Source organism: Episyrphus balteatus, chromosome X (assembly GCF_945859705.1).
Source record: "Episyrphus balteatus chromosome X, idEpiBalt1.1, whole genome shotgun sequence".
NCBI classification, from domain to species: Eukaryota; Metazoa; Arthropoda; class Insecta; order Diptera; family Syrphidae; genus Episyrphus; species Episyrphus balteatus.
In genome coordinates, this window is record NC_079138.1 from 6,981,299 (window position 1) to 7,125,477 (window position 144,179).

The window sequence follows — 144,179 nt, forward strand, 5'->3', positions numbered from 1 at the left end:
GGATTTGGAGAACTTTTTTTTAAATAAGTTTTTTTAGGCAAGGTAACCTGATTTTTCCTCGAAAAAAAAATTGTCGTTTTTAGCAAAAATGCTCTTTTTGAACTCATATCTGTAAATCAAAACTTGTTTCGCGACCTTGATCTGAAATTATTTGCCTCCGAATGAAAAAAAAATATTTTGATTGCAAATAATTCAGCAACCAAACCTGCAAAAAACTTTTTGTTTTCGGTCATGGATGGAGCTTAAAGAGGCCTTTCTTTTGATGTATCACTCGATGGATTTGGAGAACTTTTTTTTAAATAAGTTTTTTTAGGCAAGGGAACCTGATTTTTCCTCGAAAAAAAAATTGTCGTTTTTAGCAAAAATGCTCTTTTTGAACTCATATCTGTAAATCAAAACTTGTTTCGCGACCTTGATCTGAAATTATTTGCCTCCGAATGAAAAAAAAATATTTTGATTGCAAATAATTCAGCAACCAAATAAGCAAAAAACTTTTGGTTTTCGGTCATGGATGGAGCTTAAAGAGGCCTTGCTTTTGATGTATCACACGATGGATTTGGAGAACTTTTTTTTAAATAAGTTTTTTTAGGCAAGGTAACCTGATTTTTCCTCGAAAAAAAAATTGTCGTTTTTAGCAAAAATGCTCTTTTTGAACTCATATCTGTAAATCAAAACTTGTTTCGCGACCTTGATCTGAAATTATTTGCCTCCGAATGAAAAAAAAAATATTTTGATTGCAAATAATTCAGCAACCAAATAAGCAAAAAACTTTTGGTTTTCGGTCATGGATGGAGCTTAAAGAGGCCTTGCTTTTGATGTATCACACGATGGATTTGGAGAACTTTTTTTTTAAAAAAGGTTTTTTTAGGCAAGGTAACCTGATTTTTCCTCGAAAAAAAAATTGTCAGTTTTTAGCATAAATGCTCATTTTGAACTCACATCTGTAAACCAAAACTTGTTTCGCGACCTTGATCTGAAATTATTTGCCTCCGAATGAAAAAAAAAATATTTTGATTGCAAATAATTCAGTAACCAAACTTGCAAGAAACTTTTGGTTTTCGGTCATGGATGGAGCTTAAAGAGGCCTTGCTTTTGATGTATCACACGATGGATTTGGAGAACTTTTTTTTAAATAAGTTTTTTTAGGCAAGGGAACCTGATTTTTCCTCGAAAAAAAAATTGTCGTTTTTAGCAAAAATGCTCTTTTTGAACTCATATCTGTAAATCAAAACTTGTTTCGCGACCTTAATCTGAAATTATTTGCCTCCGAATGAAAAAAAAATATTTTGATTGCAAATAATTCAGCAACCAAACCTGCAAGAAACTTTTGGTTTTCGGTTATGAATGCAGCTTTAAAAGGCCTTTCTCTTTTTTGAAAATAAAGTTTTTTTAGGGAAGGTAACCTGATTTTTCCTCGAAAAAAAAATTGTCAGTTTTTAGCATAAATGCTCATTTTGAACTCACATCTGTAAACCAAAACTTGTTTCGCGACCTTGATCTGAAATTATTTGCCTCCGAATGAAAAAAAAAATATTTTGATTGCAAATAATTCAGTAACCAAACTTGCAAGAAACTTTTGGTTTTCGGTCATGGATGGAGCTTAAAGAGGCCTTGCTTTTGATGTATCACACGATGGATTTGGAGAACTTTTTTTTAAATAAGTTTTTTTAGGCAAGGGAACCTGATTTTTCCTCGAAAAAAAAATTGTCGTTTTTAGCAAAAATGCTCTTTTTGAACTCATATCTGTAAATCAAAACTTGTTTCGCGACCTTAATCTGAAATTATTTGCCTCCGAATGAAAAAAAAATATTTTGATTGCAAATAATTCAGCAACCAAACCTGCAAGAAACTTTTGGTTTTCGGTTATGAATGCAGCTTTAAAAGGCCTTTCTCTTTTTTGAAAATAAAGTTTTTTTAGGGAAGGTAACCTGATTTTTCCTCGAAAAAAAATTGTCAGTTTTTAACATAAATGCTCATTTTGAACTCATATCTGTAAACCAAAACTTGTTTCGCGACCTTGATCTGAAATTATTTGCCTCCGAATGAAAACAAAATATTTTGATTGCAAATAATTCAGCAACCAAACCTGCAAGAAACTTTTGGTTTTCGGTTATGAATGCAGCTTTAAATGGCCTTTCTCTTTTTTGAAAATAAAGTTTTTTTAGGCAAGGTAACCTGATTTTCCCCGCGAAAAAAACTGTAAGTTTTTAGCATAAATGCAAAAGACTGCTCATTTTGAACTCATATCTGTAAACCAAAACTTGTTTCGAGACCTTGATCCGAAATAATTTGTCTCCGAATGAAAAAAAATATTTTGATTGCAAATAATTCAGCAACCGAACCTGCAAGAAACTTTTGGTTTTCGGTCAAGGATGGAGCATAAAGAGTCCTTTCTTTTGATGAATTTGTAGAACTTTTTTGAAAATACATTTTTTTTAGGCAAGGTAACCTGATTTTTCGCGAAAAAAAAATTGTCAGTTTTTAGCATAAATGCAAAAGACTGTTCATTTTGAACTCATATCTGTAAACCAAAACTTGTTTCGCGACCTTCATCTGAAATTATTTGCCTCCGAATGAAAGAAAAAAAATATTTTCATTGCAAATAATTCAGTAACCAAACCTGCAAGGAACTTTTGGTTTTCGGTCATGGATGGAGCTTAAAGAGGCCTTTCTTTTGATGTATCACTCGATGGATTTGGAGAACTTTTTTGAAAATAAAGTTTTTTAGGCAAGGTAACCTGATTTTTCCGCGAAACAAAAATTGCCAGTTTTTAGCATAAATGCAAAAGACTGCTCATTTTGAACTCATATCTGTAAACCAAAACTTGTTTCGCGACCTTGATCTGAAATTATTTGCCTCCTAATGAAAATAAAAAAATATTTTGAATGCAAATAATTCAGCAACCAAACCTGCAAGAAACTTTTGTTTTTCGGTTATGGATGGATTTGGAGAACTTTTTTGAAATGTTATTTTTCGGTAATGATTTTTGATTTTTTCTCACAAATCTTCCAAAAAAAATTGCATTTTTTTACATAAATGCAAAGGACTCTGCTCATTGTGAACTCAAATCCTTTTTTTGAAAATAAATTTTATTTAGACAAGGGAACCTTGATTTTTTCTCAAAAATCTTCAAAAAAAAATTGTAATGGTTTTCGGTTATAAATAAAGCTTAGAAGCATTTCTTTTGATGTATCACGAAATTATTTGGAGAACTTTTGAGTTTTTGTCAAAAATCTTTAAAAAAAATTGTAATTTTTTTTACATTAGTACCTACAAAGGACTGCTCATTGCGAACTCAGACGTCCAAGAAACTTTTGGTTTTCAGTTCACTCAAATTATTACTCAAAGGTTTCATGAGTTTTGGTATCCAAAAGGCAGGCTCAGGGCTAATTTTTGTGACCTACCAATAAAGTTTCTTATTTTTTGTGGTCAAAGTAAGACTTTAACTCGAAAACTACATCTTATTTGTTTAAATTAAACACTCATTTCTGTTTATTATATTATTTTTATTTTAAAGCTCTTTTTTTTGTAACAATAACTTCATGTATTTAATTAATTATATTATAGGAAAATTTGTATAAAATATACACAACACAAATATGGACAGTTTATTTTATGGAAGAAATATGCATTTGAAAACTACATACATTCAAGTTTGTCATTCAACTCGAGTATCAACTAGTTAGTCTTTTTTATTAATAAAATCATAGTTTCCTGTAAATTGCTCTATTAAGAAATGTCAAAATAAAATATTAAATGGGAATGTAAAAATATAAATTTAATTCAAGAATAAAGGGTAGTTGTAATTTTTTCTGCACACAAGGAAAAGCTGCCTATTTTAAAATTGTATGTTAAAATTGTATGTTCAAAGTTTGAAACAACATTTGTGTCATAAAAAAAACGTATTCCAATTCTTTTTTTTTTCATGTTTAAAAGTTGTTTAATCAATTTGATCTCGAACTCAAGTTGAATGACTATTCTTTGTACATTTTGTTTTGTTTTTTAATCTGAATTTTTTTCAGTGTATTTTAATTTGATTTTTGTTTTTTAGCTTCTTTTGCTGCATCAATTGATTTTTTTGTTTTGAAACTTGGCATCATTTCTGTGAATATAATTGTGCCAACAAAAACTAATAGCGTACCAATCCAATGTGCTGTGGTAAATGGATTTTGAAAGTAAACAATCGAAAATAAAAGTGATACGAATTTCCTCAAAGTTACAACTAATGTAACGGTTAGCGAAGTACATTCGGTTGTTAAAACATACACAGAGCTAATACATAAATATTGGGTTAAAACGTTTCCCAATAGATAAAGCCATGTAATTGGAATACTTAGACCAGGAATTATTGCTACTGGTGCACTGTTTGAACTTATGACGATATGTTCCCAAATATTTCCGTACATCAATATAAAACCAGGAAGAGGCAAAAGATGCTGAAATAGAATGAGAATTAGTTTTGTTAAAATTTAAAATAATTTTAAAACTTACCGTATAAAATAGCGCTTCGCTTGGATATTTTCCATAACGTTTATATAGAACTTCTTGATAAATACCCATGCGGGCAGATATAAATAAGGCTACAGTTAGTAATGTTATGCCAAGACTCCACCAAAAGAATACCGAAAATTCACTTTCTGGCTGATTAGCATCTTTCAAATCAGGATTACTTGTATCTTTCTGTTAAATTTTAGAAAAAAATATAGTAAACCTTAGACAGAAAACATTTTTTGACTACAAACCACATTCGATCCGGATACAATTGTACAAAGAATGATTCCAGCTGTTATCATACAAACAGATAAGTATTTTGAGAAATCGTAACGTTTCTTCAAAATCAGGATACCCATAATCATATTGGCTATTAGGGAACCCTATTAAATCAAACAAAAACGAAACAAACAATTAAAACTCGTTATAATTGTATTATAATTAAGTTTATTATAGAATTTTTGTTTTAATCAATGACATGTAATTAGAAGAAAAAGAATTTCGTCATTCTTGTGCAGTGCACTTCAAGCACTGGATTGTAACTACTGATTACAATCTACAAAAATAAAAAAATAGATATAAAACCATTAATTATATTTAACAATGCTATAAGCAAAACGGGGAATATAAACACATAATACTGAATAAACAGTTTGTACAAAGTACTGATACCTTTTTGCCTTCAAATCCCTTTATAAATTCTACACAGGCCATTATTCCAATCATTGTATATATATTTCCATAGTACTATCATGAAGTGAAACGATCTCAGGAACTCTGGTGGTAACTTAAAAAAGCAGAATTTGTATGAAAAAATACACTGAGCGCCACCGCAAAATAGTGGTGACTTGAACTAACACTAAATTCGACTTCATGATAGTACTATAGAAATATATATACAATGATTTCAATGACCATCCGTCCTCTTTTATAAAGAACAGTCAGTCCTCTGCGAAGAAGAGACAGTCACAAAAACTTCTGCAACAAACATGTATTTAGTTGGTCTAAGGCATGGAACAATTCAAACTAGGAGGCCTGTCTATGTTTTCTGGGATCGTTTCTTCTCCCAGTTTTTCACAGATAATGTAGAAGCACTTTTAACAGTTAAATTTTGCAAACAAAAAAAAAACTATGATAACCAACCAACTATTATAGAAACTTAGTTAGCAATTTATTTAAGATACAAAGAAAACTATGAGAAAAATATAGTATAAATATAAAATGCCTCAGAATTAAGAAAAAAGAAAATAATCCTTAAATGCAGTGTTTTTCAAAGTGTGAGCTCCTAAGGGGGTCGAGGCCGCAAGCCAAATATTGATACAAAAAATAATGCTAAAAAAACAACAAAAAACAGAACATTTCTCAGTTTAAAGATTAAATCGTTTTCCATGTTAAGTTTGTTACTCTTCATAGTTTTGATGTCCAAATTTGAAGAGAATGTGACTTTACATATGTAGATATACCTTAAGTTATGAAATGGAGAAGTGTACTCCTATTCACAAATGTGGTCCAAAACAGGAAATCACAAACTACCGACCCATAAGTAAATTGTCCTCAATACCTAAATTATTTGAGAAAATTGTTTGCGATAAATTGAATTTTATATTTAAAGAAACCATATCCCCGTACCAACACGGTTTTGTATCCGGTAGATCAACTTCCACTAACCTAACCATTTTCACGAATTGTATTCTCAATTCATTAGAAAAGGGTTACCAAGTGGACGTTATCTACACCGATTTTGCAAAGGCGTTTGATAGGGTGCATCATAAAATTTTATTACAAAAATTAGAGAACATAGGTTTTCATTCCAACATGCTTCAATGGCTTATCTTACAGGACGCAGCCAGATGGTTTCAATTGATTCGATTATCTCTCATCCCTTTTCTGTAACTTCCGGCGTTCCACAAGGGAGTCATTTAGGTCCAATGCTGTTTCTTATTTTTATAAATGACCTTCCTGATGTCCCTACTAACTCAACGTGTCTTATGTTTGCGGACGATTTAAAATTTTTTAGACTCGTCGTTTTTTACCTATCGTTTACGATAACAATATGCATAATCATGTCCTTGAAAGAGTTTCTATTAAAAAAGACCTTGGAGTAATTTTTGATTACAAGCTAAACTTTGTACATCATACAGAATTCATGGTGAACAAAGCCAACTCTATGTTGGGTTTTATTTTTCGTAATTCGTTTGGTCTTAGGGATCCATACACTCTAAAAGCCCTTTATGTTTCGTATGTTAGATCGGTCCTGGAATATTGCTGCGTAGTGTGGAATCCTCATTACAATGTTCATATTACAAGAATAGAAAATGTCCAAAAAAAATTTACAAGATTTGTAGTACACAAACTAGGCTGGAACATTGAAATGCCTTCGTATAACGTTAGATGTCAGCTTATTGGTATACAGACATTAGAAAACCGCCGTAAGATGTTTGCTATAAATTTTGTCAGTGATATTTTATCATATCATATTGATTGTCCTTATTTGTTATCGCTGATAGATCTTTACGCTCCTTCTAGAGAACTAAGAATTCGAACCTTATTCCGCGAAAACGTTCATAGAGTAAATTATGCGTATAATGAACCTATGACTCGCAGTGTTAGGGAGATTAATAATGTGTCAAATAATATAGATTTTAATTATGTTAAAAAAATATGTTAAACTTGTATTTTTTAACTAATTAAATAATGTTAATAAATAATTTTATTTTTTGTGTAGCTTTAATTTTATAATGATTCTATGTATAATTTAAAAATTTCGTTAGTCTATTTGAGATTGTAAACTCTAATTGATATTAAATAAATAAATAACTAAAATAAAAACAACCGCAAAGCTTCGTTTGTCAGCTCAGAATACTCTCCTCTTCTCGAAATCCAGAAATTTTCAATTGTTTTTAAATTTTAAATTAGCATGCCGCCTGCAGTTAAGTCTAGGTATAAGGTATTTTTTCAGTTTTAGAGACGTTAGATGAACAAGCTCAACAGAATTATTCAAAAAAGGATTTGAAATCCTATCTCAGTTCCATTTCCACTTTCAGAATACATTTCTGAAAGTAACTCAATAGTTTCATCTCCAAATTCAATAAACTCTGTACCATGAGAGAAATATGGGAGCTAACCAATATTGATTCTTCCCATGAATTTTCTTCAAGAATCTTTTGAACGCAGGGAGAAGAATCAAATTTGTTTGCAGTTTTCCAAGACATCCTCTGATTTTGTCTTTTCCAGTTATAATGTTTTCCTTTTTCCTCGGAGCCTCTTATTCAGGATGTTTAAGTTGTCAAACAGATGAGCAAGAAATGATAATTTTAAAAGCCACGGAGGATCAGAAAAATGGTTCGAACTTTCGGAATTTCAATCTTATAAAAAAAAAAAAAAACAATAATTAAGATCTTAATTCCAAAACTTGTGTCAATACTTTTTGTTTTTCACACTGACCTCTGTCTGATAAAAGAGATTATTTTGGAGTGAACCCTTTTCATAGCATACAATCCTAAATAGTCGACTTTGCAAGATGCAAGGCCTTGCCTTTTATAAAGTTCACTTCTCTGATCAAGTAATTCAATTCTGGAGGCAGTATCTTTTATGCAAAAAGAGAGCAGAGTGTTCATTTTAAGTTTGGCATTGTGGTTTTAAATTTTGCATTATGAGTTTCACTTTTGTTGCCAAATGTGCAACACCGAAAAAAATTTCTTATCGAATAAGTAAAATCTTATGAAATTAGATCGAATTTTGAACGGGTCATTTAATACAGCTATTTAAAAATACTGACACATTATAGTGTGAGGGGGTCGCCAAAATATTTTTCCTTTCAAGGGGGTCGTGAACTTAAAAAGTTTGAAAAACACTGCTTTGGTGTAATGGTTGAGAATTGAGATTATAATCCATATTATCGTATCGTTACGTATTATTGCGAATTAGAGCAAAACGACTTTTCCAGAGTTATGTTATTTATTCGTATCCCTTAGATGGAATTTTCCGCAGGATACCGGGCTATTTACACCATTACAGCCGTTTCAGTCTGGATAAACAAGTATTACGTTACAATGTTGGAATAATTTCCTACTCTCTGGACCTTAACCTCATTGACAGAAATCGATAATGGCTTACTGGTGAATTCTACAAGGTAAGATAGCAATTAAAAAATCAAAAATCCAGTAAAAGAAGCCTGAAAAAAATATTTTTTAACTACTTGCAAAAGTTCTACTATTCGAGACCTATTAGAGTTTTAGAGACAGCCGAAAAAAAAACAGTACTTTTAAATTTAATTCAGTAAAATAAAACCAATATATGAGTTTCTCGTCCATGTATAAGGCATAATTTGTTTTCGAGTTTTGTGGTGTCGTAAGAGATATAATGAGCTGAGTATTGACGAGTAGATTAAGAACATGCCCTTACTTTTTTATTTGGATATAACTTTCAGCCTCAACCGATAGTTTTAAATGTTAAAAAATAACCTGATTTGATCGCTTGACACGTTCAAATAACTGGTATATACATAATCACCTTATTTTCAAAATTTCAACGGCTAACTAAGGAACATTAGACTCAAATACCCTACAAAATTATTTACGACTTTTTTTGTTGGACTCTAATAAAAAAAAAACATGTATGTAGTATATTTTTAAAGTATAATAACAGTTAAACAAAAAGTCTGGTATTGAGCTTAGTTTGATATCAGAGATCAAAAATAAATCTCAACCTTTTGAAAGATTCTTTAATAACTCTTATTTGTTGCCATTTTCAATAAAGGTCATAAAATAATTTTTATTTTTAAAAAAGAAAAATTTCGGTTGAGGTCTGAGAGAGACCTTTTTTTTATGTTTCGGTCAACCAGTGAGATTTATCGCTGAAGCCTGGTACGCTGCTCGCGCTAAATTTTAGCTGAGATAAAATTCCCATACAAGTTATCGATAATTTGTATGGAATCCATTTTAGCTCAGATAAAATTTTTCGATAATTTGTATTTGAGCTAAAATTTAGCGCGAGCAGCGTACCAGGCTTGAGAGAAAAAAATAAATATCAACTGAAATTTTATCAATTAGAACGTCGATCTCCTGAAATATTCGAAATTACATTGGTTGTGCTATTCGTCCCAGCGACTCAAATCATATTTTCATCTTTAAATTTTACCTATATTAAGCGAAAAGAGAGAGGGTCAAAGAACTCTGAGAGTCTATTATTAGTTGAAATTAATACATAAACTAAGAAAAAACCATTCATTTCATATTTATTTTTGCAAAATAAAGACATTTTTGACATATTCGACATTTTTCTTTGAATTAACAATTTTTGATTTATTTTCAGCAAAAACGGTTGAAGGTTGACCTTTTCCATTTATTTCTTTTTTGCAAAAATCTCCACCACTGAGAGATATTTAAAAAAATAAAAAATAAATCTCAACCGCTAACCTTTATTTTTCATTTTTTTAAATAAATCTCAAACCTTAAACTTAATGTGGTAACTCTCAGAGAGAAACCAATTGAAAATAAAGGTTGACTATTATTTCTGGTCTATGGTTTTGAAGGATCTTACGAAAGGAAATACCGCAAAATAAGTTTAACAGGAAATTTTATTTATACATACAGTGGTGGTCATATTTTTAAGGACAGTGAAGTTTTTAAAATGTCTTAGCATTTCTAAAAATAAATTGTACTGAAATTAAATAAATGTATACTCTATTTTCAAAAACACATTGTAGAGGTCATCACATATTAAAAATAAACTTCAATATCATAATTAAATCTTTTTCACCTGGTCAAATTTATACTACACTGATTTAGTTATTTGGAAAATGATGTTACTAGTTTTTGAATGTTTCTGTTTTTAATACATTATATATGCTTAGTATTTAACCACATTGGCTAAACAGCTTGATACCTACCATACATAGACCCTAAAACCGTTCATAGATTTCCACTAATACTTCCTTCCCGTGTTTTCTGGAACTCGTCTTGAGTTCTATATTTTTCTTTTTCAATACAATCTTCTACATACTTCCACAAGCACTTAGTGGAATTTTAATACAGTGGATATACAAAAAAAAAAAAAAAAATATCAATTTTTTCCGACTGAACAAAGCTGTTTAAAATCATTGCCATATGCTTTGGATCATTATCCTTTAGTAAAATCCATCTAAAGGGCATATTATTCTTGGCATACGGCAACAAGACACTCCGCCATATGTCACCGAAGTAAAGTTTTGCATCCATTGTATCTTTTATAAAAAAAAATTGACCTTTTCCAGCCAAGAAAAATGCTTTTCTCATTTTAAGGGCAATATACCTAGATTTCCATAGAAAATTAACGGATAACTGTACTTTATTTTGAGATAAATTACATAGTTTCCATATCTATTTTAACTCTTCTTCCAATTTGAATAAACTGATTTCTATGAAAAATAGCTCTTTCATAAAACTAAAATGGTAGATACTGATAAAACTTATACTGTCCTTAAAATTATGACCACCACTGTATATTGGAAAGAAACTATTTTACTTTTATAAACCCTCTATAGCTTATAGTAGACTTCAGGCAACATACCGCTTAATCCCCCTATGCTCCTACTTTTTTTTAAATATTTTCCGTTTTTAAGCGTTGCAGACTGTATTCTACACTGTTATCTCCTAATCAAATACCAAAAATATGAAGAGATGGACAACTCAATTGTTCTTACAGAGAAATCTTTTTAGTGAAGTGATAATTTCTAAAAGTTGGAAGTGTGCTTTTTGTTAAAAATAATTAAAAATAGTTATGGTTTATAAAGTGATTTTTTTTTTGTGAAAAGCTATAAAGTAAGTGCTCAATGTTTACAAGATAATTGTTTTTGTTCTTATTGTTTTTTCTCTGTGAAGTGCCAATTTGGGTTTGTATCCTGTAGGCTACATTTAGTTGAAACGGTATGAATATCGCTCATATTTACTCAGGGTATTATTTTGTTTTGCATCGCGAAAAGTGAAGATGGACTCGATTTTGATGATGATAGCTTGACAGACCCAGATTTTGAGCCAGATTTCGAAGATTCTACGAAATTTTCACCTGTGTTAAATGATATCATTATTTTTTTTTTTCTTTATTACTCATTGTTGCCTAGAAGCTACATACCATTTATTGTAACATAACTGAATAAATTATGATTTCAAAAATTTATAAATTACGTATTTTTTTAAATGCATGAAACTATATTATTCTGCAATTCTTTTTTTATTCTGAACTCTTGAGTTATAAAGGGTTAAGTCATTTTCTTTTTATTTTCCTAAATAACACAGTTGAACCTATAGTACTGACCCAATGGAAAAAGGTTTTTTTTCGCAGCTTTGCAATATAATATCAAAAATCATATAACTTGTTATATGTTTTACAAATCGTCGGCTAAGAGTGTAAACCTGCTAACTCCATTAAAGTGAAAAAAAACTTCTCAAAATGGTTTTTATCAATTTATAAGAAAAATCCAAAATGCCATTTTGTGTGTTGAGTAGTGCTCTTCATTTCTAGATGAAAGCAGATTCAAAAAAAAGTAGTAGTTTCGTATCTTTTTAGTATTTTTGTGAGTTAGCAGATTTTCTTCTGTTAGTAAAGCAAAAAATATTGGATTTAGCAGGTTTTCCTACAAAAATGAAAACAATGTTATGAATTGTTTACCAATAGATTTTTTTATTTTCTTGTAAAAACGGGGTAATTCAGGAGGAATGTGCCAAGAAAATATTCATAGAGGAGTGGGGGGGAGGTAGGTATTTCCCAGCCCTATATACAGGACGACCAATTTTCTAAAAAATTGACTTAATTTGGAAAAATAAATATTACAAATCAGCTACTATAAAGTGGTGTACCTTTTTGTTATCCAAAAACCTCGTCTATTTTCTTGTTTAAAGCTGTTTTATGAAAAATTAATTTTCAAAATAAAAATTTGGAAAAAAAATTAAAAAAAAAATTAATGCAAAACGTTAATTCGTTTCGAGGAAAGAACAAAATATTTCCGTGTGGAAAATTGTCCATGTACAACCCAAAATAGGGCTAATTGACACCAAGAAGAGTATAAAATAATAATGTGAAGTTAATTTTAACACGTATCAGTGTCAAGTACAGAATGGAACTGGGTACATAATGCGGTTCTTATTCAGACTGACTTTTTTGCATTAGGTTTCTTTCATCATCTCTCTCAGTCTCATGTTAACTTCAGCTGATTTGAATGCCAACCATGTAACCAAGAATGCAGTTGTTCTTACATATTATGAGAATAGGTACTCTTATTTCTTATTTATTAATGAGATAACTGTTGATTTTGATTTGATGGAGTTAGCAGGAATTTTTTGGGAATAAAGGAGTTACCAATTTGGCTGAATTATAAGTGGAGTTGAATGAAAATTTTGATGTCAGACGCCTTCTTTAGACCTTTTAAACTGCATACCTAGCTCAATTTTGCCCAAAAGTGGAGTTAGAAGGTTTACACTCTAAGCCGACGAAATGCTTTTAAAACTTTTTTTTTTTTTCTTCAAAATAAGTCAGGAAAAGGACTATCTTTGAATGTACATCATAAATAAAATCTTTTTCTAGGTAAAAAAAAATCCGATACCTTCTCGTTTATTGGGTAAACCAACTGTTCTATTAACCGGCAGCTCGGTCCTTTACAAGTGGTTAACTTTCCCTAGAAAAAAACCTACATTTTTTAACCATTATCCCCCCTAAATCATAAATAAGACTTTTAAAAGAAGTACCCAAAGTTATCTGTGTCCCCGATAAAAAGGTAGTGATTAAGAATATCTTATCTACAGTCTATTATGATTCCATCAATTTTCTTAAAACAGGTATAATTAAAAAAAAAAATAAATAAATTTAAATAAACTTACCGCTCTGAAAATCATATGCAATGGCATTGGTATATTAAAGTCAAAGGCATAATTATTACACACACTTGTTATGAAGAACATTGCCACCAAAATCGAATAATCTTTGATACCGATTTTCGGTTTTTCCGTTCCACATTTTGCTGTGAATATAAATCCCTCCAGAGCAATAAATAAAAATTGTAAAAATGTAATAAGATTTCCAGCTCCAGGATCAGTTCTACAAAACGAATTAAATAAAATGTAAATTAATAAATAAAATGTGTGTGGTGTTTCCTTAACTTACTTGACCAAGAATTCGAGAAATACTACATTACTACAGCATCCTACGAACACTAAGGCGATTGCAAGTACTGCTTTGGAATTCATTTGGCTCTGAAGAAAATGAAAAAAAAAAGAGATTCAATATATTTTTAAAGAAATTGAAGGCAAAATAAAAAATATAAAAAAAACTTTCACTGACATGCAAAGGTGTCTTGAGTTGTCGGGTTGTCAATCGAAATGAACAACTTCTCTAACCGAGATTTAAGACCAAAAACCAAAAACAAAAACACACGAAGATACCAAAGAAAAAACTAGCAACTCATGGTTGGTTTATCTGTCTCTGTGATTTGTTTTTTTTTTTCTAATTAAATTACATAAGTTTGCTAACAAAAAAGATTTAATCGGTTTATAAATTTATCTCTGTATATTGACACATACCAATTTATAGTTATCAGGTTATCACACTATCAGAATGTGTTTGTTATTCAGAAATATCTAATAAGAAATCATTAATTTTTTTTTTCTTTAGATAAGATTAAAGATTGATATTGATTTGTAATTCATTAAAATAGAAAAATGAAAATCATTCAATTCTTGATGTTATTCCAAAAATAATTTATATTGTTTTTATTTTGCATATAAATTTTAGGTAAATGTTTTCTGGAATTGGAGACCTAAAATTATTATTTTTGTTTATGTTTTTGGAGGGCAATGTTTTATTCCAATGAAGAGACGACGATTTTGCTGTGTTGTTCATAGGGATGCAAACGATACATCGATGTTTTTGTTAAAAACATCGATGTATACATCGATGTTTCTTAAGCCGATACATCGACGTTAAATCTGCAAAACATCGACATCGTTCATTTTGTTACTCGTTTTTCCTTTTTTTGCATAATAACAGAACATGAACTCTCAAACTCAATCTTTTTTGTCTAGTGTTCAAAGCTTCAAAGTTTTTTTTCATGTTTTCATTCAAAAGACTATTTCTGTGTGTTCAGAAATCAGAACGCGACCATCAGAGGTGTACGTTGAGTTGCCGGGGCTCCGGGACAATATTAATTTTAAGGGGCCATTTCGATATAGACATTTTATTAAAAATGATATGTATACGCCTTTCTCTTTTTTTGGGGGCCCCAGAAGTATTATTTGTTGGTCGCTTAGATTATTTTAGTAGCATTTTTTGAGGTCCCTGAGGTAATGTTGATGTTGTAAATAAAACATCGATGTATTCAAACATCGATGTTTTTTTTTAACGATGTTGCATCCCTAGTTGTTCACACAGGCATGTTTATGTTTTCCAATTCCCACTCAATTTTCAATTATAAAAAAAGAGATAGGATATGTTTTAATGAGTGAGAGAGAGATGATAGATGTAAAATGATTCAAAAGTCATGAGCATAAACAAAAAATACCAAGACTGGAAACTCGGCGGTCAACTGACGTTTGCCTACAAGCTCCCTTCAAGCAAGAAAACGGAGTCCAGAAAAGACAGTCCGACCTCCGACCGAGAAAAGCGGGGTTGCACTCACACACTTGCAACTTTTTATGTATGAACACAAAGTCTATGAGAATCGTGGTGAAAACTGAGAAAAGGAAAAAAAAAGTAGACAGACATAGCCAACAAGAGCAAAAGCGTCATTTTGTTATTTTTTGTTGAAGTGTTTAGTCGCGTCGTGTCTCGTGTCGTTGTTAATAAAATATAAGTATAATTATAAACAATTATATCAAACTATTAACAATATGGAAACAAAAAAAGGTATGTTGTATATATCGCTCAAAGTATTTCGATTAAAGTGATGTGTTTCTGTTTGTGTTGTAGATGTAATCTCTAATGATGAAGAAAAAGGCAGAAGGTGAAACATGCGATTGGGCATCTAAAGAAACACCAACAACAGCAGCAACAACAAATAAAATGAAAAAAATGTATTGTATTTTATATTGTATATAGCCTGGTACACTGCTCGCGCTAAATTTTAGCTGAGATAAAATTCCCATACAAGTTATCGATAACTTGTATGGGATCCATTTTATCTCGGCTAAAAATTTTCGATAATTTGTATGGGAGCTAAAATTTAGCGCGAGCAGCGTACCAGGCTTAAAGTGTTGTTTCTGCTTGTGTTGTAGATGTAATCTTCAAGAAAAATCCAGAAGGTGAAACATGCGATTGGGTATCTAAAAAAAAAAACACCAACAACAGCAGCAGCATCAAATGAAATAAAATGAAAAAAATATATTGTATTTTATATTGTATTTATTGTGAAAATTTCGTTTGCCAAAATAAAATAAAAAATAAAACAGTTTCAGTGAAAAAAAAATATATCTTGTTCTTTTTTTGGTCGCAAATGCGAAACGTCATTATTTTTTTATTCCTCTTTCTGGTAGGTTTTCGCTGCTCCGACTCAGGTCCGCCTTCGGCTCCGTTTTCTCGGAATGGAGATTTTCACCACACCAATACATATACAATCGACTTCGCGGTGATTATAATTTCCATACTAATTTGAGCCGCCTTCGGACCAGTTTCTGATCCGAAGTCGGACTCAGCTCTGCCTGAGGCGGAGCGGATTCGGGCCGAGGTCGGACTTGTTTGCTTGAAGGGTAATTTGAACCGCCTTCGGAACCGTTTTAGAGCAGAAGTCGGACTCAGCTCCGCCTGAGGCGGACCGGATTCGGACCGAGGTCGGACTTGTTTGCTTGAAGGGCCCTTCAAGCAAGAAATAAAATTTTGTGTTAAAGAAAAAATAATAAAAAAAATTCAAGAAAAAGAAAATAATTCGTGTTCTGTTTTGTTTGCAAATGCTTCCAAATGTCAAGCGCCATTTTTTTCCATTCCGTTTTCAGCTCCGCTTCGGGCTCCATTTTCTCGGAGTGGTGAATTTCCCCCTCACCAATGCATATGCAATCGGCTTCGCGGTGATTATAATTTCCCTACTAATTTGAGCCGCCGTGGGACCCGTTTCGTGGTCGAGGTCGGACTCCTTTCGGAGCCGATTCGGACCAAGGTCGGACTTGCGTCATTTAATTATTGTTTGTTGCAGTGTTACGTGGTCGTGTGTCGTGTCTCGTCTTGAAACTAAATAGTTTTATTTATATCGAAAATTTTAATAAACAAAAAGGTATGAATTGCTTCAAACAAACAAGTCTGACCTCGGTCCGAATCCGCTCCGCCTCAGGCGGAGCTGAGTCCGACTTCGGCTCAGAAACGGGTCCGAAGGCGGCTCAAATTAGTATGGAAATTATAATCACCGCGGAGCCAATTTTATATGTATTAGTTTTTTCACCATGATTTCTCCTTCGACTTTGTATTCATACACAAAAAGTTGCAAGTGTGTGAGTGCAACCCCGTTTTTCTCGGTCGGAGGTCGGAGTGTCTTTTCTGAACTCCGTTTTCTTGCTTGAAGGGTCGTATCCTTTGACATTAGTTGTCAACAATAGATCAGTTCGATTTTCTGTTTCTGAGTGAACACCGGGGAATTTCAGAACTAAAGCCTGGTACGCTGCTCGCGCTAAATTTTAAATCCCATACAAATTATCGATACATTTTAGCTGAGCTAAAATGGATCCCATACAAGTTATCGATAACTTGTATGGGAATTTTATCTTGGCTAAAATTTTCTTCTCCGATTTTATGAATTGTTAACTTTAATTGTAAATTTGTGAAGAAAATGTAATCAAAGTAACATTTAATCATATATCTAATAAATTATATCAATTAAATACTCAAATTCTGTTATAGAGTTCAATTTTACTATGCCAAAGTCATACCTACAAGTCATAATTTGTTATAAAAAATTGTTTTTAACTGAAGAGCAAGTACCTACAGGAAATCTAGTCGTGCATTTTATTTTATTAAAAACAAGAACAACAATAATAGTTAAAAATTTCTTGCACCAGAACTTCCTTAGTGCACATTCAGCGATAAAATATCGAACACACCTTGGAATTTGAAGTGAGCTATCAAAAAGAAATCCGTCATACGACTTTTCTATGGGTCACCCCTTTCTGTCCCATCCTTCAACTTCAACGGATGGATTGACGGAACGGACGCAACGGATACTATGGGTTGGGGCCTGGGCCCCTGTTCTGTAACTTTATCACTGGCGATAAGCGTTTTTCAACGTCTCTAAAATCCAATTTCTCCCACACATAAAGCAAAATTTCTTTCAAACTCAGAGTTTATGAACTAAGAAACTATGATTTTGAACCAAATTTCTTTTATTTCGTTGAGATAAAGTGGATTTTTAAGTCATTCAAATATTTTATCGCCAGTGATAAAAGTTACAGAACATGGGCACTGGACTCGTTTGCTTGAAGGGATGGGCTTATTACAAATGAAACACAAATTAATTAGTCCATTGTTTGTGACTTGCAAGTTTAAACTTGTCTATTTTGTGTGGTGTGAATTAGGCTCTGTTCATTTTATTTCATTGGTTTTCTTAGGGTGCACTTATACTTTTTTTAATTTTTTCTTACTTTTTAACAATAAAGCCTGGTATGCTGCTCGCGCTAAATTTTAGCTCCCATACAAATTATCGAAAGATTTTATCTGAGCTAAAATGGATCCCATACAAATTATCGATAACTTGTATGGGAATTTTATCTCCGCTAAAATTTAGCGCGAGCAGCGTACCAGGCTTAAAACTCGTAAATATTGATGAATTTCTATGTAAAATATATCAAAAAGTAATATTGAATATATTTTTTATTAATTGAGTGTCAGAGAAAAGATTTTTTTAATAAAACTTAATTTAATTTTTCAATTTTTGAATTAAAGCCTGGTACGCTGCTCGCGCTAAATTTTAGCCAAGATAAAACTCCCATACAAGTTATCGATAATTTGTATGGGACTCATTTTAGCTCGGCTAAAATTTTTCGATAATTTGTATGGGAGCTAAAATTTAGCGCGAGCAGCGTACCAGGCTTAAACACATTTTTTTTCAATGCAATTGCGCACTGACCGCATTGAGCAAAACTCCACAGTTGAATGTGTGGGTGCCATTTAAAATGCACTAGGAAACTACCACATATAGCCACTCTGTGGAGTTTTTTCTCTCATTGCAGCTTGTAGGGTCGAAGAGAACAACCCCCCGAAGTCGGTTCTCTAGTGTCGTTTTCCAAAATTTTGTGGAGTGATATGACGCTTGCTTGCAAATTAAAAAATAAAATAATAACACAATCTTTTGAATTCCCTTTTATTGATTTTTTACAATACTTTATTTAATTTTTTTTATAAATTAATATACTTTTCTTTACAAAAAAAATTAAAACAACCACCCAATAATTTGACAAGTAGTCCATGAAGTCAAATGTAGAAGTATTGGTAATATCACTCCTTTAAAATTTTGGGAGTGAAGAATTCACTCCTTTTTCAATTTTGGAATTTGAAATCACTCCTTTTAGGAGTGATTACATAGCTAGGAGTGACACTTTTTGAATTTTGGAAAACGACATAGGCAAGTCCTTCCTCTATGGACAAGTGCTTGAACTTCCAAACTACCCTTCAAGCAAACCAGTCCAAATCGGCTCCGAAGTGAGTCCGAGCTCGACAACGAAAGAAATATTTTTTTTTATAGGGGTATTCACGATCGGGTGCAACAGGCCTAGTAAAAATGTAAAATTTTATTTTTTTTTACAATAGATCGTGAACGCCCCTCTTCTTATCTATAGTAAATATTGAAGCATGAATGATGATTTTTTTTCCTCCACCGTTGCTTCTTCTTTTTTTCCATTTTTTATAATTTAATTCTTTGTTTTGTTCGGGTTAATTAATTTTCACTAATTATTTTACATCAAAAGAAACTAAATTACGGGACATGAGCAGCGACAACCATTATAAACAGAATAAAAAAGACAAACTGTTTATCATGGGCGACGCGACGTGAGCTGCCATCTGTCAAAAATAATTTTACTCCATTGTATTTTTATTTTGCAAAAGGGTTAAGCCTGGTACGCTGCTCGCGCTAAATTTTAGCTCCCATACAAATTATCGAAAATTTTTAGCCGAGATAAAATGGATCCCATACAAGTTATCGATAACTTGTATGGGAATTTTATCTCAGCTAAAATTTAGCGCGAGCAGCGTACCAGGCTTTAAGCCTGGTACGCAGCTCGCGCTAAATTTTAGCTCCCATACAAATTATCGAAAATTTTTAGCCGAGATAAAATGGATCCCATACAAGTTATCGATAACTTGTATGGGAATTTTATCTCAGCTAAAATTTAGCGCGAGCAGCGTACCAGGCTTTAGGGTATAGCAAAAGTGTAAGACCATTGTAAAATTTCAATCACATATATTTTGTTGTTGTAGTGGTGTAAGATTTTACACTTTTGCAATGATACTAAACCAGTTGCATCGGATCGTGAATACCCCTTATGTAAAATTCAGTAGGGGCATTCAATTGCTAAATTTTATTTTTTTACTACTACAACTACAACAGACAAATTTTGCGCCATTGTATTTTTTTGTTGCAATAGGGTGAGGATATAGCAAAAGTGTAAAATCTTAACTAACCGCCACTTTTTGCAAAAGCCTGGTACGCTGCTCGCGCTAAATTTTAGCTCCCATACAAATTATCGAAAAATTTTAGCTGATAAAAAATGGATCCCATACAAATTATCGATAACTTGTATGGGAATTTTATCTCAGCTAAAATTTAGCGCGAGCAGCGTACCTGGCTTAACTGTTTATTAAAGAAGTACAAGGAAAAACCAACCAATCAAATCAATTCTGAGGAAAGCAAACGCATTCTGAGGAAAACATACGCCACTCTTTTCCTCAGAATTGAAATGTCAAAAGTTTTTTTTCTATTTTTTTTTTCTTCGACACTGACGCGACGTTTGGCTTAAAAGCCCAATCCAACATTAAAGCCTGGTACGCTGCTAGCGCTAAATTTTAGCTCCCATACAAAATATCGAAAATTTTTAGCCAAGATAAAATGGATCCCATACAAGTTATCGATAACTTGTATGGGAATTTTATCTCAGCTAAAATTTAGCGCGAGCAGCGTACCAGGCTTGATGAAAATTGTTTGTTGTGTGTGAACGCAAAACATGATCCGGCCAAATGACACAGACGCACGGTCTGGTCCGTCAATGTGAATCCAGTACCAAAAGTTACTGAACAGACCCTAAAAATTATAGCAGAAATTATAGCATTTTATACTTGTTTTTGTTGTTGTGTTTGGTTCTACTTGAAAAAATAGAAAAATCAAAAAAAAAAGTTTAAAAAAAAAACAGGTGTGGTGGTATAGAGTATGTTTTGTTCCGACATTTTCCAAAAAACAAAAATTTCAAATATTAAAAAAATATAAAAACTTTAATAATAATAATAAGGATAATTTAATTTATTACAATTAAAAATGTTTTCTTGTTAAATTCTATTTATGGTCAAATTGGTGTGCGGTGTACCACTTTTTCTTGTGTGTCTCTCTCTTGTGCAAAATTTCTCGTCGTTTGCTTTTCTCTTCACTCTTTCTGATCTGTATTTGTGTTTTTTTTTAAATTCATTCGCACAAGAGGTAAATGTTTATCCGATAGAGTGTGTGTACCGTTCGATTTTCGGCAAAAATTAAAACAAAAAAATAAAACTAAATAAAATGCATTTTGTTTCAAAATAATGTAATAGAGGGTGAGGGTGAGAGTGAATTTTAGTGAGAATAACAAAACTGTTTTTTTTTTCTCAATCGATTTTTTGGATTCTCTGATCTAAAAGTATAGAACAAAAAAAAAAAACAAACAGAACAACTTGCAGTGGTTTTTAGTATTTTTTGCTGTGTTTTTTTTTTTTTTTCTACGCTAGCTGGGTCTGGGGGTTTTCGTTGCCTTCTCGGATATACAACTCTCTGTCCTCTGTCCTCCTTGTTCGTAGTTTGGGTCTCTAAATTGGTGGCTGATGACTTTTCAATGTTTCCCTTCTGCTTGCTACATAAACTCTCGTTAAAACCGTCACCGTCGCTCTGTCGTTGTTTATTTTTTCTTCTTTCGTTTATCCTAACATAAAATTTAAAGAAACATAAATAAATAATATTGAATGACTCTTGCAATACCCAAAAATTAAAAAAAAAAATTGTTTCTCTTTGTTGTTTGTTTTGATATAATGTTTTTTGCTTTTTAGTAAAATAAACTTGAATTGTTTTTGTTTCTACTAAAAAAAACTAGTGATCTAGCTATCAAGCGAACATGTAGTTTACACAAAAACAAAAATTACCTAAAACAGTAAAAGTGAAGAATATTTAAAAGTTTTTTTTAGTGAAAAACTATTTTCCAAAAAAAAAAAAAAAAAAAAAACTATACAGGTGAGAGTTTTTATGAATGATTCTTTGATTTTTCTGTTTTTATTTTCTAAAAGCAGGTACCCTTTATGTTGCCAATTATAAATGTAGTCTCATAAGTATCCATAAAACATTTAAAAAAAAGTATACTATTTTCTGATAGTTTGTTTACTGTATTCTAAAGAACTCATTAAGGGTTAATCAAGATCATATAGTTATTTTTTTTGTATTTGTTTAAACCAAGTTAAGGGTAGATTAATAGATGGATAGTTTACCCTTACCCTCCCTTCCCTTACAACCATCCATCCGTTCGTCCGTCTGTCCTATCACCATCATCATCATAGTCATCCTCTTTCATATAATATCGTTTGGCTATGGGGTAGACGTGTTTCCGTAAGTACTAAGAATTGGTCACGTACACCACTCTCGTACAAACGATATAGCTATACGAGAAATCAACATGGAATTGCTTATTGGCGGTGGCGAAAACCGCGACGGGAAATTACTTCTACTAGTATAGACAGAGGTACCTTACCTAGGCAAAAAAAAAAGGTATACATTTATGTTTACAATTTGTTTTTTTTTTTTTTTTAATTATTTATAATGTCTTATTAATATTTAATCAATTGATTAAAATAAATTAAAATAAAGGTTTTTTAAATATAAAATCGGCTAGGTAGGTATATTTTCGATGGAAGACAATTATTTAGCAAAAATTGCAAATTTTATAGAGGATGATGAAAATTTTTAACATAATATTATAAATAACAAGCTGCAGAAGGTCTTTCTTATCTAAATAAAATAAATATTTAACTTATTCTAGTTATTTTTGTTTAATATTTTAAAAGGTATTTTTAAATCTGTAAAATATTTTCGATATTAATAAAATTAAAAAAAAAAAAGAGGCAAAATGGAGTTGATTTTTTGAGACATAGGTATTAGGAAGGTAGGTAGGTATTGAAATTTAAGAGGGCCAATTAGACGAGAAATTTGTATGATATTATTACAGGGTGGACATTTAGTGTTTTTTTTTTTTTTTTTTCAGTTCAATATTATTGGTTATAGTGTGGGCCAAATATTCTAGATCATTTTTTATTTAAATAATATCGATGGGGTTGAGGGCACCATCGATATGATAAAATGATACAAAAAAGAAAAGAAAAGAAGGCGTTTAATTATTTCATCCTAGATACTAGCACAAATCGAAAGGGTTGGTTGTGCAATTATTTCGCTTTTATTATATGTACTCTCTACTAGTATTTTATACTGTTTTCTTTTTTTTTTCAACTTTTTCATTGCGTTACACAAGTTCAGACATTTTGTTTCTTGTGTTTTTTTGTTTTGTTTTGTTTTTTTTACCCAATATGTTTGATAAATTTGATTACCATTTGTAAGAGAAAAAAAGAAACATTCCATTTCGTTAAAGTTAGTAAATTGAGTTTGTATTGAATTTATAAAAGAATCTATAAAAGAAAATGCCTTGTTTTAGGGATAAAATAGGTACCTATTAAGTGTGGTTCCATAAATTCTGTTATACGATTTGTATTTGTACTTATATATCGAAAGATCAATCAGAAATTTGTTTATTTATTTATTTAATTGATCTTAAAGTTTTTATGTACATAAACTTTATTAAGATTAAAAGACATAACTGCAGAAGTGGGTAGGTGTTGAATACTTCTCCTTCATTGCAGTGGCGTAGCTAGCCCTTTGGAGGCCCAGTATCCAAACTGTTTTGGGGGCCCATCCGCACCTTTTAGTGACTAGGTTATAGCCTTATAACAAGCATTATTTTTTAACTAAATCACTTAACTTTTTTTTTTTTTGATAAACTATAATTCGTTCCAAAAAAAACGACAGGTACCGTTCATAATGATTCTTAACTACTTAACCGTCCAATAAGTCAGATATGATTTAAAATATATGTGTTTTTCCCATGTATCATTTAGGATTCGTATACATATTTTACTAAAAACAACTTCGCTGTCCCCATAAAATATGATTCAAAAACCTCTCTACGTTAAATATGTATTTGTTTGTTTATTTGAAGAATTCATCACTCCACGTCACATGAATTCTATTTGACTCAAAGAATATTTTCTGTATCCTGTTTCTGGAGTACATGAGTCATATATGATTCATAAAGACGTATTTTAGAAAAACGTGTTTGCTATATGAAAATATTGCTATAGAACATAATTTATTCATGAATGCATAGGAAAAGAAGAAATACTTTAACAAACTGCAAAAAAAAAATTGGAAAAATGTTTAAGCTTTTTTTAGCTATCTTTGATTTTTTTGAAGATTTTTTATTTTATTTTGGGAGACATATGGAAGACTATTTTCTAAGTACGATACACAATTATGAAGCCATCAAAATTGAATTTTTTCTCATTAGAAAAACCACTTTTGGCCACTAATTTTTCCAGCTTATAGGGAGCCTAGAAAATTCAAAACGAATACCTTTTCGTTGCTTGTTTAGAGGTGGTTTCTTTTAGACTGTTAATGGGTTAAAATGATCCGTGCTGTTTATTACTCTGCGGACACCAGCTTTTTGTTTGATTTTTGCCGCAGAGTCATTAGAATTTGAGGCAGATCTCAAAATTTCTCATCGATTAACTGCTATTTTTGCCGTTTTTTTGCCTCAATTCATGTTTTTCCTGTACGAACTTTTATTTCTGAGGTACGAATGGGCAACACTAAAACTCAATCTTGGTAGCTACAGCAGACAAATCAATTTTAACTCTTTCGACACTATTCAAAGCTTTTAATCTACTTGTTTTTTTTTTTTTAATTTTAATTAAACCACCAAATCTTACTAAGAACACTTCAACCTTTGATTTGGTATGCCAATCACCTCAAAACTCTCACAAACAACGAAGATATTGACCTTGAATGGCCGTGTGTCTATTCAGTTGACGCAAAAAAAACTGCATTTTTCCATATGGGACGCTTTTTGTTTTCTTAACATCACAAGCTAACGGTAAGCATCATCAAATAATTCATTAAAGCTCAATCTTAGAAAAAAATGGACACAATGTCTTTGAAAATTTGTGTTCTTATTCAGTTAAAGCGGAGTGTATATGATTCATTGGACTTGTGGCTATGAAAATCAAATATCATACGTCCATGAATCATATGTGAGCCCAAAACTAAATCCTATTTTTAACAATATTTACCAATTACTCAGGTAAAAAACCAATTCTTATTGCATTATTTGTAAATAGTAATGCTTATTTTTGAAAGAAAGTACTGGACGTTGGAGCTGATTTTGAATTAGTTTGTATGGGGACAGTAAATTATATTTAATGAAAATATGTGTATGTATCATATATGATTCATGGTACTCTGGTGGCAATTGGAAAAATAAATTATATGAATCCAATGTGCTTCATGGGACGTATAGAGTTGATGATGAGAATAAAGGATTTTTTGTAAAATCCTTTGAGTCGTTTTTGAGAAAATCAAACTTTTCCAAAATTTTTATATGGGACGTTCCATTATTTTTGGTCATAAAAAAATTAATTATAAAAAATCATGGAGGTGAGAGATTTCGAGGACTGAATTCTTAAAAAGTCAAATTTGTTTTATGATAAAAAATTCATGCTCAAATGTTAGCACAAAAATGTATATTTTTCAATTCACCCCAAAACCCTAAAAATTAGTACTAGAAAAACCGTTCCTAGAAATGATGGTGATCTCTTCAAAACCTCTAAAGTCGTCTAGAAGTATTGTCAATGTGGATGATGTAGGTATCATTATATTTAGATAGTAGGTCTTAAATAAACTAAATATAACTTTATTTCTTGGTCCAGAGACCAATTTTTACAACTAAATGCTTTTATGCACGTCCGAAATACCTAGGCCATAAGTAATATTTTCTTTTGTTTTTTTGGTAACTTTTTTTTATAAAAGTGTATATTACAGCCATACTTAGATAAGATACTGATTAAAAATACCCAACCTATACCACATTGTTTATTCAGGTTCTAAAAGCGTTCCCGGAAATGACGGAAATTAAGGTCAAAACTTAATTTATTTTTATTTTTTATGTCACAAACTAAAACAAAATATTTTTGAGTTAGATGATTTAAATATTGACACTTTAAGAAATGTTGGTACCCTGCGTCATTTTTCTTGGGTCAACTTTTATTAATGTATAAAAAATAACACCATATAATTTTTTAATTATGAGATGTACAAATTTATAAAGAGTATTGTTTATAAATGGTGTTAAGAAAAGAAATACTTAAAAATAAGTGACTTGAATGTGTTTTTAAGTCATTTGAAGATCAGTTTTTGAGTTATGGTCATGTCCGGGAACGCTGTTTTTGAGTATATTAGATGCAATAAAAACGAAATGAAAACTTTTCTACCCGAAACATATACATTCTTAGATGCGTGGCTACTAGTTGAATCAATAAATGAGAAAAAACCTTTTGTGAAATGTTGTTTTGTATTTTTAAAATGCCTGGACATCAATTTTTCCACCTCCATGATTTTGACCCATATATAACCCTAATCGCAAGTAAAAATAACAATTATTTATTAGAAATCTACTTACCTAAATCAAAGTAGTAGCATTGGAAATATATTTTGGTATCAAGTGAATAGAAAATTAATGAATAAGAAGGATGATCCACAAAAAAATTAATACAATGTAAAAGTGTAGTATTGTATTGCCGTAGTTCAAGAAATTATAATGTTTGTTGGTAGAGCGTGGATAAGATACACATGAAAATCAAATTTTATTCTAGGTTTATAGACTTTAATGAATTCTGTACACAAGTCTTGTGCTCTGCATCTTTGGGGGCCCTTAAATCCTGGGGACCCTGTTACATGGATATAGCTGATATAGCGGTAGCTACGCCCTGTCTTCATGGTACCTACTCAAGGGAACTTCGTATATTACGCAATTCCTAATATAGACTAGTTTTTTTTTATTAGAAAATAGATTTTATTATACAATCATAAATACATTTCTGAATTCGATTTACAAATGTTTTATGACATATAGACCGAGAACCCATAGCAGCAGTATATCGGGACTCTTTAAGGACGCCTGGTTGGGGTAAGGACGGTTTAAACGTCTGGGACTAATTTATGTACTATCGAGAGGTAGTTATATTTTTTTAAGACTTACCTACTACCACATAGTTTTATAACAGGAAAAAAATAATATTTCAAGATTTTAATGAAATTCAGTATTTCGGGACTTATCAAGAAAGGTAATGCCGTGGTTTAATCGTCTGGGACCAATAAAGTTCCGATTGAAAGGTACTTGTAATTTTTTAAGAGTGACCATCATTATAGTTATTATTTAAGAAGGAAAAACAAAATTAACTTATATCGTTTCTGAAAATGCATTTCACAATTTTAATGAATTCTGGTAGGGTGAATGCCGCGAATTTTTGTAATCGTGGTATTTTTTTCTGATATTTTGTTATACCACAGTTGTGGTTATACCTCCGGCTTCGAAAACTGATTTTTTTTACCATTTTCGGGAACGTTAGGCAGGGAGGATGTCATGAATAAAATGTTTGGGACCTAACTTTTTGAAATCAAAGTGTCACCCTCTATGAGTGAGATCTATATGAATTAAAGTGGTTAAAAACTCCACACAAAAATCGGAAAAAATGCATTTTCAACCCCAAAAAACCATAGAATGCCGTGAAATAAACCTGCCAGACTTTTGAATTCTTTATCAGAACGCTAATACCTACAAATACATATAACCTTTTTTCGGTTATATCTTGATTTCGATATGGTAATTCTGGTCTTATAAAATTATAAAAATCACTTCCGTTCAGCATGTAAAGAACTTCATCCTTTTATTTGTTTGTTGAGTTTTCTTTAGCAACTTCTTAATTAGCTTTTCCCAAGCGTAATTCTTTTTACTTCTGAAAGCATGGAGCAAACGCCTATAAAATGCGTAGTATCTTTAGGGGTAGGTCCAAATGATGGGGTGTGTAGTTCAATAGCAGCAATTCTCCTGTCGCATCGACACTATTTTTAAAGTAGCTTATCGTGCTGGGATCGTGTTGTAGCTTTGAATAGTACATTCTATTCTATTCAAAATTCTTCGTACGATTTACAAATTTCATTACTTTAATTTCCAATATTTTTACATAGTATGTAAATCTTAAAACTTATTGTTTTTTTTTTATTATTTTACACAGAAAAAAAAAACAAAGGAAAATGTATGAAGAACTGAAATAACTTTCCATAAGATAAGCAAAAAAGCACAGAAATGGCATCACTAAACGAAACAAGTCGCGTTTCAACAGATCCAAATTGTTCACCACCACAATTAACCTCTCGCCCACCTGCATCTGCATATTCTATTCAATGGCCACCAGCAGCGGTAGCTCCTTCGTCAGGCGGTGACATCTCACTATCACCAGCGCTAGGTAGTCCAGCCAAAGGTCACGAATTATCATCCTCCGGTGCAGGAGTCAATCGAGTCAAAGCCTATCAGCATCTTCCACACAGTTCGTCGACGTTTTCACAAAATAAAAACCAAGAGTACGAATTTTTAAAGCCGCCCGAATGCCCGATATTTCGGCCGAACGAAGATGAATTCAAAAATCCCCTCACTTATATAAGTAAAATACGACCTATTGCTGAGCGGTATGGCATTGCGAAGATCTTACCACCAAAAATGTGGACACCACCATTTACAGTGGATGTCGATAAACTTAAGTTTACTCCCCGAGTTCAGCGATTAAATGAGCTGGAAGCAAAAACTCGTGTCAAGTTAAATTTTCTTGATCAAATCGCTAAGTTTTGGGAGCTTCAGGGATCCTCGCTTAAGATTCCAATGGTTGAAAGAAAAGCTCTCGATTTGTATTCATTGCATCGAATTGTTCAAGAAGAAGGTGGCCTTGAGCAGGCAACTAAAGAACGCAAATGGTCTAAAGTAGCACATCGCATGCAATATCCACCGGGAAAGAGTATTGGGGCAATTTTGAAAGGTCACTACGAAAGAATTCTTCATCCTTTTGATATCTACACGTCAGGCAAAGTTATCGACATCAAATTGGAGTCTGAGAGTGATGATAAAGACTATAAGCCGCACGGTATAGTGTCGCGTCAACAGATAACACCACCAAATGAAACAACAGCTAGGCGCTCAAAACGATTCGCCAATATGAACGCCAGTAAGGAGTCGGCCTGCGGACTAGGCACTATTTCTGCAAACATTAAACCAGAAACTGAGGATGACAAGAAATCCGTAAAATCTTTAGCAGCACGTCCTGGCAGAGGAAGATTCATACGTCCGGCCACTCCAGCTTTGTTAATTCACAATGACCCTCTTGCCAAGTATATTTGTCACATTTGCAATCGAGGCGATGTAGAAGAAGCAATGTTGCTCTGTGATGGATGCGATGATAGTTATCACACGTTTTGTCTACTACCACCCTTGCATGATATACCTAAGGGGGATTGGCGTTGTCCACGTTGTGTGGTTGAAGAAGTTAGTAAGCCAACGGAGGCATTTGGCTTCGAGCAAGCACAGCGGGAATATACTTTACAGCAATTCGGTGAGATGGCTGATCAATTTAAAGCCGATTATTTCCATCGGCCGGTGCACCTCGTGCCCACGGATTTGGTGGAACGTGAATTTTGGCGCATTGTCTCGTCCATTGATGAAGATGTTACTGTGGAATATGGCGCTGATTTGCATACAATGGACCATGGATCGGGATTTCCGACCAAGAGTTCTTTATTCTTACTGCCGGGCGATCAAGAATATGCAGAATCAAGTTGGAATTTGAATAATCTTCCTTTGCTGGAAGATTCAATCCTTGGTCATATTAACGCTGATATAAGTGGAATGAAAGTTCCGTGGATGTATGTGGGAATGTGCTTCGCTACCTTTTGTTGGCACAACGAAGATCACTGGTCTTACTCGATCAATTATTTGCATTGGGGTGAACCGAAAACTTGGTACGGTGTGCCAGGCAGTAAAGCTGAAACTTTTGAAAAAACAATGAAGAGTGCTGCCCCAGAACTCTTTGCCTCGCAGCCTGATCTCTTGCATCAGCTGGTGACGATAATGAATCCCAATATTCTTATGAATAGTGGTGTTCCAGTTTACCGCACTGACCAGCATGCTGGAGAATTTGTTATAACCTTCCCTCGTGCTTACCACGCTGGCTTTAATCAGGGCTACAATTTTGCTGAGGCTGTTAACTTTGCTCCGGCTGACTGGCTTAAAATGGGTCGCGACTGCATCAATCATTATTCGATGTTGCGACGATTCTGTGTCTTTTCACATGACGAACTTGTCTGCAAAATGGCTCTAGAACCGGACAAGCTGAATTTTGCCATTGCTACTGCCTGCTACATCGACATGGTTAAAATGGTTGATTCGGAGAAAAAATTGCGAAAAAGTTTGCTGGAGTGGGGTGTCACGAAGGCTGAGCGTGAAGCCTTCGAGCTAATACCTGACGATGAACGCCAGTGTGAAGTTTGTAAAACCACTTGTTTTCTTTCAGCGGTGGCATGTCAGTGTACAAAACAAATTGTCTGCCTTCGCCACTACTCGGAGTTATGCGAATGCAAACCGGAGAGCCATTTGTTACAATATCGCTATACTCTTGATGAGATGCCTCTGATGCTGAAGAAACTCCAAGCAAAGGCACACAGTTTTGAACTTTGGCTTACTAAATGTCGCGATGTAATCGATCCACCCACTCCTGGTAGTAAAATTACATTGGAAGATTTGCAGGAGTTAGTACAAGAGGCAGATCGAAAGAAATACCCCAGTTCGCTGTTGATAGACCGTCTTAATTCAGCCGTACTTGAAGCTGAAAAATGCGTGACTGTAATTCAACAATTAGACATAAATAAAGTTCGTACACGCACTCGCCATTCGAATGATTCTACAAAATACAAATTGACCATGGACGAATTGGAGTTATTTGTCGAAGAAATTGATAATCTTTGTTGTGTTATCAAAGAGGGTCAGAGTGTTCGAGAATTGCTAACGTTTGGAAAGAGTTTTGTTACTTCTGCCGATGCCTTATTATCTAAAAAAATCAACAAAGTGGAAGAGAAGGCTATTGAAAAGCTTATCGATGAGGGTCAATTGCTGTGTATTGAGTTGCACGAGTTGAAAAATCTACGCATTCGATTTGAACAAGTTTCTTGGTATAATAAATCTCGACGTTACCGCAACTCCAGTTCAAAACTACAAATAAGTGATGTAAATCGCCTCATTCAAGACGGCCAAAAGCTCATCCCAGATCCGATTTTAGAAAAAGAAATTGGGACATTGCAGGGCATTGTACTGTCGTCTGAAGCTTGGGAGAAAGCTGCAAAATCATGTTTTCAAACAACTACTCCAAGTGATATGTCAGAAATTGAACTTATTCTCGAGGCAGCTGAAAAAATTGTTATTGAGCTACCCACGAAGCCGGCCCTCAAGGAAGCATTGAAAAAATCTCGAGATTGGCTCGCCGCAGTAGAGATGCTGCAAAAGAACGAACATTATCCATACTATCACACTCTTGAAGCAGTCGTTAATCGAGGATTGAATATTCCGTTGAAGCTAGAAGAATTAGATCGAATGAAAAAGCATCTAGATGCAGCGAGCGAATGGAAAGATAAAACTGCTAAGTCGTTCCTTCGCAAACACACCCGATTCACACTTCTCGAAGTTTTATCACCACGTACAAGTGCCCTTATGACAGGTAACACTAGCGAATGCAATCTCCCCCCCAAACGAACACCCCCCGAAGAGCAATTCACCGAAGATTTAAGTCCTGCCCAAATGGTGGATGCATTTAAAAAGGCTGAAGAGAAGGAAATCACAGAAATGCGTGAATTGAGACGCTTTAATTCAAAGGCATCAACCAATGCGTCAGCTGAAAGGAAATATTGTTTTTGTAAGGGCAAGTTTACGGGGCAAATGTACTTATGTCAGCTTTGTGCCGATTGGTATCACAGGGAATGTGTGCCCAAGGTTCATTGGAAAGACGGTATGATTGTTACTCAAAATGGGCAACCAGTAATGACTTGTAAATACTTGTGTCCGTCTTGTATGAGGTCTCGTCGTCCTCGATTGGAGGCGATTCTATCATTGTTGGTGTCTTTGCAAAGGCTCCCAATACGCCTACCTGAAGGTGAAGCTTTGCAATGTTTGACTGAACGGGCAATGAATTGGCAAGATCGGGCTCGCCAAGCTTTTCTCATAGAAGATGTAGCTGCTGGTTTGGCATATCTAAATAGTTGCAGACAAAAAAAAGGCGACAAGTCCAAAAATGAGTCTTCAACTGAGGAGAAAAAATTATCATCATCAAAGCTTGATGGTGGTGAACAGACTACCGATGGCGATCTCACAGAATCAGACCTTGCAAATGATGACAGCTGTGGTGAAGACTTCAACAATATTATTTTCTCGCGTAGTGAAGGCGAAGAGGAACCACAAGCAGAGATTGACAAGGAATCAATGCTAATGGCCTCGGTCTTAGGAAGTGATGATTTGCAAACAAATGATCTAAATACCGAAAGTAGTTTGTTAGAATCAAACAAACCCACTTCAGGAGGAAGGTTTGTTGCTGAATTTTTGTCTTGTGTTAACGAATTTTAAATACTTGTTTTTTTTCTTTTAGTGAAATTGAACATGCATATTCAGTTCCATCTTTAACCGGTCAATCTGATGTGACACCTATAACAACACCTAACAGCAACACCAGCAGCATTATCAATACAAAAGCTCGTACACCTTCCCCGCCTATTCCTTTTGAGTTAAAACCATCAACATTAGAAATTCTGGAAAATCTTATGTTGGAAGGTGATTTACTGGAAGTATCACTCGATGAAACAAATCACATATGGAAACTTTTGAATTTAGCTAAATCACAAAATACTGATGCTGCTGCTTCACATGTTGCTCAACAATCAAATAATGTAAGTATAAGGTATTTTTGTTTCATTAATTAAATTGAGTTGTAATTTTTTTTTTCTGTACAGCAAAAGAAGCGAGAATCAAAAGAATTTGGTAGTCAATCGGCGGCGGCGGCACGAGCTTTCAAAAAGCGCCAAATGCTTGATGGAGGGGCATCAACAACTACAACGACACCAGTCAAGCGTTTATGGAAAGGTGATTGTTATTTAGCCTTAAAGAAGTTCAATTTTATATTTTGTTTCGACCTGTAGTCCAAAATTACGCGTTTCGCCCAGGCACAACAGGACTACAGGTCAAAATATAAAATTTAACTTATTTCCAAAAACTCCACAAAAAAAAAATAAATTCTTGTTTGCGTTTTCTTCTTAAAAGAAGTTCGACTTGAAATAATTAATTTTTACTTTCGATTTTGTCTTTCATTTTGTATCCAAAAAAGGTTCCGAAGCCAATCGCAAAACAATTGGAAAACGTGATAAAAAAATCAAAGAGGGCGCTGTTGCAAGTGCAATATTTGGTGGAGGCGATAATACTTTGGACAAATTGACCGATTCTGAAGTTGGAAGTGGAAGCGTCAAACCATCACCATCGTCAACAGCAGCAACAACATCAGCAGCAAATGTACGAAAACGTAAACGTGCTGGTGGTGGAGGTGGCGGTAAATCGTCAGCTAGACATGATATGTTGTCTATGATGAACTCAACATCCGATGACGATGAAGAATGTCGTGCTCAAAATTGTCACAAGCCATCAGGTAAGATATGTTTTTTTTGTTTTTTTCCTCACTCCTCTCAACTCATTTATTTTAGGTCGCGAGGTAGATTGGGTTCAGTGTGATGGAGGTTGCAACGAATGGTTCCATATGTTTTGTGTTGGATTGGATCGTAAACAAATAAAGCCAGATGATGATTATATTTGTAAACGCTGCATGAAATCAAATGCCGAAAATAATTCATCCTCCTCTTCTTCTGCTGTTGTGACTGCAACTCCAACTCAAACTAATCAGCAACCTCAACAGCCTCCATCGATCATAGAAGCTTCCATATCATCGTTTGTTGAAAAATCAAATAACGTAGATACGATTTCACCATCATCAGCCGATGTAGCTATTGTTCAAACAACATCAGTTATAACAACTCTGTCATCAACGTTTTCACCCACAAGTACAAAACCCCACAAAGATATTGTGAGTTAAATATTCAATTTTAACTTAAACAAAAAAGGTAAATTAAACATAATATTAGGCTGTATTAAGAAAAATACAAAAACAAAAAACATCCCACGATCAACCACAACCAAAAAAGTTTAAATCATAAATTTTATTTTAAATTAAAATGTTTTGGCAGTTTTGAGAGTTGTATGATAAATTGTATTCTTATTTAATTATTTAATTTTTTTTTAAGAAGCAAAAACTACTAATTTATAAAGTAGTTGTAGTTTAATTATTTAATATGCACACATCTATACATTTCTATTTCTTTTTTTTTTTAAGTATTAAGCTAGAAGAAAAAAACTCAATGAAATTATAATATTAAAAATGTAATATTTAGTTTAACAAATATAAATATTTCATTTTCACTTTTCATTGGAATGATATATGTATGTATAAATAAATGATATATATATTCACATTTTAGAGCTTTGTCCAAACGGATACTATTCTAAATGAAAACTTCCAGTTAAATGTGTTCCGGAGAAAGGTTTTCAACCGAGAAACTCTCAAACGTCGTTCCATTTTTGTTTTAATTTTGTTCCCTCCTCATTAATAAACGAAAAGAGCAAAATTTGCAGAAGATTTTTTATTTTGAGCCTATCTTCCTAACAGATTACCCCGGGAATTTTCATACAAAATAGGGCTGGTAGAACCAGGGACGTATTGGTTTCATCGGTTGGGTCATTCATTTTTGATTTTTTTTTAATTCATTACATCGAGATTATGTTCAAAAAAATAAGTCGAATATAATTGGAAAAAAAATCAGTTGGTTTAAAAAAATATTTATTCCATTTTTACCTCTTTCAATTAAAAAAATAGTTTTACTAACATAGCCACTCTTGATTTTATTTTAATTACTCCTTGAGAACTTTGAGTCTTTGAAATAAACAAACTGTCATAAGTCTTAAAAGAATGTTCTTCTGTTTTGACTTTTTTTTATAAAAAAACTGGGAAGTTTCTTAATCATGGCATTCATTTTTGAAAAGTAAATTAAATCAACGACGACTCTCATGTTTAGCTATATCATTTCGTGTTCATTGCAAAACTCTCACAAAAAATACCCTGTCAATTTGCGTTAAAAAAATAAACACGGTAGGTTTTTTCTTTTGGCAGTAAGACTAACCTCCACGAAATATTTGTTCATAAGAACCATAAAAAAAGAAGATCTCCTTCTTTGTTAATTGTGTCAATTTTCCATATCTAAAATATTAACCACATTAGTTTTCCAATCTCGTCTAATTTTTGGTTTTATTCTTTTGTGAACGATGATTAAAAAAAAAAAAAAAAAACAATCCAAACCCAAAGAACCTGATTTTATTACAACCAGTCTCCCTGTGGTTGGATTTTAAATATAAATTCATGAATTTGAATTCTGTATAATACGTATGGAATTTTATTTTAGTTTTTTTGAACAATCAATCAGTTGAATTATTTTGATCTCATTACAAAAAAAAAATAAAATAAAAAACAAAACAAAAATTCTTTTATTCGTATTTTACTTTTATTTATAACAAATAAGAAACGTGTAAAAAAAAAAAAAACAAAAATTGATGAAATATTTAAGATAAAAAGTATTGGATCAAAAAGAAACCAACAATAATAAATAGAAAAATTAAATTTTATTCGATAATCCAAACACTTTAGAATTAAGATTTTAATTAATATAACTGTATAAATATATTTTTCCGCAATTAATAAATCTATAAAAAAATATATATATTTAATGAGCTTTGTAAAATGTTTTGATATGCAAGACGAAACACAAACAAAAAACATTAATATAGAAAAATTTAATACATATTTCGTTGAAAAAAAGTATACATGCAAATATACATTATATAATAAATAGATATTAGAAAAGAAAAAAAAATAATTATATGTAAGTAGTTTCTAATAAAAACTCAATGTCTTTTGAAAAAATCAATAAAACAAAACAATTATATGAATATGTATAATATAATATTATTTTATTTTATTTTTTAAAATAAACAATCTAATCGAAGTACTTTCATGTATTTTTTTTGTTTTTCCTTTTTTTTTCTATAAATGAAATGTCTAGACTTTCACAACCTCATTAAAGACATCCCAAAGGAAGAGATTTTGTTTGTAGGTGGAGATTTAAATGGACATGTGGGGAACGGCAACAAAGACTAAGAGGACTGCCATGGTGGCCTTGGATACGGAGCTAGGAACCCTCCTGGTGAAGAAATTCTAAACATGTGCAGGTCGCATATTGTTATAGTGTTGAATACTATGTTTATTAAAGAAAGCCGGCACCTTATCACTTATATCAGATCGACTACCATCTGGTATCTAGATTCATGAAGCCACTAGTGAAAGATTTCAAAGTGATATTAGGAGAAGCGATCGCCCAACAACACCGTTTCCTCCTACTGACAGACTTTTTTATGGAGAACAAGGTGACAAATAAACAAAGAGAGGCTATCGGGGGAATCAAGTGGTATAACCTGGAGAAAGAAAAAGGCGATGCATTTATCTCTGTTATGAGAAATTACACTGGTCTACAAAATTTAATTTTTTTTTTGGTGCTGAGACTATGATATACTTTTCTATAAGTTTTTGATGTGCTGAACTCGAATCTGAAGTCAGAAATATCCTATCAGCTCCCGTTTTTGAAATATTACAGTTAGAAAGTTCGAAAAAATCGTTTTTTTTACTTTTTTGGAGTTAACAAGATCTTCCCCACATGAACCAAAATATATTTTTCTGAAGGTTTTGGGTGTTTTGAACTCGAATCTGAAGTCAAAAATATCCTATCAGCTCCCGTTTTTGAAATATTACCGTTAGAAAATGCCACTTTTACCACTTTTTATTTTATGCCTTAATTTGAAGAATTTTTTTTAAATATAATTCATAACGGTTTCTATAAGAACTATTTTCCTTCTTTCGAGACCTGTTTAAATCTTTGCAATATCTTTTTTACTGTCGGAGATATCTTAAAATGAAGTAAGTGGGTTTTTATCAAGAAGAAGATGAAAACGTGATATCTGTTTGATACATTACAATAACCCAAAAAACTGACGATATCTCGAACAATAAAAGAGATATCGAAAAGATTTAAAAAGATCTTGAAAGAAGGAATATAGTTCTTATAGAAACCGTTATAATTTATATTTAAAAAAAAAAATGTCTTCACATAAAAGCATAATCTCAAAAGTAGTTTTTTACATCTTCTAACGGTAATATTTCAAAAACGGGAGCTGATAGGATATTTCTGACTTCAGATTTGAATTCAGCACACCGAAAACCTATAGAAAAGTATATCTTAGTCTCGGCACCAAAAACCTTGTAGACCTGTGTTATCTGTGCAAAACCACAAGCAGACTACAAAACGAAGAGTGTAGAGTCGAGTGCCAAGTCACTGCTAAAAACATCTATAGGAAACTACCAACGCGAAAAAGAAACATGGTGGTGAAGCAATTAAGTCAAAGCAGTGATATCAAGAAAAAAAACCGCTTTCCAGGCTTGGTCCGAATGCTCTCCTCATTATAGAGATGAAAAAACACTACTCGAAGTGGACTACAAAAGCTACAAAAAAGAAGCAAAGAAGAAATGCGCCCAGCATAAAGCAGAGAGAACGGGAAGCATGTATTGCGAGCTTGGAGAAATATCTGACCCAAACAAGGAACTGCGACAAGGGTACAGCTATCTTCAAAATTGCGGCTCAAAGAAGACAGAATGCCCAGGAAATTCGTTCACCAAAGTTCATTAGCGATACTCAAGGCGTACTACTTGTGGATGACGACAAACGACAGTTGGCGACAATATTGGGACGAGCTTTTAAAAGAGGATATACTTTCCAACAGCCGAACCTAATTTAGACGAAGTATTCGACCTTAAAGTCGAAGTTAGCGTGGCGGTGAAAAACTCCAAGAAAGGAAAAACGATTGGTCCAGACGCAATACCCTCTGAGTTCTGGATGAAGATGGGAGACATCGGGTCTAAATGGCTCACGATTCTCATCTCCAAACTCATCAGCGGTGACCAAATGCCAAATCAGTGGAGAGAAAGTTACCTACTTCCAATCTACAAAGGAAAGGGACACAAACGAAAATGTGATAACTACCGATCGATTAAGCTGATGTCACACACCATGAAGATCGTCGAACGGATTTTGGATGGCCGACTGCGAAAAATAATATGGCTGTCTGATGACCAGTGCGGGTTTGTCTCGGGTAAATCAACCACAGATGCCATACAGAGTTTAAGAATCCGATTGGAAAAACACCGTGATTTCGCAAATGATTTGCATATCTTTCTTTAGTCGCACTACTAGAATGTGGAATGCATTACGCGCCTCAGTTTTTCCCTACCATTTTAATGTTCAGAACTTTAAAACCAATGTGCATCGGTATCTCCTTTTACATCCCTTCCTCATTTTCTAAAGCTCGTACTGTGTATACATACATATTAAGGGTACCCAAAACCCCTTTAGTGCGCGCTCATTATAAAAAAAAAAAAAATATTGTGCTAGTTGATTTCGATAAGGCATTCGATAGACAACCGCGTGATCTGATATGGGTGTCCTTGAGACAGCGAGGGGTTCCGGAAACCTACGTGCGGATGATCATGGACATGTACGAGGAAATAAAAACGAAGGTAAAACAACCCGCAGGAGTCACCGAAGAGTTCCCCATGAAAGTCGGTGTGCACCAAGGAAGAGTTCTGAGTCCTTTGCTCTTTATCAAAGTCCTTGATTTTCTGCTTGAAGGAAAAGTGACGGATCCGAAAGTGAATCATGCAGCCATCATAAGTGAAAATCCAACATCCTTGCAATGAGTACTTGATGTATGGGTCGCATAAGTGTAGGGTGGATGAAGTGCCGAGAAAACTCTGTCATCTTTTGTGATAGAAAAATGCCCCCTACACTGAAAGAAAGCTCTATACTGCAGTTGTTCGCCCAGCACTTACATACGGTTCACAATGTTGAACAATGTTCAAAACGTATAAGAGTAAATTGACAGCAACTGAGATGAAGATGCGTCGCATGACAGCAGGAGTAACAAAGCTTAATTGAATCAGAAGCAAGAGAATAATCCGAGGAAGCCTCCAAGTCAAAAATATTCTTGGATAAAATACAGCATGACTGTTTAAGCTGGTACTGTCATGTACAAAGAAGAAACCCTGAGAGCCCAATTCAAATGGCGATCGCATACTACGTTCCAACGTAATCACGAAGAAGTTACAGGCCTAAGAACTCATGTAGAAGACAAATGCAATGACAACATGGAACCATTAAAAACAGGGAGGCCTGCCGACGTTTCCTGAGGTAAACCCGGCGAGTCCCACATGTGGAGCCGTAGTGTGAAGCAGTAAAGTGGGAGAGCTATGATCCCATTTGAGATTATGACTGTCGTCGATAATGGAGAAGAAGAAATGATGCGATTTGCACATTTCCCTGAAAAAAATTATCATCGCACTTTCTTCACGATCGCACAAATCCGGTACAGCATAATTCCTTGGAAACAAAATAAAACATTCGAATTGTTTTAACGAGAATATAATAATCGGCCGTCAGAGCGGAAAATTCTTGAATTTCATAGGAATCAAGGTATACTTACAACGACCACTTTTGCAAAAAGTCAAAAAGTGAACATTTTCAAAAAAACAATGATGCAAAGCTTATTTTTTGGTTTAAAAAAACAATTTTTGTAGTTTTTTTTTTAGACCAAATGGCACTAGAAAGAAAAAAATGTTTTACTTTTGTAAATTTAAAAGTGGCCGTTGTAGTTCATGCTTTGAGGTGTGCTTCCGACAGGTAAAAACTCTCTGATTCGTATGAAATCGGACAAATTTCCTCTCCGACGGATACCTGGTTAGGGCCGAATATTGAAAACTAGTTAAGTTCCGAATGTTAAGATTTTATAGGGGGGCGCACATTGGGGAAAACTTGGAAAAAACCCTATTATGCAAAGTGACAATTTTAAGGATTTAATATTGGTTTCTTATAGTTAAATAGTTGTTTGACCAAGAAATAATAACCGTTTGTCAATAAAAATATATTTAAACGTCGAATTAAACACTCAAAGTTGAAAATTAGTAAAAAAAGATAAAAATTCTGGTACTTTTAAACGTTCCGTTCACAGTCTAATCTTAACTTTTTAGACTGATTCTTTTACTAATTATTCATAAATAATATTTATACATCATTTGAGCAAAAAAAAATAAGATATGAAGATTTTTAAAAGAAGAAACACTTAAATGTTGCTGTTATTAGTCTTTTAAGGTTTTAGGAACTAACGCCATTTGCCGCCATTGTCTCTTTATTTCCAGCAGATAGTGTAGCAAGAATTCCCTGCAAAGATCTCATCCGGAACCGTCCGGATCCGTCTCCTAGAACCATTTGAAGTTGAAATTTCATGCATTTTAAACCTGACTTAATTTTTTTGTTGCCAAAACCAAAATATACTTTTCTGAAGGTTTTCGATGTGCTAAACTCGAATCTTAAGTCAGAATTTAATCAGCTCCCGTTTTTGAAATATTACCGTTAGAAAATGCAAAAAAACGTTTTTTTTTACTATTTTGGACCCTATACTTTTATATAAGCAATATTGTATGAACATATTTAGTAACGGTTTTTATTAGAACTATTTTCCTTCTTTCAAGACGTGTTAAATCTTTTCGATATCTTTTTTATTTTCTGAGATATCTTAAAATGTAGTAAGTGGGTTTAGCATCATATATCATAAAGGAGATAATGACGGTATAATTTCTATGGTAGAAATTATTGCCAAACAACTGAAGATATCTCAGGCAGTAAAAAAGATATCGAAAAGAAAATAGTTCTAATGGAAACCGTTACTTAATATGTTCAAACAATTTTCCTTATATAAAAAAATTAGGTCCGAAATAGTAAACAAAAAACAACTTTTTTTTGCATTTTCTAACGGTAATATTTCAAAACAGGAGCTGATAAATTATTTCTGACTTCGGATTGAAGTTAAGCACACCGAAGACCTTCAGAAAAATATATCTTGGTTCCCTCAAGTCACGTTGTCTTCGTTAAATTTCATGCAAAAATACTAGTTTTCAAGTTTTTTCAACTTAAATAGCCATTTTTCACTTTAGTGGGTGGCGCAGTGGGCGGAAATTACTGGTGTTGATTTATCTTCTTATTTTCTATTATTCCTAAAAATCTCATCAAAAAAGCTAAAGTAGTTTAGATTTTACAGAGTTTTTTCCACTCTCCCATACAAGGTTCCCCACTGTGGGGCGCTAGTTTCCACTAAGTTTGATGATCCTCTGGTCTATTTTATTCCTGTTGTTTTCAGATAGTTTTTGTTTTTTTTTTCAATCCAAAATTATTTTTCATACATTAGTCATCATTTTTAAACATTTGATTTCAAAGATTTTACTCTTTGAAACCAATCAAACAAGTTTTTCCCCACAACTTGGGAAACCTATTCATTGAAATTAGGAAAAAGTTCCAAATTCGATGGAAAAATTTATTCATGATAGCTATTTTTTTGGGAAAAAACTCCCGGGAATATTTATTTGTGATAGGGCTGACTTATAGGTATATTCTCCAAGGATAGTAGGTTCACATATTTTTTTTTTTTAATTAAAGAAACGTTAATTGTTAGAAAAAACTTTTCATTTTGGAAATACATATGGCAATTACCGTTTATTTTGATCCTAACAAATTAAATTTACCCTATAGGGAATCACCCAATCGCTTCTGTGGTTCGGGTTTATAGAGCTTGAGATACAGACAGATACATAGACAGAATTGCGAGACCTACTTTTTTGGCATTCCCCGTGTTCAACGCAAGCCACCTGAACTTAAGATCTGAATTTTCAGAGGCTCTGATTGGTCACATGTCATAAAAAGTTAGGTGGCATTTAGTTACGTTTTTTGACATTTAGTTACGATTTTCAGGTGGAAATTTTTATCTGAAAATTCAGATGGGTGTGTTTGTGTTGGTGAAGTTGGTAAACGAGCCAAATGTGCTACACATTAAAATTGAACTTTGTGATTTTAATACAAGTTATAAATGGATTTGTTATTTGTTATTTCCTCTGTGTTTGGACATTTGTTGCGGTGTTATTGTTATTATTTGTTGATATGATATTACAATCCATATGTAATTAATATAATTTTGTGTTTTTCCTCCGCAAAAAAGGAATAATGAAAACAAATGAAATAAAAAAAAATTAATGAAGTTGGGGACCAAAGCAACATAAAACATACATAAGTGGATAGCATATAGCAGAAAGGGATGTTATGAACCCAACTACATAATTTTTACAAATGTGTACTAAGATCTCATTGAAAATATTTATTAATAACTCTGTTTTTACAATCACTATTCTAGAAAAAAAATGTTCTTTTTTTAAATTCAATCCAAGTAAAGAAAAAAAGTAGATTCTTCGTTAATGTCACCTGAAATTCAGATGATTTTTTGCGTTCAACTTCAAAAAAAAAATCTGAACTTAAGTTCAGATGTTGGGTTGAACCCGGCCATTCTCATCATCGTAATGTTGTGCCTCATTGTTATCTCGAGTTCGATTTTTTGTTACGAATCCTCAACATACCCTATGTCTATAGTATCTATATTGCAAGTACAAATTTTAACATTTTCAGCCAAAATTTCAATCAATCGGGACATAATAATTTGTACATGTCATATTTTAGTGGTAAAACTCAAAATCTGAAATAATAAAAAAGAAATCCGAAATGTTGGAATTTTTTGGGGGTGGCAATACTGATAATACCACCATATAGCCAAAGAATTTATATTTGTTAAATAGTAGACATTATAAAACGTCATGGGGAAAAAAGAAACCACCACACATACAGACAATGCAGCCATTTTCTCGCTCTTCCTCTGTGATATGTATCTAGCAGCAGGTGATTTGGAAAAGTGGTGCTAAATGCCGTGTGTGTAAGGGGAAGAAAAAACGAGACGTTAGCAATTTAATAACAGCTTATCATCATTCGTCAGTGCGGTGCAGATGTTTTTCATCTTCCCTATTTTGATGAATGTAAATGAAAAAGAGGGGTGGTAGAATTCATACATTGCTGCTCTTTCAATTTGTTGTTTTTTTTGTTTGTGTTGTTTTCTTCTCCCTATTCATATTGTTTGCCTACCCTACAGTCGATTTCCGGCGCCGCAATGTATTTAAAGTTAGACAAAATTTGGGGAAAATGTTAATACTTCTTTTGAAGGTTGCCACTTTTACCCTTAAATAATGTTAAATTTTGTTTTGCTCGGAATGATATTTCTTTTTTTTTTTAAGATTTCAATGCTTAAATTAATATTTTGATTCCGTATCTGCTCCTAGATATAATGATTTTGAAATATTCGAATCCCAAAGAAAATAATTCAAAACTGTAATTAATCTTTTGTATCGGACAAACACATATTGGGGAATCAATTGACATTTGTCATTTAGGCCTAGTAAGCAGATCAAACTAAATTTTAGCTCCCATACAAATTATCGAAAAAATTTAGCCGTTTTATCGATAATTTAACAGGATGGTAAAATTTAGATCGATCTGCGTTCTAGGCCTTAACAATTTATTTGAAAACTATTTCTACTTTCTCTACTTCCTTATGTGTATCTTCTGTACTTATTCAATAGAAATAAAATGAAACTGAATTTTTCAATATGGCATGCTCTAAAAGAGATCCTTTGCTTTTTAATCCAAAATTTAAACAAATTAAAATAACTTAACTAAGAATTATAGCAAAAATGCAGATCCAGCGCGGTGCAGAGCGCAGGGCATATACTTAACGAAAGTTGAACGAAACGCGCAATATGTATGTTTCTGAAAACATGACTAGTATCTATAATAAACATACCTAATATGTGCGCCAATTAACATTTTTGATTTCCATCATTATTGTAAAGGCCCAATTATAACATGCAAATTTTCGTTAGATTTTTGACATTTGCTTATGTTTGCTTATACATAAGCAAATGTCAAAAATCTAACGAAAATTTGCTTCTGTTTGCAAAATTAGAGCCATCAATCACCATTTAACACTACAGATGACGAACCACAGAATACTATTTTGTTCTCAATCTGCACATACACGCTCATTTATTTTGAAATAATTCACATGCACACTGTCTCTGTTTGTTTTTCGTGTGTATTTGAACATACATGTCAGATTCACTTATGCGCCGAGCGACTGAGATCGCTCTTGCTTATGTTTGCTTAAGTCAACGAAACTGAGAAAAAATTAACGAAACGAAGCTTGACTCTATTCAATAGAGCGTGTATGTATTTCCACGTTTGTCGATTAAAGTTGGGTCTTAAAAACGCACCTTGAATTACACAAAAATATTTAAAAAATAAGTTTTCTTCAATCCACACTTCATTTATAAGGTTTAATTTATCCTTCCATCATTTTATTCGGAGAAATTTACTCGTGTAGTGCGATTCCGAGCTCACGGCTTTGAACCGCAAGTTAAGCATATGCCGTACGCACATATGCGTATTATGGCTATTCCCATAATAATTGTGTATGTGCATGTGTACTCGGTCATGCCATTTTGACATAAGCCCATATGCGAGCTCATTCTTAATTATAGATGGGCCTTAAGACTGACATAAAGTCCACATGCCTATTATTGTTGGGTATTAATTTTTATCCGTTATTTTAAATAAATACAAATATCATATAAAATATGTATTTTATTTAAATTAAAAAAAAAAAAATACAAAAAACGCTGATACCCCCATTCTCACAGTCCCACTTGTGAAAGTCACAATTCTTCGTTAAGTTTTATTGTGAGTTCTAATCTGCTAAGGAGATCACAACTTTGAGAATTTTTTGGTGACTGTCATAAGTTGTGACTGTGGGGGAGAAAAGGGGTGTTATTCTAAGGTTTGTGAAAATTTTCATTTTGACAAGAATGTCATACATAGGTATTAAATAGTGATGTTAGCACCATCTAGTTTTGTTTCTTATGGTGTAAACCTACTAAGCGAATTTCTGTGAGTAAGAATTATAACTTCAATTGCGTGTACATATTTACACACACTCTTTTCTAATTCTACATTAGTATGAAAGCTAAATTTTATTGATATTCTATACCTACGTACCTACTGTCTCCGAATTCGTAAAAAATCTATGAGCAAAACTGTCACACCCGTAACACAACGAAAACGCCCATTAAAAGTTTGTTTCTTTATATAAAAATTACACGTAGGTATCAGCAGCTTAAACTTTAAGAGCAATTTCGTGTGACCAAGTACCTAGTTCATTTTAATTCTTAATATTACTTACACCTATTACATTAAAAAAAATAATAATTAAACTTATATCAAAACCTAATTCTAGAAAGTTTGGCCAGATATATAACAAAATAAAAATATAAATATACAACAAAAATTTCAATACAAACAAAATTGCATTACATTTTTTCTCCAACTTGTGTGCAAAATAAAACGAAATGCCAAAAATTTAGCGAAAATTTCTCAAAGAGTGGGAACGCTAATTTATCAAAAATTTTGCAACCGAGACAACATTCATTTCTGCATATACAGTTTTTATTGTAGACAATACAAAAAAAAAGCAAAATAACGCCGCTTTTGTCCATCCGATATTATACCATACTGTCAAACTCAATTTGTCAATGTATTTCAATATAAAAAATATAAATTGTGTGTGTTAGAATGAGACCAAAAGATCAATATCGTATACTTTTCTTCTCTCATTCTCATTTAACAACCTATACACAAAAAACGAAGCGGAGAAATAGAAACACACCAAACGAAAACGAACACAATCATCGAATCGACGACTCTCGACATCGACACCAACTGTGTCCGCGCTTGTTCGTTTTCGTTTCGCATTGGGAATTCTGTGCCTGGCTTACATGTTCGTCGTCGTCACTTTTATTTTGAAAGTTTAAATTTGTGTATTTGACAAAAAAAAAATATAATAAAAAAAAAAGACACGGCAAGCGAAATATAATAAATTAATTTGCATGTTTTCATTTAAACCGTTATTTGATGGAAAACAAAAAATAAAAAAACTACCTCTTGTTGAATAATAAACTAAAATAAAATAAAACTACAGTAGACTTTCAAATAAAAAAAAAAAAAAATAAATACATAGCAATATACCTATATACAAAAATATTTTTTATACAAAAATAAAACAATTGTGAAAAAGTGTAAAAAAATAAATTTTAACACAAAAACAAGAAGAAACAATTCTTCACACCAGGTAGGTGTTGTTAATAAATTATTGTAATAGATTTTTAGAAATAAAAAGTGCATAATATAGTTCAAATCTCTCAAATGAAAATATATGAAGAAATTATAATGTGTGATGCATATAGAGGAGAGCGAGGCGTTTTTGTATATATAAAATTCTACAACATGTATAACGGATGGGTGCAGTTGCTAAACTCATCCAAGAATATACTATACCGTGTAACGTCCCAGTTATTCTATTTTCTTCTCTTTTTTTTTTTCTTCCTTTCATTAAAAATGGTTTCATTTATATTTTTAATGTTAGTGCTGCCAAAAGAGTGTTTTTTTGTTTGTTTGTAGTGTGAGAGATGTTGAAGTATATTTTTTTATGAACGCGCAAAATTGAGTTGGAAAAATTGCAAGTTGCAAGTCGTTTTTAGCTCAACTCTAGTAGTTGTAGTAGATTCTAGATTAAAATACTGTATTTTATTTTAAAAATTAGATTTTTATTTTATTCGTAGATTATTATTCCCATTACACTTTTATAGTTTAGTGGGACAATAGAATTTTAGAATTGAATTCTAAACAAAGTGGTAACACTGTTTTGTTTTTGTGTGAAACCTCCTCAAACACAAAAAAAAAAAAATATTGGCATTTACACTCGTACAGTAAAAATATATCTGATTTTGTTATAAATTCGCCTTTTGAAAAATGGCTGACTGATACTGCTCGACTGTATTCGTAGTTATATATTTTTAACTCGAGTCTAACTAACACTTAACACAAGTGAGACACAGCTGTTACTTATAAAGTATTTATTTCATTTAGAAGAAAAACCTAGCTGTCTTTGAAGAACAATAAGACAAACTTCAAGTTTTGTGCGCTTGGTAAAAACAAGTCATTATTGTGTTTACCAATATTATCAATTATAATTCCTCTATAACTTTTCTAAGAGAAAAGAAAGACAAAAAAAAAAAACTAGGTACCTATTGTGTGCTACTTTCTTAATAATATAACGATCTATTCCCGCGAAATGCCGCATATATAATGTGTATGTGAGTGAGGCAATGTATTTTGTTGTTTTTTTTTTTTTGCTACGTAAGTATCTCTACGAGGCTTTGTCGTATATTTCTTTATGGTTTTAAATTACCCAGTATAAAGTATAGTGAATTTCTTAACAGTTTTTCTGTTTTTTTTTTTTTTTTGCTAGAGTATCAAATATAATATTTTCGGTGACAATTTAATACCTTTCCAGATAACTAATCTTTTTTTTGTATATATTATATATTTTTTCTCATTATAGATAGCTACTTCAAAAATTCAATACAAAAAAGACAAACATCTTTTTTTCCTTTAAATTTTGTATATCATAATAATTCATCATCAGTTTTCAAGAGTTGAAAAATATAACCCCAGGAAATATCAATTAATATACAAGAGAGTTCCCATTATTTATGGTTGGGTATATAAGAAACCCATAGGGTTGCAAAAAAAGGAAGGAACAACAAAAAAAAACTGCTAGCTTTGAAAGAGCAGCAACACACCAACAAAAAAAAAAGAAAAGTAACAACAATAATCCAGCATAAACAACAACAAAATAAGAGAGTGTTCATACAGTGGAAAAGAGAAAACACTATAAATATAATATTTTTTGTGTGAGAAGGTGGAGAAAAAACATAACTATCCATATATATCTGTCTCTTAAGCTGTGTTTGTATATTCTTCATTCAAACACACACACACACACACACATACTTAAAATTTAAGTCGATGGTGAATAATTTCGTTGTAAATTGAGTAAATATAAAACACACAGTGTGTGTTATTGAGCAGTTGTGGAAGAGGAGATACAAAAAAAAAAGGGAAGAAAAAAGACACCAAACACCAACCGTTGTGTTTTTTGTTGTATTATTTTCTTATTTAATTTTGTGTTGGCTGAAAGAACAAGCATTTATTATATGCCTCTACAAAGTTAAAGAAAAAAACTTCAATTTAATAGAAAATCGACAATAAAATAAAAAAAAAAAGAAATAATTAAATACAGCGTACAATTTGATAAAAAATAAAATTTAAACAAAAAATTATAATCATCTCAACAACAAAATGACGTCTGGCAAGGATACTGCGTCGTTTTTCGCACATGGTAACACAAAACAATTTGAGTTTTGTTATAAATTATATCCACAAGTCCTTAAACTTAAGGCTGAAAAACGCAACAAAAAGCCGGAAGAACTTATTCGACTTGATCATTGGTAAGTTTGTATTTTTTTTTTTTTTGGAATTATAATTTTCATATTTATTTAAACTAAAAAAAAAGTAAGTAGGTATGAGTTACTGACTGACTCTCTAGGTACCTACCAATTTTGTTCTTGTTTTTTTTTTTTTTTTTTTTTTAATTTAAATTCGCCGCGCTAACACTTTGATCCTTTGCATGACAAGGTGGTGGCTTGATGATAAATACACGACACTGAATTTGTTTGGTGGTAGTGATGGAAAAAAAAAAGAAATAAAACTTCCAAGTGATTATTTAGCTTGATATTTTTAAGCTAAATTATTAAACCTTAACCTTTAAATAAAAACACAAAATTTGAAATGAAAAAAATCTGAAAACACCAAATGTGTTTTTGGACAATTCCCAAGATTCGCGCCCAGGATTTTTTTAATTTTTTTATTTTGCTTCCTTTTATTATTAACGAGAAGGGAAAACAAATAAAAATTTTATTTTATTTCGAAAGCCTGTGATCAGTGTTTACCATTTAAAAAAGCCCTCTCGTTGGAATTGGCTAGAAAAACCATAGGAAAGATTGCATCTAGACTACATTGGGGCCTTTTTTTTGGAAATTACTTTTTGATTATAGTTGATGCCCATAGCAAATGGTTAGAATGCATTAATATGAATAATAACATTACTTGCTCTAAAACAATGGATCAAGCCTGGTCAAAATCATTTTTATATCAAACGAATTTGAAAATTTTCTGCGCCAAAACGGCATTACACATTTGACATCCCCTGTAGGCCATCCCGCCTCAAATGGGCAAGCTGAAAATAGCGTCAAAATTGTTAAAACAGGACTAAAAAAAAGCATTGAATTTGAAAAATACAAACTGCAATTTTAACAAATTGTTATTACATTTTTGTTGGACTATAGGAATTCCATCCACGGTACAACTGGTTTTTCGCCAGCTCACTTAAATGTTCAATAGAGACTTAAGAACAAGGTTTGATTTACTTAACCCTTTTAAAACGCAAACAAAAGTATTGCAGACAAATTAAAACAAAATGTCTTAAAAATGCAAAATAACCAAAGAAAAAATTACATCGGGCAAAAAAAGAAAGAAAATTGACGATTGTGAAAGATGGTGAAAGATTTCACCATACCAGGGAAAGTTCAATTTAACTTACAAATCAATAATACTATAATAGAACAAATAACCTCAATTAAATATCTTGGCATTGTGTTAGATATGTAAAAAAGTGTCAAAAAAATTGTCCTTAGAAGGACGCGTAAAAACATTTCTAAAAATAGTGCAATAAAAGTGTTTAATGTAACTGTCAAAACCAATTTTGAATATTGTACAAGTCTTCTCTATACTAAACAATACTAAAGTGTGATCGGTATAGAGCAATAACTTCAATGCTTGAATCATTTAACTGGTTAAATTTCAACCAAAGACTTTATATGATGGCAATGGTATTTGTATTCAAAATAAAACACAATCTTTGCCCTGAATACCTACAATCCAGTGTACCTACAAGAAGAGTAATACCATACAACCTAAGAAATGTAGAAGAGTTCAATATTATCCGGACCAGAACTAGTAGAGCACAAGCCAGCATACTTTACATGGGATCAATTTGAAAATCAAATAATTATATATGCCAAAACTTATACTAATTAAAATTTATAGGTCAATTATTTTGAATGTAAAATAAATATCAAATATAAATTAGCATTAAATTTAAATGGCCACTGAGCCAAATAAAGCTCAAAATAAAAAAAAATAAAAAGTTCAATAGATTAAAGGAAAAATCGTTCGTATAATAGGTAAAAGATATTATCTGGTTGAAATCACTTCAAAATGTTGTTCCTCTTCGCCAATTGTGGTGTATCCACATAAAATGATAACACATTATTCACTTCATGTAAATATTCTTTATTAATAAATATAATGAGCGAATTAGTTATTCAGTTGATGGCACACATTAGACTGACTGTTGTAAGTCTACTTGCATACAGTCAAAGTAGTTGGTTCAATACGTTTGACAGAGTTACCATATGCGTTTATAAACGCTACACATATAAAAAATGAAATTTAAAACTATAGACCTGTAGACAAATTGTTTGTTATTAAAACTCTCCGACGTAATTTTTTGCAAAACACAAAGTTTTTTTAAGATGTTTAATTGTTCAAAAAAAATATGAATTCGCCAAAGATTGTTCCAATGTCCACTCTTCTTACTGAGCTAGCGGAATCTTGTATTCATGCATTCAAGAATAGAAATCAAATCGATTGTGTTGTTAAGAACTTTAGTAAAGCATTCGATAAACTCTTGCATCAAGTTTTGGCTACAAAAATTGACCAAGATTGTATTTAATGTCAATGTTGCTTGTTAAGTTATACTCTGAGTTTGAATGGTTTTGAATCTACAAGTTTTACTGACAACTCTGGAGTTCCGCAAGGAAGCCATTTAGGTCCGATTCTTTTTAATTTATTTTTAAATTCAAAAAAAGTACAAACTGAAACAATCGGCCTTTGCGGATCACATTGTAATTGAAGATAATGGAATTGGTGAAAATGAGCATAACATCAGTTAAATAAAACATGTAAACAAATGCAACAGACTGGATGCGTATGAAAGTTGTTATATTGAAAAAGAAATTAAAAATTTGAATGCAGAAGAAGGAGGGATTATAAAACGGCTGTTCTCTTTGGTTTAGCTCATACACGTTATTTTGCATATCCACTGTTTGATGTTGTTACAAAATCTGTTGCAGATTAATAGAGTTAGTTCTGATGATGAACGCCAAAGAAATGCATTCGCGTGTTATAGTGTGGTTCAAAAAAGATTTTTTCGAATATCTAAATTTGTTCCACTTATCTTTAACATTAACGTTGTGAAATTTCAAGTCACTATCTTAAGTGCAAGAGGGTGCTGATAACAGTTCAATATTTAGGTTTTGTACGTAATCTTAATTTTTTTTAAATCTTTTTTAAAAGTTAATATTTTATTCAAGTCATATTAAATATTTTTTTTTTTTTCAAAAAAATGTGAGGAATAATTAATAATAATTACAAAACAAAAAGTGAAAAATCTTTGTACTGACTCAACAAACAATTTTTCAATATCGATCAGCACCCCCTTCTTTAAAAGATAGGAAGCTGAAAATCCAACGGTATGATACTAATAGGATGTGGAATAAAACTAGGGGGTGGCTCGACCATTTTTTGAAATTTTTGTTCCCATACAAGCGTGGACCAGCTTAGCGTGTAATGTAAATCTTGTAATTTTTAATTGTAATTTGACTTTGTGTTTTTCGTGTGCAGCAATAAGTTGTTGTTTAAAGATAAAGTTTTTATTTATTCATTCACTTTTTCGTAAAATTATGCTCACGATGTTAATATGTATTATTGATCTTCATACTTTTTATAATTGGTGTAGTCGTTGACAAATTTTATTATTAAACTTTACAAGAAAGTTATCTGTTTTGTCATTTTTATAGTGTTAATCTATTAAATGTGAGTTAAGTTACATTAAACAAAATCAAACTTTGGTATGCGGAGAAAAATATCTGAACAAAGATACCAGTTAAGCAATTTATAACGTGCATAGCAAAGTAGTTTGCATGCCTTGTCTGCATGTACTCTACAACGCTTAACATAAGTAATCAAACTACATTGGAAATATGTACGTTTCTCAACATTATTTAACTGGAAGTTCAGATTACTTACATATGTCCAGGTTCTCTCATGGCACCACAGCTAAGGGTCAATCAAGTACAAATTTAGTATAAACAAAAGTTCTACTCTACATCCTCAATATTATTTGGTGAAGAAAATCGGACCATAAAGCTGTTCTCAATATTTGGCTGTGCAAACTTGACTTTTTTTCAACTCTTGTGTCCTCCCTAACAAAATAGAGCATTATACAGTAGTCCAAATTTCTTTATAAAAAAGAGTAAAAATTGTTATTTAGACAAAAAAACCAAGCTTTCTGAAGCATTTTTAAGTTTTCCATTCGAAAACTATACAAAGTCCATTTAAAAGTTTTTCATTTTTATACTGTAAGCCAATGTAGTTATGCTTTAAGTAATACCTATAAGTTATCTGTTATGTAAGGGACGCTAGCAACGATGATTACTTAATCACTTTCATCACCGGCTCGTTTTCTTCCGCCACCAGGAGACCAGTAAGACTGCTTTCTTCTGCTATTCAATTTACGTAAAAGTCTCAAACAAGAAGCGTTAAAATGCAGTCAAAACTAAAGGTAAACCGGTAGTCTTGAAAAATTAAAAAAAATGGAAACAATGCATTGCGCAGAATAGACCAACGTTTGTCAGGCTTTAAAGGAAGAAACATTTTTAAGATCTATACTAAAAAATAAAAATGGTTATATCATTATAGTTAAAATTTTGTCAATGAATAAAAGAAACATAACATTTTCTGTCTAAATGATTCCAATTACTTTTCTAATTGTTCAAATAATTGCCAGCTAAACTATCATTTAGGCCCCTTCACGTGAATAATTTAGACTCATATTTTCAAAGGCTAATTACATTTTCGAAATATCCTAATCGATATTCTTTTTTAAATTAAGGTACCAAAATGAACTCCCAAAAACAATCAAGCAACGGGGGAAAGACGCACATATGGTACATGAAGAACTTGTTCAAACAATGAAATGGAAGCAATCGGTAAGTTTAAAGTTTGCAAAATATATTGGTTAGCTAATTTAAATTTTTAATTTGATTTTATAGCGTGGAAAATTCTATCCACAACTTTCTTATTTGGTCAAAGTTAACACGCCGCGTGCAGTTATGCAAGAGACTAAAAAGGCATTTAGAAAACTACCAAACCTAGAGCAAGCTATAACAGCTTTATCAAATTTAAAAGGTGTTGGCACTACAATGGCATCGGCATTATTAGCAGCTGCTGCACCAGATAGTGCGCCATTTATGGCTGATGAGTGCCTTATGGCAATTCCAGAAATCGAAGGTATCGATTATACAACAAAGGAATACCTTAATTTTGTACAACACATTCAGACGACGGTGCAGCGATTAAATTCAGAAAGAGATAGTAACTCGTCATGGTCCCCGCATAGGTAATAAACTAGATTTTTTGTTTGTCTAAAATACATATATTAATTTGCTTTTCTTTCGCAACAGAGTTGAATTAGCATTGTGGGCACATTATGTTGCATCTGATTTAGATCCAAATTTACTCGAAGAAATGCCAGATGGCACAAATTTGGCTAAGGTCCTGGCATTAAATGGCACCACGTCCACAGTCACATCAACAACAACAGACAATGAAGCCGATGAGAACTCAGTATCAAATGATTCCGTTTCACAGGAACGTATCGATAACACAACACAGACGACAACCAATACAGATGATGGTACAACACCACCGTCAAATCAATTTGAACCATCTGATGAGAGCAATTTGGAACCTCCATCGGCACCAGCAAATGGAAAAAATAATGGAAATGGTAAGTCAATTCATCACACAAAAATGTATGCTCTGGCAAAGATTGTTCAATGTTTTTTTTTGTTTTATGCGAACACAGGTGTTATTGATAGTTTGGATGAAAGCAGTTCCAGATCAGAAGACAGCATGGAAAAACCAATTACACCTATGGTAGCAAATGATGAGACAAATGACAGTGATACAACACTGAGCAGTGGCAAAAGGTATGTTATGCCTTCATTTATGAACTCTTGATGAAAAAAACGTCGTGTTAGGAAAACAGATCACAGCACATATCATCATAGGACAACTCATCATGGGCAGCCCATCATGAGAAAAGTTATTACATGTTTCCATTGGAACAAATTCATATTATTTGAATGTTCTTCTTCTGGGAAGGGACATTCTTCTTCATCTCTTGATAAAATTTTCCATGTGTTAAAATGTCCTTAGTGTCATTGCGTTGTCCATGATGGCTTGTCTATATATTGTAATCATGTTGTTGTATACCCTTTTATTAAAGATTATTCAATGCTTTTTGCATTAAAGGCCTTAAACCGCTATATCCAATCCTTAATAATTAAAACGGATATACAAAAATTTAGAGTCCAAAAAGTGAATAAACTCATTTCATCGCATAGTAGTTTTTGTTTATTTCGTCTGTTTTATTGTTTCGATTTGATAGTAACATTTTATTTTTTTTTATTCCTTTCTTTATTTCCTTTCTAGATCTCTACACTGTGAAAGCTCGGAAGACCAGAACAGTCAGCCCGAGATTAAAAAGATAAGAAGTGATTAAAATTTGCATTAAATTAAAACAAAGTAATAATAATAAAAGAAAAAAAAAACAGAAAAAAAACAATAAAAATACAATAAAATTCATGATCATATGAGAATGAGAGTGCTGAGTGCACATATACACACGTCTTTCATCACCAAGCAAATAAAACAAATTAGAATTAGAGAGAAAAAAAAAGAAAAAACCAATTATATATATAATTATAAACTACTGATACCACACTGCAGCGAAATAACGTCTACTTTCGTTCTTTTTCTTAATTTAATTTAAATGTTTTCGTTTGGAAAAAATGTGAAAATGTGAAAAAAAAAATGTATTTTCCATCTTTTTAATTCCATATTAATTAAACAAAAATACATATATTTTTTAGTACGTAATCGAAAAAGAAATACGAAAAAAAATTTTATTATACTTCACAAGAAGGAAGAAAAAGGAAAAAAATATTCCACAAAAAAAAAAAAAAAAAAATCAAAATATTCTGACGAATTAATTTGGCGAGAAAGAGACCAATAAAAAAAAAATACAAAATTGAATTATTAAACAAAACAATTGTACACTAACACTGTATGATAAAAATATGAAGAGGAAAACAATTAAACACAAAACTGCTAAAATTACTTAAAAATCATTAAAATCTAAAATAAAAACCAAGTAATAAATAATAATAAAACACCAGATGCGGAATCCACGAATATTATTTTTAAATTATTTATTAGTCAAATACATCTTAACAATGATATCAAATTTATATAAAAAAAATAAAAAAGCTTCGGCAAATGTTAAGCTGTATAAGAAGTAAAAACTATACAACTACTTATAATATTTTGAAAAAAAAAAGATTTAATATAAAGTTTATATATTTTTTTCTATTTAAGTTAACCCATACACAAAAAAAACAACAAGAAATTAAGATAGGAAATTATATTTCACACACACCAACACACAATTGTATTATGTTTGTTCTTTTAAACAAGGAGTTCAAATTCAACTCTGAGGAGAAACACGTCATTTTATGTATGTCCTTTTATGTCTCTTTTTTAATTTTAATTATTTTATATTACAAAAAAAAACAAATCTAAGCTATAATTCTATTAAAAACATGTACACATTCTACATTGGAACATTCCATTTTGTTTGTTGTATTATTCTTTGTGTATTTTTTCGTTGTTGTTTTAAACAAGAAGAATTTCATAGGATCAACTCGGCACATATCATCAAAGGACAACTCATCATGAGACAAATTATCACAAGATTCAATTGGTACAAATCCATTTTTTGAGTTGAGTTTTATTTTAATGTTGCTTCGGGTGTTTTCATAAACGTCGGAAATCTGGTTTAGTTACAATCGTTATTTTGCTTTGTTGCATCAATGAACACACAAATTCTGCAGAACGTCTGCAGGTCTGCTTAAGTACAATTTTCAGTAGTCACTGAATGTTCATAAACTTCAGACAAAACCAAAATGACCACGGAAAGAGTTTTCACGAAAATATTTGCTTTTAATAATTCAGAAAAGTCTATCGAATGCAAAGTTTTCATTTATGCAAATGACAAATATCAGGTGTAAATTCACAAACACTTCACTTTAGAGATGATCATTCCTGTAGCACGTTCATAAACGTAAATAATAAGCATCACTTAAAATGTCAATTGTTCATTATTGCAAAGTTGCTAAATTGTTTATAAATTAATTATTTTTATGAAATTCAGGGAATATTTTACCAGCGCACAAATTAAACTTCTAAAAGAAACGATTGAAATATGAAGGTGAATTTATTGCAGGCAGAATTCGAAGTCAGTATTGTGGAGGAAAGTTCTGCAGGAGATAAAATGTGTGGCTCCAGATTTTAATGACAACAAAGAGTTTTTATTAGTATCACGTCCATCATTAAGCAAAAATTGTTTTTAACGTTAAACTTTTTGTCAATCAGCATCGCATCGTAATCAGCTGAGCAACGATCAGCATCGCAAAAAGGCAGTAATACCTAATCACTACCAAATAATTTGACGTTTGTGAATTTACCCCAGGTGTTTAAAAATACAAAACAAATATTTGAAGCGTAAATGTGCAAATATAAAATTTCACATGCAGTCTAAATTTATACATAAAGGGACAGATGTCATGTGCACAAATGATATCTGTATTTTTTTTAAACTTAAAAAAACCAAACTCTAAACTATAAAATTTTGACGAACGACGCACATCAAAATTTTCACTTTAGTACTTTTTCACTAAAATGAAAAATTTATTTAGTAGGTAATATTAAATTTACATCAGATTAATAATATCGATTTTGGTTAAATGCTAAGAGCAAATGCAAAATAAAGCATTTTTCTGAGCCCCCTAATGCTAAAATTCTCAATTTTATATTATTATTTCATAAACCACGTTTAACAAGCTTTTTCTTTAGTGAAAATCAATTTTGTTTTTCAAAAATTTTTGGTGTCCCAAACTTTTCGAAAAATTAAAAAAAAGAGCATTTGTTTGAACCACCCTAATAAACATTTTTGCTTCCCAATGATAATATTTTACAATATTAGCATTTATTATACAATAAAAACATCGAATCAAGAGCCAAATAAATTTCTTCGTAAGTTCTGCAACCATTCAATTTTGGCTGCGCAAGCTGCCCGACACGACTTTGACCACGACATGACGTTTTTGAACAGCATTGGACTAAGTTATGGCGTTTTTAATTGGCAATCCGGAATTGTTCTTCGATTCGGAATCCCAATTGAACAGTTTTTTTTTTTATTCCGAAGAATCTGAAGTTTGGCGTAAATGTATTGGTTGAGTTTGACATGTGTCACATTTCAGTTGTTTTTGTGCTGCAAACATGGAGGAAGTGAATGTGAATGTGTGAGGGATTCTGCTTCTGATTCTGTTTTTAAGACAAGAAGAGAAATTCTCTTTTTTTTCAGAATCAGAACTGTCAGTTTTGCCCAATTGAACGCATTCAGATTGATTTTTTTTTTTGCTTTCAATTTAAAACGCCATTACAGTTTGTACGATCGCGGATCTGACTTTATGAACATGTCTAATGCAGGCCACTTTTGTGGCGTCAAAGAACACAAAACCTTCAAAAGTGCAAAAATAAGTACTAAAAGGGTACTCTCATTGGAGTGAAAGAAAACGACATTAGACGGACGTTTATGAAACCACCCTTTTTTTTGGGAAGGGACTGTTGTAGTCGTTGTGTTTTTGTTTCTCTTGGTAAAATATTTCATGTGTTAAATTGTCCTTTGCACTGGTAAGTTAACTTGAAACCAACCTTCACAATTTTGTATCGATCAGGCTTGTAAAAGAATGCAATCTTTTGTGAATGCAGTCTTTGACATTCAGTTACACAATTCCAACAAAAGATTGCATTCATTGACTTACACTTGAGACTCAAGCCTGGTACGCTGCTCGCGCTCCCATACAAATTACCGAAAATTTTTAGCCGAGATAAAATGGATCCCATACAAGTTATCGATAACTTCAAATTTTGCAATCACCAATCATTTTCCATGAAATGATTGCAATCTTTTTTTTCCCCAATCAAGAATGCAAATGAATGCAAAAGACTGCCAAGGAATGCAAATGAATGCAAAGGACTGCCAAGGAATGCATTTCATCTAAAATGATTGGTGATTGCAAAATTTGAAGTCTAAGTCTCAAGTGTAAGTCAATGAATGCAATCTTTTGATTGAAGTCATTAAAAATTGCATTCAAAAAAGATTGCAATCTTTTACAACTCTGGTATCGATAGCTTCGGATGGCAGAGACTTTCGCTTGTAAGGCCGTATGTGAATTGCGCTAAATAGTTAACACCGTGTAAAATTTTTGAGTCTATTGAGGTGAACAAAAAACTTTCAACAAACAAAATTTATTGTTCAAAATTTTTTCTGCCATGCCTTTTTAATAAAAAAAAAAAAACAAAAACATCTGCAAAAAAAATTTAACCAGGTCCCAGAGCCCAATAAATTTTTAACAGGTGAAAATGTTTTATTCACCTCAATAGTGTCCAAAATTTTACACGGTGTTAACTATTTAACGCAATTCACACACGGGCTAAGGCTCGGCGCACACATGGATTTTGATCGCGCGATTATTCAGTCGCAAATTAGATGACGCTTTTTAAAAAAAATACAAAAGAAACCGGACGGAGTATGACCGATCTTAATATATCTTTGCTCGTAACAAAGTTACGTCTCTCATACGTAACGTCAAGGGAGCATATCTTATGAAACGTCTTGACCCTAATTAGAACTCAAAAACCCTCTGGAAAAATTAAAAAAATTTCGGAGTTATAGATTCTGAAAAGTCTCAATGCTCATTCAGTCCAACTGAAATGAGCATGGTACTTGTTCCAGATTCGTCTGAAGCGATATCTTTTGAAGTTGGTGAATTCTCCTCTGATGACTGCTTCGAATTTAGTTGTGCTAGCGACTTGGATGTTGAGAAGGCAGTTCGCTCGATCATGTCTAATGCAGTGGGACCCGATGACATGTCACCAAAATTTATAAAATTAATCCTTCCACTTCTTCTTCCATACCTTGTACACATTTTTAATTACTGTATATACAGTCGTCAATTCCCTGTAAAATGGAAAAATGCAAAAGTTGTTCCAGTTCCCAAAAAAACCAAACCCCAAAAGCCCTTCGTAATTCAGGCCGATCAGTCTCTTATCATTCCTGTCGAAGACGTTAGAAAAAATTTTGGCTGAACAAATACGAGAAAGTCTGAACAGAAACAATAGCATTTCAATTTGGCAATTAGGATTTCGGAAAAAAAACATAGTTGTGAATCAGCTGTGACGCTGTGTTAAAAGTAACCTCTGATTTAAGAAGATCAATGGATCAATGGAATGGTTGGTTTTTCTCTTCCACCCTACAAGCTGCAATGAGAGGAAAAACTCCACAGTGCTTATATGTGGTAGTTTTCCCGTGCATTTTAAATGGCACCAACACATTTAACTGTGGAGTTGAGCTCAAAACAATTAAAAACAATTTAAGTGCTCAGTAGGAAATAAATTCATAAAAAAATAATATAATAAATTCAAAACACGAACCTTTTTTTTTTATTTCTGTACATATTTATTGAAAGGTGGGTGCCTGGAGTGAGCTATTTGAGCTATTCAAGTTCATGTACAAACCAAAATCAGGTTTAAATTCAAAATTTGTGAGGACATCTACTGGTGAAAGGAAGGTATTAAACGAATTGTACTTTTCACACGTATTCACAGATAGGAAAACAAGAGAAAAATAAGAGAGATTATCTGAAATTAAATTTGCGGGTGTTTTAGGTAAGGGGGGTACGAGTCGGCTCTCTAGGTATTCCTTCCTCTATGTTAATGGTGATGCTGGATTTTTCAAAAGCCTTTGGTTGCATTGACCACTCAATTCTCTTGGGGAGGCTTAAAAATAACTTTAAATTTTCATGTTCTACCCTTCAGTTAATTTCTGGTTATTAAAAAAATCGCTTATTACAAGTCGAAACAGAACTTGGAAAGTCTAATCCTTTGCTTGTCAACACAGGCGTCCCGCAAGGATCTGTTTTAGGCCCTCTTTTTTTTGCATCTTCATAAATGATCTGCCTGATGCTATTATAAACTGTAATGTGCATATTTATGCAGATGATGTTGCAATTTATCTATCTAGAAGACCTGGGTTGCTAGAAGACTGCGTTGCCCGAGTAAATGAAGACTTGTAACATATTCCTGGGTGGGCTGAGTTTAATAAAATAAGATTAAACCTGTTGAAATCGTTTGGAATGGTGTGTTCAAGAAACGAAATATCAGTTCACGATGTACCCTCACTTAATTTAAATGGCTTTATCTTACCTTATGTTGAAAAAATGAAATATCTAGGCTTTATGATAAATAGTAAAATGAGTTGTTGTGACGCTACATCAGACTCTATTAGAAGAATCTACGGTGGCCTGCGGAACCTTAGAATATCCTCTAATCTACTGAGTCCTAACATGAAAATATACCTTGTAAAATCATTACTGCTGCCTTTTTTTTCCTTACAATTGTATTGTATACTCTTGTTTAGATTCTGAATGCAAGCGTAAATTAAATGTGGCATTCAATGACTGAGATACATATATGGTTTGCCGAGGCATAGAAGTGTTTCGAGGTACACTGAGGGAAAAGCCACCATAAAACAACGTTAAATCAATGAAAACCACATTGATTTAACTATATTTCGGAATGATTTTGCGTTGAAGATGAACATTTTAAAATCAACGTGGAAAAAAGGTTAATTTTTGATGGTTTCGTATCTTAAAGTCACATAATTCAAATTAGTTCAACTTTGAAACAAAAACTTTTCAACTTCCCATTTATTTTTTCCCTCAGTGTATAAAACAACGCTATTGGGAATGAGTTTGGATGACTTTTACAAATTTAGATCGATCTTGAAACTTCATGACATAATTCATAATAAATGTCCTGAGTACTTGAATGAATATGTTAGTTTTCTTCAATCACCTAGAGGCATTAAAACACATGTCGGAATGAAAGTAGATTTCAAACATTATTAATTTTCATGCATATTAGGGTGTTTGTTATTTCCCAAAGTGATGTATTCGGGGGAGACACCCCCTAGATTTTTTGGGGGTCATTAACCCGTGCCTCTAGGGTCATACTTTCCCCATACAAATTTGTATGGTAAATTTTTAACTCATACATAAAATTTTTTTTCCCTCGAGTAAATCATCTTTTTTAAAATGTTTGATAATTCTGGTTGGAAAACAGTTACTTTAAAAGATCACATTCAAAATTTTCCAGTAAAATAATTTTTTAATTTTCGGAAAAAAATAAATTTAAATGTATGAAACAGCAAAAGTTTCAAATAAAAATTTAAAAAATTAAATTTTTTTGATTTATACACACATTTTTGAATGAAATATTTGAAAATATTTAAAAACCAATAAAACTGCATCAAAAATTGTGTGATAGGAGGTGTACTTTAAGAATAATAAAATAAAACGTAGAAGCAAAAACTACGAAAACAGCTAATAATTTCAAAAACCGAAATAAAATATAAAAAAAATTTTTAACGGGAAATTTTGACTGTGATCTTTTAAAGTAACTGTAACGTGCTGCAGTCGTGCTGCAGCGTAGGTGCGGCGGTCAAAAAGTGCTGCGGACGTGGTGCAGCGGTGGTGCGGCGGAATTCCATTTTTACTCGGGATTACAAATATATTGAATGTAAACATTGGTAGTTATTTTGTAACTGTTTGCATAGTCTTTTTATAGAATTCCATGAAATTTGGCGAATAACTATTTTTTGATAGAAAATATTTACAAAATAGTCATATGCAAAAACAAACAGTGCTGCTAAAAACATTCCGGATTTTTTTTGTCATTTTCATCAATTGAAATTTTAAAACACAAAACTGTAACAAAATATTATTATTCTAGGTCGTTTATATATCAGTTTAGCAATTTTAACAGAAAATAGTGATCTTTAATGCATACAAACATTTTAAAAATTTAAAAATGAAGTCTGAATTTCAGCTGTGAGCCCCTGAGCCACCCCTCAATGCGCAACAGGGCTCCAAAATTCACCAAATACCAAGTTCAATATTGATTCATTTAGCCTTAAGTTTTTAATACAGACAGACAGGCAGACGGACTTGCGAGACCCACTTTTGTCCTGGTTTGGTTTGCGTTTCTGTATGATGTTGATAAGGATAACTTTGGTCAGACAAATAATGAAAATTCGATTACAAGTTGAAGTTGTGGTATAGAGTTGTAGATTCTTTAGAAAAAAGTATCATTCAAAACTGTAAGTGCTTCCGTTGTTTTTTAATAACTACTCTTGATGTATCTAAAGTATTTTTTTTTTTAGAAAGTTGCTTCTCTCTCCTAAACGGGGGGAAACAATCATAGTATTAAACCCCTCTACAAAAAACCGATATAAATTTTTGGTTCCTAAGTTATCCTACTTCTTTCTCAAATGTTTCTTTTAATACTTGAGTAAAACTAAAAATGCGAAATAAAGATAGGTTCTAATGGCCAAAATTCGGTTAGTTTTCAATGAAAAAATTTAATAAGCCCAGCATTTTGAAGGAAATTTAATGTAATTTTTTTATTAGAGCAATCTCCGCTCAAAAAATAGATACACTAAAAAAAGAAAAAGTAAATATTTTCAAAAAAAAAGTCCTCCAAATCCATCGAGTGATACATAAAGGCCTCTTTAAGCTCTATTCGTTACTGAAAACCAAAAATTTCTTGGACGTCTGGTTTCTGAATTATTTGCAAGTGAAGCGTTCAGATGAAGAACCGTTGTTTATAGTTTTTGGTATATAACTTTTAGTATGGAAATGATGGAGATTTAGAAAAAAGATCTAAAGCTTTTTTCTTAACTAATGACACTATATTAATGCCGATAACACAAAAATTTAAATTGTCATTTGACACCTTTATCCGCTGGAAAAATAAAAATTGTCACTTAACTTCTCAAGGCTTCAATTACACGGTGTTACAAAAATGAGGTTTTAAAATATACGCGGGCGGAGATCTATCAGGTTTTGTAGAGCTAGTCGCACTGAATACGAAACGGTATTTGAAAATCCCCTAACACCCCCAAAATCTGGAGTTACGGGCAAAAAACGGTTTTTTGGACCTTCGCCCATTGAAAAAATTCTAGCTTCGACAATTTTTTACCCATTTTCGATTTTTTTACAGTTTCTGATAGAAGATAAATATACCTTTTTAACAATGTATAAAACATGTAACTCGGTTAAACCACTTAGAATTTATAAGATGTCAAAGTTCAAAAATTCAATTTTTTTTGTCATTTGCCCAACTTCGGCATCAATTTAAAGTATATGTTTTCAAAACAACATGCTATTTAAAAAATATATTCTAAAACTATATCTATTTCCCAATTGATCGAGGTATTTTTTATGAAAATCACTTCAACATTGGCTTAGAAAAAAAAATTTTTCGATTTCAACCCAGATACAGAAATTGGAACTTTTAGGTATAGAACAAAAATGTTGTTTCGGCACGTAGTAGGATAAGTTGGGCGCCAGGATTTTTGTAGAGGAGCTCAATACAAACATTTTTTTCTTTGGGAGGGGGGTCTATCTCCCCCCGTTTAGGTGGGAGGGGCATTTTTCTAAAAAAAAATTATCAAAATAAAAAAAAATTATTAAAAAACAACGGCAACACTTACAGTAATAAATGATACCATTTCCAAAAGGCAAAATTGTGCATTTGATTCTAATTTTTAAATCAATATAATATTACCAATAGTTTTTGAAATAATCGATTTCAAAGTTTAAAATAGGGGAAAAAAATTTTTTTAAAACTCATTTTATACTATTTTTGTCCAGACTGCGAATTTTAGTAAATAAATTACTTAGACAGAAAACTGCCTCAATTGATTCCTTATCGAACCGTGAAAACTATATGTTTCTATGTCTTCTAGTTTTTGGGAAAATTGAAAAATTATTTTATCAGATTTTTCTTTTTTCAAAATATTTTTTGTTTTTATTTTTTTTTATTTTTCAATTTTCTCAAAAACTAGAAGACATAGAAACATATAGTTTTCACGGTTCGATAAGGAATCAATTGAGGCAGTTTTCTGTGTGAGTAATTTATTTACTAAAATTCACAGTCTGGACAAAAATAGTATAAAATGAGTTTTAAAAAAAATTTTTTCCCCTATTTTAAACTTTGAAATCGATTATTTCAAAAACTATTGGTAATATTATATTGATTTAAAAATTAGAATCAAATGCACAATTTTGCCTTTTGGAAATGGTATCATTTATTACTGTAAGTGTTGCCGTTGTTTTTTAATAATTTTTTTTTATTTTGATAATTTTTTTTTAGAAAAATGCCCCTCCCACCTAAACGGGGGGAGATAGACCCCCCTTCCAAAGAAAAAAATGTTTGTATTGAGCTCCTCTACAAAAACCTTTTATCAAATCCTGGCGCCCAACTTATCCTACTACGTGCCGAAACAACATTTTTGTTCTATACCTAAAAGTTCCAATTTCTGTATCTGGGTTGAAATCGAAAAATTTTTTTTTCTAAGCCAATGTTGAAGTGATTTTCATAAAAAATACCTCGATCAATTGGGAAATATATATAGTTTTAGAATATATTTTTTAAATAGCATGTTGTTTTGAAAACATATACTTTAAATTGATGCCGAAGTTGGGCAAATGACAAAAAAAAATTGAAATTTTGAACTTCGACATCTTATAAATTCTAAGTGGTTTAACCGAGTTACATGTTTTATACATTGTTAAAAAGGTATATTTATCTTCTATCAGAAACTGTAAAAAAATCGAAAATGGGTAAAAAATTGTCGAAGCTAGATTTTTTTCAATGGGCGAAGGTCCAAAAAACCGTTTTTTGCCCGTAACTCCAGATTTTGGGGGTGTTAGGGGATTTTTAAATACCGTTTCGTATTCAGTGCGACTAGCTCTACAAAACCTGATAGGTCTCCGCCCGCGTATTTTTTGAGTGTTACACCGTGTTATTTTCGGATTACTGTCCTATTGTTTTTTACCAGTTGATTAAGTAATTGAAAATAATTATAAATATTTTTTGTTTACTCCCAAAAGCATACATTTAAATATATTGACAATATAACCCAAAAGTGTCAAAATCATTGCAGATTGAAGCTGAATTGAATGAGTGAACCCTCAATTCCAACTTTACAATCTAGCACAATTTATTACTATTTACTACACGCAATGTTGTCAAGACGCATAAATGCACAAACAAGCATAAAACAACTATGTAGGTATGTATGTGCAGGTGCACCAACAATGCGCACACTAATTAAACGCGTTTCAAGTTATTTAACATCACCATGTCGGTGTCTGTCAATCAAACTGTAGGTCTTGGTCTACCTTAAAGGCTTTGATTTTTTTTTCTTCGTTAAGAAAGAGAAATCAAAATAAAATTCAAATCAAAACAAAGCCAAACAATTAATCCCACTTCTCAGACATCAACATCCCCTCCCGCGTAACTCGAATTTCGATAACCAATTTTTAATCTTGAATTTTTTTGTTAGTTTAAATTAATTTGGTAGATTGCAAGATTAATTCTAGTTAACAACTCTTATAAGCAACCACTTTAATTGGTGGGTTCAATTTTTTCGTTTTTTTTTGTATTTTTTTTTTTTTTGTAATCAAGAACTTAGCCCGAAATTCAGCTAAGAACTGTTTATGATTTGAAACAAATGTCCAGTTATATCGAAGAAACTCCTGGCGAGTACGTCGCAACATTGAATGTTAACCGATTAATTGTTATATGTAATTATGTCGTACATAATTTATATAAATAAAATTTAATTTTAATTTAGTATTCATGTGTGATACAAAATTATAAAAATTATTACAAAATTGTGTATCTGTTGTGTTATGTATGTCACTTAGAGGAGTGAAAAAATAAAGTGAAGAAAGTGATGTGTTGATGGTCAAAAACGTGTTTCTAGCCTGGTTCTTTCATTTTTTTGTTTCTCCAGATAGCGATCGATCTCAAGTTATCTACCCTTGTTCTTATAAAAATGGGTAAGTTTCCATGTGTCTTTTTATATTTTTTTAGAATTAGAAATGCTTAAAGAGTAGGTATGTCCCACTATTTAATCATACTTTGATTGGTTTGATAAAATTCTTCAGTAATTTTTTTTTTGTAGTTTATGAAATATCTACTGAATAGAGAATAAGGGGGAAATACAAATATTTTTTTTTTTTTTAGATCGAACTTTGTATGAGATCAGAGGTAAATCAATGATGGTACAAAACCATTTTGGTACTTCAACAAATAACCCATAACCAATGAAAATCAATTAACATCAACATAAATCGACGTTCATTTGTTTATATTAAACCAATTTGAATTTGATGAGATGTAGGGGAGAATTAATTTCAAGCCTTCCCAAAAAGCAAAACTGAATATTTTTTGTGCATTGTGCAATTACTTTGGATACAAGAAGTAATACCAGTCTCAGTTTAAGGGAGAACAAGCTTCTACCCCTTCTCAGTAAACGACACCGTAGCCTCCTTATGACCACAAAACAAAAGCGCGCCTAGAATTTTCGGTCGATTTATTCCCACTGATCTGAATCCTGTACTATATTTTCGTAAAACGAAAATCATCCTTAATTTTCTTTCAATTTATTTCAACTTATACAAAGGCTATAATTTTTGATTCTTTTCTTCCTGAGTTTGCTAAAAAGCCAATAGGTTTCCACATAACACTGGTCAACAAGGTTTTTGCCACAAGAACCAAAATATACTTTTCTATATGTTTTTGATGATGTGTTGAACTCGAATCTTAAGTCAGAAAATTTTTATTGGCCTCCGTTTTTGAAATATTACCGTTAGAAAATGTCGAAAAACGTCGTTTTGGCCGTTTTCGAGGTTATGTTTTTATGTGTTTTCCCTTATGAAAAAAATTTGTAACAGTGCCTTTTATTCTTCCAAAAAATATTTTAATCTTTCCAATATCTGTTTTGCTGCCCGAGATATTTAAAATTTAATGAGTGGTCTTCGACTCTTTTTGCCACAAGAACCCAACTAATTTTTTCTAAAGGTTTTTGGGTTGCTGAATTTGAATCCGCAATCAGAAAAATTCTATTGGCCTCCGTTTTTGAAATATTACCGTTATAAAATGCAAAAAAAGGTTTTTTTTTATAACGGTTATATTTCAAGAACGGAAGCTAATAGAATTTTTCTGATTGCGGATTCGAGTTCAGCAACCCAAAAACCTTTAGAAAAGTATATTTTGGTTCTTGTGGCAAAAATTCTGTTACCAGTGACTTAAACTTTAGATTGAGTTTAGTTTCTCTTTAGCTTATTAACTGAAACTTAAGATATCTCGAGCAACTAAAGAGATATCGGGAAAATTTTCACATTTTTTGAAAGAAGAATATCTGTTCTTATAATCACCGTTACAAATTTGTATGCAATGAATTACCCCACATAAAAACAGAAGCTCGAAAACAGCCAAAATTACGTTTTTTAGCATTATATAACGGTAATATTTCAAAAACGGAGGCCAATCAAATTTTTCTGACTTCAGATTCGAGTTCATCAAAAACCTCTAGAAAAGTATATCTTGGTTCTTGTGGCAAAAAAAAAGTTCAATTTTGTTGACCAGTGTAATCAGCCTTATTGTGAGTTTAAAGTTGCGTCCACATTATGTTGATCAACACTGTTGATCAGCATGCTACTCGTCCACATTCTCAATTGAATGTAGACGTGTTATTATTGACGTTGGATGTCAGTGAAATGTCATTTTTTATTTTAACTACCACATGGAAACTTACCCGTTTTTATAAGAACAAGGGTAGATAACTTGAGATCGAACGCTATCTGGAGAAACAAAAAAAATGAAAGAACTGGCAGCCACTGTTCACCCAGATGGAACATTCGAAACATTCTTTGATCTTTACCGATTTCAATCGGGTTGCATTACGGTCGTCAAAAGTTGAGCAGCTCTATTTATTAGCACGTCCACATTTGCTCCACTTTGTTGATCAAGCTTGTTGAGCATCACAAATCAACATGATGTGGACGCAGCTTAATTTGAACAAGTTTTCCATCCGAAAATAATTGACTTACACTTTTTCCTTATTGTGAGGTGGCGAACATTTGTTCACGGTCAGAAAATTCCCCATACAGTGCAGTCTGGATACTGTGAACTCATTACTGCACAGGCTGTCCGACTTAGGGTGGAGTGAAACTGCACTTTTTTTCTTTTTTTTTTTTTCTTCTTCTACATACCAGGGACGGGTGCCATTAGTCATCAAAAAAGAGCATACAAAATCTCAGCCCGATCAAAAAATATCTTGAGGGTTCACAACGCCCTTTAAAATTTACATGCTTGTTGAAAGTAATGTACTGGGAGCAATTTTCAAAACAGATGGAGCAATGTGCCAAAAAGTTAGAGCACTTAGGGTCGGTCGAGACAAGAAAAAAATCGTATGGGAGGAGGGTCTATTCCCCTTCGTTTAGCGGGGAGGGGCAATTTAAAAAAGAAATTATTTAATTTTGTAACAAAAAAATATTAAAAATCAACAGTTATACTTACAATAACGTGCTATACCTTTTTGTAAAGCCAAAAACCTCGTCTTTTACAAAAATGTTTAATATGGCCATTTTTTGGCAAAGTTTTTGAAAAATTAATTTTCGAAATCAAAATTTTGAAAAAAAAAAAAATTTCAAACAAATTTTTTCAAAATTTTATGTAAATAAGTTTTTAAAATTCGATGCTCTTATTTGTTTTTAAAGAAAAACAGAAAACCGCATCCTAAAACATCTTGTCATTTTCGAGAAATTAACAAAAAACCAAAACTATTTTGGTCTAAGAAATTTCTTTACTATTTGTTTTTACGTGGCTGGATCATGATGGTTGGGGGTGCTCGCCGCCCATGGATTCGTGCAGTAAGGGCCTTAAGTCAATAAAATCGCAATTTTTTAATTTTTTTTTTGAACAATAATTTTTTAAAATTGAACAATAAATAATAATGTACATGTTTTTCGAATCAAAAAAAACTGAGTAAAACAGTAAAAACTCAAAAAACTCCATAAATTAACCTCTATGGTGTTTTCATTTTTTTGTTGTTCAAAATCACACTATCAAATGAAGTAAAATGCACTAAAAATTTAAGTTCATTGGCCCAAATAGTTAAATGGACAATTTTTTTTGAAGTAATATATATGTGAGGCAATCGGCAGTCCTTGTCTCACTTAAATTTTGGTGAAATAAAAAAAATTAAAAAATTTTTAGCGGAAAATGTTTATTCCATTCGGGTGATAGCTTTTAACCGGGTTGTCAAAGATATTTCGGGTGATAAAATTTCCACGTGAAACTCACAATAGGGCTGAATATATGTGCATGGCGCCTTTAATCGATCAATCAAAAGATTGATGCTCAGGTTTCCATTTTTTTTTCAATTATAAATTTAAAAAAAATATTTATTGCGAATAAAACAAATTTGCATTAAAAAAAAATATTTATTGCAAATAAAAAAAAAACGTAAAACGTGGGCATTAAATATTTTTCTTTTAATATTCGTCGAATTTCTTACAATTTTGATAGCTGATGTGTGTTCCAAAAATAAAAATTGTAATTGTTTTGCATTGAATTTTTTTTTCAATGCAGACAAATTTTTATTTGCAATAATTAAAAAAAAAATAAAATTTGCAATTCTTTAAATTTTTGAGATAATTTTGTATGGGAGTTAAAATTTAGGTCGATCGTGATTTGAAGCTATGTGAGGAGTATAAATACAGCCTTTTAAAGATGCTATACCTAAAATGTATCTCAACTGCACCGCGAGAAATTTCTGTCCTAACATAAAGTAAGAGGGTGATTCAACACTTTGTATTTTACAATGTCTCATAAAGAATATTTTTGACGACTATTAATAATTTGGATTAGTGCGACCTGCTACGCGACGCCGCCCCGCCGCCTACATGTTACTTCTCATGACCGGTTACTTGAAAGGACAATATTTACTACATTTTTTATTTCGTCGCGAACCATTGATTTAATTTGTTTTTTATAGGTCAATAAACATTGTATAGAATTGAAGCGAGTCTCCAATTACACTTAAACACTTCGTAAAGGAGTATGAGAAACAAGTCACTGTCATGGCTATTTTAATTTTATTTTGTTATTAGGGAGTAATAAAATACTGAAATGTATTGCAATGGGGACAAAAAAAAAAACAACAATAATAAACAGTCCGAAACACTTGGACAGAGCTTGTATAGGTATATTTTACAATCATCGTTTCATTTTATATTTGCTTGAATAAGAAGAGGATTGTCCTAAGCAGCTACTGGCATTTTTCATTTATATTTTAGTAAACAGATCGAAATATAATGTGTGTTGGTCAGTTAACGTTAGGTACCTACTACCTACTCTCTGTTCTTATCAAGATAAATATACGGGTAGGGCTATTCAACTGTCACAGACTGTAAGTAGGCTCTCATTATATTGGTTCATAATTATGACATCTTTATTTATGCCAAGTGTGTTTATTTTGACAATCTGGCATACTCCAAGAGCAGTCTCAAAATGTTGATGTTTATTTTATGGATTGTTTAAAGTCTGCTAGTTATGGTCTATATTGATCGTTGATTGTCCAAACAAGATACTATAGGGGTCCAATTCAAATTACTACTTAACTAAATGCTTACAATTTTAAAGTAGGGGAAAGGTGCGAACAGTGAGACACTTTTATTTTAAATTGGTATGTTTTAGCATGTTTCCAAGCTATCTTAACCAAATTTTGAAGTCATTTTAAGACATATTTTATCTTGATGTTCAGAAAAGTTTATAGTTAAAGAATGAATGAGAGCATCGTATTAAATTAATATGTCAAAACATATCACTGTTTGCAAGGCTTAGGTAACAATAAGACGGACCTGTCATTTTACTCATAAATGAAGTAAAAAAAAATGATAATCGGTGCGCTTAGTTGTTTTCAAAGCTGTAATATAATGGAATTATCTATACAAATAAACTTGAACCCATAAAAAAAGGTGTGTGAACTCATGTAGATATTTTTGTTGCCATCGCTTTATATGAATGCTTAACAAACCGAATGACTAAGCAAACTGAATTTATTTAACTATGGGAAATTGTAGAAACACCAAACAGACCAAAGGTCTACGTATCAAATTGAAAAAAAAAACCAAAATGGCCGCATCAAGTATCTATCTATAACTTAAAAAAAACAAAAGAACTTCAGACATAAATTTTCAAATTAATTTGACACTTTTCCGACCCTAATATGTAATGATGCAAAAAGATTATTTTTGGATTCCAAAAACAATTTTTTGTTGTTTTTTTTTTTCAGGTGCTAAGAAGAAAAAAATTTACTTTTGTAAATTTACCACTTTTTGCAAAAAGTGGCCTGAGTAAAGGTATAACCATTGACCTACTATATATGGACTGCTAGTCGTTTGACTTTTCCATACAAAAATTGAAAAAAATTTTTCCACATCTTTCTAGCTCTACTAGCGGTATAACCTTAGACGGCGAAAAGAGGAAACTTTTAGTGAATGACATCTGTCGTTAAAAGGCATGGTATAAGAAGAGAAGGTATGATCATTAGAAAAAACTCAGTATCGAGAACTGTCAAATGAAAGAAAAAAAGATGGCTACTTAAGGTTTTGACAGCCCAGCCCATTGAAATTGTTGTTGTAAACAAATTTGTCTTGGAAATTGTTGTTGCTTTTGACTTTGCCAAATGCCAAACGTCAAAACACTATTACCCCATTTTGTAAGATGGCGGCTCTAATGATCATACCTTGTCTTTTTATACCATGGTTAAAAGGTAGTGCTTTCTCTGTTTTTCTATATTTGTTCCTTTCGCACTTCGTCAAAAATGTTGCACTTATTCTCCGCTTTTTTTTAGGGCGCTAGTATCACGAAGAAACAAGTGGAACCAACCTGAATATGCTTCTAGCAGTCCATATATATTAAGTCAATGGGTATAACTATACCTTTACTCAGATTTTTCAGGAGTTGTCACAGTTTGTCATTTGTCTCATTGATCCTTCCGTTATTCTAGATTAAGATTTGACGGAACTTTGTTATCAGATCTTTCTTTGATAACACTGCCCAACACACATTGTTTATCATTTCTTACTAAGTTTAGGGTGCTAATTCCAAAAATGACATTGTTTTTTTTTTCTAGCAGCTCTAGTTTTTAAATTATTCATTCATACATGAAAATTCATTTTTTTTTGTATTTTTATTTTACTTACTGAACCGAAATACATTACATTCGAAACAAATTTTTCCAACAAAACTTTTAAAACGCTTGTAATAATGAAATCTAAAAAAATAGTATGAAACTACCCCAAAAATGTGAAAAATTAAAATATTTAAAAAAAAATAGAGCTCCTAGAAAGCAACCAGTGTGATTTTTAGGCTAAGTGAACCCAAATGCATTAGGTTCGATAAGAAAATTTCTGGAAAATGTTAACAAACAGTTAAAATAAGCATAGTTTTCCCCCAAAGTGTGGAAAACTAAAATATTTCAAAAAAAAAAAACTCCTAGAAAAAAATGAATGTGATTTTTAGGCTTACTGACCCCAAAAACATTGAGTTTAACATATTTTTTTCTAGAAAACTTTAATAAACCCTCAAAATAAGAAAAACTTAAAAATTAGTATGAATATTGCCCCAAATGTGAAAAATTAAATATTTCAAAAACTAGAGCTGCTAGAAAGAAACCAATATTATTATTGAGCTTACTGTTCCTAAATCTATAAAATTTGATATAAATCTCTCTGGAAAATTTTAAAAAGTTGAAAATTGTTGGCCAGTGTAATATAGTTAAATTCGTCTACAAGGATGTAGGTATAAAAATTCTAACAAAATAGGTTATATGGTCCATGAAATTTTAACGTTATGAAATAAAAAACAAACAAAAAAAAAAACACGTAGGTAAATGGAATAGATCATGTCTTTAGGTGTCACCTAATATTTCTCAGAAATTAGAAACGTCATGTACCTAAATAGCGTGAAAAGAATATTAATTATAATAAGTGTAGAGACAGAATATGAAAACCACGTTGCAAATAATAATAAATCATTCATCCCATTCCAAAACGATTTGAAATGAGTGTTTTTTTTTTTCTTAAAAGGTATGAGAAAATTTACTATGCAGTTATGGACTTTCATCGCAGATATGACGGGTCCAAAAGATGTCCATATTGAATTGAAGCCAATTTTGATTATGATAAAAATATAATTGGAAACATGGCTTAATTTTGATTGAACCAGTTTCAAGAATTTGATTCCTCATTATAATTAACTTCTAATTTTAATAATTCTATTACCTTTTTGCAGAGGTTTGAAAATCATCAGATTGTATAAAGTAGGTATTAAATAAAAAGTCTTAATTAACTATTCTAACTTGGCTTGGATTGTAGGCAGGCCTCCTGAGTTTAAGTTATGATTTTTTAAAAGAGATTTTGATTGGTCAGAAAGAAAAATGTCACCTAAATGTCACTTAATTTTTTATGACATCTGGCCAATCTAAAGCGTCTAAAAATTAAGAACTAAAGTTAAGGTGATTTGCGTTTAACCGAGAGATTGTATTTTTTTATTTAGTAGAGCATCTTATCAGTAATTTGTATGGGAGCTAAAATTAAGCTCGAATCAGCGTACCATGCTTTAGGTTATACTTATACCCTCTTCCTTTGTTTTTTTTGATTCCACTTTTATTTATCACAAACGGTTTTACTTTGAGCGAAAGTGTGGACGGAGGCTAAAGATTCCTTGACTATTAATGACGTTGTAAGGTTTCTTCACGACTTCCGCATCTAATTGTGAGATAAACTTATATCTTATCAGCTCTATAGAATAATTCTGCCACAAAATTTTGTGAAGTAACTTTTAAATGACCATTACCCACTTATGTTTTATTTATGAAACTACTTACATCATATCGTCTAGCCACATGCGTCTAGGTTTTTTTTTTAAATTATCATATTTTTTTTTTTCAATCATAAATCCCAATGACTTTCGAATTCTTATGAATTTCGAATTTCTGTCTATAAGCTCCAAATAATGCTATGTCAGCAAATATTTGCAAAATAATAACGAGTTATGGCGTTGACGTTTAAATGTTATCTACATACAATTTCCAGATATTTTCTTTTTCATTCATTGGGAATCACCAACACTCACCTTTTATTGAAAAAAAAAAAAAATATAATTTCAAAAGGTAGGTAGGTATACAATTTTTACAATGACCTACCTACCTACTTTTAAGCAAGAATCAGAGCTAAATTAAAAAAAAAAAAAAAACCTCCAATATCATGGGGAAAAAATCACACCAGGTAGAAAAATTCTAGTTTGAAATTGTAAATTCCAAATGAGGAATGAAGGAAATTATTATTTCCTTAGTCACAGCTGCTCTCTATTGCATTTCTATGTGTAAACAGTCAATACACATTGGGAAATGGAATTGTCAGAAAAAGAAGCTATCACAATTACAATGAAACACAAAAATATGAAGAAAACTATCTATTTTGTACTTATCTACAGTGAAAAAAATATTTTGAAAAAATTAGAGCGATGTTATGGTATTTCTATGGGAAACTTTAAATATCATATAAATCTATACAGTACTCACTATTATCGACAGAATATTTCTCTTATCAATACCAAAAAGAACCTACACTATAGCGAAAAGCTTTGGGTTGGCATGAAAAAAAAAACCCTCCACGAGACTTCTATAGTCAATATTTTTGTTGTTTATGTTACGAGATACGGTTAACCTTCTTTAATTGTGTTCTTTGATAAAACTTTGCAATACTTATATAGATAGGGTCAAAACAAGGAAATTGTGATAGGGTTGCCATTCTACATGTCTGAAACAACTTTGCAGTTTCTTAGAACTTACCAAGAGAGTTATTTGAATTTATTTCACTACGAATTTGACGGAAAAAATGTTGTGATTTTTGTTGTTATTTACCTCACAATTAAGGGCAAATTTTTTTTCTGAAGCTTTAGCTAAGTGCTAAGTTGGTTTTCCCGAAATTTGAGCCCAAACGAAAACTCAGAATGCTCATAGCATCTGAAGCAAAGCATCTAGGAAAACAATTTTAGAAAGCAAAGTTGGCCTTAAATTGCCACACTAACTGCTTTCTCCAAAGTTCAAAGTTCTTTTATAGAATTTTTTTTTTGTCAAAAAAGTTCACACAAAATGTATGTGGGGGTACTTTTTCGCAAATTTCAAACAATGGCTAACATTTTGTATATGTCGGTGCTGCCAGATAAACTAAACAGTGTGGGCAAAGCAGTCTAAACTAAATTATTTGAAAAAAAAGTCTGAAAAACATACTAAAAATTTATAAAATTGCTAAGTGTAGAAACAAATATTAATATCGTTCAAAACGTTTTAATGTTTCATTAATTTTACCTAAACTGTTTTTCTAGATTTAGAAAAAAAAAAAAATTATTTTTCGTTCCCTAATTTCAGACCCCCAAAAGTAAAAATTTGAAAATATTCGACAGATAAATTGCATAAATGGAATTTTCATGTAACCGAGTTGCCAAGTTTCTAAGACCAAGTTTTCAAAAGCGACCATTGGGAAGATATTATTTTATGCCGCATCTAGCCTATTCCCTTTTTATTACCTACTCTATATGACAGAATAGGGTGTAAAACCTTTGAACGATTTGGCTTTTGTACCAGAGGTCTGGGGTTCGAATCCTAAGACAGCCTAATACTTTATTTTTAACCTTGTGGTCATAATAGTTCAGATTTCTTAAAATCTATTTTTTGAAAGGAAGAGTCGATAGCTGTTTTTTCCGCTAACGAATCTTGAGTTAAATAAAAAAAAAAACTTCAAACGATACATTTTAAATAGAAGAAATTTGTATTGTGATTTCTTACAATGTACTCTCTATCACAGTTTTATAGAGGTGTAGAAAAATATACTCACATAAAAGTCCTTCTAACATACCTGGTATTAACACGAAAAAACCGGCTTTAATTTTCTGTCTGTGGTGTGGTGTTTTTTGTTTTTTCTTTACCATCATCAAAAAAGATATAGGTACCTCTACCTACCTTCTTTTATATATTTGCAATAAAACCAACAACAATAAAAATATAAACAAGCGAGATGGCAACATTTTTGCTTATAAAAATCGTCATCATCATTTGACGACGGACAAAAAAAACTACACACTATACAACCCTGTGCTGTATACCCTATGTTGCTGCTGCTTTTATAGAAATGCTTCCATATGCGAAATTCAGTACTCGTGATTATTATTGTCGTCTGGATGAAGAATATTTGTATTTGTAATATAAATGTGTCATTTTCTTATATATTTTTCATTTTATAAATGATAAAAAAGATATCGGTTTATTCATTGTTTTTGCAATTTAAATTGGTTTTTATTGTTGTCATATGATTTGGTTTCGATTTAATTAAAAAAAAAAATAACACAATTTCCTTGGCAAAAAAAAAACTAAAGAAAAAATTTGAAAATTTCTGTCCAAAAAAACGTGTGTTTCTGCCAGCGTTTGCATCTGCTGCTGTTGAATAAACGAAAAAATTATTCTTAAAAACAAAAAAAAAAAAAATAACGTGCAATTAATGTTGCTCAAAATTGTAACAATTCGATGAAGTTTGTTTTTCTATTCTTTTAACTTATATAAATGTTTTAGTTTGAAATATATCAAATATTTCTATAAAAAAAATCTCTTATCAAAAGTTATTTTTTTTTTAATATTAAAGAATTATCTAAATTCTCTGTTATCTCTCTTCATGCTTTGTGACTGCGTGACAGCAGAAATGTCAAAGTCAATATTTCTTTTGTTTCTAAAAATAAAATTTTACACAAAATTACATAATTTTAATTGATTGAATTTATATTCAATAAAGATTTAGAATAGAATCAGGAGAAATCAAATTAATTGCGTCGGTCTACGTCGTCTGTCTCTCAGAAATATCTCCAAGAACAAACAAAAAAAAAAATGAATCAATAAATGTCAAAAATCATGAATGTTGTTGACGCAATGTGCCCCTAAATTTTTCCTATACAAATTCAATGCGTTTGCTGGTTGGTTGATTGATTTAAAATTTCATTGTTATATTCATTGGTTCTTAATTTTCTTCAATCAATTTGCTTCTTTTCCACATAAATAACAACCAACAACAACACAATTAGCTATCTAAATGAATAAACTGCTGGCTGATAAAACAACCATTTTTTTTAACTATACTTAATTGATGATGATGACAGTTTAATGTGTGTAGGCATATTTTGAAATATTGGTAATGTTTTTTTTTTTTTGTTCTTTATAAAATAACTTGCGCGTTGCTATATCGAAAGTTGGAACAAAAAAAAAAAACAACTCTCACGAGCACAACTTTTATCCGCTCGCTTTATTTGAGTTTGATAAAGAAATCCATAAATACAAAAAAGTGATGAAACTATTTAGATACTTGTTGCCGGCGCTCGGTTTTTGAAAAAATACACCACGTTGTGTTACAACAATATAGCATTTTTTTGTTTTCTGGATTTCATAAATTAAGGAAATCTTAAAAGTGTCACACACAAACTTGTAGTAATTTGATCGATTGCTCTTTTGTATGTGTTTTTACTCTGAAGGTTCTTTTCAATGAATTAAAAATTAACTTGTCCGTCCTTCGAAATATAGAAAAACTAAATTTCATTTTTCTTGAGAGCGCAGTCGTCGGAAAAACAAAAAAAAAATAGAATCAAAATTTTTGTATTGATTAATGTGTGTCGGCAAAAAAATTTTAGTTTTGTTTAGTTTTTTTTCTGCCTTAAATCGAAGAATGGAACAACATTGGCATTTTTTGCATCTTACAAAAATACGTTGTCCTTAGAGCATAAGCATTTAGTTGCAACATTTTTTGGATGATGTATACAAAATATTCAATCATTGTTGTGTCTTGAAAACAAAAAAAACTTTGTGTTAAAATTGAAACAAAATCAACAGCAACAACCAACAAAATTGTGCATTTTTTTAATTCTTCATTTTTAGATTGAAAACTTCAACAACAGCCAAAAAGTTTTGATATTAAAAAAAAAAGATTAAATAAAAAAAAAAAAAAAAAACAATTCGTGTCTTTTTGTTGTATTATTGGTGAATTAAATATTTGCAATGAATATGAAGGATTCTTACATTGAACAAAGCAAATTTATATTAATGAATGAAAAATGTTTACAACAGATTTTTTTAATTGTTGTTAAAACAGAATCAAGTTTTTAAAAAAAGATAATTTTTTTGTGTGTGTTTATATTTTTTAAAAATATACTAAAAATTAAAAGTTTTCGAAAAAAAATATAGTGCGATTTAAGTAGTACTTCTAAAATAAAAGAAATAGAAAAAAAAAAAAAAACAACAAACAAAAAGTGTGCGTGTATTTTCAAACAAAACAACAAAGAAAAAACCTTTTTAATATAAAAGAATTTCATTGATCAATCGGCAGATATAAATTAAAATTACAATAAACTATAACGAAAATTAAAACAAACTTTAAAAACAACAAGAAGAAGAGAACAACAAAACAAAAAAAAAAAAAATAATTTTGTTAACAAATTTGTTTTTCGTAAAAGCGTAATGATTTCAGGAAACGCCAATAATTACTGTCTTAATAAACTTTATCTAGTCCAAAGACGATACTCGTCAGTTGAACTGCTCTTGAATCTTATTCAAAAAGAATATATCGAGCAATTCATTTTTGAAAAAGGCACCGGAGGGGGAGGAGCAGTTGGATCAGCAGCGACAGCGGCAGCGGCAAACAATAACCATTACTATCATCATCATCATAATAATCAGCTGAACAGTGTCCTAGCAAGCGATGTGGCAAAAGCTGCAATCGCTGGGTGATGAATGAGAATCATAATTAAATTTTTGTAAGAATAAATAAAAAGTTGCCAAAAGGATATAAAAAGATATAAAATATAAAATAAATAAATAAAAAATTAAGAGGAGATCTAAAGTGCCGACATAAATTGGACCAAAATTTTATTTGATTTTGATGAACACGATCGTATCAATAATAAACAGAAGAGACAGATAAGCAATACAGAAGGAGAGAAAAGGGAAAAAAGTAAAGAAGCTCATCGAACTGCCAATAATATTTTAATTTTTTTTTTTTGTAAAAAAAAATCTTCGGCGCCACCGGCTTTGTTGCGTTTAAATAGTTTTTTTTTTTTTTTTAATTTATTGTTTTTGGTACCATGAATTGTCTACACGTTAGAAAACCAACCATTTAATCAACCAAACGCAAACTATTAAATATTAATTAAATTAAAAACAAAAATCAGAATTATAAAGAATACAATATAATATAAAATGGTTGTTAATTTAATTGCTCGTATAATGGTTGAAGTTCAAGGATCAAAATATGATACTCTAAGCTGACATCTAATCGTTGGACTAAATAATAATTATCTTAACCTCATTTACATATTTACATATAAATAATAATAAATTGATAAATTATTAATAAATTACAAAAACAAAAAAAGAAAGATAAAATATCAAATTTGATACGGCATTTCATACATTTAATTAATAATAAATTACCTATAATAATTATTATTATATCTATCACTTGTATCTGCGTTCTGTTTTGCATTTGTGGAATAAAAACTTATCCTGTTGTGGATCTTAACAAAATTAAATTAAAATATATATTTTCTAATGCATTTTCCTACTTGACAACAACAAGATTGTGTGCGTCATTTTTGACAGTGTGATACTTAACATAACGCACTTTGTATATTTTGAAAAATATCTTTAAACTAATTTACTGACGAACAAAAAAAAAAAAAACTTGATACACTTTACTTTCAACGTCGTTTCATCCAACCCGTGTTGTTTCATCGTTCATTCATCACCATGAATCGAACGGATGATGAAGAGGCTTCTGGATATGATGCTCCCCCGCCAACAACAAAATTACAAACTCCATCGAAAAATAATATAAATAATTTGCAAAATCATCAGCAATGGTGGCCGCCATCAAGGAATAACAAAAATCCTGTTTCTAATAATCTTAATCGTCAGTATGATCAACATCCACAACAACAACAACAAGATACAAATGCAATTCGAAAAGATTTTTATAATTCATTAAATACAATTGTACATGCAAATCAACAACAACTTCAATATGATGATAATAATGAAAAAAATAACTACAACACAACATCACAGAAGTTTGATTCGTTTGATGATGAAACAATATTGGAAGAAATTATTGATCGGACATCGCAGGATTCGCAATTGTTGGGAAATGGTAAGTTTTGAAAATAGCGACTATCTTCTTTTTTTCTAAACCGCACCACGGCAGGACTAATCGAAATGACGTTTTATTGGTCACATTTTGAAAGCAACCGCAATATGAAGCTCCATAAAAGCGAGGATCCAAAGACATTATTTTGGAAATAAGTTTAGGTAGATACAAGAAAACAAACTTCAAATTTGAAAACTGTTCATTGTTAGAACTAAATGACGTTTACAGCAATTTCGCAATGCTCTTTGACATTAATGATTAGTTCTTTAAAAATCTTCATAGAACGAATGCTCAAACAATTTTATACAACATCCAAGTGCAGCAGAGTTCTATTTTAGATCTTCTCTCTTTAAACGATGATTATTCCTCTGTTCTAAGCTCACTACAACAAACACGAAAGAAAAAAAATATGTTCACTATGGCGTATACGTATTTTTTTTAATATTATTTTTAAGTAATTTATCTGACAACATACATTTCTTCAATGTAGTTAAGAAAAACACTGCATAATTTGATACAAAATATGTTAGTATATTCTTATACTACGGAAGTTATCTTGGCAAAAAACCATACAGAAAGCCGGTTAATCTTAATGTGGAATCCCCTTGATTTTAGGTGGTCCTTTTTCTCCGTGTATGTATTATTTAGTCTGTTGATATTACATTTGCCCACCTACTTGGGGCAATGACTTTTAACGCAAATTCACACTCCCGAAGATATTCATAGAACTATATGCTGTAGCACATCGAATCTATTCATTACTAAAATGCGAGTATTCACTTCAGTAACGAGCAACAAAACTTTTCTTTCTAAACAAAGTCGATACTCGTATGTTTCGTAACTTGTACTGAACGAAACATACGACAGATGCGAATTATACGTAATAAAAAACATACGGGTAATGACAAGATTACAATTCCACTACCGAATCCGATACATGAGATACGAAACTGAATGATACACTCAATTTGTCGCATCTCGTATCGGTATCGCTACCGTAGTCAGAATTTATAGTCAACGATTTCTCCGGTAGGATTTGAATTAAAATAAAATGCACGACTGGGGTCGCACGTACTTGCTCTTGCAGTTCAAAGCACTTTTATGTTAGTTTACTTGTAGATTTTTAAAAGCTGGCTCTATATAAATTTAAAAAAAAAATTATATTGGGAAAGAGCCGACATTTAGGGCAAAATATTGTTAAATGAAAAAAAAAATTTTACATTTGACTTTTTTGGAAAAAATAAAAATGCAGTTTTATTGCAATCGCTTTGAATATTACGTCTACAAAGTTTAATAAAAATCGTTAGAGCCGTTTTCGAGTTATTTGGTATAATTTGAAAAATTTGTATGGGAGGTATAATTTTTTGACTTTTTTTGAGAAAAACTAAAAACGCAGTTTTATTGCAATTGCTTTGAATGTTACGTCTGCAAAGTTTAATCAAAATCGTTAGAGCCGTACACTTTCTAATCGAGTTATAAAAAAACAAAAAAAAACCAAGTTTCAGAATTCCATAAAAATCATCTGTACCAAATTTGAAGAAAATCCATCCACGCGTTTAGGCTGTGGAAATGTGTACAGGTGGACGCACAGACGCACTGACGGAATTGCGGGGCCCACTTTTTCGGAATTCTCCGTATGTTTGTACGTAATGTTGGTTTTGATTAAAACCTAAATTTTTTTTTTCGACACGAAACCAATACTTGCCCTATAGAGCAAGTAATAAATGAAAAATTTTCGGCATGGTTGTATTGAAGTGTTTATTTTCCGAGATCGATGAACGTGATGCAATTTTTAGAAAAAGAATTGTAATATAATTACTGAACGAAAATAAACATAATATTACCAAAGTTTTGTCGAATAGTTAGGAAAAAATATAAGAAAGTTTCCACGGCTATCTTCAAACGCTTATAACAAGAGAACCTTAAAATGTTGCTTAGACTTCACAAACAGTTTTTAGACATTCTAAAAATACCAAACGAAACATACGAAATACACGAAATTTCAAAAACATACGAAATATACGAAAAATACGAAAGTAAGGAATGTAACGAATAACGATATCAATGATCTGGGTATTAGAACCAAAAGTAACATATACATATGCGGGTACTCATTTTGTCGTAATAGAACTGACTTTGGTAGAAATGAGCCAATAGTAAAATCACAGAGAAAAATAGACCACATAAAATAGAACAAAAACAATCACATTTATCCATGGCAAATAGGAAACCCTACTAAAACAATAATGTTTTATTTATTGTTTTAAAATCTGCATTTGTAGGGTTTTGACTAGAAAAGAAAAAACGACAATCTTCCCGGGGATTGAACTGAAGACTTCAACTTATTACTCGCACACCATTTTTATTTTTAATTTTTCATCATCTTAAAACCATTTTAAAGCTGGACAACAACTCATATAAACTAGCCTACTTATCAATAACTTTTACAACTAACTTAGCGGTCCTATACGGGCACTCTAAGTTATACTTCATTTTTCTTAATACTAATGCCTTTCGGCCCTAAAACTAATTTAACTCAAATATGTATTTAAAGGTTTTATTTTTCCCAAGAAATTACCTTACCACCTGAACCAACCTGTTATACAAATATTGATCATGATTTTTGTTCTAGTGCCAAGTTGAAAAATAAATTAACTATTCACTCAACTTTTAAGAAGATTTTCTCTATAAAAAATAATAAAAATCTCCATGGAAAAACTTTCTTAATCATTGACTTTAATAAGACCTCTTTATAAAACCGCTCAATAAGGAAATCTGTTTGTTTTCAGGTGATTCACAAGATCACACAAAGGAATATTTAACATGGTGGTACTTCTTTGTTCTGAAAAACAAAAATTAAAGGAAGACTAAAACTGTACTTTTTTGTCCAGTAGTAGAAAAAATAAAATTCTTATAAACTGTTCCTTTCTTTTTTTGACTTTTTGATTTTTCTTGATAAAATTTAGATTTTTTAAACAACGGTTTCCTCTTGTAGATCCTAAAATTCGTTGTTTTTTCTTATTTTTGCTAGTTTTAAACTTTGTTCATGCTTTTTTTTTACATAATATTACGATATTTCTATTGAAAAAAGTTTAAATTAACGCGTGTGTTAGTTGCATATTAGCTTACTAACCACTAACACATGCTTTTAAGATGAGCCTCTGATTGTATGTTGCAGCTTGTTCTAAGCTCACTAAATATGTTCACTATGGCGTATACGTACTTTGTTTTAAATATTGGATTTAAATAATTTATCTGACAGTATAAATATCTTAAATTCAATTTTAAATGTAGTTTTAATATTAAAGAATAAAGAACTATTAAGTATATTCTTAAATATTTAGGTTTCTTTTGAAATCACATCCTGATTGCTAGCAACCACCCTTCCCAACAGTTTCAGTGTCTGAATTATATGTTGTTTTTGTTCTTATCATTTCGATTACATATTTTAATGGAATTGTCAATTTAATTTCAAGATAGATATTTAGATATGAAATAAAAAAAAAACAATTTCACAAGATTATACACAAGTTGCTACTTTTATATACAAAAAGCTCTTGAAATTTTGATTGCTGGACTTGACTTTCAATAATAATCTAGCCTCATCGAAAACGTCCTTCGTGATATCATATTAAAAAATACACCATTAATTTTTGTTGTTAACTTCCCTTGGATTTATTATTAACGAGGGCGCTTTAACACTATTTCATGAACTATACTGGCAATTTTAATATATAATCCCCTTCTTTGTATGAATACAATTTACTACTTTTTCTATCAAAACAAGGGAATACCTTATTAAATTCAATATTCTTTTTGCATGTTAAACGAGGGTGTAAATACACGAGCATATCATACAGGTCGAATATGTTTTGTATGTCGCAGTCTTTCGCACCCCTCTAAAATTTGGTATTGAATTTTATTTATTTATTCAAATAAAAATAGAAACAGGATTCTATCTCAGCAAAACCCAAAATAAAAATCTAGTTATTCAGGTGTGTGAGTAACCTGGTATTTTGACAGCTCTAACCTATATTTTGGAGAATTTGTTTAAATACTTTTTTACTTGCTCTTTAGGGCAAGTATTGGTTTCATGTCGAAAAAAAAATTGAGGTTTTAATCAAAACCCACATTACGATGATGGAGAACTCCGAAAAAGTGGGTCCGGCAATTCCGTCCATCCGTCTATCTGTCCACATTTCCACAGCCTAAAAGGGTGGACGGATTTTCTTCAGTTGATTTTTATGGAATTCTTTATTTTATGTCTCGCAAGAGCAAGTACGTGCCACCCCAGTCATGCATTTTATTTTTCAAGCAATGCTCATTTATCCTTTTTTAGCTGCTTGAAGCGCGTGTTATTTAAATAGCTGCTTAATTGTTTCACCACAAACAAAAAATGTTCGTATTTAAACACTTGAGAATGATGAACAAAATGTATGTAGAGCATCATACAGTGGGTTATCGAGCCTAAAACATTGGAATATTTTATTTAATTTTAAAACATTTTTGATTCTATTTCAGATAAATTTTATTCTAATTTTTTGTTTGATTTGATTACTGTTCGGTGTAACTATCTGATAATATCAGATAGTATTTATTTTTTGAGCCACTTCAGAAAAAAAAAATTGATCTTAACTTATATATCTATACAATGAGAACAAAAAAAAATTTGTCAAATATTTTATCCATTGACTTGTGTGGAGAGATTTTTCAACAAACTTGTTTTCTTATTTAAAACACAACATTTGAAATCTGAACGCTCTGTCTAACACATAGAACTAAAACAGAATTAATTTAACGTTGAGAATTTTTTACACCTGAACGTCGATCGACGACAAAATCCGTTGCTAACGGCCCTTTTATCGAAGCATTTTAACCAAACGTCAATATTTAACATGTGGTAGAAAATTTTAAGGCAATTTGAACACGGTTTAAGTTTATTTCATTTTGGGCATTTCTTTTCCAAGTTTTGAATAAACATAGTCCACTGTCATGAATGTGATTACGATCTTCATCACCACAATCATCATCATCAGCAGCACAATCAAACAGATCGAATCAACGATGATACTAATTAAATTCGGTTGTCCCCTGACTATGCCTGCCATTTACCCGTTTCCTATAAATATACACACATATAAAGTTTTATAAGTTACAGGATCGAAAAAAAATCTCGTCAACATTTGAGTGTTCAAGTCACTTTTCCATTCCATTCAGTTGGGCTTGAAATCACATTATGACAAAGAACATGACGCTCTGTTACTGATTTGATGTGTGCTGGTGCTGCTGCTGACGCTGAGTATCAAAGAGCGTTTGTACTCAGCACATATCCCCGATCGTCGTTGATGGTTTTGTTGTTATCTTTTTAAATTAGCTTTATTGCTTATTATTTCATTTTTTTTTTTGTTTTGAAAATGAGCGTTTACCTGCTATAATAACTGCGACCGCAAAACAACAGGTTGGTTTTTGATAAGACAGCGGTGGCTGAGCAGCGTTGAGCGGTGTTTGCGAGCTATTTGTGTGGTTTTTTTTTTATAATTTTTGTTGGATATCATTAGTTAGCGTTTATCTGCTTAACGTAGAATACGTTTTGAAGCGTTTTTGCCAATGAAGACTTAGAATACTTGAGAAAGCTACTTTTAAAGTAAAAAGAGAAAAACCCTTAAAAAACTTTCTTAATGGCTAGTAAGTTTGATATCTTTGTACTTCAAATTGTTAATCAGAAATTAAAGATTTACATTTACACGTTGTTCTACCGTGACATTTGTTATATTATATTTATTAATGCTTTTTTTAAAATTATTAAAATGATTTTATTTTTATTTTTCATCAGAATCAAATCCTTGCGAGGGTCTTCTCAACCCAAACGAAGAGGATGCAATGAAAATCACCGGTTATCGACGCTCAAAAAGTCGAACATATCTTTGTTGGTTTTGCATATGTCTGACAGCTGGACTGCTGCGTTTGGTATTGCATTGGTGGCGTCATTGGTTTCTATTAGCAACGCATTCACAGTGTTCATTGGCTGTAGCTGAAAGAGTTTTAATCCAGGAGGATTATCAAGGCAAACATAAAGTTTATTATATCAAAGATGTAGTAACACTTTCCTTGGATTCTATTAAGTGAGTATTATATCTATTTTATACTTGGCTGTCAATAACTTTTATTATATATAAACATACAATAAAGGTTTTGCTTGAGCGAATGAGAGATATTAAGCTCAGTTAATAAAATAAAACCACAAAGGTTTTTTTGCATCTGAAACAAAACTGGTATTCAAATGCGAAAGAAAATATAAAACAAAAATAATGAAAAAGTAGGTTCCTCAGAAGAACTTGAATTTGCTAATAACTATTGCCCATCTGATCCCTCTTTTACAAACTACTACTAATTTTGCATAATTATAACTGTCAGACAGACTATTTGTGATATTGGTGGTGAGAGAATGATAAATTTAAGGGAAAGTTGGGGCCAGTGTAAATAAGAGAAAAGAATGGGAATTAAGGATAAGGATGCCCCTCATTTTAAACAAGACAGCATTTTAATGAGTATAGAGTATACAAGGGGTCAAAAGTTTTTAAATTTATTAAAGGTAATAGAATGTGTTTTATTAAAGATAACACTGGTCAACAAAATCGAACCTTTTTTTATGTTTTTTGAAGTTTCTTAATTTTTTTTTACTAATTCGGCATCGCTGATTTTAAATCTGCCCTCAGTTCTTTTAATGAGATTTTATAACGGGAATATCTCGAAAACTCGAGGTGATAGAAATGTTCTGATTTCAGCACACCCAAAACATTAAGAAAAAATATTATTTTGTTCCTGAAACCAAAACACTATAAGCTGGGGAAATAGTTAACAAGTACACAGAAAGAAATCGACTATCGAGATTCGAGATTTTATTACGGGAATATCTCAAAAACACATGCTAATAGAAAAATTTTGATTTCGGATTCGAATTCAACACATCCAAATCCATCAAAAAAAATCGATTATTGAGATTTTGTAACGAGAATATCTCGAAAACGCAAGCGGTAGAAAATTTTTGACTTCAGCACCCCAAAAAACTTCGGAAAAGCTTGTCAAGCTTCGAAAAACAAAACCCTTGTTGCCCAGTGTAATAGAAAATTATCTTTGGTCTGACTTAAAACTTCGGTGTAAAACTATACAAAATTTATTGGAAATTTTCAAATCATAATCAGTAAAATAAAAGGAGTGCAATGCCTTTAGCACATTTGCAAATTTTGAAAATTGTCTATTAACTTTTACAGTTTTACCGAAGTTTTAAGTAAGACATTTCAAAACTACTCGTAATTTATCGATATTTTGTATGAAAACATTGAAAATTAATTCGGCACGGGTTAATATGATGATAAAGATTTGAAACTTTGGAAATATTTTTTTTTTTTTATTATTTAGAAATTTTTGAGCTTGTTTACTTATTAAAATTCAGTCATATTCAAAATAAGGAACACCCTACAAATAATTTCGCAAATTATATAATTTCGAATTTCAAATCGAATTTTTTAATTTCAAATTCAAACTGACCTAATTTTCGAAATTATCTCATTTAGTCTGTAGTGAAATAGGGTTTTAACTCTTGAGAAACAGTAGTTATACTGAAACCATATTTGGGTAAAATCGAAGGAAGAAATAAGGCCTTGTGTGTATTGTACTCATTTGGTTTCAGTATAACTTTTGTTTTTAAAAAAATTATAAGCGTCTAGTATTTGAAATCGCAGGGGAAAATCTTTGATGGAACCAGGCGCTCATAACAACTACAGTTTGGTCCCAGAGAATTATCGCAGATTAAAAGAGATGTGCTAAGTAAATTGATTTTTTTTTCTCCTGAATAAACAATAGATTTTATGAAAACGTCGTCGGCGTTATCTATAGATTTTTATAAATATCGAAAGCTTATAATTTCATTCAATTAATAATTTTCATCATGCAAATTGAAGTATAACAAATAAATTACAATCCTATCTGTTTTATTTTTATCTTGATGGTTATTTTTAGAATAATACACCAAATCACACTACAAAATAAATTGTTGACTGTTATATATGTTATCGAGTTTAAAGATTTATAATAATATCTATGGAAATTAACTTAAGAATACACTTCAAGTCATATAAAATGTAAATGATAAAATCTGCAATAAAATATGAAAAACGTCATACAATTTATGATGAATGTATTTTAATATAATCTGGATGTCAAAATTTCATCAAAAACATTTTAAAAACCTTTTAATGAATGATTAAGATTTGCAATCATAAATAATTGACAAATAAGTTGATGAGTTTTATTGAAAATATATATTTCTGTTGCTAAACTTTTTATTTGATGATTTCATAAAGTTTATTGGCACATGGGAGGTTTGGGAGAAGGACAGAATTCCGAAATCCAAAATCCATAAAGCCCAAAATCCCGAAAACCCAGAATCCCGAAAACTTAAAATCCCGAGAACCCAGAATCCCAAAAAACTAAAATTTCGAAAACCCAAAATCCAGAAAGGCCAAAATCCCGAAAATAAAACAGAAAAAATAAAAAACTCTTCAAAATTGTGTTTCACTGAAATTTTAACTGAAACATAAAATTAAGACCAATTAAAAAACAATTTAAACATACAACCAACTTAAACATACAAACCAACTCTTTTTGTGTTTACACTCATTGTTCGTGAAAATAGAACTGGTAAATCAGAGCTAACAGAATTTAAACAAATGAAAAAAGTCGTGGTTACATTGATTTTACATTCGATTAACGAAAATAACGATGTTGCAAGTGTGCTAGCCAAACGGTTTTTTCCTTCAAGAAATACACTAGCCCAAAAAATTAAAGGAACAAAAAAAAATCGTGATTTTTTTTATTGATTTTCGATAGGCTGTATCTCAGTAAAAAATGATCGCATCATGTTTTACATGCTTTTTATTTTGTCATTATGCGATCATTTTTAGTGAGATACAGCCTATCGAAAATCAATAAAAAAAATCACGATTTTTTGTTGTTCGCTTAATTTTTTGGGCCGCTTCATCCAAAATACTTCTGTGAATACCGCGCAAAAAATCCCATGCTTTGTAAAGTAAAGAATTATTTTAGAATATAATTTGAACACTTATTTACCTGTAGTTGACATTATTTAGAAAAATTATAATTTTGACGATATTTTTCAAAAGTTCAAAAATTTTACCTCAAAATTTACAAAAACTCGAATTTTCATAGTTCCTAAAAAGCACGAAAAAAATTTTTTTTTTTTAAATCCAGAAAAGGTCGATTAGAAAACACTGGTCAACAAGGTTTTTGTTACAGACACCAACATATACTTTTCTATAGGTTTTTTGGGTGCTGAGCTCGAATCCGAAGTCAGAACAATTCTACCACATCACGTTTTAGATATAATCCCGTTAGAAAATCAAAAATGCCGCTTTTTTACCATGTTTTCGAGATTATTTCTTAGCTTTTGGTTATTTGTTTTAAATAAATTTGTAACGGTTTCTAATAGAGCTAAATCTTGTCTTTCTAAATCCGTTTAAATCTTTTAAAAATCTCTTATATTCTTTGAGAAATCTGAAATTGAAATCAACGTGTTTGGTATATCTCATATTTGTTGACCAGTGTAATTTAACTATCTCTTCAAATCTGTTTTTAGTTTAATTAAATTTATAATCAGTTATGTTCCAGAAGTGTTCAAACATGACGTTGCGAAATGATAATGTATGTACCAACACATGGACACGTGATTGAAGTTACACTTGTTTCTCATAGGCAGGGCTACCTAAGTAAATTAAAAAAAAAGAGGCCACAAAACCACAAAAGAGGACTTCGAGCCAAATAGAGGCCTAAATCAAAAAGAGTTTAAACTAAAATAAAATACATGACAGTACATACTAGCAATAGGAAATGAATAAATATAAACTAGGTTTCATACTTTAAAATGTTTCAAGTAAAGCCATTTCCTTTTTTATGCATATCACCCAGAGTCGCAAAAAATTGCTGATATACTTTTAGTAGCTAAAAATTCTGAAAATAAAATTCAATTTGAAAATTCAATGTGAATTTTAATATTCTAAAGGAATTTGTTTAAATTCAATCGCTCCACTTAAAATAAAAATAATTTGAATAATTTTTTATTATTTTTGTTATTTTTTCTTCGTTATCACCTTAGCACATTTCAACTTTACCAATCCCCAATTAAATTAATTTTTTTATATAGGTAATTTACGCGCACTCATAATATGTTAGCACCCATCAAACTATGTTAGCGATGTACATTTGTCTTAAATGTTTTGATATTGAATTTATATATCTAATTGCCAATTATTTTCTATTATTAAATAAAATATCAAAAAACCGAAAATTATGTTTCTTCAAAAATTTAGAAACATGCAAAAGGGATCAAAATTGGTTAGCAGCCATCTTTTAATGGACAACGAAATAGACGAAAAAAACTTTCACTTATCGGTTCATTTTTCATCAGGTGTATTCAAACGTAAGATATTTATTTTTTTTTTTTTAATAAATAAATAACTATAATTTTGTTTTGTATAACTAAATTTATCTACTCTAGATACTGATAGTGTTCGTGTGATTTTATGCAAGCAATTGCGTTATGTTTGGGATGCCCAAAGCCAAACATTCATCAAACTTACAGGTCTGGATGTTGATATTCCAAGCACATACTTACATCATGTCCGTGGCTTAACTGCTCATGAACAATTTGCTAGACGCATAGTTTATGGTTTGAATGAAATTACAGTACCATATAAAGGAGTTGTAACATTGCTATTTCTGGAGGTCCTTAATCCGTTTTATGTATTTCAAATCTTCTCTGTGATCCTTTGGTTCTCCTATAATTACTATTATTATGCTGTTGTGATAATATTTATGTCAGCATTTGGAATAACTATGTCAATCATTCAAACTAAAAAGGTTTGTCTGTGTTATTGTTATCCCACTTCTGATTCTAATATTCTTTTTTTTTTCAATTTTCTTTTTAATAATAATAATAAAGAATCAAGATGCACTTTATAGCACAGTTCAAAATTCTGATTGTGCTCAAGTATTAACCGAAAATGGAGATGTCAAAGATATAAAAACCAAATATCTAGTACCAGGTGATATTATTGAAATACCATCAACGGGTTGTACTTTGCAATGCGATGCTGTATTACTCTCAGGAAATTGTATTCTCGATGAATCAATGCTAACAGGTAGGTTTATTTTTGTTAATGTCTACGATGCTGTTGCGCTTTTGCTACCAGTTAACAATTTTGCTTTTATATAAAGCTTTATAGAAGCAAAGTTATAAGTCAAGTTGGGATTGTTATTATAAATAAAATTTTTGCAGGTGAAAGTGTTCCTGTTACAAAAACTCCGCTACCAATTAAACGTGATTTGATATTTGAAAAGAAAGAACATAGCCGGCATACACTATTTTGTGGCACAAAAGTTATCCAAACCCGATATATTGGCTCGGAAAAAGTGTTGGCAATTGTTATCAATACGGGTAATATCACTGCCAAAGGCGGATTGATTCGATCGATTCTCTATCCTCCACCGGTTGATTATAAATTCGAACAGGATTCATATAAATTTATTGCAATACTTGGTCTGATAGCATTTGTTGGATTTTTCTATACACTTATTACCAAGGTATTTTCTTGGAACTTTTAAAACATCTCAACCTTATTACCTATTCGTTTCATTTTAAGATTCTTCGAGGTGTGGATGCTGTTAAAATCGCTGTGGAATCATTGGATTTGATAACAATTGTTGTGCCTCCAGCGCTTCCAGCTGCCATGACTGTTGGTCGCTTTTACGCCCAGCAGCGTCTTGAGAAAAAGAATATATTTTGTATATCCCCACGATCGATAAATGTCTCTGGGAGTATCGATTGTGTTTGTTTTGATAAAGTTTGTTTTTCTAACAATGTTTTTTTTTTAAATTATTTTGTTTAAACTCGATTTTTCTTTTTTGCCTAAAATACAGACTGGAACTCTGACTGAAGATGGTCTGGATATGTGGGGAGTGGTACCAAAATCACAAACCAACTATTTTCAAATTGCTCTCAAACAAATTGATCGATTACCTGTTGACCATTTTCTATTTGGTATGGTAACTTGTCATTCGATTACTATAATGAATGGTGAGAAAAAGGGTGATCCCTTGGATCTTAAGATGTTTGAATCAACTGGATGGATTTTGGAGGATGCCAATGTACCTGATGGCAATAAATATGACTTGCTATTTCCCACTATTGTGCGGCAGCCTAAATCAAGTGAGTACCTATTTTTAATATTATGTCATTTTACATATTTTAAATTAAAACAAAAAAATGGAAACGTCACGTACAGATAGAGGGCTTGAAATTATGATCGCAAGTAACAATTTTGCTTCTATTAAGCCTTACAGAAGCTACGATTGCATTTGTAAAACTTTATAGAAGCAAACTTGTTAGCTGGGATGTCTAAGAACAATTTTAAATTTGAAAAATCTTGTTAAATATTATGTTAACTTGGCACATAAAAAAAAAAAATTATCACTTATAAAAACTTTAGTAAGCGAAAGTAAATTTTATTTTACAGATCGAGTTAGCACGGATAGCATTGAAGAAGAGATCGAAGATTTTCACAGAGGATCCGTGGACGACCTTCTAGCTGATGTAGGTGGATCAAATGACATCGGTATTGTGCGAGAGTTCCCATTTACATCAGCCTTGCAACGAATGTCTGTGATCACACGTCGCCTAACCGATAATCATTTCAATGTTTATTGCAAAGGCTCCCCAGAAATGATTCACACCTTGTCCGATCCTTCAACCATTCCGGACAACTATTTCGCCCAATTGGATGTGTATGCTCAGCAAGGTTTTCGTATAATAGCTTTAGCTTACAAGCCATTGGAAAAGAAAATGACATATCCAAAGGTGCAACGAGTCGGTCGTGATAAGATTGAATGTGATTTGGAATTTTTGGGTTTTGTGATATTGGAGAATCGTTTGAAGCCCGACACAACTGAAGTCATTAAATGTCTGACATTGGCGAATATTCGAACGATCATGGTAACAGGGGATAATATTTTAACAGCCTTAAGTGTGGCCAAAGATTGTGGCATTGTGGGAAAGAAACAAAGTGTAATAACAGTCAATACGAGAATAAGTGCAGATAATCCTAATAAACACGAGCTCTATTATAATTTGATTGGTGCTGTTACACCCAACGAGCCAGCACAAAATGGCAATGGTGATATTTGTTCACTCAACACTCACAGCAGTAGTATTGGCAGTTTAGAAACTTGTGACACATGGACACATAGAGATGTTGAATTGGGATTGACAGATCTAACACCAACTGCTGAAACCAATGGAAAATCGATATTTGACGAGAAGAAAATGTTTCCCGATTTGCCAAGTAATAATTATCGTTTTGCCATGGTTGGCAAAACATGGTCCATAGTTCGTGAGCATTTTCCCGAGTATGTGCAACAGTTTGTGACACGAGGAGCGATTTTTGCTCGCATGTCACCGGATCAGAAGCAATCACTTATTATGGAATTACAAGAAGTCAATTATTATGTGGCCATGTGCGGTGATGGGGCAAATGACTGTGGAGCCCTCAAAGTTGCTCATACTGGCATATCGCTGTCTGAGGCAGAATCGTCGATTGCATCGCCTTTTACATCACGCAATCCGACAATTGCTTGCGTACCAAATGTCATACGAGAAGGTCGAGCTGCTTTGGTAACGTCATTTGGAATTTTTAAATACATGGCCGCCTACTCACTAGTTCAATTCATATCTGTATTGATTCTTTATTCGATTGATTCAAATCTTACGGACAAACAATTTTTATATATTGATCTTGGCCTTATATCAATTTTCGCCTTCTTCTTTGGTAAAACCCAGGCTTATGATGGGCCACTTGTTAAACAGCCACCACTCAATTCTCTTATATCAATTACACCCATGGCTTCCATTATTCTCCATTTACTTGTGGTGATTGCCTTTCAAGTAGCCGGTTGGTTCTATTTACTCAATCAGAGCTGGTTTTTCCCCTTCCAACCCGATCCCGATCCGGAAGGCAATCATTTGGGATGTCTGGAAAATTATACAATGTTTGTCATATCGTGCTTCCAATATATTATCTTGGCATTTGTATTCTCCAAAGGCGCACCCTATCGCAAGTCAATCATATCCAATATACCATTTTGCTTAAGTCTACTCGTTAATTTGTCATTTGTTATCTATATGACTCTCTATCCGGCACAATGGTTAATTGACAGCTTTGAGCTTGTAATGCCGCCTGATCAAAATTTCCGTTACTTATTGATTATCTATGGTGCTGTCAACTTTATCATCAGTTTAATTCTCGAAGCTGTGGTTGTTGAGTATTTGTTATTCAAAAAAATACGTCATCATTTCCATAATATCGAAAAATCTCATCGTAAATATTTGGCTATCGAAAATGAATTACGAAGAAATACAAAATGGCCGCCGCTCTCTGATTTTTCAAATGTCATTTCCAATGAATATGACAAACCATCACCAACTTCATACGCCGAAATTAGTGCTGAACATCAAATTGACATGAAAGCACCAGAAAATAGTGTACTTAATAGCTTCTTTGATGTGGTTAAAGTTGGTCCCAATCAACATGACAAACAACAAGATGCTGATGAAAATATGAGTTTGTCTGATATTTATTCGGAATCATGTTACGAATCGGCAATTAATGAAGAAACTATTTTCGATGGATTCTCTTCGGAAAACGATAATAGTTTGGCTTGTAGCCAACAAAGTATAATGGATACAAATTCTTCGTCAAATAATATACGCTTTGCAAACAATATTCATTCCTTAGCAGCATTACCATCTTCTTCGCAAAGTTCATCGCCTTCACCTAGATTACCCCTGTCTTTGCCAATTTCGTCACCTACTCCACCACCTCCCCAATCACAACCACAACTGCCGCTTGTCACAAATGATTCCTTGCAAACTCTCCAACTTCTCAATCATAATAAATTAATAAATTTTTCGCCGGTGGTGCCGCCAGTATCGTCGAATAAAATTGACTTTGACTATAATCAGCAGAATTCCGACTCGTCATCGCCTTTTACTACTAATATAAATATCAATACAAATACAAATAATCCAGCAGCATCAATTCAGCCAATTCAGCCAACTCAGCCTGAGTTAAATTTAGCAAGTATTCAATTTAAAAAATCATTTCGAGTGGAAAGCTGAAATCTGCTGCCACGCAAATTTGCGCATTTCCTACGTTGTATTATTTATTTGTTATAATTTATGTATGTAATTTTTAGTATATATATGTATATGTATAGCATATCTTATTTTTTTTTCTTCTTCTATAAAACAAAACTAAAAAAAAAAAAATAGACAATAGGAAAAAATAATTCGAGTTTATTATTACGCATGGTTAAAATTATAAATATTACAATATTTTTATTGTTGAGTTAATTAAAAAAACAAAAATAAAATTCCTAAGAAACTAGTTACTTTATTGTAGAAAACACATGATTTGTAAAAGAGTGTTAGTCTCTAACTAACAATGGAAACTATAATGGAAAATAAAAATACGATTGTACTTAAAAATAAATTTATTATTTAATACGCGCAATAGTATTTTTTTTAGTTTAAATATTTAATAAAATCCATTTTTTGTTTTTTTAATAAAATTAAATTAAAATTAAACAAAACAAAAAAATTGTTTCAGAATCGTAAATAAACGCACAAACAAATATTTTCTTTGAATAATTGTTCCTTTTCTTTATTAATTTTTGATTGATTCTTTTCAAAAAAAAAAACTTGAACAATAGTATCAACCAGTGCCTCAAGTTGCTACGACTGTATATACATAAATCGATTACAATGCAATAATATAAAATTAAAAAAAAAAAAAAACATTTTTTGCAAAAATATTTATATGCATACATTTTACGTTGTAGAAGAGAAAATAAAAAAGAATTGCATGCTTTAAGGATAGATACCAAAATAATAATAATAAAAAACAAAAAAATCATATCCCATTCTTTTATTATATAAAAATATATTTATATCGAAAAGAAAGAAAGGAAAAGGAAAAAAATTAAACGAATAACAGTTGATTACAGAAGCAGTTTACCATAAATTTTCGTTTAATTTTAAAGTTATTACAAAAAAAAAAAGAAATAAAACAAAATACAAAACTTATCGAAATACCAGAAAACTCCTATTGTAAAATCTTATTTGTATTATATACGTATATATATTATAAAAATTTTTTCAATTATAATTATAACAGAAAACGAAAACGAAAACATATATATTTCAATTTTTATATATAAATGTTTACTTAATTTTCTTGTTATTTTTATTTCATTTTTTTTTTGTACTTTTATTGAATGACCCTTTTGATCCTATGATGTTTTTTTTTTATTACATTTTTGTGTATACAATTTTTTATATATCTATAAATATTATCTATGAATTTTATTTGTTTCATTATATTTAAAAACCAATAGCAGATAATTTGTTTAGAAAAAGAAAGAAAACGTAAATGAAATATTATTGATTAAAAAAAAATTAAAACAAAAAAAATCTATGATAAATAAAACTGAATTATTTATTGTGAAAAGCAAAAATAGTTCAGAGTGTACTGAAGGAAAAAAATATTAGTCAAGTTCTAACAAAATTTAAGATAAATAAACAAAACAAAAAATGAGCAAAACAATTTACCATATATCACCAAGATACAAGAATTTATGTTTATTCTATCGAAATAAAAACAAAACACACAAAATCTTTCTAGTCATTATTTTCTTGTTTTTTTTTACATTTCAGCAACCAGACCTCAAAGAAACTTTTGACTTTCAGTTATGAATAGAGCTTAAAGAGACATTTCTTTTGATGTATCTCTTGTTGGATTTGGAGGACTTTTTTTTAAAATGCATCATTTTTAAGCACTTAAAAGCTTGGCAGTCAAAGGGTTAAGAGATACCTTTTCCAAAAGTCAGAATTTTACACTTAATTTTTAATTTCAAATCAAGTTATTTCAATGAATAGTTTTTGAAATAATCGAATTCAAAGTCAAAAATTGTAAAAAAAAAAAAGCTTAGAAAAACACATTGAATACTATTTTTGTTAAGACTGTCGATTTTAATACAAAATTGTTTGATAAAGTAAATTGCCCAAATTGATTTCTGATCAAACACTGAAAACCGCATGTTTCTCTTTCTATGCCTTATACTTTTTGAGAAAATTGAAAAACACGAAAACTACTTTTTTACCTGATTTTTTAATTTTTTAGTGTTTTCGATAAATTTGGCATTACAGTGACACCATTAAAAAGGTAGGGGAAGTGGGGGCAGACCACCTATGGGGACAAGACAGTTTTTGTACTATGTTTAATGAAAAAAAGTAAAATTGGCAACACTTGCAATATAAAATAGGTGCCTTTTGGTATGATCGATCACGACTGTAAGTTTTAGCAAGTTCAGTTGAGACGCCGCGCCGTAACTCTTACGGTAAATTTTGTGATTTTTCAATAAATTGTCATAGTTCTGTTGCATTTTTAAAACTTTTGACTTTTCCTTTTTTAACACTCTGTAGACACAAATCTTTTTTGTGACGTGATAGGCACACGGGTGCGAATTTGGTTTATACTTTTTCATGTCGCTAGAACTTTTTTCAGTCACAATATTTTATAGAGAATCAAGTATGAAATTGATGTAGAATATTCCGAAGAATTCGAATATTGTATTCACAATTAAAAAAAAAAAATATTTTTACCCTTATAAAGAGACTTTTTTGTGACCACTTTTTTGAAAAATCGTGATTTTTTTTATTTTTGTACTGCCAAATTCGCACCCGTGTGCCGACAGAGGGTTAATAATAGAAAGTGAATATTCAAAAGTATTTTCTGCGAAAGAAGAAGTCATAAAGATAAATTTAAAAAAAATAATCTAGAATACAAGATATGATATGACTGGGGCAAGACCGCCCATGGGCGAAAATGGAAACTTTGGTAGCTAAAAAAAGTGAAAAAGGAAAGTCACCGTAAAAGTTGCCAAAAAGCTAAGTGACTGGCGTCAAATAATACTGTAAGTGATTATTCTGATAAAGAGGACCTTGCAGACAGTATTTGTATCCTCTGCCATCAACTGTTTTCTGGATCCAATCCAAAAGATCATTGGATTAAGTGCAAAATGTGTACCACAAAGCTTGTGCTAGAGTGAGAACTAATGAAAATATAACACACGTGTGTTATTATTGCAAATAGATTGCATTTAAAGAAAAAAAAAAACGGAATTTCAACCAACCAAAACCAACGTTTTTTGTTTGATGTTTTTCAAAACTTAAATATCTTTTGTTCAATATTTTTTTTTTTTTTAATAATGAAAGTTTCTACAAAAAATAATAAACTAAATGAATAAAAACTTTATTTTATTTTTAATTAAAAGATGTTTTTTAGTGGTTTTTAATACAGTCAAACACTAAAGGGGCGGTCTTGCCCCCACTTCCCCTATTTGATATTTAATACATAAAGTAAGTTGAGAGCTTTGTGTATCTCCAAGAAACACACTAGACACCTCTCCAGGCAGGCGACAATGTCAATAGCTTTATCTAAAAAGTACCTTGCATGTCCCGCTTCGCGGGTTTTCAGGATTTTAATTTTACTTTTTGGGATCTCTGGCCCGCTCACGCAACTTCGTTGCTCCGCTTAGGGTATGTAAAGTAGCCAGGCAGACGCCAATGCCAACAGCGTTTTTATTAAAAGTATTTTGCCTGGTCCCCTTCTCCAGAAAAGGAACTAAGCCCCCATCAACAATAACATCAACGTGCAATAAAATTTCTTCTTAAAAAAAAAGGAGTTTTCCTATTCCTCAATTCTCTCAAAAACTAGACGGCATAGAAACGTATGGTTATCAGCGTTTGATAAGAAATCAATTTAGACAGTTGATTTTATTAGAAAATTTTGTATTGAAATCCACAGTCCCTACAAAAATTGTATTCAATGTAATTTTTTTTAACTTTTTTTCCCAAATTTTGAATTTGAAATCGATTATTTCAAAATCTATATATCAAAAAAACTAGATTTAAAAATTAAAATAGAGTGTGAAATCCTGGCTTTTGAAAAAGGAATTATTCATAACTGTAAGTGTTACCGTCATTTAATTTTTTTTTTTTATTCTGAGTTTTTTTTTTTAGATTTTTTTTAGAAAGTTGGGTTATCCTGGGCAAACTAACCACAGTGCAAAACCAACAATTTTTACACTGAATAAAACAAAATTATGTTTTGTGATTTTAGAACTAAGGGTGTGCCAGAGAAAAAAAATCTTGGGCTATCCTTGGGCAATCGAAACTGGCAGGTTTAAAAATAAAAAATAGCATTTGGGGGTGCCAACTTCACATAGCCATGGAAAGGCATATTCATTGTGAGCACATATCTGTAAATCAATACTTTTTTCGAGGCCTTGATCAAAATACCTGCTTCCGAATTTAAGAAAAAATAAAATGCACTACTGCTCAAGTTGCTTAAATTTTTAAGACTTTTTATATAGAAATTTTGGAAATGTAGATATACATACATATGTATGTATATAAAAACAAAAAAAAAAATAAATAAAAAAACATAAAATTCGTTTTTTAAAAGAATAAAATCTTTAATCAAATTGTCTTCCAAAACAAGTATGCAGTTTTATTTGATATCTTAAGGTGCATTTTAAGAAAAAAAAATTTCAAAATCGTTAGAGCCGTTTTTAAAAAAACTAATTTTTTATATATAATTTTTTGGAAAAAAAGTTTAAAACAAAAATTGGTATGCCATTTTGTAGAAATCACTGATCAACATCTAAAATCAAAATTTCAAAAAAACCAATGTCTCGTTTTCGAATAAGTAGTTTCAGAGTAAATCGAATTAAAAAAAAAAGCAGGTACCGTTAATAATGATTTTCAAAATAAAATTTTTTTATTGAAACATAGACCTTTTCTTTAAACTTATATTTGAATTTTTTTAAAACAATCGTTGGAGCAGTTTCCGAGATTTTTAATTTTATTTAAATCCAAAACCCCCTCTGGAGAGTCGCCAAATAACGCTACATACCAAGTTTGATATCAATCGGTGTATCCGTTTAGGCTGTAGCTTAGTTTACAGACAGACAGACAGGCGGAATTCCGGGACCCACTTTTTGGCATTCTCTATCATCGTTACGTCATGGAAAAATGTTATCTCAACTTTTTTGTTGTACGAATGCATAACTTAAAGGTACATATATCGCAAGTAAAATTGTTTCCAACTGAAGAGGGGGTGCATCATACATACCTGGCCCCTAGTCAATAGCCTTCGGTTCATCTTGAGCTTACCTTGTCTCAAAATTATTTAATTTTTCTAAATGAAGTAATTTCTGTTTACTCACGTGACGTCATACTGGTTTTTAAGTTAACCATAATATGAAGAATATTCACAGTTGTATTTTAAACTCGATTGTGAACACAAAAGGAGCTTTCAAGATTGTACTGTCTTGGCACACAAGTTTAACATTTATTTGTGCTTTAAAGGTACAAAACATTTTCATTAACATTAAATTTAAGTACTAGAATAACATTAGTTCTATTATTATTTTTTTTTTACTTTTAAACAAAAACTCTGTATAACCGACTTGACGTGCAAGCTTGTTTAATAACATTTGATTTTAATTCGATTTATTTACATTATTTATTTTCCTATTTTGTATTATTTTGTTTACATTTTGGGAACGCATTCTATTTATAACATGACAAAAAATTGTTCTACAAAATGGAAAATTAATATTATTCACACCTTTGATATTTTTTTAGTTTTGATCAAAGTTTAAGCGAATTTATTATCCTATTATTCTAAATTGTGGATTTTGTTTTCTATTGTTGTTTTCTATTGTTTTCTAGGAGAATACATGTATGATAAAAACTATGATACAAAAAAAGTTTGAAAAATTGATTTCAGAATTATAAGAGATCTCGTGAGACTTTGATGCTCAGTCAGTAAAATTATAACAGCTGAAAAAAACAAAAACTTTACCGAGTTTACTGTAGGTTCTATTTACTTCAATCAAGTTTTTTTTAAATTGGAATGGTATCGTTATTCCACGTTTCAAAATCCGTTCGCAAACTTGTTTAAAAAAGGATCTTAACAGGAGAGTAAGTATCTACAACTCTTTGCCGTTCAGTGAGAAACTTTTGAAGTTATACTTCTTTTCCGGAGTTTTTACAGAGTGAAAAATTTACTTTTTCACAAGAATGTCAAAGAAATTAACTAGTGATATTAGCACCATCTAGGAGTCAAATTTGTTTGCAATATTGTGTGAACCTACAAAGTGAATTTCGGAGAATGAGAAGTGTAACTTCAATTCCTGATATTCTTAATACTCTTTTCTGACGCGTTTCTGAACTGTTTTATTCTTTTTCCAAATTTTACGCGTTATGTTGGCCGTGAGTAAAATTTACATTTAAACGGCCATTTTGAAATTTATGAAATTTGACCAATCAGAGCCTCTGAAAATACTTATCCAGCAATATTTTAGCTGGCTATAGTGTTAACTTTTTTTTATATATTTTACATTTGGTATACTTAACATTCATCTTCACTGCCCTGCGCACAAACGACTTGTTCTTGCCACCAATCATGCACTTCGTAGACTACATTTGCTGGGTTATTAAAGGGAAGTACTTTGGCGGCGGCACTTATAGAGGCTGTTGTAGCATGTTGTTGGGATTGATGTAGGGACTGGGTCTGGGACTGAGGTTGGGATTGCGATTGAGACTGATGATGTCCGTTTATTGTTGCAACAATGTCACTATGAGTTTGTATTTGTTGACTATTGTACTGAAAGTGATGTGGCTGATGATAAATGAAGGACCGGGAATGTTGAGCTTCATGATAAAGGTGATGATGATGATGAGTGATTATGGAAGGATGGTGTGATGTAAAGTCGTTGAAGCTACTTTTGCTGGACGGCAGAGCAAGTGGTTTTTTGTCAATTTTCTTATTGCTCAAACAGCGCTCTTTGTCCGGCCTAGCTTGAGGATCTGAAGAAGTGGGAGCAAGAAGTTTCCTTCCAGACACACTGCCAGTTGAATCAGATCGAATTAATGTTTGTTTTTTGGTTGCTCCAGTAGATGACGCTGTTAAACGTGGTGGCTGTATTTGCTGTTGCACAGGTTGCTGTTGCTTCTGCTGTAATTGAGTTGAGGTTTGTTGCTGATCCGGCTGGTGTGACATAGACTGACTATAAATTGATGCAACTGATGGTCGCTTTTGTTCAGGTGACACAGCTGTTTCTAAATTAAGTTCTTCAGAGCTGGTTTTTGGAAGAGGAACTGTAGATTTTTCTGATGCAGCAGCAACTGTTGCAGCTGCGGTTGTTGCAACAGCTGCTGCAGCCATCGTTTCTTTGATTTTTTCTTCAGCAGCACGCATCATAAGTTCATTTGTTGCACGCAACCCGGCTAGCAAAGAGCTCTGTTGTTTCTAAAAAAAAATTTCAGTGTTAATATTTTACTGATGTTGCACAATTGAAGGGATAACATTTAACATACACTTGCATTTTGGGCTCGTATTTTTTTAAGGCATCCCTCGAGCCAAGTCCGTATGGTTTGCTTGGCAACTTCTTCTTCGATGATATACTCAAATTCTTCACGCGCCAAAAGTTCTTCTAGCTGAAGTGCTTTGCGTATATCGACCGATCTGTATGACAGCATGCTGGAAATGATAATGATATGATTAGAATTCCTCGGGAAGAATTTGAATTGGCAAAAAACTACACTTACTTTATAACATCATGGAATGTAACGTCTTCTCCATTGTGTAATTTATCTAGTTCATAACACATGTATTTAAACAACAAACGATCTTTCTGCGGATCACATTCGAGTCGTCCCTTCAAAAGACGCAAAATGAATTTCACCCTTCTTACAGGTATTACACCTCTTTGATGTATATCAACGACATTCCAGGTATTTTGAAAATTCCGAATGTCAGCGTACGATAGCAAAGCGTCTTCTTCGTTGGAGTAAAACAGTGAAAAGTTTTCCATGATAATAGCTGTGTTAAAATACATAAATTAAAAGTCCCTGCTTTTAGCTTATATAACTTACCAACTAACAGGTTAAGGACAATGTATGTTATGATAACATAGAACGTACAAAAATATACCAAACTAGCTGTGAAATTCCCACAATCTGTTTCCCAATAATTAAGGCCAGGCGTACAATAAGGCGGTTGAATCATACAATCGTGCATAATTTTATTCCAATCTTCACCAGTGACAATTCGAAAGAGCATTGCTACTCCAGTGACGGGTGATCCAAAATTAGCCCGGCGACCAATGCCTTCGCCGTATTTTACGGTGCCGAAAAGTATTGTTCCCGCAAGGGCATAAAAGAATACCAATAGAAACATGCCAAAAATAATAAAAAACGATTTGCATACGGACACACCAACGGTAAGCATTAACATTTTGAGTGTCGTATGTTTGCCGGTTATGGTAAAAAATCGCAGGATAACCACCATGAATCCAATAAAATACGATAAATCGCTCTGTAAAATAAAAAATAATTACAACGGCGCAAAATTTTAAACGATTTAGTAATATGTTAAAGCCATTTTAGTAAGTTACTAAGTTAAAAAGAAGAATTTGCTAATTCGAAACGATTTTAACTATTAACTATCTCTTAAAATTTTACTAAAGGTAAAATCTGAAAATGGCTGCTTTAACTTTTAGTAACTTGCTTAATTCATATAAAAATCTGTCATTTTCCTCGAAAAAAATTTATTTCAATTTTGTTTGAGAGAATTAAAGTGTGTTTTTCAATTTTTCGTTTTGAAATACCTACATACATAAATAACACGGTGCGACACTGAAAGTACACCCGAGAAATAACATAGTGTAGGCTGTTCGTATGGTCGAATAATGCATTAAAATATTTTTGTTATATTTTTGGAACCCTCCATTTTTTTTTTATTTACAAAAAACCATTTTTACAGACCTTACGATGTAATCTATCAATATTTCAGTCATTTTTCTAACAACTCTCAATATGTTATATGTTTTTGGAAAGAGGATTTCCAGACCTTTTGAATGATGTATATAAGTCTATTGTTTAAAAAAATAAGTGTAGGTTTTTATCCCACAAATCTTGAAAAAGTGATTTTTTTCCCAATTTTTTCAACTTTACCCAATTTTTTTTTGCAAAATAAAACAAACAAAAAAATTAAGTAAGGTTATATTCTGAAAGAATATACATTTAGGCACAAATTGTCGTATTTTTTTATTGAATTTGACCAAAACTGCGGAATCTATGCTATTTTTTCGTAAATAGAAAATGTGGCTTTTCATGATGTGAATTGCAAGGTGCACAATAGGGTGTTTATTATTTTAAAATAATAAGAATTTCTATGCTCCTAGGATCTTATATGGTTGGAAATAAACTAAAAAAAATATTTTCCAAGTTTCAAGTCTCTAACTTAATTCTAACCCGTGCCGCCAAGCGGTTGAAGTTTCTTATGGGAATAACATGGGATTTCTTGGACCTTGTTCGATCAATTTTAAATTCCAGCCAAACCATTCGTTCAAAAAATTTAAAACTTTACAGACTCAAATTTAATAAGTGTAGCTATCATGTGAAAATTTTCAAATTCAATAAAATAATACGACAATTTGTGCCTAAATGTATATTCTTTCAGAATATAACCTTACTTAATTTTTTTGTTTGTTTTATTTTGCAAAAAAAATTGGGTAAAGTTGAAAAAATTGGGAAAAAATCACTTTTTCAAGATTTGTGGGATAAAAACCTACACTTTATTTGTTTAAACAATAGACTTATATACATCATTCAAAAGGTCTGGAAATCCTCTTTCCAAAAACATATAACATATTGAGAGTTGTTAGAAAAATGACTGAAATATTGATAGATTACATCGTAAGGTCTGTAAAAATGGTTTTTTGTAAATAAAAAAAAAATGGAGGGTTCCAAAAATATAACAAAAATATTTTAATGCATTATTCGAACAGCCTACACTATGTTATTTCTCGGGTGTATTTTTTTTTTTTATTTTGTAGCACAGTGTAATTTTATATTAAAAAAAAAAATGATTTTGGTAATGACAGAAAGTAATCGTGTTATTATATTAGCAAAACTTTTAGTCGGCCAAAAAGGAACTCATTTAAAATCTAATTTTTTTTTTCTTCTTACCCCTTGAATTTATATTTAATTACAGACAAACTGAAATACTAACCCTTAAAATGGTTTGCAAAAATATCCAAACAACGCCAGCTAATGTTACCAGCAGATCATAGCGATTCCTCCTTGATTGCCAATATCCGCGAGGTGTAAATGCTATATTTTTCATAACAACTTCAATTACAAACACGAATGTTAAAACGGTACTGACAACAACAAGTCGCTCAGTGTGAACCTCATCTTTGATCCACTAAAAAAGACATAAGTTAAAAAAAAGGGTGTTTAGACCCAATATTAATAAAAGTAATGAGCTTAAATAACCTAGTGTCAAATTCGAACAAATTACTTTTTTATTTTTTTACAAATAAACTACCAATTTGACAGCTGTCAAATTTACGTATTTTGACACTAGCTCATTATTAGTTGTTGACTCATTGTCATTGGAGTTTGAAGAAATACATATATAAAATACTAAATACTCACAGTAATTGAGAGAAGCATACTATTTATGAGTACAACAACAGCTATGCAACGTTTAAAAATAATATGCTGTGTTATGTCATATGTAAAAGCTCGAATCTTACGACCATCGGGTCTTGGTGGTAGATGTAAGGGCTGAGCAATTTTTAGTCGCTTCTTGAGATCACACCAACGTCGTTGGTCGACTGTCAATAGAGCTGTTCCTTTGTTCTCGGAATAATTTGCAATTACAACACCAACGAACAATGTCAAACCAATCATGCATCCAAGAAAGATATAAATATGAATATAAACAGCATGGATCTAAGGCAAAAAAAAAAAAACAATATATTAATATCTTTAAAACTTGAAAACCTTATGTTTTAATAAAATTATTTTAATACAAACTCACCGGTCCAACAGCTTTTATCAAAACATCCCTCACATCCAGCCATCCCTTAAAAGATAACACCTCGAACAGTGTCAACATTGCATCGCCAATGTTGTCAAAGTTAAACCGTCTTGGATTAGCCCAAACCCGAGGCACTAGCATCGAGGGATATGACTCATTCAAGCCCGGTAATAACTTCATTTTCGTAACAAATACACGACGCATGAACACACCAACACAATCTCTTCGTCTTGTTATTGTTGGATCATTACATCTAGCTAAACGTCCCCCATACAATTGTACACCGTAACTAGCAAAAATAAACATTAAAAGAATTAATAACGTCGATACCAAAAGAATTTCCTTGAAGCCTCGACAAAGCTCATAAACCACTTTTCGCATATGCGGTACTAGTGTGAAAATTCTAAGCGGTCGAACACAGCGCAAAATCATTAAAAGCTGAGGTGCCGAATTCGAAGGTATATTTTTTGGCATCCAACAGAGAAATGACGTCGATACAATATAAATAAAAACATCAAGAGCCGATGCTACATCTTTTATATAAGCTTTTGGTGTAAAAAACAGACCATCAGCTAGAATCTTAAGGGCTAACTCAAGACTCATAAAAATAACAAATGCATATTCAGCTATTTGTAGAGCTGGATGATCCATAACTCTATAGTTTGGTGTTTCGAACATCATCGATATGCATGAAAGTGTTGTCACAAATATCATCACCCAATCAAGGTAAGTTACGAGTCCCAGAAAATTACTTGAATAAATAAAAACACCAAAAGAGGGAGTGAGTACAACGATAAATCGTTAAACTATAAGTTAAACCTACTGTAAACTTTTATACTGAACTTTTCTCTCCTTTCCTGTAAGAGGATCCTTAAGTCGGGCGTCATAACGACCGTGAACGATTTTCTGGCAAACTTTACGAAAACGACTTTCTCTAGGTACCAAGAATAACGGTGTATCAAAGAATGGATGGTTCTCACGCAGATCTTCTTCACGTTGATTTCTTCGCATTTCAGCTTGCTGACGTTTTGCTTGCAACAATTTGATATCCAAATCATGGGGGCGTGCACGAGATGATGTAACTCGTGATGCAGCTCCAATATCACCATTTTCCATCAAATGTTCATACGTTTGTTTTAGTTTAATCGACCCTGATCGAACACTTCTTCGAATTGAACGTGATCCAAATCTTAAATAAAAAAATCAATTAACAACTGAAATTAAAACCAGTTACATATACATACTTTTTAGGATCAACTCGCCAAGGTTTTGTATGAGTAATGGTTCCTTGGGGCTTAAGTCCGCCCTTGGCTCCCACTACGGGTAGCATTGCTGAATCACCAAGCATAAGACGTTGATTATTCGAATCACTGCCAATCCAATGAAATATTTCAAAAATACTTATAATTTTCTCTATTTTTTTAATACACTTACTTAATAATATGGGTTATGGCCAACCTGCGTAAGCTACTCCCAGCAGAACGAACCTTGGGAGTCTTATTCATAATCTGAACTGGTTTTTGCTTTTTAAACACAACATTCGATTCCCAACACTCGGACATTGGACGTTTGCAATTCTCAACCACACAAGAAGGATCATCGCTCTCGAGTTCCATAACAAATTGCTTCATAAAAGATTCACGCACCTTTGGCAGCGTAAAGTCATTCGGAATCTTGTGCAATATAGTCATCTGCGGTGAGTGGGGAAATTTTTCAAATATTCTCAATCGAAATGGTAGGGTTTCCTTAATTTCGGCACTTTGTTCGCGAAACTTGAGCTGTTTCAGCTTCTTTATGTCCTCATCTAATTCCAAATTATCCAAAATAACCGCCACGAACAAACTTAGCACAATGAGCGTCACAAACAAGTGATATAATATGAAATAGACTGCAACTAATGGCGTCAGAGTTTTGCTTGTACGAATCATTGTCTCGTCCATTACTTCGACCCAGGCTTCTTGTGTTAGAATTTGAAACATAGACATGAAGGCCTCGGGAAACGATTCAAATTTCGTAAAGTCACACAAAAAGCAAAATAATTGCATTGAAATACTTGAGCTAATTATGAGTAAACACATTGTGAAGATTATAAGTGAGCCAAGTTTTTTGCCAGGCCCAAAAATCTTATACACAAAGCCCTCCAGTATTGGCGAAGCTTTTATAAGACGGACAACACGTAAAACTTGAAAATATGTAAATCCTGAGAGATAAAATATTGGGACAATGTGTAATGTTGTACCAACAGCTAACAACAATTCGAATTTATGAATTGAATGTTTATAATATCCTCGCCAGCCAAGACAATACATTTTGAAAAGAGTTTCTAAATCGAAGAAAAACGTAAACGCAATTTCGATGTAGTAATATTTTTCATAAAACACATGCCTTGGTCGCCCGTCATGTTTGAATGTCATTGTTGCCGTTACAACACCATTGGACAGTATAACAGTCATAACTAGCATTCGGAAATAGGGAGATCGCAATATAGCGTGACATGTTTCCGGTGCCAAGCCGCCATGTTTATTATCATCGATCATTATTAACCGCCATCCGGTATCGTTTCCGCTTAAAATTTGAGATGCAGCACATTTTTGTATGTGGCCACGTGCTCCCCACATTTGTTGAAATTGCACGCGAATTTCATTGAAGGTTTCCGTAATCACAGCTATGAAGACGTTTTTCACCAACCAAGCTAAGAAGAAAATCATTGTGCTGTAAGGGGGTACAAAAATAAACCAAAATAAGTTAATAGATTTTTTTTTATTTACGATTTTGACATGTTAAAAGCAATATGATAAACAGAAAACAAGGTATGCTTAGACAATTTTTGATAGCTCGCTATGACGGCATCGTCATCTTAATCAGAATTAAGGTCTAACTAAATTATTAATTATTTATTATTTATTTATTATTTATTTATTATTTATTTATTATTTATTTATTATTTATTTATTATTTATTTATTATTTATTTATTATTTATTTATTATTTATTTATTATTTATTTATTATTTATTTATTATTTATTTATTATTTATTTATTATTTATTTATTATTTATTTATTATTTATTTATTATTTATTTATTATTTATTTATTATTTATTTATTATTTATTTATTATTTATTTATTATTTATTTATTATTTATTTATTATTTATTTATTATTTATTTATTATTTATTTATTATTTATTTATTATTTATTTATTATTTATTTATTATTTATTTATTATTTATTTATTATTTATTTATTATTTATTTATTATTTATTTATTATTTATTTATTATTTATTTATTATTTATTTATTATTTATTTATTATTTATTTATTATTTATTTATTATTTATTTATTATTTATTTATTATTTATTTATTATTTATTTATTATTTATTTATTATTTATTTATTATTTATTTATTATTTATTTATTATTTATTTATTATTTATTTATTATTTATTTATTATTTATTTATTATTTATTTATTATTTATTTATTATTTATTTATTATTTATTTATTATTTATTTATTATTTATTTATTATTTATTTATTATTTATTTATTATTTATTATTTATTTATTATTTATTTATTATTTATTATTTATTTATTATTTATTTATTATTTATTTATTATTTATTTATTATTTATTTATTATTTATTTATTATTTATTTATTATTTATTTATTATTTATTTATTATTTATTATTTATTTATTATTTATTTATTATTTATTTATTATTTATTATTTATTTATTATTTATTTATTATTTATTTATTTATTATTTATTTATTATTTATTTATTATTTATTTATTATTTATTTATTACTTATTTATTATTTATTTATTATTTATTTATTATTTATTTATTATTTATTTATTATTTATTTATTATTTATTTATTATTTATTTATTATTTATTTATTATTTATTTATTATTTATTTATTATTTATTTATTATTTATTTATTATTTATTTATTATTTATTTATTATTTATTTATTATTTATTTATTATTTATTTATTATTTATTTATTATTTATTTATTATTTATTTATTATTTATTTATTATTTATTTATTATTTATTTATTATTTATTTATTATTTATTTATTATTTATTTATTATTTATTTATTATTTTTTTATTATTGACTCGAAAAGTGAAAAAGAACAAAAGTGAACATTTTCAAACATACTTTTGTATAGTTTTAACGAATGGAAAACTTAAATAAATTGCACGGCTGGGGTCGCACGTACTTGCTCTTATTATAAAAGTTACTCTAATGTTAAAGTTTTTCATTGAACAAAATAAGGGAAAATTTAAAATTTGATATTTTCACGGAATTTCGTTAGTGGTGCAAAAAAAATAAAATATGTTTTTATAAATAATTAGATACCGTTTTAAATGATCTTTTACAAAAAACTAAGTATGCCATTTTATTTGTAATATAAAAAGGAATTTTGAGAAAAAATTTTTCGAAAATCGTTAGAGCCGTTTTTAAAAAAAAATAATTTTTTATATATAAAATTTTTCTAACATTTTTCAAAAAAAAAAAGTTGATATGCAATTTTGAATAAATAATTAATTTACACATATAAACAAAGTTTCAAAATTTTTCACCAACTCGTTTCCAAAGCATTGATTTTTCAAAAAAAATATTGAAATATTTTTTAAAAATCCAAAAATGTGTTTTTTGAAAAATTTAAAACTTTTTTAAATAATGATTGTTTAAACGTTTCTGTATTAAAAATTTGGTCGAAATCTGTTTTGTCGTTTATGAGAAATTCATAAATCCAAAAAACAGTTCTATGGCAGGTACCGTTAATAACGGTACAAAAAATATTTTTTTTTATTATCAAAGGAGGCTCTTATCTGTAACAGTAAGCAGAAAAACTTTAATCAAAATCGTTTGAGCCGTTTATGAAATAAATCAACTTTTCTGTTTACGTTATATGACAGGTACCGTTAGTTTTGGTCCTAAAAAAAAAAACTTCAATTTGTATTCTTGGGAATCACCCAAAACTGTTAACTACCAAGTTTAAAGAAAATCGCTTCAGTAGTTTAGGCTGTAGCTCGAGGTTCTTACAGACAGACAGAATTGCCGGACCCACTTTTTTTGCATTCTCCATCATCGTAATGTCATGTAAAATTGTTATCTCGAGTTCGATTTTTTTTACGAATCCTAAACTTGCCCTATAGAGTACCTATATCGCAAGTAAAAAATGATGCAGAAAGCTTATTTTGTGGTTTAAAAAACTATTTTTTACAAAAAGTGAAAAAAGTGGTGAATGAAGTTACGACTTTTAACAGAAGAAAAAAAAAATCCAACAGCAAACTGGATTTTCAAGCCCGGAGAATGCGATTGCGTCATTACTTTTTTCAAAATGGCGGAATGCTTTTTAAATAAGCTAATTTTTCAAGACTTCTCAAAATACTAAACAATTTATTTAAAAAGAGTCTTTTTCTAAGTTATACTTCTTTACCGGCGGCCGGCGGCGTTTGTACAGAGTGAACATTTACTTTTGACAAGAATGTCTCATAATTTTAAAACAGTTTTGTATGTATGGTGTGAACATACTAAGTGAATTTCTGTGAGAGAAGTATAACTTCAATTGATATTCCATCATCAAAAATAACATATTCTTAAAAACTCACCTAAAATAGAAAGCTGCTCTCCATGCAGGCAAAGAATCAATTGCCCTGTACATAATAAAAACCCAACCCTCTTGGGATGCAGCCTGATAAACCGTAAAAATACTCGTCGCAATATCTTCGAATCCATTAAATCCAATCACATAACTACTTAGAAAGTCCATTTTCATGCATTTCATTCCAGGCGGACATTGATAACCCGAATCTGGATCGATTGAACAAAATGTGTCCGGTATAGCGAGGGAATTAATTGTTAAATATCTATGCACAAAAAGAAAGGAAAAGAAAAAAGAGAAGAAAAAGAAAAACAAGCTCAGTTAAATTTCAGAAATTCCATAACGGTATAACCCCGAATCGATTTTACGGTTGTTCGTCCTCCTCGGTTGTATTTAAGACACAATGGTTTTTGAGCTCTCCGAAAAATTGAACACCAAGTAGACCATAAAGTGACATAAAGAATAGAAAGAATAAAGTAACATTGTAGATTTGTTGACTCGATCGCCTGTTTGCAAAAATAAAATTAAAATATTAAAGTATATAACAATTAACAGAATATTCTTTTTGCTTTAATTATTAATTCATTAGAAAATATTTAAACATACTTGAAAATTTGATTTATGCGACTTTTCGGCATTGAAAATTTAAGAAAAACTCGTAGAAATCGTATCATTATTAAAGGTCTTGGAGCACGCATAATCGATAAATAAGAAAATCTAAAAAAAAAACATGAAAATAAATGGATTAATCCTATATAATAAGGTTTTTAAAGCTTTAACTCTTCTTCACTCTAAAATTAAAAGCCCAACAAAAGATTTTAAGGATCGGTATTATAATTTAGTTAAAATTCTCATTCGAACTTTTAAACTTAAATTATAAAAATATGCAAGAAATCAAACTTTTCCATTGAAAAAAATGTTACGTATACACCACAGCGTACCAATGTTTCATTGCTGATTTATTTGCAACCAAATATGCTTTTTTCCTACTTTCGGAAGCAGATCTCTTCGAATCAAAGTCTCGAAACAAATTTTGGTTTGCAGATATGAGTTCACAATGAACAGGCCTATGCTTCGGGTAAAAAATTACAAATCAGTTTTTTCCGGATTTTCGAGAAAAAATAAAAATTGACATTTTCAAAAAATATCCTTCAAAAGAAATGTTTCTTTAAACTCTATTATTATTATTTATTATTAACTTCTTTATTTAACAATTTGAATTTCATTTACAAAACTCTTTAAACTCTATTTATAACTGAAAACCGAAAGTTTCTTGGGACGCGACTTCTGGTTTCTGAGCTATTTGCAAACAAACAAGTGTTTTTTACATTTTCAGGCCAAAGTCTCGAAGCAAGTTTTGATTGCAATGAGCAGGCCTTTACATTTTGGTTAAAAAAAAATTACAAATCTATATTTAAGATCTATCGAAAGGCCTCTTTAAGCTCTCTTCATAACTTAAAACCAAAAGTTTCATAGACGACTAGTTGCTGAATTATTTGCAATTGAATTTTTTTTTTCCTTCGGAGACACATTTTCTGTTTTTGTTCGAAGGCACATAACTTGGAACCAAAGTCTCCAAACAAGTTTTAGTTTAGAGTTACACACATTTGAATTCGTCGGCGACGATATTGTGAATTATAGTGTGTGGGTTTGTTTGTTTGTTATTTTTTTAATTACCAAGTATTAAATAAATTCTGTTTGTTTACCCATCTGGTTTTTTTAAGCGTTCACTTAAATAATATTAAAAGAAGTATAACTTCTAACTCATGTTTCATGTGTGTGAAAAATTAAAAGCACTTTCAACTCTACATATGTGCCTAACTTCAAAAAACAAATTTTGTCAAAGATTATATTGAAAAAAAAAAAAATATTAATTTAGTTTTTGTATTTAAGACCGTGTGTGAATTGGGTTAAATATACACATAACCTCTGTTTAATTTTTGACACTATTGAGGTGAACAAACATTTTTCAGCTGTCAAAAATTTAATGACTTTTTTAGCTGTGTGAATTCGGATACATCTCAGACTTAGACTTGGCTAAATAATTTGTTTAAGCTGCAAAACAAAAGAATTAATGGTATTAAAAACTTTTCTAAATCTTTACAATATACAAACTTCCAACACGCGTTGTTCTGTGAATTTTATTTTTGACTCTCATGCATTACCAATTTTTTTAATCATCAATAAATTGAAATATGTATATCAAAGAATATTATTGTTCCCTTGATATACACTCATAATTTTTTATTTCTTTCTCAATTTCCATTCTTTATTTTAAATTTTTGATTGTTCATTAAGAAAAATTGCTAATCCTTCCCAGAGCCCATTTAATTTTTGACAGCTGAAAATTTTTTATAGTAATAAAAATTTAACAGAGGTTAAATATTTAACCCAATTCACACACGGTCTAATATAAACATATTTAAAATTAAAATGACACTTACTTTGGCACAAATTCAAGCACTTCAAAAACTTGCAATATTATAGACGTCCATAAAAAAAATACCATTGAAGCATCAAATTGACACCAATGGTCCTTCAAGTACGGCACCTCACCCTGGGCATGCAATATTTTTGAAGCAAAATGAAAAAGAGAAATTGGAAAATTTATAAAATTTATGAAGAAAAATGGATTGAATAGAATTAAAATGAAATTTTTTAATTAACTTAATTTCTATCAATATCCAATACTCACTTTCAATACTCCTCTAATGTGCATTTTGGCAATCATCTCGGCGGTAAACAGAACTGTCACAGCGGTATCGCAAGCAAATGTACAATACTGTAATGGCGGATGTCGCTCGAAAGTCTTCGGAGTGTTTAAGGAAACTGAGGTTAACGAGACTAAAGCGCATAAGCGCATCAGTCGCCTTACCCACAATTTATTCACCCACTCGATGTCTGTGCTTTCGTTAAGCGATTCCTCGGGACCGTAGTCCGCTAAAAATGGTTCACCTTTTAAGCTTTGTTTTCGACCGAGCATTTTATTACCAATCCCAGTGGCAATGCCCAGCCCGATTGGTGGTACACCACTAATAGCGCTGCTCGGTCCCATTGTCGTACTGATACCGCCAGAGATGCCCATTATAGATGTAACACCACCACATGGCGGTGGTGCATTGCCTACTGTACTTGTTGCTGTGTTTGCTTGTGCCGCAGCAGCTGCTGCTGCTCCACTTAAAATCATGATATTACTAAGTGGCAGTGGAATGCTCTGGTGGGTGCTGCTGTTCAAATTTGAAGCAGGAACTTGCTGAACTTGAGCCGTTGTTGTTGTTGCTGGTGTATTTCCAGTTCCAGTTGTTCCTGCACACAAACTGCCACTATTATTGCTGCTAATATAACCGATGCCTGATGGACTGTTGGCCATTGTATCGATACCTTCAATGCTGGGGAGCATAGTGCCCATACTATTAGCGGCACCAATACCCCCCGTCGCTCCATTCAATTCCAACTTGGAATTGGTTACAGTTGTCGTTGTTCCACTGTCCAATATTACAATTGAACTTATAGGCTGAGGGCAGTTAAAGAAAGGGTTGATTTGATCGTCGCGATCGCGATAAACAACTCCTGATTGTGAATTCAAATGGTTAAAACTTAAGTTATTTTGAGGAGGGTGGTTATGGGCTGACCCCTCGCTGCTGTCAATTGATATTGCTCTATCACTTCCACCTCCACTTTTGCTGTTACTCTTACTTCCGATTGCTAATTCACTTCCGTTTCCGTTATGCTTTTTGCTACCGTTACTGTTCTCATCACCAGTCAGAATTTGGTTACTTTGAACGTCACCAAATTTGGTTCCACCTCCACCTCCCTCCCCACTACCACTTCCTCCTCCTCCACTACTACCAACACTTTTTCGACGATTTCGAGTGAATTCATGCATTCAAACACAGAACATCAAAGTGCATTGCATATGTTATGGCGTTGACCACAATTGTACATCACAATTTAATTTATTTCTTTCTTAATTATAAGACATCTGAATTTAAAAAAAAAATTATTCCACAATATTAGACAATGAACTTTCTCACCGTCACCACAACGACATTCTCCTGAATTCCAAAACAAATACACACCAAAAAAAATACATTTACTGTCTACATTGCATCGATTGTTATATTTTCTTCAAAAGTTATCTAATTTTTCGTACTTTTGTTCCTGGTTGAACTTAAACTTTAACGTTTCTTCGTGCCTTGTGCGCTTATTTTGTTTTATTAAATTTTTAATTTAAATTTTAAATTCAGAAAACAAATGCTTGTCATCATTTTATTTTTATAAATTGAACAAAAAAAAATTTAGCTAAGTTCTTTCAGCTTCGGGGGTTGAATTAAATATCTCGTTGTATACTTTGTAGCTACATCAGTGGGTCGTGCCTAAAAAAGTATAAAGGACTTGTATTCAGGGGGTTGTTGGGTTGGCGCATATCTTTTCATGCTCGCACTTATACAACCCACGTCCTTTCTAATTCAACGTTCATACACCCAGCCTCCCTCAACCCACCATATAATATGTAGCTACTGGCAGAGGTGTCGGTTTAATTGATTCAATCAATAACTAGTACTTTCTTAGGAATTCAGGTGAAAAGTGTTTTAAAGAACCTTCAAGAAATTCGTATATTTTCGGTTTTAAATGGGTTTTGGTTATTTGTACAATAAGAGAGAAGGAATGTTGATTTTTAAAACAAAGAAGAGCAGATTAATGTTTGAATTTGAAATATCTTATAAAAATTATTCAAATTAATTAAATTAAATGCACGACTGGTTCGCAAGAACCTGCTCTTATTAGTCCCATTCCATTGGAGGTGGTAGTTTACTCATGAGTAGATCTAGTACTATAATTAACACTTAATCTTCTACTCGAGGAGATAGGAATGTGTAGTTGTCGTACTAGATTTCTACTCACGAGTAAACTACCACCTCCAATGGAACAGGGCTATTATAAAAGTTGCCCTGAGTGTCAAAGCTTTTAATGTAAATAACAATGATTTATTTATATTTAGAATAAATTTTATAAGAAATTTAAAAAAAAATATATATATAAAAAGTTGTTTTGAAATAACGAAAATATCTTTTTAATCATAAATTCCAAACGTAGTATTTGATTGCTTATATCATGCATGTCAAACATGCGGCCCATAAAGAGTAACTTGCGGCCCTCGACATTTTTAATTATTTTGAGCTTAAGGCCTGGTACACAGATCGGAGCTAAATTTTAGGTCCCATACAAATTATCAGATAAATTTTAGCTCGGCTTAATTTTTTCGACAGTTTGTATGGGAGCTAAAATCTATTTTATTATGAGTTTGTTTTGAACAATTAAAATTCGAAACATGCTAAAATTTATCGCGATCTGCGTACCAGGCTTAAGGTTATAATTTATTTTTTCTGTTCAACGCACATTCTACTCTTTTTTTAATGAACAAATAAATATGGAATGTACCTGAAAACAAAATTATAAATTTACCTATAAGATCTCGTGAATTAGGAAGCGAATTTTCTGATTTAACCTAACGTTAGGTTAAACCATGAATGCCTAGGATGGCATTCTTTGTTTTTTTTTTTTTTTCATAAAAATAGAATAATTGTCGATTGATATGGAAATAAAGGCATACGATTTTTAGTTTGATTCCGAAGTAGTTCCAAATTTCTATGTTCATATCTATGGATATGAACGAATTTCATAAATTTTTTTTAGTCAGATTTGGGACAATTTAAAACCCCTATGTAAAATCGCTTGCAAATTTCCCACAACCTTCCGATGCAAACAGATGTTTTTATAATTAAGAGAAATAAGATCCAGTCTAACTTACACCTTGATCTGGTGAAAAAAAGTGGAAGTAAAGAAGAGATTGTATTAGGAAGAAAACATTAATGTTACTATTCTTCTTATTTTTATAAATCTGTTTTATAAAAATTCTAGTTTTACTTTTATTGCGGCCCATTAAAATTTAGATCTCGCTGTTTTGGCCCTTAGCAACCATTGAGTTTGACATGCCTGGCTTATATGAATAAATAAAAATTTTCAAATATTTTTCAAACAAAATAGTTTGGTCTGTCGTTCGTTAGCAAGCACTTATGCGCACATAAAACCAAGGTTTCAAGTAAATTTATGGACCCGTTTTGAAATTATTGATAAAAAAAAATTGATTTGTATCTTTAGTAAAAAATTTTTTTTTTTAATTTTTTCGTACCTACTCTTAAAATTAGAGATACCTTACTTAAACGTTTTTGAACAAAAATAAAATATTGTTAAAAATTTAAGAAAAACCAATTTAAAAAATGAAAAAAAAAACATTTTATTATGTTTTTACCGAATTGCTTATTTTTATTCTTTGAGCTTTTATTGTTATTGAACATTATAAAGGAGAAAAGAAGATACTTAATTTTTTGAATGCGGGTAAAATTGTATAAAATATGTATACTGTTTTTTTGTCTTTTTTAACAATTTTTCTTTAACAAAATTTGCAAGTCTGATAAGTTAAGCCAGAACTATAATTGGCGGACAACAACAATTGACAGTAGCTTCCGACTACATCCGCCAATTATAGTTCTGGCTTTACGCTTCATGACCATATGACATACACAATTGATAAAAAGAAAACTCCTATGAGTTAGGTATATTATTATGTTTTCAAAATATGGTTTTGAGACACTAAATATATCATTATAAAAGCAATATATATTAAAGTTTCTACCATTTCCCATAAAATTATTATGGTCGTGCAATTAGGAGCCGGTTTATTAACGGCCATATTATTCACTCTGGATTTAGTTGAGATTAAAGTTAATTTTAAATCCACTCGCTCAAATTCGAATATAATAAATCTAAGGATTTAATTTTTGTTCATATTATTCACTAAAAAAAAATATGTGACTATTCAATAAATTTTGTATAATTTGAATTTAACTTTATTTTTAATTCAAAAAATACTTGACAAAACAACTGAACACTGTGAAAATGAATTTTACGGCTCCAGAGAGAAGTTTAAATTTATTTGGATTTAAATAGATTGGAATAAAATAATTGGATTTAAGATTGAATTTAAGTATTTGAATTTGGATTTATTTTTGAAATTTAAATTTTTTTACATCCAGATATATTTGAAACAGTTTGAAATTAAATTTTTTTTTCTTAACGGTCATTTATAGTGACCGACCAGGGAAATTATGTCAGTTTTCAAGCCACACAATCTACCATCTACCTACCCTCTTCTTTTTCTTGATTGAAATTGAAATAAACACGAAAAAGTTGGTCTTAAAAAAATTGCTAAAATTTTTAAGACTCTTTATATACAAATTGGAAAATGTATAGAAAAAAAATATTAATTTTTTCAAAGGAAAAAAAAAACAATACCTTTAATCAAATTGAGCTCCAAAACAAGTGTGCAATTTAATTTTTTATTAAAAAATATTAAATTGCTAGAGCCGCATAAAAAAGAAATAACTAATTTTTTTTATAAATAAATTCTTGAAAAAAGAAAAAAAAAACAATAATGGTATGCTATTTTGAAGCACTGGTCGGCAACGAAAAAAGAGCTTGAACCAAACCATACTTTTCTAAAGGATTTTTGTGTGCTGATTCCGAATCCGAAGTCAAAATTTCAATGGCACTTTACGTTTTCAAAATATTTGAATATTAACAGGTCAAAAACGCGTTTTTTTTGGTACTGGTCGGCAACGAAAAAAGAGCTTGAACCAAACCATACTTTTCTAAAGGATTTTTGTGTGCTGATTCCGAATCCAAAGTCAAAATTTCACTGGCACTTTACGTTTTCAAAATATTTGAATGTTAACAGGTCAAAAACGCTTTTTTTTTGGTACTTTTTGGCGTTGAATTTAATCACCGTTAAATTTTTTTTCAAAACTACTTATGCAATCTCCAAAAGCCATATTTTATCCTTTTAAATATGTAATTTTTTTTTGTTAAATTATTTTTTCTAAAAGATATTTGATATAGAAGTGTGTGATATCTCAAAATCTTGGGGGTTAAGGTAACATATGGTTTTTTGAAGTAGATTTGAAGTAAATTACAGTTTTCGACTCTTGATTTGGATAAAAAAAAAAAACAAAATATATATTTTAGATCAAACGTCAAAAAACATTTCATTCAAAATTAGTTTTTGGAAGTTTATAGCGAAAATAGTGATGAGCATAGCTCAAAAACTAGACGTGCGGGAATAAATCTATAAACAGTTTTGAATTCAGCACACTCAAATTAATTAAAATCACCTTACAGAGTTCTTGCTCCCGACTTTTTTTTTTGTTTTTTGCCGACCAGTGAATCAGCATCTTGAACCAAAATTTAAAAAAAATTAATGTTCTGTTCTCCTGTTCTGTTTTCGAAATTTTTTTTTCCAAAAATTAATTTTTTGAAAATTCTGTTTTTGATTTATAGTACCTCTAAAATATTTATTTTACTAATTAATTTTATATGAAGGAGTATCAATTTTATTATTGTAAAATGATAATAATACCTATGTGTTTATATCAGGTTTAAAATATATCAAAAAGTATAATAATACCTGTGTAATTTGTCTTCAAAAAGTACAAGTGAATCGCCTGAAAACAAAAAAAAAAATACCATAAAAAAATATAGAAATTATTAAATTATTCTTTTATTTGTTTTGCTTTTTCACAAATAATAGTAGGTAAGGACTTTTTTTTCAACAATTTTGAAAAAAATTAGACCAAAATAGTTTCATTATTTTTTGTAGTATTTGTTGTTGTTTTCCTGCGATTTGCTACACTTCTTGAAGACAAATTACACAGGTATTATTATACTTTTTGATATATGTATTTTAAACCTGATTTAGATATAAACACATATTATTATCATTTAACAATCATAAAATTGATACTCGTTGATATAAAATTAATTCGTAAAATAAATATCTTTCGAGGTCTTTTTTGTTTTTTTTTTCTTATGGAAACTACATTGAACTGCAAATCTAAAAAAAATCTATATCATTTTGAGGTTGTCGCTCCAAGTGGTAGATGGCGTGGAAAGCTATTTCCGAAGTAACAAACAATGGACAATGTTTCATTTGTCATAAGCCCATGCGAGCTCATGTCTATTATAGTTGTACCTTTAACTTTATTTCATAAAAGAACGCGCCTTAAAATAAGAAGTACAGGAATAGGTCTATATTACACCTACAGTGTTTGGTAGTGCGGCATAAAAAAATATCAAAATAAGAGCCAGAACTGTCATTCTGATGTGTATAGTGTATTATTCATATACACTGGCCAACATAATTCTTCGTACGAAAAATGAAAACTCAGTTTTTCATATTTTAAGCCTGGTACGCTGCTCGCGCTAAAATTAAGCTGAGATAAAATTCCCATACAAGTTATCGATAACTTGTATGGGATCCATTTTATCTCGGCTAAAAATTTTCGATAATTTGTATGGGAGCTAAAATTTAGCGCGAGCAGCGTACCAGGCTTTATAAAGAAAACTTAGCTACGAACTGTAATAGTAACGTGTGTTTAAGACATAAGGGCATAATGTTTCCCTGTTAATAAAAAAAATTATTGATTTCATTACAATACAAAACGACATTTTTTCAAACATTGCTAATATAAAAAACACAAGAATAGGAATTATTTTTATGCGAAACGACAAAAGTCTGAATATTTTTTCTTGATAGAGGACTAAAAAATAAAATTTATTTGTTTTACAAGTTTTAGCTCCTCGCATAAACTCTAGACGAAAATTAGTTTTTAGCAATACAAATATTTAAAATCGCCTTCCTGAAAAACGCCAGATTTTGAGATAGGACACTTTACTTCTGAAGCGATGAATATGTAAAAATATTGGTAATTGAAATATTGAAATTTTCTAATCGTACGAAGAATTTTGTCTACCAGTATATGTATACACATGCCCAGTGTTGCCACTTCCAAATAAAATTTGCGCGGTAGATCCATAAAAAAAATGCAGTAGAATTAAAAAATTCGCAGTAGATTTTATTTAACAAAATACCCGTATGTTGAACTAACAGTCAGAATACTTTTCTTATTACAACCAAACTCATGTACAGAATTTAAATTTAAGCATTTGTACTTCCTTTTAGATTTTTTTCACAAATCCAGGCTCTATCTGTTGGGCCAAAACACTTTAAACAGTGTTAATCCTGATGTTTTGCAGCTTTTTTAGAGCTAGTTTTGAGTTAAGAGTAGATTTTGTACATTTCAATACTAATTATTAAAAAGGAATTGGTTTAGTATTTCCTAAAAACGCTTGGAATTTGATTTGAAGAAGTGCAGTAGATTTGATTAAGTGGCAGTAGATTTATTTTTTTTTTAAGAAATGCAGTAGATCTACTGCAATTGCAGCAAAGTGGCAACGCTTCACATGCCATGTGGATGTTTACAAAATTAAAGTCAGAACTGTCAAAAATTATTAATTCTACAAACAAGGGCGTATTTATTTTTTTTTCTGGGGGTAAGGCGCTATAACCCGTTGGCGCTCTTTGGTTGTGTTTATATTTTTAATTTTCTTAGAATGATTTGTGTTAGTGAGAAAAAAAAATATTATTACTATTGTACTATTGCAAAAAGTGGTAAATTTAGTGAGCCTTAAGCCTTAACTACAATGACCTAAAAAGTGAAAAAGTGGGAAATTTATAAAAGTAAAAACATTTTCTTTCTTTCTAGCGCTATTTGTTTTTGGAAAAAACTACAAAAACTGTTTTTTGAAACAAAAATTAGCTTTCTGCATCAATATTTTTAATTTTGTGATCGGAAAAACTGTCACAAAATTAGTTTGAAAATTTTGACTTTTTGCAAAAAGTGGCCGTTGTAGTTATACCTTTACACAGCGTCTAATCTGAGCATAAAGCTGCCCAGCATCACAACCGCAATCCAATCCACACCACAAACAGCACATTTTTTTTTTTCGCTGGGCAAATTATATCATGTTTCATTTTATCTTTCGTGGACGTGTAACATGGTATAAGAAAAGAAGGTATGATCATTAGAGGCGCCATTTCACAAAATGTAGTAATAAGTTTTTGACGTTTAATTCTACAAAGTCAAAAGCAACACTAATTTCTGAGACACATTTCAATAGGACAGCTGTCAAAAAACTTAAGAAGCCATCTTTTTTTTCTTTCATCTGACAGTTCTCGATACAGACTTTTTTCGCGTGATCTTTTCTTATACCATGAATGTAGAGGTAAAACGACTCATTTTACCTCTTTATTCAAGAGAAAACCTTATACGTAAACGAAACGTCAAAATGCATGCTCATGATTCATGATTTGAACAATCAACAACGCTCATATCATGTTAAAAAAAAAACAAGATTCTTCGACAAGATGTCTGTGTGGGCATGGATTTTACTACCTCCATTGGATTTTTTCAAGACATGTTCATGAACCGGGCATCGTTCATGCCCAGTGGAGGCGGCCTGTTAAGTTAATCGTTTCAAAAAGAGAATCTTTTGTGAAAGCGAACTCAACTTAAATTGCCTAACCTTTTGCTGGGCCCATCAGTTATCATCAATCTTTACTCCGACCCTGTTTCAATGTATTTGTGTTCGTGTAACTCTCACTACATCGAAAAATTCCTCACTTTTTTCTTCAAGCACTTGTCGCTGTCAGGGTTCGGACTTTACTTCGATCGAAGTAGATTTACTTCGATTTTCGGAAAAAATAAAATCTACTTCCCTACTTCTCTTTTTCAAGAACTACTTCTATTTCTTGATTGAAAAATATTTTTCAAACAATAAATTTAAAGAAATTAGAGAAAGGGATTTAACTTTAATTTTGAATCTAGTCTAGGCATTGAGAAATAAAGCTCCACTGAAATTTCAAAAGATGAATGGAGGTCAGTTCTTATTCGACTTCAAGATATAAGGCCGTGTGCGAATTGCGTTAAAATGTTGGTTAAAATATGACGTTTGGTTAAAATTTGACACTAGCATGGTGAATAAAATGGGTTAAAATTTACCCAGCTGCGGAGCAGGGTAAAATTTGACACTAGTGGTTAAAATTTGACGTTTCTCAAGATAGAAAGATCAAGATAGATTTGAAATTATTTTTGTTATAATGCGTTGATATTTCAAGAAATGTTAAAAGTATTAATACAAAGTAATTCCTCAAATTAATATTCATCTTGAAAATTGAAAATCTACTAATTATTTGTTTGTTTTTTATTTTTAATATTTCTATTTTGTTGGCAGCTGGTGAACTACGAATTAGTGTTAGAAGACTGAACTAATAAATTTCTTTTTGATCATAATGAAATGGGAATTTATCGATAAAATAAAAAAAAGTATGTGAAATTGAGAATTTCTTACATTTTCATACTAGAATATTTAACTTGATATGTTTTCAACTGGGTTTTGTTAAAAAAAATAGTTAATTGAATATAAGAAAAGCCATTTTTGAGGGTAATTTTGTTTTATCTTGAGGGAATTTTATTCAAAGTAGTACCAAGAAAAAAGTCCCATTTAATACATTTTAACCCAATTCGCACAGCAAAAAAATAAATTTGATCCCTTTTTTAACCAAACGTCAAATTTTAATCGTGGTAGAAATTTTAACCAACATTTTAACGCAATTCGCACACGGCCTAAATAAAATGTATCAAAGTAATTTTGACTGATTTTGAAGAATTCTTGATCAAAAATTTGTTAGATTATGCTGAACTAACCGTTTTACCCAACCACAACGTTGCAACCACTAGATGAGAAAGATTTTTTTTTGGAAAAGAACATACCTAATAAAAAAAGTTAGGAAAATTAATTTTGTTGAAAATTAATTTTTTTAGAATAAATATTTGTAAATAAAAGTTCTGAAAGTTTAATTTTGAAATATAACTACTTCCGAAATTTTGGATCTACTTCACTTTTTTTCTTTCAAAGTTGCTTCGAAATTTTGAAACTGAAGTCCGAACCCTGTTCGCTGTACTTCTTATTCTTATAAGAAACGAATCACTGACGTGTGTTGGAAATCCTCTTATTCTACTTCAGCACTTTTTGTTGCTACACCTACATATATATATATTTTTTTTTTGTAAACCTATACACACTTTGACATTACCACAAACTACAACTCCACTTCACACAGCTACACCATTGTGGTCATCTGTAGTGATTGTGTGTTGTTCCTTCGAATTCTTATTAGTTCATCTCGTAATTTATTTCGCTACAGATTATTCATAATTTTGTGTTTGTTTTTTTTTTTGTTTTTTTATATTTTTTATTTTCTTTTTGTGAAATTTGTTCTTAATTTGATCTCGGACGGTGATTTTGTGAGTGTTTCTTTTTTTTCATTAAGTTTCATTTAATTGTAAGTTTATTTAATTTATTTATAAATATAATTTATATTATATTGTCAACCAAAGATGGGACTCAAATTCATTGTGTATGTGTGTGGGTAGAAATTGTAAACATTTCCATTTCCATAAAAAAAAAAAAAAATATAAAAATACTTTAATCAGGTTTTTTGGTTTTATTTTGTATTGAAAATAGCAAATATTGGATGAGTAACAGGAAGTTTTGCTAATGTTTATTTAATATAAGTAAAGTATACACGCCCATTCCATCAGGATATAATAGCTTTTAAGTTGAAATACAATTCTTTCCCATTCGAGAATCGAGATCCGAAACTGATTTCGATTTGTTTCCAAATTATTGATGAGTAATATTGACCTAATGATGAATTTAGTTTAAAATTCCATTTAAGTTAATAAATTGACAACACAAACACACTATAAATACCGCAAGGAAATGTTTGTAGTAGGTACCTATTTTTAATTTCAATCATTTTGAAATAAGTTCGGAGGGAGCCTCTGTGAATCACCTGGAAATGAGTGATGTTTGATGTTTATTTTAAGATTCACGGGTGTTGCGTGTATAATCGCATTTTAGGTCATAGAATCGAATTGTGAATTTTAAATGATCCCTGAGATTGAATAAATAGATCTATTTAGTCTGTTTGGTTTATTTTGCAATGGATTCGATGTTTCTAAGAGTAATATCAATTCGTGCAGTTTAGATATTAAATACCTAAACATTTTTGTTAGACGCTAAACGAAACGAACACCCACATAAATTATACAAATTTCATAAGTACAATAGTTGAATTGTTACCTATAAAGGGAATAAATGTATTTAACGCCTACAGGCTTATTTACATCAGATTTGTTAAAGCCTTGAAAAAAGGTTTGACAAATATTAGATATATATTATTGAGTAATAAGTAGAAAAAAAGAGTCAGATTCAGTTGACACGAGCTTGAATGTAAACAAAATTTGCGTATTGACTAGGTGTCTCACGATAAATCATTTCTGATGAGTCCAAATGAGTTCCATTGGTACGAAAGGCCAAATTTTTGTATGGACTAAAGACAGGGCCGAGCCTGGTTGGGGGGCATTGAGGGACAGTGCCCTATCTTAAAAATACCCTCCCTTCAAAAATATCCTGATTTTAAAGAGGCCTTGTTATGTACAAGTCCGAACTTTAAAGAAGTTCTAGATTCAAAAATGGCTCTAGCTTTGAAAATTTTCTGCCTAAAAATACCCTACATTCATTGACGTTTGAGGTCGCAAAGCAATTTTAGCCGCGGCTTTTTTAATTTAAAATTTTTGTATGAATTAAAGTAAACGAACAATTCAGAAATCTCATTTAACAAACGAATTGAAATAAGAAAAAAAAAAAAAAAAAAAAAAAATCGTATAACTTAATATAAATTTAAAAACAAGATAATTATTATTTTATTTTTATTTTTAATTTTATTTTTAGTTTTAAAACTTAATATTTACAACATTTTTTGTTTAATTTTTAAATATTGCGACGCGTTTCGGATTTAATCCATCATCGGGCAGAGGTGTAGTTGACGTTTGATGTATTTTGTTTTTTGCCAATCAAAATACATCAAACGTCAACTACACCTCTGCCCGATGATGGATTAAATCCGAAACGCGTCGCAATATTTAAAAATTAAACAAAAAATGTTGTAAATATTAAGTTTTAAAACTAAAAATAAAATTAAAAATAAAAATAAAATAATAATTATCTTGTTTTTAAATTTATATTTTTTCATATACACTATACAACATGAAGACAACACCACAAATTATACGTATAACTTAAGTTTTAACACCAAAATCGAAAAAGTGCTGATGTCAGGCTCTAACAAGAGACCTCCTTTGGAAATTTCACCGTAGCAATAAAAAGTTCTTTCTAATAAAGTGTTGCCTGTCAGGGAAAAAACCATAATTTTGGAAAGGAACAAAATTTTTTCAATACTAAACAATTTGAAAGAGAAAAAATTTAACAATTTTAATTGGTGAAAATTGTAAAAATCTTTACAATTATCTCGAAAAATCAATCTGTTACAGAGAAATGATTATAACAGAATTTTCTTAATACTTAAATAAAAAATAGTACAATTATATATCATGTTTTTCTAATTACTATTGTTGTATATTATTTATTATTTTATTAATAACTTCAAATTTTGAATGGGTTCAAATACCCTCTATTAATTTAACTCTTGCGTTTATTTTTGTTTTAGCCAAACTAAAAACTCTTCATTTTTGTAATCTTGAAACCAAGTTCTACTCAACTTTAACTTTGTTTTTGCCAAACTAAAAGCTGTTAATTCTTCATAATTCTAAACATAATTTGAAAACACATTGTCAATCTGGCAGACGGTATTGCCACCGCCAAAACACTTTTATTACCAAATTTATATTCCAATCAAATGTAACCGAAACTCTTGTATATAACAATTTTAATTAATAAAACTCATCTATCTATTTACCCTAAATTCAAAAATATGATTCAATTTAAATTTAACTCGTGAAAACTCTAACTCCTATGTTTATTTGTATTGAATTAGAAAGTGCAATGCGCGGGTGGCAATATAGCTACCAGAGATGTATAACTATTATAATAATTTTTGAGACCAAGTTAATTTCGTATATAAACTTCGGATATATTATCCCAACTCAGATCAAATTTTATTTTCATTTTATTACTCTGCTCTATGTCAAAATTACAAATTTTTTTTGAAAACTTTGATTTCTTTGGTTTTCTAAAACTTAAACGGTATTTATTAATAAAATGATGAAATAAACTCATAAGAATTTGATTTTGCTCATGGAACAGTGATAAAAAAAATTAATTTACAACTGTAAAAATGTCGTGTTCGCTCCCTCAAAACAGGAAATCTATTTGATTTATTTATTTAATGCGTTTAAAACTAACGTTAATCACTTATTATAACATTATCTTAAAACTATGTAGTACAGTACAATTTTCATCACGATAATGTATTATTGTTGAATTAGTTGTACATTTGTTGTACATAAATGAAGCTTAAAAAATTGAGCCTTATTTTAGTCTTTTAAAAAATGTCAGCCAACATTTAGCGCGATCTGCGAATTTGAAGTCAAAAGTATGGTTTTTATTTTGATGACAGATATATAATTATAATCGTTTTATATGAAAAATAGTTTCTACATTCTAATGAAAGGAAATAAAAATAAAAAAAATCGAAAAATTTGGTTTTTGTTATTTCTAATCATTGTGCAATTAAGTCGTAAAACAATAATCTTTTTTATCAAAAAATAAAACCGACTTCCATGGATCAAATCCATGGTTTTATGGTTTTTCTAATAGTTCCTATGGCTATAACTGAACGAAATTAAAATGGGACCACATTGCAGCCACCAGCTTTCTTATACAAAAAGAATTATTAAAATTGGTTCACTCAGTCCAAAGTTATGAGGTAACAAACCTCCTCCTTTTTGGAAGTCGGTAAAAAAGAATGTAGCTTTCACATGTTCTTTATTTTATCATTACACCATCATTTTTCATAGAGATACAACCTATCAAAAATCACTACAAAATTTCGATTGTATTTCATTTAATTTTTAGGGCTAGTGTACAACAAAAAAACTATTATTGTACTTTTAAATATGTATGTATAATCTATTTGGAAAGACAATCAAAGTTTTAACCTGAATACATTAATGCTTTGCACTTAAATTTACATTTACCACCTCATATAAAATTTATAAATGTCTGATACGACCCTTGCCCCACCTTAAATTCAACTCTAACTACGGGTCTCACTAAAGGCCGTTGAAATCTTTATTTTGCCAATTTGATGTTTATCGACAGACGTATAACAAACAAAAAAAAATCAAGGAATTCATTTTATCGTCTTATAGAAAAATTCAATAATAATATATATTTTCAATAATTTCCTCAAAACCCATCTAGTGACGCATCATGAAAGATTTCTTTAAGCTCTATTCATAACTGAAAACCAAAAATGTTTTTGGAGGTCTGGTTTTTGAATTATTTGCAATCTTCTTACATTCAGAAGCAGATATTTTCGGATCAAGGTCTCCAAAAAAATTTTGATTTAAAGATATGAGTTCACAATGAGCAATATGCAGGCCTCAGCCTCTTGTCGAAAAAAAGGCATATTCAAGAATCCATCGAGTTATACATCAAAAGAAAGGCCTCTTTAAGCTCTATTCATAACTGAAATTTCTTTAAGGTCTAGTTGCTGAATTATTTTAATTTTTTTTATTTTTAAAAATACCATAAAATTTCTTGTTTGTTTCTATCCAACCTACTCTCTTTAGCTTTTTGTCGCATCTTATGCAAATCAGCCTCTGTATTTGCTTGCATTTGTTATTAACAAATGATCATCATTTCAGCACCTTGTTGTTGATGAAAGAAAAAAAAAACATAATAGAGATTTATGCTAGGAGTTGTAACTTTTCTTTATTTGGATAACTGTGAGTTCCAAAAAAGTACCACATCGAGATTAACTCCTACTTATACAGTTGATACCTGTGGATCACAAATATTTACTTATTCTTCTTCTGAAAAAGCTAATAGACAACAATTTATAATTCCGAGTGTAGGCTTTGCATTTTTTTTAAATTATTATTCATTGAGATTCATAATATCTCCGTGTTCTAATTTGCCTATAAATACATAAATACTTTGTTAGGGTGAACTGAACTTATTAATTAATTCATCGACGATGAGATGTTCAGGGGCGTACACTCCCTTGGGGCAAGCGGGGCGGTGCCCCGGGGCCCCCGACCGCCCCAGGGCCCCCACTGGAGACAATGCAGAGAAGGAAACTGTTAGCATAAATTGAGTTACGAAGTAACCAGGGAGACAAATTATGTCATTCAGTGTAATGTATAATGCATTGGTAGCCACACAATATATGTATATTGATTTTAAAAAAAGTTACCCCAGGGGACCCAAAAAAAAAAAATAAACTGCTTTTTTAAAAGAAAAATTATAATTTTATCTTAGGGCCCCAAAAAATATTATCTACTTGAAAAATCTTTGCCACCACAAATAATACATTAGGGGCCCCAAAAAAGCAAAAAAATATTATTTGAGGATCTTCAAAAGTGGTTCAAAACAATCAAATGGAAAATTAAATATAAATTTAGGGGCCCCAACATAAATACATCAGGGCCCAAAATAAAAACATTACGTTATTGGTGGCATTCCGAATATTACTTCCGAACAGAGGCCCCAATACCTATGTATTAATTCTTGGCTCGAAAAAAATTATATTATATTTTAGGGGCCTCTAAGCAATTAAATTTGAGGCTCTAAAAATAATTTTTCAGCGGCCTGATGATGGAAAATAAAATATGTATTTATTACTTCAGAACAGAGGCCCCAAGAAAATTTTTATTTTAGGGGTCTCTAAATATTTAATTTTGGGGGCCCCTAGTACAAGTGTTTACTACTTTTATGAGAGACATTTTAAGTCAGTATAGCAAAGTGCATTACGAACATATTAAAACATTAAAGTAAACCTAAAAATAAATAAGCCATACAAAAAAAAAAACCTATGGAGTATACGTATTTTTTTTGTAACTAAGGGGCCCCCAAATATCAAAGGGGCCCCAAAATTTAGTCTTACCCCGGGGCCCCGGCGACTCAACGTACGCCACTGGAGATGTTTATTCTCCCTCATAAGGAAGTCGTGCCTCGATTGCATTATTTTTAGTTCAGTCAATCAACAAACGAATATACATAGACAATAATACAGTAGGTAGGAATATTTTGAGTACTCGGAGAGCCCTTTGTAAATTTTTTTTTTTATGTAAATCAGGTTGAAGAAATAGTATTTTGTTTGTATCTTAATACATGCAGTTTTAAATAAAATAATTGATTCAAATTTAGTATAAATATATTTATTTTTTATTTATTTGCCTAGAAATTATTAAAAAGTATAGAGATTGAAAAAAAAAGATAAGAACAGCAACATCATGCCAGTCTTCCATACAAAAACCATTGAAAGTATTTTGGATCCTGTTGCTCAACAGGTAAGTTTTTTCCTATTAAAACTTTTTAATTGATTTTATTATGCTTGTTGAATTAAATTATTTAAAAACGATACTTTAACTTGGATTTAAGGTATCTCGTTTAGTTATTCTTCATGAAGAAGCCGAAGATGGCAATGCTATGCCAGACCTTAGCCGTCCAGTTCAAGTCGTCTCAATGGCCGTTACCAATCTTATAAAAGTCGGTCGTGAAACAATTAACAGTTCAGATGATAACATACTTAAACAGGACATGCCGTCGGCTCTGACCCGTGTCGAGAATGCCTCTCAATTACTTGAAGAGGCATCAGATATGTTAAGGGGCGATCCATATTCCGGTCCAGCACGCAAAAAACTTATCGAAGGCAGCCGCGGCATATTACAAGGCACATCTGCCCTTCTTCTATGCTTTGACGAATCCGAAGTTAGGAAAATCATACAAGAATGCAAGCGGGTACTTGATTACCTGGCTATTGCTGAAGTAATCGGTTCGATGGAAGATCTCGTACAGTTTTTGAAAGATTTAAGTCCATGCCTTAGCAAAGTTTCGAGAGAAGTGAGTGTACGTGAGAAAGAATTAACGCATCAAGTGCATAGTGAAATTTTGGTGCGCTGTCTGGAGCAGGTTAAAATTCTTGCTCCAATTCTGATTTGCAGCATGAAAGTTTACATTCATATTGTTGAGCAAAATGGAGTAGGAGTCGATGAAGCTGCTGAAAATAGAAACTACTTAGCCTCACGTATGACGGATGAGATTCAAGAAATTATTCGTGTCCTACAACTTACAACATATGACGAGGACACCAGTGAGCTGGATAATTTGACTGTTTTGAAGAAAATAAGCAATGCTATACTAAATAAAGTCGGCCTTGCTAATGACTGGCTGGCCAATCCGTATGCTTTGAAAGGTGGCGTTGGGGAAAAGGCCTTACGGCAAATAATAGAAAATGCTCACGAAGTGGCTGACAGATGTCTTCCTCAGGATTCAATGCCAATTCGCAAAATGGCTGACGATATTACCACCATGGGTAATGCATTGTGTGAGCTGCGCCATGACGGCAAAGGAACCAGTCCTCAAGCAGAGAGTTTGGCCAAAAATATACGCGAAAAACTGGGTAGCTTGCAGCAGGCTCTTATGAATGCCATAGTAGGTGTAAATAAAGCGGGAGTACAGCAAACCGCCCATACCATTCAAGGGCGCTTAGAGCAGGCATGTAAATGGCTGCAGAATCCAGAAATCAATGACAATGGCTTGGGTGAACGTGCAATCGGTTTGATTGTTGAAGAAGGAAGAAAAGTTGCCGATGGTTGTCCTGGCTACCAGAAAGCTGAAATACTCCAACTTTGTGATGAAGTAGAATATTTGAAAATGAATGCAGCCGGAACGACACCCAAGGCAAAGGAATTTGCCAAGAAGCTCACCCACAAATTACATGAACTAAAGGAAGCAATACAAAATGCCCTAGTCAATCGAATCGTTCAGGACTTTATGGATGTATCAACTCCGTTGAAACAATTCAGCGATGCAGTAAATGTTCCCCAAGGAACACCAAACCGAGAGCAAAATTTCAACCAGAAGTCAAATAATTTACAAGCATTCAGTGATCGTGCTTCGAAAACTAGTCGAATGGTGGCGGCTGGTGGATCTGGCGGGAACAAAAAGATCGCCGAAATATTGCTGGCTTCAGCATCCCAAGTCGACAGTTTAACACCGCAACTGGTATCTGCTGGGCGCATTCGAATGAACTATCCGGGCAGCACAGCAGCTGACGAGCATTTGAACAACTTGAAACAACAATATGCCGACACAGTTCTCAGGATGAGAACAGTTTGTGATCAGGCAACGAATCCGGCTGATTTTATCAAAACATCCGAAGATCACATGCAGGTTTATGTTAAGCTGTGTGAAGATGCTATTCATAATAAACAGCCCCAAAAAATGGTTGACAACACATCGAACATTGCACGCTTGGTTAATCGTGTTCTACTCGTAGCCAAACAGGAAGCAGATAATTCCGAAGATCCAGTATTTACAGCAAAGCTTAATGCAGCAACCAATCGTCTGGAAAATTCACTACCAGCTATGGTTGGCGATGCAAAGATGGTTGCAACTAATATCAATGACCCGGTTCCTGCTAGTGCCTGGAGAGATTCTTATAAGAAGGTTAACTTTTTAAATTGGCTTAGACTGTAGAATTTTAAAATTTGTATTTTTATTATTTTTTACTTCAATAGCTACTAGCTGACGTGCGTGATGTTCGGTCTGCCATTGCACCCTCACATGCTGATTTACTTCCACCTGTTCCCGAATTAAATGCTTTGCATTTGTCTTCCAATGAAAACAAACGTAAGAAAAACGTTACCATGGTAAACGAAAAATTATTTTTTATTTCTTGCAGTGGACCGTGCTCCACCACGTCCTCCACTGCCACGTGAGGGTATGGCTCCAATTCGTCCACCACCACCAGAGACAGATGATGAAGATGAAGTCTTCCGCACGACGCCACATGCCAATCAACCAATTTTGGTAACGTTGTTGTTAATTTGTTTCGTTTATTTTAATTTATGTTGTTTTCTCCCTTTAAAGATTGCAGCTCGTGGTCTGCATCAAGAAGTTCGTCAATGGTCTTCCAAAGACAACGAAATTATTTCAGCAGCCAAACGTATGGCTGTCCTTATGGCTAGACTATCTGAATTAGTTCTTGCCGATTCGAAAGGTAGCAAACGAGAGCTTATTGCTACAGCTAAACAAATTGCTGAAGCATCAGAAGATGTAACACGTTTGGCTAAGGATTTGGCAAGACAATGTACAGATCGTCGAATTCGTACAAACTTGTTGCAAGTTTGTGAACGTATTCCCACAATTGGAACGCAACTTAAAATTCTTTCAACTGTCAAAGCTACGATGTTGGGTGCTCAGGGATCCGATGAAGATCGCGAAGCAACAGAAATGTTGGTTGGAAATGCACAAAATCTAATGCAAAGTGTAAGTAATCCTTATTTACAAAATATCAAAAAATAAATATATTTTTTTAAAATTTAGGTAAAGGAAACTGTCCGAGCAGCTGAAGGTGCCAGCATCAAGATTCGCTCTGATCAAACTAGCAATAGACTTCAATGGGTCAGGCGCCAACCTTGGTATCAATATTAAAGTATCAAACAAACATAAAATCGTAAAAAATAAAAAACAAAATACGTTTGCCAAAATCAAATCCGAAGGGACTTTCTCTCTTACAATCATTTAAGAACAAAAAACAAACTAAACTGGAGTTAATTTTTTTTTTACAAATTTTGTTTTTCAATGTTTGTGGGATGAAAATGCAATTAACAACGATTTTTTTTTATTATTATTATTTATACCTAATAGAGATAATTATAAAACATAAGCTAAATGTTATAAACTACAAAAAAAATATATCTTACTAATGTTGTTGAGTAGAAAAATAAAACAAATAAAAAACAAAGTGCATCTTAGAAAATACTTTAACAACTATAAATTTATTTACAAAGAATCGAAAAATTTATTACAAAGATATTTATGATATATTATGATGAAATCAAAATAAATTGTTTTATTAACTAAGAAAACTGTTTTATTTTTTTTTTGAAGTGAAAACTTCTTTAGTATCGTAGTGATTTGAAACAAGATGAAACGAAAACGCGACACGACTTCAACTTGTTATAACTTTTTTGTTTTAATAGATAGATGAATGAAATTTGTACTGTAGATAGGTAATTAAATAAATTATAATTGTACAAAATGTCAATTAATTTCATATTCAAAATTCAGAGATAACGGTAAAAAGATGTTCTTTTCCAACAAACGTTATATCTTTTGATGTAGTGCACATACAAATTTGATTTAAATTTAATACGCATGCTGATAACATAACCTTTTATTTGATATATCACACATAACGTTACGTGCTCTACAAGTTACACAATCTTAAATTGAAAACAATTTAAAAATACCTCAAAACACCTGTGGTGATCTGTTGGCGATGACCAGCTACCAGTGTAGGAAGTACCGTAATCTCAGTCTGGAAATTCGACATGGTTGACTTTAAAAAATTCTAACTTCTCTTGTAGACATCTTTGAAATAAGATTTATACATCATTATACAAGGTGCAACAATAAGCTTTCACATGGTATAAAACTTTTTATAGGTTGTCAAACAAAAAAATTGATTTAATAGCATGAGAACATAAAAATAAATGTTTTTTTTTGCTTTTTGGATGAAATTTCATTGAGTTTAAAAAATTCTAGCTCTTTTTGTAGGTGTTGTATAGACATGGTCGATATAAATATTTTGAGCTGATATATAATAAGCTGAATAATAAGCTTTCGGGTGATATACAATTTACTATAGGTGGGTGGATTTAAAGGTGATAGAATAAAAAAAAGTAGACTTTTTCGATTTTTTTTTGCAAGAAAAATGATTTTTTATGGTTTCACTTCTACCACGTGTGAATTGCACACATGATTTTTTTTTTGTTTGACTTTGCTTTGACAAAGCTCAATAAAGACTATGAGAAAAGTTAAACACGTACTCATAGAGGTGTGGAAACCACCGCCTCGCCTTTAAATTGCCAACATTTCCAGTATAATAGCGATGCTTTTGTGCGGAACAACCGAACAAGTAAAATACGTACATAAACATATCTTTCTTTATGACATGAGTTATAATCGCTCGTAAGCGATTGGAGAATAACGACCTGAATTTGGTTTTCTCTACAAAATTCCATTTATCTACTGCTTAGTACTTGATGTTGCTTTCAACTACAACTTCTCTATTGAAAAAGTAGATCAAAGCAGCTTTAAGTACTAACAGTAGATAAATATTCCCAAGGGAATGCATCTAATGAATGAAATTGGGTCACAAACATTTTTCTGTGTTGCACTAGTTTTGTTGGATTTCAAAATACATCAAATGAAACATTTTTACTCATAATAATACATTATTTCGATATATTTTTTAACACCTAATGTAATAAGATCGAAATAATTTGACTATCATGTAAATTGTAATTTACATTTTTCCTTACAACAATTAGTACATTTACCAACTACTTTTCAAAATAAGTGGTAGTTTACTGAAATTTTGTGTGGAAGTTTGATGTTACCGTTTTTTTCATTCTGGGGATGACACCATAATTGCCGCCCCGGATGTCACTGCCACCCATTCTAGCTACGCCACTGCCCATGCCGGTGTTCACGTATGTCGTTTTCCAAAATTCAAGGAGTGACACTCCTAACTATATAATCACTCCGAAAAGGAGTGATTTCAAATTCCAAAATTGAAAAAGGAGTGCATTTTTGGAGTGAATTCTTCACTCCCAAATTTTGAAGGAGCGACGGAGTGATTACCAATACTTCGACATTTGACTTCATGGACTGCTTGTCAAATTGTTGGGTGGTTGTTTTAACTTTTTTTTGTGAAGGAAATTATATTTATTTACAAAAAAAATTCAATAAAGTATTGTAAAAAATCACTAAAAGTGAATTTAAAAGATTGTGTTATTATTTTATTCATTATTTCGTATTACAAACACATGCAAAGCAAACGTCAAATCACTCCACTTGTCAAATTCTTCGTGAACAAATTCCAAAATTGCACAAAAAAGGAGTGATTCACTCCCATAATTTTGGAAAACGACAATAAGAGGGCGTTCACATTGGGTGCGTTCACATACGCATAGATAAACTATCCAATGTCGTTTTCCATTTGCTTTTGAGATTTTTGTGTAAAATCTCAGATTTTCCACTGCAAATAGAATATGAAATCTAGTTTTGTAATTGTGTACGAAATCTGTGTATAAAAAAAAACTTTTTAAAATAAAACAACAAAAAATGTTCAGACAAATTTCAAACAGAGGAGTGTGTGTGAAAGTGCGTGTGCTTGTATGCGTAAATCTTGATAAAAATCCAGATTCAGATTTTTGAATCTCAAGACGCAAATAGATCATGAAATCTGAGACTTTTCCACTATTTTCTCTCTTCACCCCCCCTTTCAGCTGTCAGATTCACAAATCTCATTCTGAATCTTGTCAATAGAAAACGACACAAGATACCTAAGTATCCGATAGGTTTGTGAACACGATATCGGATAGCTTTTCGTTGTTGTAAACTGTTAAAAATTAACAAAGAAACCAACCATTTTCTGTCAAAAAATAATCTGAAAGTATCCGAGAATTTTTGGTATACCCCAGTAGGCTTGTGTAGTTCGCGAACGAACTAGTTCAATGAACTAGTTCATTTTGGTGAACTAGTGAACTTAGTTCACTTACTTAGTTCAATTTAGTTCGCGAATAGCGAAAAAGATTTGTTTCAACAAACTAAACAGCAACCTAAAGCAGTCGTTATATGACATTACAAAATAGCTTGCGCTCACCTTACATTATCATTTTTTTTATATATTTTTTGGGTGAAAGGAAGTCCCATCTGAATAGGGAATTTTAAAATTTGGTCCTTGTCTCCTTGTCTTATACGACGACAGCGCCCTTTTAACCCGACAGACGTTTAAAGAAGGGGTGCAGAAACCAAAGTGCATATGAAATTGCATCCAATTCTTTGTTAAAGCCTGGTACGCTGCTCGCGCTAAATTTTAGCCAAGATAAAATTCCCATACAAGTTATCGATAATTTGTATGGGATCCATTTTAGCTCAGATAAAATTTTTCGATAATTTGTATGGGAGCTAAAATTTAGCGCGAGCAGCGTACCAGGCTTAAGCGAAATCAGTTCTGCTCTACCTCAAGATTTAGATGTAAAACAAAAGGTCGCTTGCGCCAGTATCAGCGTTTCTTCTTCAAGCACCCCTTACTCTTATTTCTGAGAAAGAACAAAAAAACAAGTAGCATATCGTCGGTCTCATAAGAAAACCTCGTAACTCCACTTTTTTTCAAAAATGACTTTTGAATGCCATTCTTTAGGAAATATGTCAGCGGAGCAACCCAGAAAATTTGGGGTCATTCCGAAAACTCTAAATAGATTTAAATTCAATTTTGCACAGCGCGCTTCTTCCCAACTACTCTGTTGTTTGTTTATAAGAAAACCTCGTAACTCCCAAAATCAAAATTTTACAGGAGAGACGAAAAAGTAATAGTAGGGGAGCCCGAGATGCTAAATTTGCAGTTACTCGAGCGCCATGGGGACCTATTGGATTGCGAAGATTAGGTTCTAAAACGAAAAAAAGTATATGGAAGTTTTCCATTTAAGTGGGGATAAGAGCTTATAAACACGTTAAGGAAATGTAAAAAAAAACTGTCGCATTGAAATACTCGAGCGCGTCAGATATTAATAGGGTATACTCGCATTGGCTTTGTGATAACCGATATATATTAATCTGACGATAAGACAGTGGTGGGTGGCTACAAAAAGCGGTAGAAAAAATAAAAAAAAAAAAGTTATTCGAGCGTGTCAGATTTTGAGAGGGTACGTTCAGTAAACTCCAAATAGTGTTCAATTTGAATAACTGACGATTTGGACGTGGCCTACACTTATAAATTATTTTTGAAAATGTAAAAAAAAATTGTTAACTTAAGTTACTCGAGCGCGTCAGATTTTTCTACTGTAGGTTCAGCTCGATGTCAGAGTCACCCTAAATGATAATCTGACAATTATGTTAAGGTGTATTGCTAATCTGACAATTTGAAAAAAAAAATTAGACAGTTTTTGAATATAAAACAATATTTTCGTTTCTTCTGGTTATTATACCTACTGAATGTTACACAAAATTTATATTATATACATATTATATACAAAGGTAAATCAATAATTTAATATTGATAATAACTGGATTCGTTTTCCAGGTTGTTTTTCAACTTTGTCGTCATCTCGTGTTTCTGTAAGCAAAAATGGTTATGATACTTACTTGATAATCTTTCCTTCGAATGATAAATTATTATTAAAAAGTAAACGTAATTAAAGTCATAAGTTTTGCTCGTCTGGTTAACGAAAGAAAAAAATACCCCGAATCTAAGAACATTACGTAATGACCAGACGATCGGAGCTGCTATATTTATTAAAGATGGGGCTTTTGCTATAAAGTTAAGAATGTCACGTTATTCCTCGATACACAAATTTGAGTGTTGGACCGGTTTGGAAATTTTCCGATAGTGAATTCCATATAAAACGTCTTTTGGGGCTTATTCCCTTTGGCACGTTATTTTTTATCAACTTTAATGAATTCTGTATGATTTTTTTATGTCAATCTGTATCCACATAATAAGTGTAGGTAAATTAGATAAAAAAATTAAGATATTTCGACAAAAACCTTAAAAACTCGGCATTATGAACCAAAAAATTGTATTTTTTTTTACTGTACCTTCATGCTTTATCGATAATTTTGGCTATATTGCCCCATGAAAACCGTCAGATTATATGTTTTTCGTGTTCCTGATAAAATTCCCTTCAGAATAAAAAAAAAATTAATCGCGCTCGAGTATTTCGAGGTGACGTTTTTTTTTTACAACTTCGTGCCTCCGCCATTTTCTTATGCCTCACTCAAATTGTCAGATTATTGAAATATACACTTTTCTGGACGTACTTAACCTACCATTTCTTAATCTGACGCGCTCGAGTATTTCCGAGGATCGATTTTTTTTTACTAATCTGACGGGCTGCCCACAACACAGACCACTGTATCAAGCTTTTATATTTGGTAGGAGTACATTACTGAGTACAAGCTTTCTCCCCATATGATTTTCTGACGCGCTCGAGTAACGCGCGAAATCCCTTCCTGGGCTCCCCTACTATTATTATCCCATTTTGTAAGATGGCGGCTCCAGAGATGGCAGAGTAGATTAAGTCAGGTAATCTACTCGGTTAACTACTCGTAGTTAATCGAATAAACTACTCGCTTGATTTGTTTCATTTACTACCTACATTTGCTACGTGTAATAACAAAAAAAACGTTAAATTTCAAAAATATTAAAAAAAAAAATATTAACCAGCGAAAAATAGTGGACGGCAACTGCTGTGTTTTCTTGAGAATTAGGTTTAGTAAAGTAAAACCTTTTCACAGAAACCATCCCAAGTCAATCTGGTTTCAAATATTCTATTCAAATTCACACTATCACAGCTATGTTTTTCGATTTGAATTGAACACTTTGACAATTTGGTGGTAAAATTGGCATTTCAAACTACATTTTGACGTCTAGCGCTACGTCTGTTACATTTGACTACGTTAACTACATTAAACTACGTTTACTACCTCATTTATGTAGTAGACGTAACAAATGTAGAAAATAAAAAAAAATCGCATTTTTGCCATCTCTGGGCGGCTCTAATGATCATACCTTGTCTTTTTATACCATGCTCGCAACCGGCACTCGACGGATGAAAACTTAAGCCTGGTACGCTGCTCGCGCTAAAATTTAGCTGAGATAAAATTCCCATACAAGTTATCGATAACTTGTATGGGATCCATTTTATCTCGGCTAAAAATTTTCGATAATTTGTATGGGAGCTAAAATTTAGCGCGAGCAGCGTACCAGGCTTTATCGAAAAGTCAAAGAAAACAACAACAATTGACAGTAGCTACTTCCGACTCAATAGGGGGCTCACATTGACCAACAAACCAGACAGGCTGTCGGATGGGTGTTCACATGATCAAAACAGCATCAGATTAGACCAAATGGCGGCTGGTCTGTCCGGTAAGTTGATCAATGTGAATCCCCTATTCTGCCAATTCTGGCCTATTAGTCAGATCGCGATGACATCACAGCGAGATGTCAAAGATCTACCGAAAATACCTTGTTTCTGTTTATCAAGGACTCACATAAATGTCAAAATGAGTCGGCGGAGTGAAGCCAATATAAAGCAGCACTGTAATATCAATCCTCCAACTCTCTCTCTCTCTCGTTCATATAAACTCTTTCAATAAATATCGATTTATACAATTTATCGATAACATCATTCTGTATATTTTAGCCATCACTACACAAGTGTTGACGAGGAGAGAGAGCGAACTTCAGATGTTGTTCAGAAAGAACATTATTATTCTGAGAGCGAGATTGTTGTCCATTTTTCTCTTGTCGTCGGGAATTTTGCTTTCGTAGAATATTTTTTTAACTTTTTTTTGTATTAAAAAAATATTTTCAAAAAATTTCCTCCTACCACCATTTAGCGTTATACACACCACATCCAACCACATTATTAAAATAAAAACGAATAAAATTTAATAATTCTTTTGAGAACGACAATTTATGTCCAAAGTTTTTGTGTATCGGCATAAAAAAAAATTATTTATCGCCTCCAGTGCTCGCTAAAAAAAAACTACGTGGGAAATAGTCGTCGTCGTCAGAAAGCAGCAGAACAGAAGAAAGCAGAAAGAAAATGGGTTTGACTATTTCCAGCCTCCTCACCCGCCTATTTGGCAAAAAACAAATGCGGATATTAATGGGTAAGTTAATTAAAAAATCCTTTATCGTTTAGCCTGGAGGAGGTCGAACAGATACAGGTAGTAGTTGGTCTTTGTGCTTGTCCAGTTCTCTTCCAGGTCAAAAGAGTGTGCTTTCGCTTTGTTTTCTTTGTGTCCATTATTCAATAAAAATAGAACATTTTTGTATCGTCGTCATTTGCACCACGGCCACAAAAAGCAAACGGCACGGGCTACATACATTTCCTTTCCATGTGAATATCATCATCAGGGCATCGTTGTCGTTATCGTAGTTGTCCACAAAAAAAAAAAAAAAAAACAATAACAACAACAAAACCTACGTGGTTATTGTATTTTGTACCTTCAACGACTTGGTGGATAACTCCAATCATTTCTGTTCTGTTATATGTGTCGTCGTGGATACAAAAAAAAAATTAAATTATTAAAACACAATTCTGATGACTAAGTGATTGGTCTAGAATGCTGCCGGGAAAGGGGGAGGGAATGGTAGGGTCACAAAACACAATTACATGAGAAGTTCTAAAAGATGTTGGAAGTTTTTTTGTTTTTTCTGTAATCTTGTAAAAATTCATTTATGGGAGGGTCACACAGTTGCATACAGAAGGAATGGTCTTTTTACTTTCTCAATAATGTGTCTTTGACGGTTTTGTGTGTAAATGCAGATTCATGTCTATTTGAAACTGCAAAACACGTTTAAGGTTTTGTTATCTATCTTTTGGTTTAGTACATTTTTTTTTTGTTAATTTGAGACTTGGCTTTCTCGTTTTGATCTTCTTCTGGAAGAACTGTCATTCTGTGAATGTTGCTGCTTTGTTCCGTACTGTCACACTTAGTGACAAAGTTTTGATTCTCAAAAATAAAACAAATCTATTCATGATTTGAAATCTTAAGACACTCCCATTAAATGTCAGTCAAATCATATGATTGTGTTTTTTTTTTGTGATAAAGTTCTTTGCTGAATAAAGTAACAGCTATCAGCTATACTGAATAATGTCACAAAAAGTGAATTGGGAGAAATAAAGACTGGGTTAAATAACAATTTTTTGGATTCTTAAAAAGGCTCAGCGATTAAAAGTTGCTAAATAAGTAATTTGATTAACTTATAAGTAAAAATTTCATTTAATTATTTTAAGCCCAAGTGCTTCTGGATTGTGGTTAATTTTAGCCTAAAAATCACACATACTTTGCTCAACTTATTCTTATTAGGTTTTTTTTATACAGGGTGCTTCATAATAGTCTAAGAGCCGACAGCAGATTTCTTACGCGAGAGGTAACCGGTGCTGTATGTCGGTAACCGGTGTAATTAATGTCTAAAGAAATAGTAATGATGATACGCAAACAAATGGTACGAGCGACTATGATACGAATGTAACGATGTTACGAATTCAAATGTTAGGAATACAAATGATCAGAATTTTGTGGAGGCTTTTTTTTGGGGATAGTATTCGATCTGGTATCCATGAGAGGAACGTTGTGAAATAATGACAATAATGGAATGGAAGTGTTGTTATCTGATTGGTCAAACATTAATATATGTATAAGCCAAACAGAAGATGGGATTGGTTGAAAGTTTTATGTTTATAAAAACGAAAAAGAGGTCTGAGATGTAAAATGGTTTTGATATACATAAATGTTTGTAGAAATATTAAAATAAAAATAAAACTGTAGGGATGATAGGTGAAAACATTTGGGCATTTTGCGAGCTTTGTAGGTCAAGTTTTTGTACTGGGTAAAAATATTGTTTCGAGATTTTGATACTGTCCGTACATTTGTGCGGTTGAGGGTCCACTTGTAAGTAGGTAAACATCGGCACAACCAAACGGATAGATCGAATTTCTTGAAGTTTGAGTATTTTTTTTTTATGTTAGTATCCCGGATTGATAGATTTACTTCAAACTTAAAATTGTGCTTGATATTTTTGAAACTCATGTGAGAAGTTTTTAGGATTAAAAAAAAAAGGTAGAGTCTTCGTTGTCATTGCAATTGAAAATTATTTAGGTACTTCTGTAATCTGTAAATGAAGTATCACTAAAAATTTCTGCCAACTCACGGTCTAACAATAAAAGCCAAACCCAAGTGTATCTCCTACCTGTTATGAAATCATGTTAAAAAAAAGTTTTATGAAATAAGATTTTATAATCTTTAAAGAACAACAAGGAATTGTGGGTGCTACTCCCAACCCTCTTATGAGTGGAGTGATATGTATTTCACGGGTCTCAGACCGCTATACCAATATATATATGTATGTATATATATATTTT

At 31.4% G+C, this 144,179-nt stretch overlaps 7 protein-coding genes across 13 annotated transcripts in view; 5 read left to right on the forward strand and 2 right to left on the reverse strand.

The window, feature by feature from the left end:
- Positions 1-3,486: 3,486 nt before the first annotated feature.
- LOC129920643 (UDP-xylose and UDP-N-acetylglucosamine transporter) lies at positions 3,487-14,298 on the reverse strand. Of its 2 annotated transcripts, none has more exons than XM_056002084.1 (6): positions 14,044-14,298; positions 13,628-13,716; positions 13,345-13,561; positions 4,744-4,875; positions 4,493-4,681; positions 3,487-4,437 (listed from the first exon to the last, which is right to left on the reverse strand). In XM_056002084.1, the coding sequence occupies exons 2-6, from the start codon at positions 13,708-13,710 to the stop codon at positions 4,030-4,032; spliced, it is 1,029 nt and encodes a 342-aa protein (XP_055858059.1). In that variant the 5' UTR covers positions 13,711-13,716; positions 14,044-14,298; the 3' UTR covers positions 3,487-4,029. The 2 variants fall into 2 exon arrangements, with proteins under 2 accessions (XP_055858059.1, XP_055858058.1); XM_056002083.1 differs by lacking the exon at positions 14,044-14,298 and adding an exon at positions 13,805-13,957.
- Positions 14,299-20,829: 6,531 nt separating this feature from the next.
- Positions 20,830-35,741, forward strand: LOC129920504 (lysine-specific demethylase lid-like). 2 transcript variants are annotated; one of them, XM_056001781.1, is made up of 7 exons: positions 20,841-20,856; positions 21,719-21,899; positions 28,055-32,432; positions 32,495-32,792; positions 32,856-32,985; positions 33,227-33,541; positions 33,597-35,741. In XM_056001781.1, exons 3-7 carry the CDS (start codon positions 28,126-28,128, stop codon positions 33,980-33,982), a joined length of 5,436 nt encoding a protein of 1,811 aa, XP_055857756.1. In that variant the 5' UTR covers positions 20,841-20,856; positions 21,719-21,899; positions 28,055-28,125; the 3' UTR covers positions 33,983-35,741. The 2 variants fall into 2 exon arrangements, with proteins under 2 accessions (XP_055857758.1, XP_055857756.1); XM_056001783.1 differs by lacking the exon at positions 21,719-21,899 and having other exon boundaries at positions 20,830-20,856.
- A 10,025-nt stretch (positions 35,742-45,766) lies between these two features.
- LOC129920513 (uncharacterized) lies at positions 45,767-55,140 on the forward strand. Of its 2 annotated transcripts, none has more exons than XM_056001801.1 (7): positions 45,767-46,206; positions 47,479-48,427; positions 52,993-53,089; positions 53,153-53,499; positions 53,564-53,889; positions 53,968-54,091; positions 54,597-55,140. In XM_056001801.1, exons 2-7 carry the CDS (start codon positions 48,279-48,281, stop codon positions 54,664-54,666), a joined length of 1,113 nt encoding a protein of 370 aa, XP_055857776.1. In that variant the 5' UTR covers positions 45,767-46,206; positions 47,479-48,278; the 3' UTR covers positions 54,667-55,140. The 2 variants fall into 2 exon arrangements, with proteins under 2 accessions (XP_055857776.1, XP_055857777.1); XM_056001802.1 differs by lacking the exon at positions 45,767-46,206 and adding an exon at positions 46,790-47,273.
- Positions 55,141-65,811: 10,671 nt separating this feature from the next.
- LOC129920481 (polyamine-transporting ATPase 13A3) lies at positions 65,812-97,259 on the forward strand. Of its 3 annotated transcripts, none has more exons than XM_056001708.1 (9): positions 65,812-66,196; positions 86,283-86,571; positions 90,835-90,944; positions 91,023-91,384; positions 91,467-91,665; positions 91,803-92,107; positions 92,167-92,367; positions 92,444-92,732; positions 93,040-97,259. In XM_056001708.1, exons 1-9 carry the CDS (start codon positions 66,193-66,195, stop codon positions 95,694-95,696), a joined length of 4,416 nt encoding a protein of 1,471 aa, XP_055857683.1. In that variant the 5' UTR covers positions 65,812-66,192; the 3' UTR covers positions 95,697-97,259. The 3 variants fall into 3 exon arrangements, with proteins under 3 accessions (XP_055857683.1, XP_055857681.1, XP_055857682.1); XM_056001706.1 differs by lacking the exon at positions 65,812-66,196 and adding an exon at positions 78,378-80,452; XM_056001707.1 differs by lacking the exon at positions 65,812-66,196 and adding an exon at positions 86,013-86,134.
- Positions 97,260-100,996: 3,737 nt separating this feature from the next.
- Positions 100,997-116,536, reverse strand: LOC129920557 (sodium leak channel NALCN). The gene is made up of 16 exons (XM_056001879.1): positions 116,217-116,536; positions 114,878-116,164; positions 114,627-114,739; positions 112,789-112,899; positions 112,551-112,688; positions 112,190-112,447; positions 107,974-109,251; positions 107,784-107,909; positions 107,363-107,728; positions 106,540-107,290; positions 106,152-106,451; positions 105,724-105,918; positions 103,584-104,025; positions 103,257-103,530; positions 103,026-103,188; positions 100,997-102,957 (listed from the first exon to the last, which is right to left on the reverse strand). The coding sequence occupies exons 2-16, from the start codon at positions 116,066-116,068 to the stop codon at positions 102,058-102,060; spliced, it is 6,606 nt and encodes a 2,201-aa protein (XP_055857854.1). The 5' UTR covers positions 116,069-116,164; positions 116,217-116,536; the 3' UTR covers positions 100,997-102,057.
- Positions 116,537-125,301: 8,765 nt separating this feature from the next.
- On the forward strand, positions 125,302-134,798 carry LOC129920561 (vinculin). Of its 2 annotated transcripts, none has more exons than XM_056001901.1 (7): positions 125,302-125,482; positions 131,411-131,519; positions 131,611-133,680; positions 133,752-133,863; positions 133,916-134,043; positions 134,104-134,502; positions 134,560-134,798. In XM_056001901.1, exons 2-7 carry the CDS (start codon positions 131,463-131,465, stop codon positions 134,665-134,667), a joined length of 2,874 nt encoding a protein of 957 aa, XP_055857876.1. In that variant the 5' UTR covers positions 125,302-125,482; positions 131,411-131,462; the 3' UTR covers positions 134,668-134,798. The 2 variants fall into 2 exon arrangements, with proteins under 2 accessions (XP_055857876.1, XP_055857877.1); XM_056001902.1 differs by having other exon boundaries at positions 125,302-125,444.
- A 6,708-nt stretch (positions 134,799-141,506) lies between these two features.
- LOC129920645 (ADP-ribosylation factor 2) overlaps positions 141,507-144,179 on the forward strand; it is an 8,754-nt gene continuing 6,081 nt past the window's right edge. The window contains exon 1 of the mRNA XM_056002086.1: positions 141,507-141,921. Within this exon, the coding sequence (XP_055858061.1) occupies positions 141,855-141,921 (67 nt within the window). The 5' untranslated portion in view covers positions 141,507-141,854. The remainder of the gene's footprint in view (positions 141,922-144,179) is intronic.

What these genes read in the sequence shown, in the direction of transcription:
- LOC129920504 (XM_056001783.1), top strand. Translation starts at nt 28,126, where the DNA reads ATGGCATCACTAAACGAAACAAGTCGCGTTTCAACAGATCCAAATTGT. An exon ending in TTGCTCAACAATCAAATAAT is followed by an intron (nt 32,793 to 32,855) that starts GTAAGTATAAGG and finishes TTTTCTGTACAG; the next exon opens with CAAAAGAAGCGAGAATCAAA. An exon ending in AAATTGTCACAAGCCATCAG is followed by an intron (nt 33,542 to 33,596) that starts GTAAGATATGTT and finishes CATTTATTTTAG; the next exon opens with GTCGCGAGGTAGATTGGGTT.
- LOC129920561 (XM_056001901.1), top strand. Translation starts at nt 131,463, where the DNA reads ATGCCAGTCTTCCATACAAAAACCATTGAAAGTATTTTGGATCCTGTT. An exon ending in GGAGAGATTCTTATAAGAAG is followed by an intron (nt 133,681 to 133,751) that starts GTTAACTTTTTA and finishes TTACTTCAATAG; the next exon opens with CTACTAGCTGACGTGCGTGA. An exon ending in CACAAAATCTAATGCAAAGT is followed by an intron (nt 134,503 to 134,559) that starts GTAAGTAATCCT and finishes TTTAAAATTTAG; the next exon opens with GTAAAGGAAACTGTCCGAGC.
- LOC129920557 (XM_056001879.1), bottom strand. Translation starts at nt 116,068, where the DNA reads ATGCATGAATTCACTCGAAATCGTCGAAAAAGTGTTGGTAGTAGTGGA. An exon ending in GCCATAACCCATATTATTAA is followed by an intron (nt 107,910 to 107,973) that starts GTAAGTGTATTA and finishes TTGGATTGGCAG; the next exon opens with TGATTCGAATAATCAACGTC. An exon ending in TTTTGCAAACCATTTTAAGG is followed by an intron (nt 104,026 to 105,723) that starts GTTAGTATTTCA and finishes TTTATTTTACAG; the next exon opens with AGCGATTTATCGTATTTTAT.
- LOC129920513 (XM_056001801.1), top strand. Translation starts at nt 48,279, where the DNA reads ATGACGTCTGGCAAGGATACTGCGTCGTTTTTCGCACATGGTAACACA. An exon ending in CTTATTCGACTTGATCATTG is followed by an intron (nt 48,428 to 52,992) that starts GTAAGTTTGTAT and finishes TTTTAAATTAAG; the next exon opens with GTACCAAAATGAACTCCCAA. An exon ending in CAATGAAATGGAAGCAATCG is followed by an intron (nt 53,090 to 53,152) that starts GTAAGTTTAAAG and finishes TTGATTTTATAG; the next exon opens with CGTGGAAAATTCTATCCACA.
- LOC129920643 (XM_056002084.1), bottom strand. Translation starts at nt 13,710, where the DNA reads ATGAATTCCAAAGCAGTACTTGCAATCGCCTTAGTGTTCGTAGGATGC. An exon ending in TTTCTCGAATTCTTGGTCAA is followed by an intron (nt 13,562 to 13,627) that starts GTAAGTTAAGGA and finishes TTCGTTTTGTAG; the next exon opens with AACTGATCCTGGAGCTGGAA. An exon ending in TGCATATGATTTTCAGAGCG is followed by an intron (nt 4,876 to 13,344) that starts GTAAGTTTATTT and finishes TTGATTTAATAG; the next exon opens with GGTTCCCTAATAGCCAATAT.
- LOC129920481 (XM_056001706.1), top strand. Translation starts at nt 80,053, where the DNA reads ATGAATCGAACGGATGATGAAGAGGCTTCTGGATATGATGCTCCCCCG. An exon ending in CAATCATTCAAACTAAAAAG is followed by an intron (nt 91,385 to 91,466) that starts GTTTGTCTGTGT and finishes ATAATAATAAAG; the next exon opens with AATCAAGATGCACTTTATAG. An exon ending in CGATGAATCAATGCTAACAG is followed by an intron (nt 91,666 to 91,802) that starts GTAGGTTTATTT and finishes AAATTTTTGCAG; the next exon opens with GTGAAAGTGTTCCTGTTACA.